The sequence below is a fragment of the Bos taurus genome, chromosome 5, assembly GCF_002263795.3.
Source record: "Bos taurus isolate L1 Dominette 01449 registration number 42190680 breed Hereford chromosome 5, ARS-UCD2.0, whole genome shotgun sequence".
In the NCBI taxonomy this organism is placed as follows: domain Eukaryota; kingdom Metazoa; phylum Chordata; class Mammalia; order Artiodactyla; family Bovidae; genus Bos; species Bos taurus.
The window spans coordinates 30,132,033-30,261,967 of record NC_037332.1 but is presented as its reverse complement, the minus strand read 5'-3'; the positions used below and the strand labels follow the sequence as shown (position 1 = coordinate 30,261,967).

Sequence of the window (129,935 nt, the reverse complement as noted above, 5' to 3'; positions counted from 1 at the left end):
AAGATCCTGGCATCTGGTCCCATCACTTTATGGCAACTAGAAGGGGAAAAAGTGGAAGCAGTGACAGATTTTGCGTGCCCCTTGGAAGGAAAGCTATGACAAACCTAGACAGTGTATTAAAAAGCAGAGACATCACTTTGCTAGCAAGGGTCTATATAGACAAAGCTATGGTTCTTCCAGTAGTAATGTATGCATGTGAGAGTTGGACCATGAAAAAGGCTGAGCACCGAAGAATTGATGCTTTCAAATTGTGGTGTTGAAGAAGACTCTTGAGAGTCCCATGGACAACAAGGAGATCAAACCGGTCAATTCTAAAGGAAATCAACCCTGAATATTCATTGGAAGGACTGATACTGAGGCTGAAGCTGCAATACTTTGGCCACTTGATGCAAAGAGCCAACTCACTGGAATAAACCCTGATGCTGGGAAAGATTGAAGACAAAAGGAGAAGAGGGCGGCAGAAGTTGAGATGGTTTGATAGTATCACCCACTGAATGGATGTGAATTTGAGCAAACTCCACGAGATAGTGAAGGACAGGGAAGCCTGCCATGCTGTAGTTCATTGGGTCAAAGAGTTGAACACAACTGAGCTACTGAATAATAAGAGAAGGAGCCAGCAAAGGAACAAAAAGAAGAGTGTGCATAAAAAGAAAAGTTAGTAGTAGCACCAGTCATCTAACCTCCAGTTAGCTGTCCCTGGCTCCAGAGTAATCGTTCACAGTACAGCATCCTCCCCAGGACAGATGTGGCCCGGCCATGGGGGCAACGATCATGGTTTCTCCTGAATCTTTGCTCAGGGCCCCAGGTTCCTTCATCTGAGGGATTAGGACATGGTGGTTAAGGTTCTGGGCTTCCCTGGTGGTCCACTGGTTAAGCATCCATCTCACAATGCGGGTTCGATCCCTGGTCTGGGAAGATCCCACATGCTGCAGGGCAACTAAGCCCGTGCACCACAACTGCTGAGCCTGCGCTCCAGAGCCTGCAGGCTGCAACTGTTGAAGCCTCTGTGCTCTAGAGCCTGTGCTCACAACATGAGAAGTCACTGCAATGAGAAGCCTGCGCAGGGCTCAGTGCGAATAGCCCCTGCTCGCTGCAACTGGAGAAAGCCTGTGCGCAGCAACAAAGACCTACCACAGCCAAAAAATAAATAAGTCTTAAAAATGTTTTTTAAAAAGCAGAATAGAGGCTCTGTCCAATTTTATTTCATTTTATTTTTTTGGCCATTTGGCATATGGGATCTTAGTTCCCTGACCAGAGATCTAACCTGTGCCCCCCACCGCCCCCACAGTGGAAACTCAGAGCCTTAACCATTAGACCACCAGGGAATTCCCAGACTCTGCCTGGTTTTAAACCTTAGTTATCTCACCTACTATCTTATGACCTTGAGAAGTTATATTTCTTTGCCTCAGTTTCATCATATTGGGAAATAATAGTATCCACTTCATAGGATGGTTCTGAGGAATAAATCACTCTGCATAAACAAGTAGGTCATATATAGCAAATGCTTATAAAATGTTAGCTGTTGGTACTGATCTTAGAGCTTGGGTCCTAGTGTCTCCTGCCAGGTGGTCAGTCTTGGACCCAGTGTCTGATAACATTCCCCTCCATTAGAGCAGGACCGGTTTTCCTTTCACCCGAGACTGCTACTTTCTGGGCACTCAGAGGACACAGGATTGCACTGCTCTTGGCTCAAGTATACCTTCTTAGGAAGTCAGGTTTAATACAGCTTTGACCAGTACAAAGATGACTTTGGACTCATAATGCATTTTTTAAAAATTAATTTTTATTTATTTACTTTTGGTTGCACTGGGTCTTTGTTGCTACACTGGTTTTTCTCTAGTTGCAGCAAATAGGGGCTACTCTCTAGTTGCGTGTGCAGGCTTCTCATTGTGGTAGCTTTTCTTATTGTGGAGCATGGGCTTCAGTCATTGTGGCCGAGGCCCCAGTAGTTTGGTTCCTGGGCTCTAGAGCACAGGCTCAATAGTTGTGGCATGGTCTTAGTTGCTCTGTGGCATGTAGGATCTTCCCAGATTAGGGATCGAACCTGAACCCGTGTTTCCTGCATTGTCAGACAAATTCTTTATCACTGAGCCACCAGGGAAGCCCATCATAATGCATTTTAAGTCAACATATACTCTACTTGATATCTGTATACTTTTTTTTTTCTTTCTCTAAGGGAGGAGAAACCATCTGCAAAGGAAAAGTCTCATACACAGGCTGAATTTAAATGAAATTTCAATCCCCAAGGTAGAGAATCACAGGCAAACTTTATGAAACATCTGACTTGTTCCATCTCGATCTGAAAACTAGAATCACACTTAATGAGGACACCTAAATTATTCCCATTAAAGTTAGGTATTCCATGAGGATAGCCCCTATGGCTATTTTTATTTAACACTGCCTTGGAAACACTGCTGCTGCTGCTGCTAAGTTGCTTCAGTCGTGTCCGACTCTGTGCGACCCCATAGACGGCAGCCCACGAGGCTCCCCTGTCCCTGGGATTCTCCAGGCAAGAACGCTGGAATGGGTTGCCATTTCCTTCTCCAATGCATGAAAGTGAAAAGTGAAAGTGAAGACGCTCAGTCATATCCGACTCTTAGTGACCCCATGGACTGCAGCCTACCAGGCTCCTCCGTCCATGGGATTTTCCAGGCAAGAGTACTGGAGTGGGGTGCCATTAGCCTACCTAATTTCAGAAGAGAAAGGAATGAGATATAAAAACTAGGGAAGAGGTGAAGTTACCATTATTAATTTATGATTTAATAGCCTAACTGGAAAATCAGAAGATATCAACTGAATGACTAATACAAATAAGACATTTTAGCAAAGTGGGTACAAATTATACACAAAAAGTCAACGAACAATAGCCAATCAGAAAGTATATGGGAATAAAATATCATTTACAGTAGCAAGGAAAAAGTAATGTAACCTAGAGTAATCTTAACAGTGTGCTAGATCTAGGTGCCCCAAACTGAAATCACTATCAAAGAACACAAAAAAGAGAGAAGAATAAATGGAAAGGCATATTCTATTTTTGGGTAGAAAGACTCACTATCATAAAGACGTCAGCTCTCCATAAATTAATCTATAAATTTAACACAATCTAATAAAAATACCATCAGACTACATAATCTGAATATAACATTCATATGGAAATTTTTGCATAAAAAATAACAGCATTCTGAAAAAGAAAGTTAATCAAAGAGGAATAGCTTTATTGGATATTAAACCAATAAGAGCTAAAAGAGTAAAATCCAGAGGACACTAGCACAAGCATAGGCAATTTGATCAAGAGAACAAAGAGTCCAGAAATAGGCGCGAGACATTTAAAATGTTAGCATGTAATAAAGGTGCCATTGCCTATCAGTAGGGGAAAGATGGATTATATGGTAAGTGGTATTGAGACAATTGTGTAGCCACCTGAAAAAAAAAAGTATCTCTATTCCTCACACTAAAATAAATCTATATGAATCAATTGTGTTTAAATAAATGTAAAATAGTAAAATTATAAATTTATATGTCACAGCAGAGAAAATAGAATAGCACAAAATTCCAAAGCATAAAAAAAGACAATTCTGTCAACATAAAAATCTATAATTTGTGCAGAGCAAAAAACACCATAAACTGAGACAAATGGCAAACTGAGGGAAATGTTTGCAGCTCATATCATAGACAAAAGGACTAATTTGCTTAATATATACAAAATCCTTTCAAATCAATATGAGAAAGAACAAAAATACAAGAACAAAATAAGATGGTTAACATAAAAGGAAAGATAAATGGCTCTTAGACATATGAAAAGATACTCAACTTCACACACGAGAAAATTGAAACTACATTTCAATATCATTTTTCACCTATAGATAGGCAAAAATTCAAATGTTTGACAATATGCCCTTGGCATGGTTATGGAGAAAGAGGCCCTCTAATGTGTTACTAGTAGAACTGTAAATTGTCAGTACTTGCCAAAATTACAAATGAATATAATTTCTGACCCAATATACTTGCATATGGGTTTCCACGGGGCACTAGCTGTCAAGAACTCGCCTGCTATAGCAGGAGATGTAAGCGACTCAGGTTCAATCCCTGAGTCAGGAAGATCCCCTGGAGGAGGCACGGCAACCCACTCTAGTATTCTTGCCTGGAGAATCCCACGGACACAGAGCCTGGCAGGCTAGGTACAGTCCATGGGGTCGCAAAGAGCTGGACACTGAAGTGACTTAGCACGTATTCAGATGAATTGAGTTGGAGGTGCCAATGGGCAACCAATTGAGATCCTCGGGGTGTTTGGGCATACAGCTCTAGGACTCAGAGGAGAATCATCTGGGAATCATCAACACAGAGCTGATGTTTGAAGCCATAAGGGAAGATAAAGTCATCCTGGGATGTCCTGAGGCATGAGGAGAGGAGTCTGGGCACTGGAGCAACCCCTGGCCTACAGGCAGAAGATCATGAACTCCCACAAGAGCCAGGGGTGTGGGGAACAGGAGGGAAGCCAAGTGTCACATGACAGAAACAAGGGAAGATTTTGGTAGCATTTCAGTGGTCCACGTCTCTCACTTGATTAAAATATCCTTAAGAACATAAACTAGATCTTATTTTTATTTTTCTCCCTGTCTGCTCCACCCCTACCTTCAGTGTAAGATTTTGCACATATTGAGATATCTGTGAACAAATACGGGCACAAATAAGTAAGTGCAATCAAAGCTGGGCCTTTACTTCATTACTAGTCCTCTAACTGGTCTCCTTGCATCCATTCTCCAACTTCTCCATGTTGCCACACCTGCCTCTCTACAGCACAGGTCTAGTAACATCATTCCTTTCCTTGAAAATCATCCATGGCTCTCCACTGCCTGCTGAGGAAAATCATCAGCTTGGCCTTCAAGCTCATCCAAACCCAATCTCAGCCCAGCTTTGCTCATGTAATATCTGGCTTGTTACTGATGAACTACAGCCATGTCGACCACTTTCTGGTCCGTAAACATGCTCTATGTTCATAATACTCTAATCCCTTGTATTCCCCTGGAGTCCTCCACCCCTGCCACCTGTGTTAGTTCTATACATCCTTCAGCTTTCTGTTGAAATCCCACATAGCCCTGAGGGCCTTTCCAGACTCTGCAGTGAACATCCTTTTCTTTTGTTCTCCTTTTGACTTTGCATCTGTACTGTGTTTGTGTTTGTTACGGAGCTGCTGCTGCTGCTAAGTCGCTTCAGTCGTGTCCGACTCTGTGTGACCCTGTGTTTACATAGCTAGATCCCCACCATTTACTACTCTGTCTCCACAGTGGAGTGTGAAAAGAGATTGTGTCTCAGTGTCATCATTACACATCCAGCCTTAGCACAGTGCATTAAGTAATCGCTAAATGAGTGATGAGTGGATGGTAAGTCCTTAGGAGGACAAGGACCTATTTCTACATATTTTTATTACTCTGGTGCTTTGCATATAGCCTGTATCCTATTTTTGCAGTAAGCTCCTTTTGACTTTTATACCCTTACAGCCTGGTACAGAGCATAACATCACAGTGGGTGCTCAATAAATGTTTAGGGACTCAATAATTACTCATTTAATTTGCTCTCAGTAGCCTCCAGAGGCAATAGCTTTGGCAAACAATGTTTGGCATGTGCTTCCTGCCAGCTCTGACAGGCTGCTTTAGTAGGTCATTGACAAGCTATGTCATGTAGTATGGTTAACAGACCGAATTAACACAAAGAGATGTGGCTCTCAGGCAGAAATGCAGCCTGGAAGAGGCCTCAGTGGCAAGAGCAAGGCAGCTCAATTAAGGAAGGGTGGCTAAGACTCTGCCTTCCCAATGTAGGGGGCCCCAGGTTCGGTTCCTAGCCAGGGAACTAGATCCCACATGCTGCAACTAAAGATCATGCATGCCACAACTAAGCCAAATAAATAAATACTAAAAGAAAAAAAAACACAAAAAATGTTCTGGAACAAAGACAAAACTGACCAGTGCTGGAAGAGATGCATCAGCAAAGATGGAGAGGACCTCCAGGAGAAGGGGGCACCTTACAGAGGATCAGAAGAGGCATCTTGGTAGGGGAGTAGCATTTGAGTTCCTTTACTAAACTTTCCTGAATAGAAAGGGAATCGTCAGTTTCCCCCTCCACACCTGCAGTCTGTTCCCATCCCTGTGGCCACGGTGAGGTTCTGGAAGGGTGGATCCAATTATGTCATCTCTGCTTGGAATTCTGCAGTGGTTCCCATTTTATTCAGAGTTAAAATGGCTCCTATTCTTTCAGGGTGAAAAACAAAGCGTCCTTACAGTGGCCTACAAGGCCTTAAGTGACCTGTCCTCCAGTCATTCTCCAGCACTTTCCACGCTACTCTCCTCCCCTCACTCACCTGGCACCAGTCACACGGGAGACCCGGCCATTCCTCTATTATGCCAGGCATGCTCCCACTTCAGGCTGTTCCCTTTGCCTGCGCGCCTTTCCTCACAGCTTGCTTCTTCATCTCCAAGTCTTCACGCAAATGTCAACTCAGTGAGGCCTGACACGCCCCATTTTAAATGGTAATCTCAGGAATGCCCTGGAGGTCGAGTGACACTTTGACTCCTACTCCTCTGCTGAAATTTGTGTTTCTTCACCATCTCAATGGAGAAGGAAATGGCAGCCCACTCCAGTGTTCTTGCCTGGAGAATCCCAGGGACGGAGGAGCCTGGTAGGCTGCCCTCTATGGGGCTGCACAGAGTTGGACACGATTGAAGCGACTTAGCAGCAGCAGCAGCATAGTATCTTTTACCATCTGACATACTGTGTATTTTACTAATTTTTTGTCTATTTTTGCCCAATAAAAGTTCTGGGAAATCACTTTAAAAAAACAAACTCTTTTCTTCAGCACTATATCCCAATGCTTTCAACAGTGCCTCCTATTAGGTACCCAGTAGATATTTGTTGAATGAATGAGGATGTGATACATATTTGAGGAAGTCTTCAGGAAGGGCCTCCTGGCAGAGTTCCTAAAAAATAGTTACCTGAAGTCACTGCAGATGGTGATTGCAGCCATGAAATTAAAAGACGCTTACTCCTTGGAAGAAAAGTTATGACCAACCTAGATAGCATATTCAAAAGCAGAGATGTTACTTTGCCAACAAAGGTCCGTCTAGTAGAGGCTATGGTTTTTCCAGTGGTCATGTATGGATGTGAGAGTTGGACTGTGAAGAAAGCTGAGCGCCGAAGAATTGATGCTTTTGAACTGTGGTGTTGGAGAAGACTCTTGAGAGTCCCATGGACTGCAAGGAGATCCAACCAGTCCATTCTGAAGGAGATCAGCCCTGGGATTTCTTTGGAAGGAATGATGGCTAAAGCTGAAACTCCAGTACTTTGGCCACCTCATGCGAAGAGTTGACTCATTGGAAAAGACTCTGATGCTGGGAGGGATTGGGGGCAGGAGGAAAAGGGGACGACAGTTGAGATGGTTGGATGGCATCACCGACTTGATGGACATGAGTTTGAGTGAACTCTGGGAGATGGTGATGGACAGGGAGGCCTGGCATGCTGCGATTCATGGGGTCGCAAAGAGTCGGACATGACTGAGTGACTGAACTGAACTGAACTGAACTGAAGTATCATTTATAAGGACAGATCTCTGAACTGCAAAGTTGGGGACCCTGCTGGGGGTGAGTGAATCAAGTGCCCTGGGCTGAAGCCACCAGGAGTGGATCCAGATGTCCAAAGGATGGGTCTGGAATCCCTTGTCTCTCTCCCTATATTGATCGTATTTACTCTCTGCACTCAGCCAAGCACCTTCTCAGATGAACTCCACCCAGCTTTGGCTGCATCCGTCCTTCAGCAGTTCCATCCTCTCCCTATCAGGACAGCCGAGGCCCTTAAACAGGCACTCTGCTGCCTCCTTGTGGCTCCTGTAGTAAAGGAACTTCTGGAAAGTGAGACGACAGAGGTCTACACAGGGACTCTTAGAATGAGGGGCATGGGAGAAGAAACCTGAATCTTCTTGACCCCCATGGCAACCCTGAAATACTGGCAGCTGCTCCTGCCCCCACAGACATTACTGCCAATAGCAATGACTATGCCCTCAGCAGAGCCCTGACAGGTATACCAGCGGGCCTTTGGCTTTGGTTGTTCCAGGATGGGTCACCTTTGTGGAAAGAATTTGATGCAGTAGTCACATCCCAGAGCCTTCTTTGAGGGGCATTCGGATCAGTTGACTAGTGTATCGATCTTCTCTCCTTCTCTGCCTCCTCCCAACTCACAGCCAATAAGGAGTCTTTAAGGATCACCAGCCAGCTCAGGGCCAGGTGTGTATAGAGGAGGGCACTGGGTGCTATGGAGAAGTGGGGCCCATGCCCTGGAGGACGCTGCTCAGCTGAGACACTGCTAGTTCCAGCCCATTACTGTTTCTGCAGGTAACCGAAACCCACCTAAGCTAATATCAGCCCCTAGACAGGGAACGTCCTGGAATACACTGGGTTATCTTGTGGACTTATAAGGGATACGGCTGGACCTCAGGAACCATCTGACTGGCACAGTCTCTGATGAGAAGACTTCTTTCTTACTTTTCTATATAATGTTTTTGTTTCTGGCTGCCTTCAAAATGTTCTCTTATCTTTGGTTTCAACAATTAGACTAAGCTGTACTTAGGTGTGTTTTTCTTTATCCTGTTTGGGGTTCTCTGACAATCTTGGATCTGTGGTTGGTTTTCTTTCGTTAATTTGGGAAATTCTCAGTGGTTCTCTCTTCAAATATTTCTTCTGCCCCGTTCTGTCTCCCTTTTTCTGGGACTTCAATCATGTCTGTCAGAGCACTTGTCATTGTCCTACATATCTTGGTGATTAGCTTTGGGTTTGCTCAGTTGTTCCTTAGCTTAGAGTTACAGTTTGTTTAAATTTCTCCCGACCTGGCTTCAAGCTCACAGATTTTTTTTCCTCTGCTTTTGTCCAGCTTGATTAACTGGCCAAAGGAATTCTTCATCTCTGATATTACAGTTTTCACTTTTAGCATTTCCATTTTTTTAAACACTTTCCTATCTCTGCTCAGATTCACCATCTGTTCATGCATGTTGTCCACCTTTTCCACTAGACCAGTCCTAGCCATGCTCACATTTTTTTTGGAGAAGACGACTCCTCCAACAATAGAATCATACTCATCCTTTACCTGACTTTTTTCTAAGTTAGCCTCCCCATCACATGGGACACACCAGATCCCACCCGGCTTTCCCCTCCCTGGCTCTGTCTTGATTGTTTACAAATGGTTTTTGTCCTTTTCACTCCATCAACACCTCCTTGAAGGCCACAGTTAGGGCTAAAGTAGACCCTTCTCTCATGTCACCTTCCACCTTAGTGTTGACCCCTCATCCTGGAGACCCCTGAGACTATGGGCCATGCAAGCAGAGCTTTGGCCAACTCCCAAATCTGGCTTCAAGAAATATGCCAAGCAGTATTACTTCTCATATTTTGGCTTCCCTGTTTTTGTTTTTTTGAGGGTGAAGGCAATATCTTATTTGATCGAATACATCAACTTTGCTCTGAAAAAAAAAATGAGGCTCTTGTATAATATTAAAGAACTTCATACCAGAAAAACATCATACACTATATCTATATATCTCCTTGGTTGAAATCCTCTTGGCTTCACAGCCTCTATGAGATACTCGGCTTGCTTGCTGGAGAGCTTGAGAGAAGACATCCAAAAAGCCAAAGTCCTCCATCACCAGAGTGGGTTTGGCTGCCAGGCACCTTAAGCACAGTGCCAAGAGCCTATGGAAACATGTGAAACCTTTAAAAATGCCATTGGTGGGGCTTCCCTGGTGGTCCAGTGGTTAGGACTCTGTGCTTCCAGGGCAAGGAGCACAGGTTCAATCCCTGGTTGGGAACTAAGATCCCACATGTCGAGGGAGTAAAGTCATTGGCACAAAAATATAAAAAAACATGTAATTAAATGTTTATATAATGTTCAAAATTCTCCAGGCCAGGCTTCAACAGTATGTGAACTGAGAACTTCCAGATGTTCAAGCTGGATTTAGAAAAGGCAGAGGAACCAGAGATCAAATTGCCAGCATCCATTGGATCGTCGAAAAAGCCAGAGAGTTCTGGAAAAACATCTACTTCTGCTTTATTGACTACACTAAAACCTTTGACTGTATGAGTCACAACAAACTGAGGAAAATTCTTAAAGAGTTGGGAATACCAGACCACCTGACCTGCCTCCTGAGAAATCTGTATGCAGGTCAAGAAGCAACAGTTAGAACCGGACATGGAACAATGGACTGGTTCCAAACTGGGAAAGGAGTATGTCAAGGCTGTATACTGTCACCCTGCTTATTTAACTTATATGCAGAGTACATCATGCAAAATGCTGGGCTGGATGAAGCACAAGCTGGAATCAAGATTGCAGGGAGAAATATCAATAACCTCAGATATTCATATGACACCACCCTTATGGCAGAAAGCAAAGAGGAACTAAAGAGCCTCTTGATGAAAATGAAAGAGAGTGAGAAAGCTGGCTTAAAACTCAAGATTCAAAAAACGAAAATCATGGCATCCAGTCCCATCACTTCATGGTAAATAGATGTGGAAACAATGGAAACAGTGATGGACTTTATTTTCTTGGGCTCCAAAATCACTGCAGATGGTGACTGCAGCCGTGAAATTAAAAGATGTCTGCTCCTTGGAAGAAAAGCTGTGACAAACCTAGACAGCGTATTAAAAAGCAGAGACGTTACTTTGCCAATAAAGGTCCATCTAGTCAAAGGTATGGTTTTTCCAGTAGTCATGTATGGATGTGAGAGTTGTAGCATAAGGAAGGCTGAACGCCAAAGAACTGATGCTTTTGAACTGTGGTGTTGGAGAAGACTCTTGAGAATCCCTTGGACTGCAAGGAGATCAAGCCAGTCAATCCTAAAGGAAATCAATCCTGAATATTCATTAGAAGGACTGATGCTGAGGCTGAAACTCCAATACTTTGGCCACTTGATGTGAAGAACTGACTCACTGGAAAAGACCCTGATGCTGGGAAAGATTGAAGGCAGGAGAAGGGGGTGACAGAGGATGAGATGGCATCACTGACTCTGGACATGAATTTGAGCAAGCTCCGGGAGATGGTGAAGGACAAGGAGGCGTGGTGTGCTTCAGTCCATGGGGTTACAAACAGTCGGACACGACTGAGTGAGTGAACAACAACAAAAAACATAATATTGTCAGTTTCATTATTCTGTCAAATTTAATATTCAAAATGTTCTCATATTTACAAAACTTGTTAGATTTCATCTCTATGGGTGATGATTGCTGAGAAGTCACAGCCCACTGCACATTAAAAAAAAACCACAACTTACTCATAGTCAGTCAATTTCCAAAGCAAAGTTATAAAAATCTTTTCAAATTATTTATAAAGAAGTATATTTAGCATGAGGGCTACCATGGGTGAGGCCTCCTGGAAAGAATAGACCCAAAAGGCTAGAAATGGCCCATTCTTGCCCCAGCAGTCCAGTGTGTGTGACCTGCATCAGGAGTGCCTCTCACCATCCTCCCTCCAGCAGGCTTCCTTGGGATACACAGAGCTGTGGCTCAGAAATCAAATCTTGCTCTGGCCCAGAGATCAGGTCAAGCGCCCATCTGTGTGCATCCCATATTCTTCTCTTCCTTCCAAAGTTTCAACCTTAAGCCGGGAGCAAGCATGGCTGCCATTCCTAAGAAACAGAACTGGACTGTGGGTCCTCTGAGGACAGGGTGACTTCCTAGCTAACATTTGGTTGTGCCTGCTCCCTAGGCCTGGCCTGGCTGGGTGAGACAAGGCGGAAGGGGCGGGCAGAGGCCGCTGGGAGACTGGCAGGCGGCTGAGTGCAAGGGAGAGTGAGGGTGGGACGCTGCTTGTAAGCTGTGTGAACCAACCAAAGCCATGTCTTACCTGAATTGAGACAATAGACAGACATGGCCTCCTAAGCCCACACCATGTAGATTTGGAAACTCGTGTCTCCATTTGTTCCATCTGTGTCCTCACTCCTCAGAAGGACACTCGTCTTTGCCCTCTCCCCCGCAACCTGGTCACCCCTGGCTCTGACTTGTACCATCTTCTTTTGTTCTAAGTGTTGATGCTCATTATCAGTTACATATTTGTCCATGTCTCTGACTGAATGAAGACTTACTGAGCCCTGACGCATGCCAGACACTAATCATGGCTGTCTTGGCGGGTCGACTCCCGGAGGGCAAGCTCAACATTTGGGGGATCCTCTGTAACTGGTAACCACGGACCTGGTTCCAAAAATGAGTTGGGGAGGTGTGGGTTTTAGCAATGAGACAGAAAATTTTAAAAATAAACATATCTCTATTTTATTAACAATGTACAGTTTGCTGACTGAAAGAGGAAAGTAGTGTTTCTCAAAGTTCTAGGATTACTTAGCAGGACCCAGAGAGTTTGTTTAAAAACAGTAGCTGGGAATCTGCTTTGGAACAAGTTTGAGAATCACTGGCTCAGGCATGGAATGGGGCTGGGATTGTCTCGATCCTTCTGGCTCCTTAGGGTTCCAGGGAAGGACTCGTTTGACTTTTTATGAACAAGTTCAGCTGACTCCTCTGGGGGTTCCTCTTCTTCCTTTCTTTGCGTCACTGAGGCACTGAAAGGGTTAATACAGTTATGGGTTGGGGAGCAGCTGAGACATGGCCCCTGAGATGTGAGCGCCCACCCAGCCTACCCAGCTGTTTCCCCGGTTGACTCTGGGAGACCAGTCCAGGGCTGACCCAGATGTGGAACTGCTTAATACGACATTTCTGCCACATTCCAGGGGCTCTGCTGCTTTTCTTGCGAATCTTCCTCTTCTTTCACATCACAGAATTCTCCCTCTCCCTCCCCTCACTGTTTCCTGTCCTTCTTACCCATCCATGCTTCTTCCTCTCCACCCCTATCTTGGTTCCTTCCCAGAAACCAAGTTATAAGCCCTCTCCTCTGTCAGCACCGCACTGGAAGTCTGCACGAGTCCCTGCTCGCTGCATCTCGGCACACACATGTGAACCACTATGTACTTTGTGCAGAAACAGGCTCTGAGCAAGGGAGGGCAGGGCAGTCTGAGTCGAGGTTAAGATTCTTCTCGGACTACACACAGTGCCTAGAGTGTGTGGGCATGTAGCTATCTTACCTGTCAGACAGAGCGCCCAGGGGAGACATGTGTAAAACAAAGCAGAGAAACCTTCTGGAGGAGGGGGTCTGCTGGCCTTTGAGAGACTCAGTCCCAAAGCCCAGGGGAAAGATGAAGAGCCCTTCCCCACAAGCTGAGAAGACATCCCAGTTAGCCTTTGATGAGGCAGGTTGCCAGAGCCAAGCAAACAGGGAGAACGGCACAGTTGGCCCGAGATGGGTTCCAGTTAGGAGACTAGCCACTACTGTGAACTGGAGAGCACAGCCAGGGGAGCTGATGAGGTGGGCAGGGTCACAAAGGGGTGAGTGGCCTGGACCCACGCAACAGGTGGACATGCAGATTTGAGGTAGGCCTGGGGCAGGCAGCCAAAGACAGGATGCACTTTTGGGAGTGGAAGCAGCATGTCTCCAGAGGTGCATACACACAGAGAATTCACAAAGACAGCAGCACAACCACCAGCCCAGGGGCAGCAGGAGCCTGGAAAGCGGCAGAGAACTTGCATTCAGGAGCAGGAGATTCTCAGGCCATAGAACTGAGATCCCAGGACAAGGCAGGCAGCACTGCCCTGAAATGTCGGGGATCGGCTTGACATCCAGGTAGGTGGTGCCCACCTGGCATGTGGGTAAAGAAGACAGAAGCAGCAGGGCTTGACTTCTACACCTGGTACTGTGATAAACTGAATACACGCATGTGGAGTTAGAAAAGGGAGAAGAAAATTGTATTCACCTAAATTCCCCTGGAAAAGAGAAAGTCTTTGGTGGGAGCAATATTTTGATAAGTGCTTAAATCTGAAGCTGAGATCCCAGTGAAGGGCTGGGTGTGGGTGGAAGAGCTCTGCGTGAGACAAAGAAGGAGTTTTTGCATTCTGCATGTTATATACAGAAAGAGAGGAAGAAAGGAGGCTGCTCTGTGGTGCTGTTCACTGTGAATCCCTGTCTTTGTCACCCTCCTAAATTTTCAGAAAGTTACTAACATCATGAAGCGCGTGCGGCCAAGTGGCATGTGTTTACTTGATATTTACGTGCATGCCTTTATGTGTGTCTGAAGAACAAAGGGGTTCGTGCCTCAGGTTGAAACAGATGCAGAGAAGGAGCTCAGAGAGGAGAGACACCACTATGGGGGTGCAGGAGTTGAGGGCAAGTTTAGCCCAGTCTCAGCAGGGTGCAGCCCCAGTCGATTTCTGGGTTACTGAATTCTGCCACACTTGTTTCGGTTATTCTCAATTCTGTTTGCTCAATTCTGTTGTATCCAAATCAACTAACAATAACAGCAACGCACCCACACACTTGGAATCGCTTTAGGAACCGAAGCCAGGTATGTATGTACTAGGTGGGCTATGCTGATGTCCAGCTGGGACTCTCAGGACCACTTCAGAGTAGGATCACAGCCGAGCACCAGCCTTCTTTGATGCTGCTGGGCCACCCTGTCTTCCCTCAGTCCCTGTCGAGAGAACAATGGCAGCACCAGCATCTTGCAGGCTTGGTTCCAGTTAGGTCTAGACTGGCAGGCATCAGTGCCCGCTCCCTGTCTAACTCATTCATTCATTCATTCTTTTGTTGCAGGATCTTAGTTCCCTGTGTGTGTGTGCTAAGCTGCTTCAGTCACATCTGACTCTTTGCAACCCCATGGACTACAGCCCGCCAGGCTCCTCTGTCCATGGGATTCTTCAGGCAAGAATACTGGAGTGGGTTGCCATGCCTGCCTCCAGGGGATCTTCCTGATCCAGGGATCGAACCTGGGTCTCCTGTATCTCCAGCATTGGCAGGCAAGTTTTTTACCACTAGGGCCACGTGGGAAGCCCCTTAGTTCCCTGACCAGGGATTAAACTGGGTCCCCGGCAAAGGAAGTGCCAAGTCCTAACCATTGGACTACCAGGGAATTCCTATCCGGTCAGAGATCTTTAGATGGCGCATGGCCAGGGCCACAAGAGACAGCTGGCATTAGTAATGTAGAAGGGTTCCCTGAAGAACCTTGAGTCTTCAAGCCAAGAGAGGCAGAGTTGAACCTTCCTAACCAGAAAAGTCTTTTGTTGGCCCCACTGAGTCCCACTTCCCTCCCCTCAGCTGCTCTTCCCGGGGCCAGTTCTTGAAGGCGGTAAGGAAATAACAGTGCCAAAGATGGGCCCAGGTTTATCCTGAGATTTTTGGTCTCTCTCATCTCTCCATACCTGCACCTGGCTCACCTTGAGAACAACCCCCAGGCCTAGGGCAAGACACACTCTTGAGTAATTTAAATGCAAGTCCCAGGAAATAAGTGGAAAGAAAAGACTTCCATCCTGGTCTTCTGAGATGCCATGTGGAGTCTTTGAGAGAACTAGAATGGTGTTGGTGTGGGGACCCAAGCTCATGCCTGATGAGGCAGGTAAGCATCTGTCTGTCTGATGTGGTACAGTAAGTGAAAGTGTTAGTCATTCAGTCATGTCCGACTCTTTGCAGCTCTATGGACTGTAGTCCACCAGGCTCCTCTGTCCATGGAATTCTCCAGGCAAGAATACTGGAGAATTCCTCTTTTCCAAGGGAATCTTCCCAAACCAGGGATCGAACCTGGGTCTCCTGCATTGTGGGCAGATTCAGTGTGTTACAGTGAGTCATCATTAATGTTTGGAAAGATATCTGTTGGGCGGTTGGACACAGGGAGTGTTTACTCTGGCCCCTGCCCTTAATGGGCAGGTGTCCCTGAATCCAGATTGACCATCTGGCCTTGAACCTTACCGGGCCTTGAGGGACATCAAGCTTTTGTGGAAGGAGGACTGCACATCCAGTGCCAACAGGCGGGGAATGTCTGGGAAACCTCCTAGCTGGTCCCAGGACAGGCTGGTGGGGGTCTTCTTTTCTATGGGGTAACTGGAGGCAGCCACATCAATTTTCCACATGGCCTCCATCTGGTTCCCCTGCTGGCTGGGGTGTGAAGGCGGAAAGTACAAAAAGAGACGAAGTTAGACTTGCAGAAAGGGAGAGAATGGGGAGCAACAAGCTCTCCAGGGTTTTCTTCCCCTTCAGATAGTTGTCACCATCCTTCGTGTCACATCTCTTCCCTTCCCAACTCTCAGTCTCACCTGCTGGAGTCTCCTCTGGTTGAGGAACTACTGGAAAAGGCTGCCGAGATAGCCCCTGTTCCTCCGAGACATGCCCCGGGGCTGAAGCCCTGAGCCGGCCACACTAGGATGGTTGAGGTGTGGCTCACAATGTCTCTCTTTGAGCCCAGCGGTCACGGGGTGGGAAGGCTCAAGTTTATTTTTATGGACGGACCAATGCTCGGGGTAGAAATGGTTGTGAGTTCTCAGCTGTGAGTCCCAGGAGTCTCTCAGTTGCATAGTTTGAAACATACTTGGTCAGGCTGGCCCTTGAAGCCCACACACCACACACATACACACACCCTCATCTAGGCCAATGGCCAGAACTGGGCAGGGTGGCTGAGAAGCTGGGCTCCTTGCAACTCATGGGTGAGCTTTGCTTGTCTGTACCTTCACTGAGCTTCTGGTCCCCTCCCCAGTCTGCTCACCCCTGCTCCCTGATTCCCCACTCACCCAGCCAGCTGCCCCCGGCTTCCGTGCACCTACCGGGCCATCTGCTGGGGCACACGTGGCTGGTGCTTAGTCTTAAAGAGCTCCTGGGATCGCTTGCAGAAGGGGCTGCTGGAGTGGATGTGCCGCAGTAGGAATGGAGGAGGCTTGCTTTTCCTTGACTTTGGGGAGATGACCACAGGGGTGTGCAGGTTAACGTTCCACTCCTGGAGCTAAGAGAAACCAGCAGAGAGGCATCATCAGAGAGACAGGAATTTATCCTCTTTTAAAAGAATCCACCTGCCAATCCAGGAGATGCAAGAGACACAGGTTCGAACCCCTGGGTCAGAAAGATCCCCTGGAGGAGGGATGTTTACCCACTCCAGTATTCTTGCTTGGAAAATTCCAAGGTCAGAGGATCCTGCTGGGCTACAGTCCATGGAGTCACAAAGAGTTGGACATGACTGAGTGGCTGAGCACAGCCCAACACAACTGCTGCCTGACTTGGGGTTTAGCACAAAGGGGGAGGCCCCAGGAATCCCTCCAATTAGAGACCCCCTGGGACTTCAATGTATCACATTTCCTAGAAATGCCTTGAATTGCAATTTGCTGGTTTAGTTCCTGTTTTCTCCTTTGTTGTGGAGAATCCAGACAATGGGCAAAACAGCAAAGAAAAAACTAAAGAAGCTAGAGCAGCTGGAACTGTGAAGACTCATAGGGTTCATGACATGGGTCAGGTTGTGTCTGGAATGCTCTCTGTATCTAGTCATTCAGCCTCTGCCCTGGCCCTGGGCAAGGAGCTGGGGGAACCCTCACAGCCACCTAAAGAATTATATATATATGGTCCCTTTCCTTCTCAATCTCAAAACCAATTTAGCACGTCAAGACACCTACAGGAGGTGATCAAGACTAGTATAAGGAGACAGGAAACTGAGTTGGGAGATGGCTCCATGGCAAGGCTCTTCCAACTGCCTTGACTCAACTTCCAATGCTGAATCCCTCAGGACACTGCTTCCCCCAGACTCTGACCACTGCTGCTCAGGACTCAGGGGGGTTACCTCCTGGCCCGTCTTAGCAGATTCAGAGTCACTGCTAGCCATCAGCTAGCCTCCTGTGGGCCACATCAGCACTCAATGCTTTTCTGACCTTGGCAGCAAGGGAAAGAGTACAGGAAACTGCAGGCAGCCCTTAGAGAATAAAACTAGGTGAAACCCAATACAGTAAGACTCAGAATGACTTTGGACTCTCAACAGCAAAGCCAAAACCTGGAAGGCAACGATCAGTGCCTTCAAAATTGTGAGAGAAAATGAATTCTAATCTAGACTTCTCTATTCAGGCAAGCTGTCAACCTCAGTTAAGGGTAGATATTAAGTGAAGACATTTTCAGACAACCAGGGTCTCAGTGATTCTACCTGCCAGGAACCCTTTGTCAAGAAGTGCCTGGAGGAGGTGCTCCACTAAAACAAGGGAGACCCAGGATTGGAAGCAGGGGAGCTGTCCCCAGAGAGCAGTAAAGGGAGTCCCCAGCATGAGGGTGAAGAAGACCTGGAGACCAAGCCTGGAGAGCAACCAAGAGAGCAACCAGATCCGACAGGAGCTGGACAAGGAGACCCACGGGAGGAGGATCTGAGCACAGAGCTGGACTGCAGGCTCTGGCTACCCCCCCTGCAGAAGGGGCTTCCTTCTCTAACTCTTTTCTTTTTAAAATTTATTTATTTATTTTTGGCCGCACCTTGTGGCATGTGGGACTTTAGCTTCTCTGCCAGGGATTGAACCTGTGCCCCCTGCATTGCAAGCACGGAGTCTTAACCGCTGGACCACCAGGGAAGTCCCCTCCAGCTCTTTTTGAGGGTCCCTCAGATCCCCTGGAGAAGGGAAAGGCAACCCACTCCAGTATTCCGGCCTGGAGAATTCCATGGACTGTATAGTCCAATACAATCCATGGGGTCGCAAAGAGTCAGACACAAGTGAGCGACTTTCCCTTTCTTCCCTCTCTTGCTCTCCCCCCATGTATGGAGATTGGAAAACTTGCCTTCCTTCTACTCAGGCTGCCGCCTGCCTTCCCCTCTTCCTGGTTCAGAGGCTTTAATCTGCTCTCTGATTTCCCATCTGCTCTCCTGCCCCCAGGCACACCCCCACAGCCCCATGGCTCCATCCTGGCCCTGTTCCTGCTGGCCGTGCTGACCCCTGAGAAGGTCGCCAGGTGCGAGGCCCACCTTGGGGAACATAGTTGCCATGCTGCTCAGGCACCCTCTGCGCTTCTCCTCCAGGTCCTTCTGCTTGTCTGTCCACACCTGGAGCTGGAGTTTCTGCAGGTGGTCCACGTTTTCCAGGAAGAGGAAGAGGTTCTGGGCCTTGTAGGAAGCCCCAGCTTCTCGCACGACTTGTATATGGTTGATCACGTCTTGGCTGGAAAGAGAGGGAAGTGATTTAGTGGGTGAAGGGGCCTCCTCCTAGCCCCTATGCTATGCTATGCTAAGTCACTTCAGTCGTGTCCAACTGTGTGACCCCATAGACGGCAGCCCACCAGGCTCCCCCATTCCTGGGATTCTCTAGGCAAGAACGCTGGAGTGGGCTGCCATTTCCTTCTCCAATGCATGAAAGTGAAAAGTGAAAGTGAAGTCGCTCAGTCGTGTCCGACTCTTAGCGACCCCATGGATTGCAGCCTAACAGGCTCCTCCGTCCATGGGATTTTCCAAGCAAGAGTACTGGAGTGGGTTAATCGGCATGACTCTGTGTGTGTGAGAACTGGGGAAAACAGGGAGCAGAGGTGAGGTGGTGTCAGGTAAGGAGCCTTGGGCTGGGCTGGAAATAGGAAGTAAGGCCAATGGGGGAGCATGGCAGGCGGGTTATGGGCAGGGCAGTAGGACGACAGGAAGACAGCAGGAAGACTCCCAGAGGGAGAGCAGTGTTAAGTACTCCTCCTCCCACACCTCAGGGTTGCCCAAGGCTCTGAGGCTGGGTGTCCTGTGCAAGACCCTCTCTCAGGGGCATCATGTCCAGGCCTGGGTGATTCTCCCCACCCCATGCCCCACGCTACTTCTTTCTCATTGGGTTCTGGCTCTGCCCATGGGTGTGGGTGGTGCCAATGGTTGCCAGGGAAGACTTACCGGAGGCTCTGGAAGTGTCTGTAGCAGATGTACTTGTGGAAAAGGCACCACAGCTTGAGCGCATTCAGCTCCATGGTGGTGGTGGTGAGCTCCAGCGCCTTACCATGCAGGTAGTGGGGCAGCCCCAGTGTGTCCTCCTCAGTCAGGAGCCGCAGATTCCTCCTCTGGGCCTCCACGTCTATATGGTATACCTTCTCCTTCCGAGTTACCGGGGCTATATGCACAGGGGGCTGGGTCACCCTTCTTGGGGATGTACCCGTGACAGGAAAGGAGGCCGATTTCTTGGGCTTCACGGGAAGCCGGTGGGCCTGTGGTTTCTGGGTAAACTCGGCTGAACTCATGGACCTCTGGTTTCTTGGGATGGGCTGCTGGGCCTTAGGGGACCTGGGCACGCATGGCCTCCTGCCTTGGCGAGCAGATTGGGCCCGGCTTGGGGGAGGTGCCAAAGACGCGTCCTCCGAGTCCTTCCAGCGAATGATGGGCACGAAGATCATCCTCTCTGCGTCCTCTCCCGGCTGCTCCGGCTCCCTCCACGGGCCCCTGGGCTCCTGGTCCAGTCTCAGCCGCTGCTCCCTTGCTGCCTCCTCTGCCTCCCACTGCCGCAGCTTCTCCTCGTGCTCCTGCTCTAGCAGGGCCCACCTCTCCTGCCGCTGCAGCCACATCTCCTCCTCCTGCTGCCACTGCTGCCTCCGCCTCTCCCAGCTTAGCTCCTCTTCCCTGGCCTCTGCCTTGCTCTCCAAGGCCAACTTCCTCGACCTCTCTAGGGACAGCTGCTTCTGAAAATGGGACTTAATTTGGAGTCCTTCCTTCTCCCAGGCCACTTCCTGGAAGAAGTCCTGGTCTTTGGCTCTGTCACCTGGGCTTTCTGCTGACAGTCTTTCCCATTTCTTAGGAAACATGTGATCCATGGAGGATGGCAACACAGGCTGAAGACTTTCAGCGTCCTTGCTCCTGTACACATCTGCAATCCTTGAATCCACGGTCATGGTGGAAAGAGGCTGATCTGGTGAAGGCATAGCACCACTGTCCCAGGCCATGGCCATGGGGCTTGGGGAACATGGTGAAAACTGCTCCTCCTTCTTGGGCTCCTGTTGGGTTTCCTCCATGACTGTGTCTTTCTTTGGGAGGGCTTCTTTCTTGTCAGGGTCTGGGAACTCAACCAAGACCCTGACTAAGTCTTCTGCTTGACCTCCAGCAGACTGAATTTTCTTCAGCTGGAACTCTAGGGCATGCTTTATCAGGAGCAGGTCATGGTACTTTCCCCCTAAAATGTCTATCTGCTTTAGCAGGGCATCTCTCTTACTCTCGAGGACCTGGAGGGACTTCTGGAAGTACAGCTTCTGGTTGCTGAGTTCTTTGGTCATCTCTATTTTCAGGTGCCTGTATTTGGCCTCCAGGCTCCTGTTCTCCTTGTGCTGGAGGATCAAGGCCTTATTGAGGTTCTCCACCACAGCAGACATGTACCTGATGGCCCTAACCTCCCCTTGGTTGAACATGGTGGAGTCCAGGAGCTCCTGTAACATGGACTTCACCTCGGAGACCTTTACACAGGTAGTGTGCTTGTCCTGCAGCATCTGCTCTGGGCTCAGGGGCTGAGGGCAGGATATCGCTTTTTGTGGGCTCTGTTCCTGCCAGTCCTGCCAGAAGGTATGTTTGGACACTAGGAGAGGTAGAGAGAACAAAGACAATAGGCTCCCATGGATCCAAGGATTATACTGATTCTCCAGATCCTGCTTGGCCACATTCCCATCCAGCCCTCTTAGGGCTTTGGTAATAAGGAGCTGGGGCATTATATGAGGCCAGGGGAGATACTGTCGGGAGAGGACTCTGCTGGGCTCAGAGCTTACCTGTCAGGGTCTGTCAGCTCCACAGCACCTGTAGGGCCCAGAGGGGTCTGGACCTATTTGATCCAGTTCAACTCAATTCAACACACTCCTGATCCTCCATATTTCCCTGGAGTAGAGTTATTTTTCTAATCATGCTGTTCCCGGTACCTACTTTGTGCCCCTTTCCTTTGTCCTTCAATGAGAGTAGAGCAAAGGGAAATGAGAGACTCGATGCCTCCTTTGGTGGCTATGAGGGAGAGGGGTAACACCTTTTCCATCACCTCGATCCATTCATCCAGGGCTTCCTCTTCCTCCTCACTCTTCCTGTTCTTGATCTCATAGGTCAGGCTGTCACCTGAGAGAGAGTGGGAGATTCAGGCTGATAACAATCTGTCCTCTAGGGAGCCCGAAACAGTGGTAGAGCATGGGGGTAACCCCAGCAGACTTTGAGGTTAAATTAGTTTAACCTCTTATTAGCTGTATGATGTTGGGCAAATCACTTATTCCCCTGAGCCTTAGTATTCTTGCCAAAAAAGGGTTGGGTATGGATTAAATGAGATAACACAAGTGAAATGATTAACATGAGACCTGCCATGTAGAAAATATGCATAGATATTAAATTGTATTGTTGTACTACAAGGCCAAGCATGTGTCTGCCTTGTTATTTTTCTACGCTCATTGCCTAGCCTACTTATTTATTCTATCTGGACAATTAAATGAATTAACTGGAGTCAACAGCTCTGCTTAGTTTCTGGAGGCAGCTGAAGAACCACTGAACTGAGCACTCAGGAGCAGGGCAATGCGAGGAGGGTTAGAGCACATGCTTATACCATCTTCCTCCAACACTACAGCATCCACCACATCTCACACCAGACTGAGGTCTCTTGATGGGATAGTTCTGATCTTAAGAGGGGTAGCACCTGGTTCCAGGGCTGCATGCAGCTGGTCCACACCCAAATGGCTATACCAGTTGCTTACAGCTGGCATCCGTGCTCTTTGGCCTAGTATCCATTCAGTACTTTGAATATCACCCTTGAGTTCCTCTATGAAATAGCTAGTATGCTCCACCAAAAAAAGTATTAGAACTAATAAGTTCAATAAAGTTGCAGGACCTAAAATAAACACATAAAAATCAGTTGCATTTCCACACACTAACAATTAATTATCTAAAAAAGCAATAAAGAAAACAATCCCAATTAAAAAGCATCAAAACAATAAAATACATCAGAATAAATTTAATGGGAGTGTGTGAAAGATATCTACAGTGAAAACCATAAGACATTAATGAAAGAAATTGAAGAAAACACATATAAATGGAAAGATAACCCATGTTCATGGATCAAAAGAATTAATATTGTTAAAATCTCTATACTACCCAAAGTCATCTATATATTCAGTGCAATCTCTATCAAAATCCTGTAGCATTTTCCACAGAACTAGGAGAACAATCTTAAAATCCATAGGGAGCCACAAAAGACCCCAAATAGCCAAAGCACTCTTGAGCAACAAAAACAAAGTTGGAGGCATCACACTACCTGATTTTAAGCTATATTACAAAGGAAATCAGTCTTGAATATTCATTGGAAGAACTGATGCTGAAGCTGAAACTCCAGTACTTTGGCCATCTGATTCAAAGAAGTGACTCATTGGAAAAGACCCTGATGCTGGGAAAGATTGAAGACAAGAAGAGAAGCGGACGACAGAGGATGAGATGGTTGGATGGCATCACCAACTCGATGGAGATGAGTTTGAGCAAGCTCTGGGAGTTGGTGATGGACAGGGAAGCCTGGTGTGCTGTAGTCCATGCGGTCACAAAGAGTCGGACACAGCTGAGTGACTGAACGGAACTGACGGTAAACAAAACAGTGTGGCACTGACATAAAAACAGGCACAGAGACAAATGGGACAGAATCAAGAGCTCAAAAATAAATCCATGCATATACAGTCAGCTAGTATTTGCCAAGGGAACCAAGAAGACTCAGTGAAGAAAGGATAATCTCTTCAATAAGTGGCGCTGGTAAGCCTGTACATTCACATGCAAAAAAATTAAATTGGAGACTCCTGTCTTATGCCACTTACAAAAATTAACTTGAAAGGAATTAAATATAAACCCCCAAACCTTAAAACTCTTAGGAGAAAACTTAGGGGAAAAACTTTCTGATATTCATCTTGGCAATGACTTTTTTTTTTTATATATGACATCAAAAGCAAGGCAACAAAAGGTTAAGTCACTTCAGTCGTGTTCGACTCTGTGCGACCCCATAGATAGCAGCCCAAAGCAAAAATAAATAAGTGGAACTACATCACACTAAAAAAGTTTCTGTACAGTAAAAGAAATGATCAACAAAGTGAAAAGGTTCAATCTACAGAATGGGAGAAAATATATACAAACCATATATCTAATAAAGGGTTAATATCCAAAATATCTAAGAAACTCACAAAACTCAAGAGCAAAACAAAACAAATAATCTGATTAAAAATGGACAAAGGGGACTTCCTTGGTAGTCCAGTGATTAAAAATCCACCCTGCAAAATGCAGGTTCAATCTCTGGTCAGGGAACTAAGATCCCACAGGCCTCAGAACAACTAAGCCCAAAAGCCCCAACTATGGAGCCTGCATAACACAGCAAAGATCCCTATGCAGTCAAATAAATAAATAAACATTTAAACATTAAAAAATTGACAAAGGATATGAATAAACATTTTTCTAAAGAAGATATACAAATAGCCAACGAGTATATGAAAAGGTGTTTAACATCACTAATCATCAGTTCAGATCAGTCGCTCAGTCGTGTCCGACTCTTTGCGACCCCATGAATCTCAGCACGCCAGGCCTCCCTGTCCATCACCAACTCCCAGAGTTCACTCAGACTCACGTCCATCGAGTCAGTGATGCCATCCAGCCATCTCATCCTCTGTCGTCCCCTTCTCCTCCTGCTCCCAATCCCTCCCAGCATCAGAGTCTTTTCCAATGAGTCAACTCTTCGCATGAGGTGGCCAAAGTACTGGAGTTTCAGCTTTAGCATCATTCCCTCCAAAGAAATCCCAGGACTGATCTCCTTCAGAATGGACTGGTTGGATCTCCTTGCAGTCCAAGGGACTCTCAAGAGTCTTCTCCAACACCAATCATCAGGGAAAAGCAAATCAAAGTCACAATGAGATATTACCTCAGACCTGTTAGGATGGCAATTATGTAAAAGATACGAGATAACAAGTATTGGTGAGGACAGGAAGAAAAGGGGCCCTTGTGCACTGTTTATGGGAGTGTAACTTGGTATAACCATTTTGGAAAACAGTATGGAGGTTCCTCAAAAAATTTAAAATCGAATTACCATATAATCCAGCAATCCTACTTCTGGGTATATAACCATAGGAAACAAAATCACTGTCTCCAAGAGATATCTGCATGCGCATGTTCAGTGAAGCCCATGTTACAAGAGTCAAGGCATGGAAGCAACCTAAGTGTCAGTCAATGGATGAACGGATAATGAAAATGTGGTATATATAAAGAAATACAGATAGTCCCCAACTTCTGACTTTTTGACTTTACAATGTGAAAGTAATATGCATTCAGTAGAAATCTTTGAATTTTTATCTTTTCCCATGCTAGCCATAAATGGTATGATACTCCTATGATGCTGGCACTAACAGCAAACTGCAGCTCTAAGTAGCCACACAATCACAGGAGTAAACAGCAAATACACTCGCAACCATCTGTATGCATACGGTCATCCTGTTTTTCACTTTCAGTATAGTCTTCAATAAATTATGTGAAATATCCAACACTTATTATAAAATAGGCTTTGTGTTAGGTGATAAGCTAACGGAAGTGTTCTGAATAGGATAGGCTAGGCTAACCTGTTTGGTCGGTTAAAGTGAAAGTGCTAGTCACTCAATTGTGTCCAACTCTTTGGGACCCCGTGGACTGTAGCCTACCAGGCTGCTCTGTCCGTGGAATTCTCCAGGCAAGAATACTGGAGTGGGTAGCCAATCCCTTCTCCAGGGGATCTTCCCGACCCAGGGATGGAACCCAGGTCTCCTGTGTTGCAGGCAGATTCTTTACCATCTGAGCCACTAGGGAAGGTTAGGTGTATTAGGTACATTTTTGATTTATGGTATTATAACTTAGGATAGGGTTATTGGGATGTACACCCATCATAAGCTAAGGAAGATCTATATTATTAAGTCACAACAGAGAAGGAAATCCTGCCACTCGTGACAATATGGATGGACCTTGAGGGTATTACACTAAATGAAATAAATCAGACAGGGAAATGGAAACAAAAAAATGCTGAGCTGACAGAAACAGAGAGTAAACTGGTGGTTATCAGAGGCTAAGAAGTGAGAGAAATGGGGAGATGTTGGTTAAAGGTACAAACTTTCAATTATAAGATGAATAAGTTCTGGGGATCTAATATACAGCATGGCGACTACAGTTAACGCTGTATTGTATACAGGCACACCTTGTTTAATGGCATTTTGTTTTATTGCTCTTTGCAAATATTGCATTTTTTAAAAACTGAAGCTTTGTGGAAACCCTGCATGGTCAGATGATGGTTAGCATTTTTTAGCAATAAAGTATTGTCAATTAAGGTATGCACATTGTTTGCTTAGATATAATACTATTATACACTTAATAGACTACAGTATAATAAAAACATAACTTTTATATGCACTGGGAAACCAAAAAATTCTTATGATTCACTTTATTGTGATATTTACTTTATTGTGGTGGTCTGGAACTAAACCTTCAATATCCAAATCTGAAATTTGCTAAGAGAGAAGATCTTAAATGCTCTTACCATACACACAAAAAAAGGGAAGCTGTGAGATGATGTGTTATTGCGATAATCATTTCACTGCATACATATACATATAAAATAATCACATGTACACTTAACATTTATACAATGTTGTTTGTCAATTATATCTCAATAAAGCTGGAAAAAGAAAACAGTGAGTTTGCATTTAGTTTCTGTCTCGCTAAAAAATGAGATATAATAATGAACCCATGACTTAGGCTTCATCACACAAGCATCTAATGTCACAATCTGTTATGTTTTGGACAATGACACATTTGTCTCTCTAGGGAGTAGAGGTGACGTGCTATGTCATGAGTGGGTGATGTTTTCACTGGCGAGGCACTACGATGTGTCTTTTGCTCCTTCTGCACCCACCACCCTGCCCTTGCTCCCATCAAAGGCTGGCCTAGGGTGGGGAAAGAAGGAGGTTGAGTGAGCTGGAACCAGAGTCACTAGGGGAAGGAACCCACCCTTAGGACTGCACCCCCCCTGCAAACTCACCCCAGTCACCTAGCCAGTGAAGAATTTCATACAAGTTCTTCTCTTTAGTCTTAGCATCTTCGGAGAAGGAGGATATTTTCTCCAGCAAGATGAATCTGTTCTTGCCCTTCTGCTGTGGCTGGGGAGGTTTCGCCTTTTTTTTAAAATCATATCCTAATTCTTCCTGGAAGCGGTTGATGACACAGTTGACATTGTCCAAGATTTCTGAGAGTTGGGAAGAAATATTCTACACGGGAAGCAGTAGATTGTAGTGTTTAGGAATGTAAACTCTGGCACCAGATGCCATGTTCCAGTTATGTGATCTTAAACAAGGCAGTTAAACCTCTCGGGGCCTCAGTTTTCTTATTTGTAAAGTGGGGATCATTATAATAACTATCTCACAGAGTTTTAATAAAGATTATATGAGCCAGTATTTGTAAAGCACTTAGGTCAGCACCTGGCACAGAAAGTAAGTGTTAGCTTTAATTACTCTCATTTCAATTATTAAGACCAGGTCAGGGAGAGAATACAAAAAATCCACAGTGAACATTTCTTCAGAATTTCAGAATTTGCAGGGACTTCTGGACATCTCTCCTCACAAGGATCCAGAGGCAACAGACTAGAAAAATGAGGCCCCAAGAAACCCAAGGATCAGAAAAGTGAAAGTGAAAGTCGCTCAGGTGTGTCTGATTCTTTGTGAGCCCATGGACTATACAGTTCATGGAATTCTCCAGGCAAGAATATTGGAGTGGGTAGCCTTTCCCTTCTCCAGGGGATCTTCCCCACCCAGGGATCGTACCTGGGTCTCCTACATTGCAGGCGGATTCTTTACCAGCTGAGCCACAAGGGAAGCAAGGATCAGAGATTCCCATTTAAAAATGAGAGTTTCTAGGGCTCAGCTTGGGGAGATTCTGATAGGTTGCCAAGAACAGACCTGAAATCATGAACTCTGGGCCCCTTCTGCCCTGGTATGGAGAAAGCAATGGCAACCCACTCCAGTACTCTTGCCTGGAAAATCCCATGGACGGAGGAGCCTGGTAGGCTGCAGTCCATGGGGTCGCTAAGAGTCGGACACGACTGAGCGACTTCACTTTACTTTTCACTTTCATGCATTGGAGAAGGAAATGGCAACCTACTCCAGTATTATTGCCTGGAGAATCTCAGGGACGGGGGAGCCTGGTGGGCTGCCGTCTATGGGGTCGCACAGAGTCGGACATGACTGAAGTGACTTAGCAGCAGCATCTGCCCTGGTAGGACCCACCACCATGGTCTCAGGGCCATCCTAGGGCTTCCCTTGGGCTGTCCTCTTCCTGGACCCATCGCTGGCCTCGGTGGGGGGGCGGGGAGGGAGATTTGATTCCAGATCACCCTCCAGAGGCCAATCTATAGGAGGTGAATATTTTGCACTAAGCTATCCATAAACCCAGCTTGCTGAGGATCCTGAGGCCCCACAGGGGCCCAGAGCTGGAATCTTGCCCAAATCTGGCATCAGTCCCTGGCCTCCCCATCAGACCCCAACAGAAAGGTGACATTTTCATCTCAGGGGTTACCTCCTGAGCCCGAGTTAGCTGGGCAGCCTCAATCCTTGAGATGATGGCTTTCACTGACGCAGGGGTCACCAACTGTGGGGGTTTATCTTTCTCCATCTTGGATCACTCTGTCAGTCACAAAGACTTCCTGTGCCTCTGGTGCAGGGGCCTGCCTGAACACACAGTGTTGGCTGCTTGGGGGTTAAGGACTCCAGGGCAGCTTCTGACCCCTCTTCCTAGCTGCAGCTCCCTGTAACTGCCAGGTGACAGGTTCCAACTGACCTTCTTTCTTCCAATGACATCATCAGGTTGACTGGAAGAATGACTTCCTGTCATCTATCTGCTTGATTATCTAGCTTTTTATCCATATCCATCACCTAATATATATTAACTTGGCCTACTGCTTTTTAAAAAATCATTAAATGCTATGCTCCCAAACTAATATTAATGGCTAAAAGTAGTAAAAAAAAATTAGAAAAAGTTATTTTCCCAAAGAAGTTTTTTAAAAAAATTACAACTAACCAATAACTAATGGGAATACATTTCAATTTACACCAAGAGTCAGGGCTTAATCAATACTTTCACTAAAGATAATCATCATTACCAGAGGCCTTTTTAAAACAAATGATTAAAATGGACATTGTTTCATGCCCAGGACTAGAACTTTGCCTGGTATATAATAAGCACTTAATAAACATTTGTTGAATTAATGAATATGTAAGAAAAATACATATATGTGCAAATTATTCTTCCATGCTTCCGGGCTTCCCCAGTGGTTCAGACTGTAAAGCGTCTGCCTTCAATGCAGGAGATCTGGGTTCGATCCCTGGGTTGGGAGGATCCCCTGGAGAAGGACATGGCAACCCACTCCAGTACTCTTGCCTGGAAAATCCCAAGGACGGAGGAGCCTGGTAGGCTACAGTCCTTGGGGTCGCAAAGAGTCGGATACGACTGGGTGACTTCACTTCACTTCATTCTTCCATGCTACTGAAACATTTAACAGTTAAGGAATTAAACATTGTAAGTTCAGTTCTCAGCAGTGCGATAGCCACTTAAAAACATGTCACCTGACACCCACCCGTCTTTTACATACTATCATTCCTTCACTATGGGCTTCTCCTATGGCTCAAGCTTATTCAAAGTTAATTCTTTCATTGTCTCACTCCTGCAATGAACACTTATTGGTAACATTTAATGTTTCAGGCATGAAGCTAGGTGCTAGAAATACAGAAGAGTGAGACCTAGTTCTGCCTTTGAGGTACTCACATCCTGCTTTATGGATTCCTATCCATACATCTGGCACTGGATTCCTTTAATCCCTTGTGATTTCAGAGCATGTTGTAGTTTACAAATAACTTATTCATCCTTACAAACATGTTTGAGAGCCAGCTGAGGCTCAGAGTTATGAGATTTATCTAAAGTTACAGGGCTAGCAAGTACAGAATCAGGACTTCAACCTGCTTTTTTGATTCCCCGTCTGGGGTCCCTTCCTCTTTTTTCCTTTCTCTCCCTCTCTACTTTTTCTTTCTCTTGAAGATGATCATGCTACTGCTGCTACTGCTAAGTCACTTCAGTCGTGTCTGACTCTGTGCGACCCCGTAGACGGCAGCCCACCAGACTACCCCGTCCCTCGGATTCTCCAGGCAAGAATACTGGAGTGGGTTGCCATTTCCTTCTCCAATGCATGAAAGTGAAAAGTGAAAGTGAAGTCGCTCAGTCATGTCCGACTCTTCGAGACCCCATGGACTGCAGCCTACCAGGCTCCTCCGTCCTTGGGATTTTCCAGGCAAGAGTACTGGAGTGGGGTGCCATTAAATAGATGATCTAAATAAGCTAATTAAAAGATAGATTATAAGATTCAATTAAGAAAAACCCAAGACTCAAACTATGTTCTGTCTACAGGAAACACACTTTAAATAAAAAGACACACATTGGTTAAAAGATGGAAAGAAATAAACTATGCCAATACTAGTCAAAGGAAAGCTAGAGTGACTACATCAATTTCAGATTTTATTTTATTTTTTACTTTTTGGCCACATGGCACGGCATGTGGGATCTTATTTCCCTGACCAGGGATTAAACTAGCACCTGCTACATTGGAAACTTGGACCGCCAGGGAAGTCCCAATTTCAGATTTTAGAACAAGAAAGATTAGCAAAGTTAAAAAGGGAGGTGTCCTTTTTAAATCCATAAACTCCATGATAGAGGTGTCAACTAATAAAAGTGATGTAATCCTATATATATTTGAACCTAATAACAGCTTCAAAATACATGAAGCAAAAAACTTACAGAAGTGAAAGGAGAAATGGATAAATCCACAATTTCTGTTAGAGACTTCAACGCTTTTCTTTCAGCAACTGGAAAAAGTAGAGAAAAAAAAAAGCAAGGATACAGAAGTTTTCAAAAATACTGTCAACCAACTTGACTCAATTGACATTTATAGAACACACCACCAAACAACAGCAGGATGCCTTATTTCCAAATGCATATGGAATAATAATCTGGACCATAAAACAAATATCAATAAGCTTAAGATTAGAATCATACAAAATCTGTTCTCAGATCACAATGGAATTAAACCATAAGCCAATAATTAAGAGGTATGTGGGAAAATTCCCAAATGTTTGCAAATTAAACAACATACTTCTATACAACTCATGAATCAAAGAAGAAATGACAAGGAGAACTATGAAGTATTTTGAACTGAGTGAAAATGAAAAATTGACATATTAAAATTTATAGGATGCTGCTAAAGTAGTGCTTAGAGTAAGAAACTAGATAAGTAATTACAGAGAAACTGAAGCAGAAGGGAATCGTATGGATAAGAGTAAATAAATAAAACAAACAAACAAAGATAGAGAAAATCAGTGCAATCACCCAAATCTGGTTCTTTGAAAAGATTAATAAATTGATAAAGCTCTATCCAGCTTTCATCAGGGGGGGAAAAAGACACAATTTACCAACATCAGGAATAATAAAGGGGACATCACTACAGACTCTATAGTGGGAAATAATGAGAGTATTATGAAAAAACTTTATGCCAATAAACTTGATAAATTAGATGAAATAGGCAAATTCCTTGAAGGATACAACCTATTAAAGCTCAATAAGAAAGCAAAACCCTGAAAAACCCTGTATCTACTAAAGAAATTGTAATTAAAAACCTTTCCCTTAAGGAAGACTCCAGCCCCAGATAACTTCATTGGTAAATTTTGCCAAAGATTTAAGGAAAACATAATACAATTCTATATACACTATTTGAGAAAGTTGAACAGTAACGGAATACTTCTCAAATCATTTTATGCAGTTAGCATTGTCTTGCTACAAAAAACAAGACAGAATATTATAAAAGCACAGACCTGATATAGACATAAAAGAAAAGAAAATAGAAGCCCTTGACAGGAAAAAAATTATTTGCAAAACATGTATTTGATAAAGGACTTGTATTCAGAATATATAAAGAACCACTATGACTCAATTACAAAAAGGAAAACAATCCAGTTGTTAAATGGGTAGAAGATGTGAATAGACACATCACTGAAGATATTCACGGGCTTCCCTGGTGGTCCAGTGGTTAAGAATTCGCCTGCCAATGCAGAGGATACGGTCTGATCCCTGGTCTAGGAAGATCCCACAGGCCAAGGGGTAACTAAGCCTGTGGCCACAACTACTGAGCCTGTGCTCCAGAGCCCGGGAACCACAACTGCTGAAGTCCACACAGAGAGAAGCCATCCCCAGTGAGAAGCCCGCACCACAGCCGAGTAGTCCCCCTCTTGCTGCATGTAGCACAAGACCCAGCACAGCCAAAAATACATAAATAAATCTTAAAAAAAGAGAAGGTTCTCAAAAGGTAAGTAGGCAATAAAAAGATTCTCAACATCATTAGTCATTAGGGAAATACACATAAAATCACAACTTGTTAGCCACAATAAAAAGCGTGAACACACCAAGTGTTGAGGAGGATGTTGGCATGTGAAATCCTCGTTTATTACAGGTGAGCATGTAAAATGGTATGGCCACTTAGAAAGCTGCTTGGCAGTTTAAAAAAAAAAATTAAATATCTATTCCATACAATGCAGCAAGCCCATTCCTAAGTATTCACCCAAGAGAAATTAAAACATATCCATACAAAGACCTATACACAAATATTCATAAACAGCTCTATTTGTTATAGCTCAAAACTATAAACAATCTAAATGTCCATCAACTGGTAAATGGATAAACAATGAAATGTACCACTCTGTATTTTTAAAAAAGAATGAACTACTGATACATGCAACAACATGGATAATCTCAAAAGCTTCATACCAAGCGAAAGAAGGGCAGACACAAACTACTACAAACTATACACTCCACTTTTATGAAATTCTAGAAATGTAAAACTGCTGTGACAGAAAGGAGGTTAGTTGATGCCAGGAGCCAGATGAGGGAGATTCAACTGACTGCAAAATGGAACAAAGAAGGTCTCTGAGGGAAGGAACTGTTTTATGTCATGATTAATTCACTGCACCCTACACTTCAAATTGGTGAACTTTATTATGGGTAAACTATACGTCAATAAAGCTGATTTAAAAAAAAAATTATTTATTTATTTGGCTGTACTGGGTCTTAGTTGCTGTGTGTGGGCTCTAGTTCCCTAATAAGTGAAGTCGCTCAGTCGTGTCCGACTCTTTGCAACCCCATGGACTGTAGCCTACCAGGCTCCTCCCTCCATGGGACTCTCCAGGCAAGAGTACTGGAGTGGGGTGCCATTGCCTTCTCCAGGGTTCCCTAATAACTAGGGATCAAACCCAGGCCCCTTGCTTTGGCAGTGCAGAGTCTTAGCCATTGGACCACAAAGGAAATCCCAAAGCAGACTTTTATATACTTTTTTAAACTTTAAAAATCATTTATTTTTGACTGCTCTGGGTCTTTGTTGCCACACACAGCCTTTTTCTAGTTGCAGTGCACGGGCTTCTTATTGCAATGGCTTCTCGTGTTGCGGAGCATAGGCTCTACAGGGTGTAGGCTCAGTAGAGGCTTCAGAGACATCCCCCAAACTGATTTTTAAAAATGTAATGTTCTATAATGTTCAAGGCTGTGGAGGGATTGTGGGCAGACAGCACAAAGGACTGGAAGTTAGTCAGGAGGGTATAAGGAAAGAACTCTTTCTCTTTGCTCAGGTGGCAAGTCTTCCCTATTTCATTCCCTTTACCATTGAGGCTGGGACGCTCCCTCCTCCAAGCCCCTCTCCCATGCAGGCCAATAGCAGAACCTTCACCACAGTTCAAGGGTCACACTAATTGATCACCAGCTCAAAAGAGATGTTTGCAAACATTTAAAAAAGCAGCTGGGGACTTTCCTAGTGGCTCAGTGGTTAAGAATCCGCCTGCCAATGCAGGAGACACCGGTTCGATCCCTGGTCCGGGAAGATCCTACGTGCCAAGGAGCAACAAAGCCCTCGCGCCACAACTACTGAGCTTGTGCTCTACAGCCTGGGAGCTGCAACTATTGAAGCCCACACGCCCTAGAGGCCCTACTCTGCAACAAGAGAAGCCACTGCAATGAGAAGCCTGTGCACCACAATTAGAGAGTAGTTCCCGTTTGCCACAACTAGAGAAAAGCCTGCATAGCAATGAAGACTCAGAACAGTCAAAAGAAATAAAAATAAGTACATAAAATTATAAAAAAAAACCCAGCCAACCCCCTTCTGCAAGCAAAGCCTTTTGTAGAACTTCACTATCTAAAACAGACACAAGCAATGTCTTATTAGAACACATTTGTAAGTTCAACTTCCTATCTCTGTTATAAAATCATTCAATGTCAACTAGCCTGTTTTGACAAAACCAAAAATTTGAAATGTAGGACATCTGAATGTTCATATTTTTAAACTACTGTTTTACAAATAGTTAAAAGATATTTAAAGTTTCTGGGTAAAAATGGTAGATTGAACACATGTATCTAATTTTGCTCTACTAAAAATACACTAAAACTATAGCAAAGGGATTTGTTTTTTAGGGCATAAATGCACAAAGACAGGAAAACAGGAGAGGAGACAAGAGTGAAATACTTTAGGAAGCTAGATGAGTGGTTTCTGACAGAACAGAGAAGGATGAATCCTTGGACTGTAGTGTGGCAACCATATGGCAAATGGAATTGGTTGTGCCAGACTGCTGACCACCCCGAAAAGGCAGGCCTAAAGATGGGACTCCAGAGGTTCCCCGCAGTGAAGTTCTTAGAGACAAGTCCACTCACGTACCTGAGCCCACAGAGCACAACTGCTTCTAACTGGGATTTTGGTAACCCATCCTTAATGTGAGCAGACAACAAAGGATTATAAAAGCAAAGAATATACATGAAAGAAACCAGAATCACAGGAAAAGAAATTTAGAGAAAACAGCAATTATGTGAAAGAAGAAAATTTAAACAAAAGGATCATTAATAGTGTCAGAGATGTGTGCACGTGCTCAGTGGCGTCTGACTCTTTGAGACCTCGTGGACTGTCGGCCACTGGGCTCCTCTGTCCATGGGATTTCCCAGGCAAGAACATTGGGGTGGGTTGCGATTTCCTTTTCCATCTGAATTACAGGAGTTACAAAAAAGAAATGAGAGAAAATGGCAGGGAGGAAATCACAAATGGGTGAGTCAAGACTACTTCCCAGGGGACTTCCCTGGTGGTCCATGGCTAAGATTCCATGCTCCCAATGCAGGGAGCCTAGGTTCGATCCCTGGTTGGGGAACTAGATCCCACGAGCCACATCTAAGAGTCTGCATGCCATAACTAAAGATCCCTTGTGCTACAACTAAGATGTAGTACAGTCAAATAAATAAATAAAATTTTAAGAAACATTATTTCCCAGAAGTCATTGAGTGCCCAGCACTACAAATAGCCTCTCCCAGACATATCACTGTCATTTCAGAAAACTGAAGACAAGGAGAAGTTCAGAGGGAGGGGGAAAGTCACTTATGAAGGATAAGGAATTAAAAGACTTTGGACATCTCAAGAGCAGTGATGGAAGCTAGAAAGTAATATCACAATGCCATCATAATTTCAAAGAAATTCAGGCCCAGCCAAACAATAGAGCAAGTGTCAGAATAGAATAATGGTAATGTCAAATGTGCAGTTTCCAAATAATTTACCTTCTCCTTTCTGGGGAAGCTTCTAGAAGATGGTCTCCTCAAGAGGGTATAAGTTAAAAAAGAGAAAGATATAGAAAATGGCAAATAAAAGACCTAACAAAGGAGAGAGGGAAAGAAAATGCCTAGAAGGATGAGAAAGGAGATGCTAGGTGAAGCAAGGGGGTGGGAGGATAAACATATTGGAGCAGGTCAGAAGGCTCCAGATGTCATCAAGAAGATGAAATTGATAGGATATCTCCTGTATCTACACATTCTGAGAAGAGATTTAGGCAACTGCGGGAAGATTCTGAGGCAGATTTTGTGATAAACACATAGAAAACTAAACAAATGAAAAAACAAGATAATTACTAATTCCAGGAAACATAAAAAGTGCAGGAAAGGAAGAGTAATCAAAGTTTTTTACAAGGCTCAATTGTGAATAGCATATGTAGTCACAGCATCGTAAGAACTGAAAATTCAACGAACAAAAATCATCAAATTTATTTTGGCAGATAGGAGATAAGAAGAAGGTATGAGCAGTGGGGAGAGAGGAAGGGGAAAGAGTTAAATCCTCAATCCTGCCCCTATTATTTGTGGGGCCTTCGACAAGGCCCCACAAGATTACAGATGGAGACTCACACACTACATATCTTAATGTTACAAACTAAGACAACACACTGTTAAAGAAAATACCTTCCAAGCTCCTAACTTAACAAATATACTTTCCTAAGGACCTACGTAAAAGGCCAGGCTCTAAATTACAATTTTGGGAATCCTGAGTTCTACAGTAGAAAATAGCAGCCCCTAGCCTCTGACTCTTGCCTGACCCCCTTCCTTTCTGCCCTTGCCTCTGTCCTGCAATGAGAGAGCCTCGCATAAGGTCCTGTGGACATCCCAGCTTGTGCTCATTCCTCTTGCTTGAATAGCTGTTCCCTGGCTACCCCTCAGTCCTAGGAATGCCCACATTATCAGCATGGTCTCCCTGGGGAGGAAAGACCCAAGGAAGAAGCTGGTGCAGGCCCAGGAAGCAAGCTGGGCAGGGAATCCCAGGGTTCCAGGTATTCAGAATATCATCTATTAGAGGGTAAGTGGGCTTTGGGTCTGGAGGAGGGCATGGCAACTCACTCCAGTATTCTTGCCTGGAGAATCACTTGGACAGAGGAGCCTGGCAGGCTACAGTCCATAGGGTTGCACAGAGTTGGACACCACTGAAGCGACTTAGCATGCAAGAACGGGCTTTGGGTAGGCACATTCCCTTGGGTGCCTCACTCTGAACGGAGGGATACAGCTGGAGGAGGGTCAAAGCTATGAAGATAAATGCCAATAGAAACAGTTTAAAAGAGCTTAATATGGCTGAAGAGGTAGAGATGATGGAGGAAGGGCTCTGCTGTGTCTATGTATTCTTAAAAATTATCTCATTTAAAAAAACACTGTAAAAATAAAATATGATTAATAAAAGTTTATGGAGCCCCTGAACCATTGTGTTATGCCTAGAGGTCTCAATAACAACATTTGAAAGCAACAGGACTAGACCCTCTTTGAGCCCATCTAGTATTACAATGCGGAGAAGGCAATGGCACCCCACTCCAGTACTCTTGCCTGGAAAATCCCATGGACGGAGGAGCCTGGAAGGCTGCAGTCCATGGGGTCCTGAGGGTCGGACACGACTGAGTGACTTCACTTTCACTTTTCACTTTCATGCATTGGAGAAGGAAATGGCAACCCACTCCAGTGTTCTTGCCTGGAGAATCCCAGGGATGGGGGAGTCTGGTGGGCTGCCGTCTATGGGGTCACACAGAGTTGGACACGACTGAAGCGACTTAGCAGCAGCAGCAGTATTACAATGAAAACCACATGGTTTGCGAATTCCCTGGTGGTCCAGTGGTTAGGGTCGTCCCTTCCACTACAGCCGGCAGAGGTTCCAACCCTGGCTCAGGAACTAAGATCCCCACAAGCTGTATGCTGCCAAAAAAACACTCCCAAACCAACTCCCTCCAAATGAAGTTTCTCTCTGCAGTGGCCTTAAGAATGACTCTCTCTTCCTTTCCGCCTGTTTGTCACCTTTAGAACTTCTACTTCCTATTGGTTGTTTTCCTATCTCTCACCGGCTAGGCTCTCAGCTTCCGGCAATCGGACGCAGGTGAGAGGTCTTTGTATCTTCAAGATCTAGCACTGTACAAAGCACAGAGCACAGGCTCAGCTAAGGGTGAATAAATAAAGAAAAAAGGAAATACCTTTACCTGGGCTTTGGAGGGAAGATGTTCCACCTTTCTGCACCCGAATGCCTGGAGCTCTGTAAGTTACTAGCCCTGAGACGTTGAACAGTCATTAAATAGCTTTAGGCTATAATTCCTTTCGGAGAAGGCAATGGCACCCACTCTAGTACTTTTGCCTGGAAAATCCAGGAGAAGCCTGGTGGGCTGCAGTCCATGGGGTCGCTAAGAGTCGGACACGACTGAGCGACTTCACTTTCACTTTTCACTTTCATGCACTGGAGAAGGAAATAGCAACCCACTCCAGTATTCTTGCCTGAAGAATCCCAGGGACGGGGAAGCCTGGTGGGCAGCCGTCTATGGGGTCGCACAGAGTCGGACGCGACTGAAGCGACTTAGCAGCAGCAGCAGCATAGTTCCTTTATCTGTGCAACATAATATCTATCTCACATCTTTATTCCTAAAATGAATTGGGCTCCTCACCTCACTATTTCACCACTTGGTGGGAGCCAGTCTCAAATGAAGCAACACTGGAGTCACGTGAGAAACACGTGTACAACGCACGAGGGCAGGGATTTACGGAGATCTGTTCACTTTTACTTTTTCTACTGCTATTTGCCCAGTGTCTGCACACTTCCTGGCACATTAACAGGTGTTCAAAATAAATAGCTGTTGAATGAGTGAATTAAAGTGCTAAAAATAACTATGCATTGAACAAAAAACGCTTTGCGAAGTGCAAAGATACCCCTATATTCGGAATGAATACTTGGGTCCCGCCTCTGGTCCTCAGAGCAAGCGCACGAGCCGCTCCATGCGCTTGGGCAGCCCAGCACGAAGGCCAAGAAGCGGAGGGCGGAGGTCGGAGGCCTGCAGGCAGGGCGGGAAAGCAGGGGAGTAGCGGGTGGGCGCTCAGAGGTCAAGCTCCACGTTCAGGCCGCGAGCTGCAGGCCTGCGTCGGCCCTCGTGCAGTCAGAGCCCGGAGCAGGCGTGCCCCGCCCCTAGTGGGCGGACCCCGGACCCGGCGGCGCGGGGGCGGGGCCTGGCTCTCCGCGCCGGGGGCGGGGCCGGACCCGGGCTCTCCGGGCCGGTGGAGGACCCGGCTGGTCGGTGGGAGCTACCGGAGCCCCGGCCACCAAGGGGTGCGACCCCCCACTGGCCCCGCCTTCCCGGCTGCGGTCAGCCAATCAGAGCGGCTTTTACTGGCGGGTGGGCCGAGCCGGCCCAGCTGCTCCGAGGCTCTGGCATGGTAACGTCCCCGCGCGGGGGTGGCGGGGCCCGGGGCGGTCCCACAGCGCCCCCGGCGGCCCGGGCCCGGGGCCAGGGGGGCAGGGAGGCCGCCAGGGGTACCCGGGACCCCGGGGCAGAGCGAGGGGAACGAGAGGTTAGGTAGAGGAGCCCAGGAAGGGGGAGGGGGCGGGGATTTGGGGGGGAAGGGGCGGGGGAGGCCATGATGGAGGATGGCGGGGGGGTGGGGGTGTTGAGGAGAACTGGAGTTGCGGGACTGGGTGAGGAAGGGGAAAGGATGAAGTGAAGGGAGCGTTTGTGGAGAAAGGTCGGGAAAGAACAGAAGGGCGAGAGACGTGGGAACCATGGGTCTAGGGGAAAGGGGGGGTGCACAGTTTCCCCTCCTGGGATGTTTGGCGTGCGACAGGCCCCTTTCTCAGACTCACTACTTGCTCCCTTTGGAAGCCGTGGATACCCTCTAAGACCTCTTGAGACTCCGTCCTTCGTTTCCCCGCATAGTCTACTGATGTGAGGAGGGGGGTATTGTCTCCTGAGGAAGGAGACGTTTCTGGCCCCCACCCAGTGCTGGGTAGTCCAAGAAACGGGGAGAGCAGAAGCCCCTTTGTCCCAACCCTGGCTCTGCCGCCAAGACAGTCTGTAACAACTCTGTGTGACCTTGGGCAAGTCACTCACTACCTTTCTTTGGGCCTAAGATTTCCCATCGATTAAAAAAAAAAAAAAAAGGAAGATGCATAAGAAGGATATCCCAGATCTCTTTCTGCTCTTAAAATGGGGAGGTGCTTGAGGAGAGAGTTCAGGAGAATGGGTTCTAGGACTTGGGGAAGCAAAGGAAAGAAGGATGAAGATGGAGGCTAGGTCTTCAGCTGGGGCTGCAGAAAGTCCCCAGGGACATGAGGGGAGGGTAGGCACAAAGCAAGGCTGGGGCAGGCTAGCCAGCGCCTCTGGAATCCTGTTGGAGTGATGGGAAGACTGTAAATAAGACAAAGAGGTTGAAACTGAACCCAAGAAGGATGAAGACCAGAAGTAACATTCTGTTCATCAGGAGAGTGTGAGGTGATGGCAGGATTAGAAGCAGTGGAAAATATTTTCTAATATTTTGGGGAAGCAGAAAGAATAATAAGGCTGGTACAGGGGAGTGGGGACTAGGATGGCCTCGAAAACAGGGAGGGTGTGGCTGGTGCTGTTTGGGGCAGCTAAAGAAGGGCAGCTGGTGGATGTAGACCACAGGGGAATCAGCTGGTCTCTCAGCCTCCCTAATATCTTTCTTTTTGATGATTGCTCCCTCTTTCGGAAAGGTGTGCCTCCCCAGCCTTCATTTTCCAGCATAGATCCCTTTAGGAAGTGAGGCAGAGCAGGCCAGCCTTGGGATCACCTGGCTGGCTGAGGATTTCAGGATTGTTTGAGAATTGGGGTAAAAAGAAAACAGGGGAATGAATTTGAATGTGAGAAATGCCTGTGGTACCATCATCCTTGCTTTGTGGAGTAGTTGAAAGCTTAGTCTTCTTTGGGGTCAGACTGCTTGGATTCCAGACTTGCCCCTGCCATTTAATCTTTTGGAACCGTGGTCAAGTTACTTGATCTCTCTGAACCTCAGTTTCTTTATCTGTAAAATAGGGATGATAACCTCTAAGGTAGTTGCAAGGATTAAATGACTCTTTGTCATGGTATCTGGCTCATAATAAGCACTCAGTAAATATTAGCAATTAGGTGTTGGTTTTTTTTCCTCCTCCTTCCATTCTGTGTCTCTCCAGTCTTCTCCTTTTCTCCTTTTGTTCTTTTTTTCTAAATCTTCAGTTCTGAGATGTCCCCCACGAGTGAACACTGAGAAGAATTGATTGTATGGGGGTGGGGAGGAATGCTTCAGCTGGCCCAGGTGAACACATGATGATCAGATGATTGATTATCTCTTCATTGTCTGTCCCCACCCACAAATGTGTTTTTGTTCCAGGGAAGACACATGATCTGTTTCTCTTTCAGCCCCCTTTCCTATATCGTTTTCTCACACAAATTTCTTCTTCAGAGTCTCACCCAGAAGTGTAATAAGACTCAAAGTTATATAGGCACTGCATCAAGTGAGATAGGGGCAGGGGTGTTTCAGGAAAGAAAATATGCAGGTTGCACAGGGGAGACTCAAGGAAAGGAGGGCTTTGAATTTTTCACAGTAATTTATGTTCATACCGTTGCTCTCTCCTCTGTGGAAACTGTCCAAAACAGGCTAGTGTCTGGATCCTGGCCAGGAGTCTCCGTCCCGTTAAAGATGGTCATATAGAGTTAGTTTTTTTTAATTGTTTAGGTTTTCCCATGCTAGTATTTGATTCTAGTTCACTTTCCCCAGACACACAGACCTCTGCCAAACTGCCTCTCTCTCCATCACAGTCAGCTTTTACCCAAAGAGTTTATACAGATGTACCTGGGCACATACACACACATTTGTCTGTTTTAGGATATTCCAGTATGCAAAAATAAGGTTAGGGATGAGTCTGCATTTTGTCACAACACTTTGTATACAGGGCCCTGACTTGACATTCAGAAGAGACTTAAAAGGAGAAAACTCAATCCCTAAACGTGGGGAAACCCCGACCTGAGTAGCAAGACATGCAGTCCCATGTGGAACACCCAGCAGACATCCATAGAGTAGCATGTGACTCTGTGCAAAGTAGTTCAGTATTTATCCCGAGGAGACTGAGGTAGGAGGGTGTATGTGTGGAGGATAATCATAAAGGCCCAAAAGGAGGTGAATATCGGATCATCTTGAACAAAATAAGAGACAAAGCAGAATAAAAGAAACACATGGAGTAATCTAATACTTTCTGTGCAAAGAGGAGGAGGGAAGCCATGAATCAGGGTGAGCCAGAAGAATGTGGGATGGGTCTTGTTTAAAGGCTTTGAATGTCCGATGAAAGATTCTGTAGGGTGGGCAACGGGGAGCCACCACTGGTCTCCTAGCAAGAAAATGTTGGACTTCCTGGTTTAACCACGTGGGTCACAGAGAATATGCTAGAGTGAAAAAAAACAGAGCTCCTTCTTGTAAGGATTGTGTTTTTAAGGGAGTAGGCCTGGAGGGCAGATTGAATCCCGTCCTGGGACCCATTATTCCCCCCTTTTTCATCTGAGAAAAAATGCCTAGGGTAGTTGCCAGAGTCTCCTCCAGCTCTGACATTCAGTGTTCCCTAAATAACTGCTAGACCTTACTGATGGCTTTGTTTTGTGAACCTGCCAAGACCATTCAGTCATTAAGTTAAGAAATAATAGCATGTACTGTGAGCCAGTGGTGGTGGTGGTGAAATTACAATGGGCAAAGGGTTCTGGGATGAGCAAAAACAAAGTCCTTGCCCCTTAAAATTTCTAGCCTAGGCTGGAAACTGGAGGTATCACATATTTCATTGATTCTGAGACTCACATCTTAACATTTCTGAAGTCAAGATGTGTCTTAAGATCAGTGGTGAAAGTTGCTCAGTCATGCCCAACTCTGCGACCCTGTGGACAGTAGCCTACCAAGCTCCTCTGTCCATGGGATTCTCCAGGCAAGAATACTGGAGTGGATTGCCATGCCCTTCTCCAGGGCCCTTTGCAACCCAGGGATCAAACCTGGGTCTCCCGCATTACAGGCCAGATTCTTTACTGTCTGAGCCACCAGGGAAGCCCAAAATCAGTGGAGTATTGTAATTTGGGCAGCATTTGTTTTTTATTAGTGCCACATAATAATACAATCAGATACAAACTGATACAATTTGTATCAGTTGTACAAATAACTAAAATTCCAGTGACTAATTGCTGAAGGGGAAGGTACATGGTGTATGAGAGTGTAAAAGAGGGCTCTGACTAGTCCGCTGGGTTGGAGAAAGCCTTTCCTGAAGAAATGATGATGACCAGATCTAAAGGTTATGGAGGCGGGGTGTGTGGAGTTGGAGGGAGCATCGCCCCAGGCAGAGGTGGGTGTCTTAGTTGGGAGGACTGCAAGAAGGAGCTCAACATGGGTGAGGAAGATAAGGCAGCTGGGAAGCAAACCTGCCACAGCCTCCCAGGCCCTGGAAGTGGGTTTGGGGACAGTGGGAAGCAATTAAAGAGTTTTAAGCAGAGGAGTAATGTAGCCTGCGGTTGGAGTGGATGTGGGGAGACCAGTCAGGAGGCCACTGAAGTAGGTCAGATTTTTTTTTTTAAGTTGTAGGGTTGGAAAAGGAAACAGAAATAGATGGATTCGGGAAATCTTTAGGAAGTAAAATTAACTGGACTCATTGATGTATTCACAAGAAAGAGGGAGGTGTGGTGAGTGGCTCACAAATTTCTATCTTGGACAACTGTGTGGATGGTGGCATAGTCTCTGAGATGGGTAATCGTAGAGCCTGGTAGGACCCAGAGATGGTTATGTAGCCTCTGGGAGGCTGGGACCCTGAGGCAGGTTGGGTGGGAAAGTGTGGCACAGAGAGCTGGATTTCATCCTGAGTTGATTTGTTTCTGACTTCTAGTGCAAAAGGAGGTTTCAGGGGGCGGAGCAGGTCTGAATTCAGGGCTTAGAGTAGCTGAACCTCAAGAAAAGGTAATTTAAGTCGGAGTAGTTTGACTTACCCCCTCTCTTAGGACAAGATAAGCAGAGGGAAGGAAGGACAGGTGTTGCTGAAGTAGAGAGTAGAAGCATTGTTAAATACTGAGTCTTCCCAACATAGGGATAATTGGGAAAGTCGGGAAATTGGGTGGCAGTGAGCCAGCTCCCACCTTTACCTGGATCTCCTCCTCACCACCATACTCCAGCACCTTCCAAGCAAGGAGGAAGGACAGAGCCTTTTAGCTGCATTTAAGTGCCCCAGGTTACTTAAAAACTGTTTTTGAATGGGTGAATCTAGCTATATTCAAAGTTACAGAGGGCAGATAGAGTTCTTTCTACCAGTGTCCTCATTCTCATTTCTTGTGTCATCTTTTGTTTCTGATTTTTATGCAAGTAATAAAACTTTGCTGCACTTTGCTTTTTTTCCCACTTGTTTATGTATCTTCCAGATTATAATCGAGACAGTGAGCCTCTTCATTCTTTTTATGACTGCATAGTAGTTCATCTTATGTTTGTGTAAAATTTTATAGTTCCTTACAGATATTTAGGCTGATTACAGTCTTCTGGTTTTATAAATAATGCTGCTCTGAAAATCTCGTACACACATGTAGGGCTATATCTATAGGATGAATTTTTAGAGCCATAAGATTCTATATAAATAGGATTTGTTCCTTCATTTGTTTATTCATTCACTTTATATATGTTGAGTACCTATTATGTGCCAGATGCTGTGGCAGGTACCAGGAATTCAGCTTTCAACAACTCAGATATGATCTCTGCCCCCATGGAATATGTGTAAGGGGAAGCACATATCCAGTCTAACATAATAATTACACAATTGTATACGTGAGGGAACTAAAAAGAGGATCAGAACAAATTGGACGTGCTTTAAATAGAGTCAGGAAGGCTTCTTAGAGCAAGTGATATTTAAGCTGAGAACTAAAGGATGAGATGTGGCTAGCCATTGGGTGTGGGACAGGGAGACCTAGGCTGTTCCAAGCCTCCTCCACTGGGATGAACCTAGAAGAGGCACAGGCTGCTGTCTTGATGGGGGCTGGGATGCAGAGCTAAAGAGGAGGGGATGGGAATGGAGCTGTCAAGGACAGTGAGTGACTAAAGATGAGGCCAGTTAGGGGAGGAGGCTGGTGGTAGTACTTAGGAAGGACTAATTGTGTTTAGAGGGCTTTGGGTTGAGTCTCTGTACTGGGTGAATTCAGGAAGGTGAACAGGAAAAGAGGCCACTTCCTTCCTGAATGGGAATGAGAGACCTCTGACTGACTGGAGGGAAGCGCAGCCTTGCCCACAGGCGGGAGGGTGGATGAAAAGCCTTGGAAAGAGTTGATCTGTCCCTGTAGTAGAACCTCCTCCATCTTTTCATGGCTTGGGCAAAATGGAAACTTCCAAACTACAGATGACTTTAATGGGGCTCAGCCAGCTGACTCTGGACTGGCAAAAGAACAGATCTATCGAGGGCTCAGAGTGGGAATGGGTAGGAAACTGGGCTTTGAGACTCTTCCTTTGAACTTTGTGCTCCTTTTTCATCCTCACCCCTCTGCTTCTCTTCTACAAAAGCCCATCTCTGCCCATCCGGGGTTCTATGACTTTTCTCTCCCTCAACAGTCGGTTCCCGATTCTGGTCCCCGGCCCCCAGCAGCGCCTGCCCCCTTCCCACCGGGGCCCCCCATGATGCCACCACCCTTCGTAAGTTTTATGTCTTTCCCTGGGCTTGGCTTTTCCAGCCTGCATCCCCAACTTCCTAGCCCCCAGCACTGCTGCATCGCCAGCACAGTTTTTGTGTAATGCCCCCTTCCTGTTGCCCTTGGTTGAGGGATGGTTTTGCTTGGGTCCATAACGTTGACAGTTCTCCCTTTGTCTTTTTGTCCTTGGGACACACGGGGGCTGGGGGAAGAAGTGAATGGGAAAAGACCCTCTTAAGTGTGAGGGCAGGGTGGGGCTCTCTTTCTCTTTCACTGCTCCTTGTCTGTATTCTTTTTTGTTCCTCCCCCAACATGGCTTGTGGGATCTCAGTTCCCCAACCAGGGACTGAACCCACGCCCTTGGCAGTGAAAGCTTGGAGTCCTAACCACTGGACTGCCAGGAAACTCCCCTTGTCTATATTTTTTAAATACGCCATGAAGTCAGGCTGGAATAGCAACTGGTGGTCATCAGTTGGGAAAAAAGGGATAGGAGGCAGAGGACTGGGAGATTGGGGACTGGACACCTGCCTCTGGCCCTGCATCTGAAAGGCCTCTCTGGAGAGAGTTGCTTAAGTGGTGGAGCCTTCCAATCGCAGTCTGGTGGCAGTTCCATTTCTCTTTCCCCTCTCCCCTGCCTCTCAAGAAGCCGTTTGCTTGCCTCTTAGACCCAGAGGACCCCTGTTGTCAGTCTCAGTGGTGAGGAGGGAGGCAGTTTGATGCCTTTCAAACTGAAACTTTGGACTGTCTCAGAGCCAGTGTGAAGGGTTGGGTGGGAGATGAGTGGCTGTTTCCTGACAGGGGCAGAGCAGTGTCTCCTCTGCTCAGGCTCTCTTCCTTTCCTCGTTTGCAGATGCCTCCTCCAGGAATCCCCCCACCTTTTCCTCCAATGGGGCTCCCTCCCATGAGTCAGAGACCACCAGCCATCCCCCCCATGCCACCTGGCATCATGCCCCCAATGCTCCCACCGATGGGGGCACCACCACCACTCACACAGGTAATCTCCCCTGCTCCAGGGCCTCAGAAAACCCTGTCATCTCAGTTGCAGGTAGAGATGAAGGTGGATATCTGAACTGAACTTGAGAGTCTGGGGAGGAAGGGAGGGAAGGTGGGGCCAGGCCCACGTGAATTTGCCTGCTGAGTGGCTAGAGGCCACTCTGAGGCTCAGCTGAGCGCCCAGAGCCCAGTGTGTACCCTTGTGAGGGTCATGGCCCCGTCAGCATCTCTCAGGACTCTGTGTGGCCTGTGCTTGCCTTCACCTTAGTAGCTGGTTTCTGTCTCCTTTGTATCCACAGATACCAGGAATGGTACCTCCCATGATGCCAGGAATGCTGATGCCAGCAGTGCCTGTCACCGCAGCGGTAAGCACTGGGGGGCAGGAAGTGGGCTCTGCGCTGCAGCCCACCGGGTCTGACTTGGCGTACAGGGACGCGGCCTCCGTTCTCTCCCTCTTCTCATCACATCCACCCATGGCCCCGCTGCACTCCCCACACTGAGTCCTTCCAGCCACAAACTCAGCTCTTCTAGCTTCTCACTCGTCCCAAAAGGCACATACATCCTCTCATTATCCCCCTGCTATGCCCAGTTCCCTTAAGGAACACCTTCACTCCAGACACTGATCACTCTCACAGAGTTAGCACTGTGGACACGTGAATACAATTTCCTCTTCGCATCTTCTTTGTCTCTGGAGGAAGCGGCAGTACCTGGAGATCTCACTAAACCTTCTTGTGCTGCTGTTCAGCGTAGTAGAGTTGGGTAGGATGTGGCAGTTGGTACTTTCTGTGGAAGAGGTGGGCCATGGAGTCTCACTCAACAGAATACTCTCTTGAAAAAAGGAGCTGCCGTGCAGTTTCCTCCTGGGGTCCTAGAGCCATGGTCCCAGAGGGCGGGGGAAGCTTGTTAGGGAGCAGAGATCCCTGGGAGCAGGACACATGGATCCTGGCCTGGCCTGCTTCTTCATCCCCCATGGCCTGGGTCTTGGGGGCCACTGGGCTTGGCCCCAACCCTTCCCCCTCCTCTTTCTTCGGCAGACGGCTCCGGGTGCGGACACCGCCAGCTGTGAGTCTTCTGGGGGTCTGCTCCCCCCAGGCTCGGAGGTTGGGCGGGGAGAGGGACCATGGACTAGGGCCTACCCTGGATCATGCCTGTTGGGGTGCCAGGGATCCTGGGATGTGATGGGACCAGGGGAGATTTACTGGGGATGGAGTGTAAGGGAGGAATAGATGGGGATCAGATAATTGTTGGAACAAGGACTTAATAGGTTTCCTTTGGCTTCTTTTCTAGCTGCTGTGGCTGGGACAGGCCCTCCGGTAAGTTCTTTCCACTCAGGGGTCTCTGGGTAGGAGGCTAAAAGAGGTGCTAATGGTTAAATTTTGGGGATGAGGAGGAGAAGCTTTGGGAAAGGAGCTGTGACCACTGTTCTGTGCACCCTCCCCTCCCCTAGAGGGCCCTGTGGAGCGAGCATGTAGCCCCTGACGGGCGCATCTACTACTACAACGCTGACGACAAGCAGTCCGTGTGGGAGAAGCCCAGCGTGCTCAAGTCCAAGGCAGAGGTCCTGAATGGGGCTTTCTGGCTCTTTTTTTCAGCTGCCCTGACCCTTCCAAGTCCTTGGCCTCCCTTGAGTCTCTAACCATACTCATGGTTCCTCTAATCCTAAGATCCCTGACCGTTCCCCAACCTTCCTAGGATCTCAAGAAGTCCACCTTCCCTCATCTTGAGCCAGGCCAGGTGGTACCTAAACACTTCTGTATACCCCCTCACTGGGTCCCCTCACTTAGCTCCCCCAACTGTGGCTGGCGGGTATGCCCAACCCACTGATGTTTCCTGGCCCATCCTCTTACAGCTCCTGCTGTCCCAGTGTCCCTGGAAAGAGTACAAGTCGGACACAGGCAAACCTTACTACTACAACAATCAGAGTAAGGAGTCCCGCTGGACCCGGCCCAAGGACCTGGATGACCTGGAGGGTGAGGAGGGGGTGGGCCCAAGCAGAGGCTCGGGGGCGTGACTCTGTGCTACCCTCTAACCACGTTATCCTTTCCTGTTGCAGCTCTAGTCAAACAAGAGGCTGCAGGGTAAGTGACTTGCTTGTCTTGCCTGCCCGTCCACCCATACGTGGGGCCTCCTGAGGGGTGGGAGTGGCCTCTCTCCACGATCCGTGCTCTGTGAGAGGAAGAGCCAGCTCTCATCTCCTTGTGGAGTGGTCTGCTCTGGCGCTAGTCCTTCACAGGATAGAGACCAGTCAGCCCCTGACCACACCTGTCTTTGCACTACTGGACACTGCCCTTCCGACCCACCTGCAGGAAACAGCAGCAGCCACAGGCACTACAGCCACAGCCTCCTCAGCCTCAGCCCGATCCCCCACCTGTGCCGCCAGGCCCCACCCTGCTGCCCACAGGCCTCCTAGAACCTGAGCCAGGTGGGAGTGAAGATTGCGCTGTGTCAGAGGCTGCCCAGCCCCTGGAACAGGGGTTCCTGCAGCAGCCAGAGGAGGGCCCCAGCAGGTGAGGGCTGCCTCCCATGGCATTCTAGACCTCAGGCTCCCACCTGGGTTCAACCCTTGACCTCTGCCAGGTTTCTCGGGAAAGGGGTGAAGATCTGGGCATGGCTTCTAATGAGCAGAAAAGGGCTTCCCTGGGGAACAAAGGGGTGTCCTGATCACACAGGGCACTGAAAACTATATGGACTTGGGGACACTGTGGCTGACTTCCCTTTGTACCCCAGTTCTGCTGGACAGCATCAGCCACCGCAGCAAGAGGAAGAAGAATCAAAACCGGAGCCGGAGAGGTCTGGCCTCAGTTGGAGCAACCGGGAGAAGGCAAAGCAGGCCTTCAAGGAGCTGCTGAGGGACAAGGTGCTGAGGGTGGGGCTCCCAGGGTAGCCCTGGAGGGGGCTGGAGGTGGGCAGAGCCCATGATCCCCGCCTGCTCCATTCCAGGCTGTCCCCTCCAATGCTTCGTGGGAACAGGCCATGAAGATGGTGGTCACTGACCCCCGTTACAGGTAGGCCTGGGCAGGCCCTCCAGACATTGTTCATGAGGGTGGCTGATCCACGGATTTCCTAAGAAACCCTGACGGGGTCAGAGTGAGGAGAGTGATAGCTGGGTGAGCGTGCTGGGGAAGAGAAGCTGAAGAGCCTCCAGGAGGAGGGGAAGGGGATCATTCAATAAATGCTTGTTGAATTGAATTGATTTGAATTGAATTAATTGGGGAAAGGGGTTGGATAGGGCAGAGGCCTGACTGCAACTTGAGAACCCATAGCAAAAGGGCTCAGTATTAATAGTGTCTTAAGAGGCCTGTCTTGTTCCCTCATTGTCACCCCTCCCCATATGCCAGAGACCAACCTATCTTGCTTCCCTGTGCCCTTGGGGCCACTGCAGCCCGCTGTGCCCATGCGTGGACATTCAGTCAGTTCTGTGAGACCCATCCCCAGTGTGCCATGACCCTACTTTGTGGGCTGTGCGTTGTGGTTCAGGCTGACTCGTCTGTCCCCACCAAACTCCCACCCTGTCCACCCTAGTGCCTTGCCCAAACTGAGTGAGAAAAAGCAGGCATTCAATGCCTACAAAGCGCAGCGGGAGAAGGAGGAGAAGGAAGAGGCCCGGCTAAGAGCCAAGGAGGCCAAGCAGACCTTGCAGCATTTCCTGGAGCAGCATGAACGCATGACCTCCACTACCCGCTACCGGTCAGGGGGCCAGGCTGGGTTGGGGCCTGGGAACCCTGAGACCCCCATGGGCCCAGGCTCTGTTCTCTGCCTGCCTTCTCACAGCCCATATGCTCCACAGGCGGGCAGAACAGACCTTTGGGGAGCTGGAGGTCTGGGCTGTGGTCCCTGAGAGGGATCGAAAAGAGGTTTATGATGATGTCCTCTTCTTCCTGGCCAAGAAAGAGAAGGTAACAGCTACTGGGCTGGATCCATCAGCCCCAGTCTCATTAAGGCCTTCCATGTCTTGGCTTCCTTGTGGACCCGCCCATTCACTTGCTGCCCCAGGGTCCCAGCTTCTTACTCAGAAGCTGGTATGGCACATCCCCAGTTCATGCTTTGGGCCTACAACTTGGTCTGGGAGGACAGGAAGGTCTCTGAGGGTGTGGTCTGTAACCTGTGCTCCTTCCCCTTTCTGGAGTCAGAAAGGCCTTGAGTCTGGCCATCCCAGAGTTCCCAAGCCACCTGCCTTTACCTAGGTTCTCTGCCCAGGCCCACTTGTGTAGCTCTGCCCTGCCCTGCCTCACCCTAACCCCATGGCTCCCTAGGAACAGGCCAAGCAGCTGCGGCGCCGCAACATCCAGGCCCTGAAGAGCATCCTAGATGGGATGAGTAGTGTCAACTTCCAAACAACATGGTCCCAGGCCCAGCAGTACCTCATGGATAACCCCAGCTTTGCTCAGGACCATCAGCTGCAGAGTAAGCCTGGGTCTCCACTCCCTTCTCTCCCTTCCTTTTTCTTTCCTGACCCCCAGCACCTGCCTCACACTACTCCCCCTGCACCTCCTATCCCCTTGGACATCTAGGAGTCCCTTGCATGTAGTCCAGAACCTCTCTGGACTTGAGATCACAGGAGGATGCTTCAGGTCACCTCTCCCTCTAGGGTCTATAGTTAACCTGGATATTATGTGTTCTTGGGGGAACAGCACTGGGATAGGAATAATATTTGAAGATGACTTTTATAGCTCATGTGAATATGGTTTTAAATCATCTTGGTATGGTGGGCTGTAAATGGTCACACATGTGGCAATCAGCTGCTGTTGGCCTGTCATCATTTGCAGTATCTTCTGATATTCACCTTCTGAAGTTATATCAAAGCCTGGTTGATTCCCAGTCCAATAAAAAGTAAAACCTTAGATTCTGAGAAAACTGATTTCATATAGTGACTTCTAGTAACCAAATTCATAAGATCTGAATGCTTCTATTTAACACTTCATATAATCACTGAACCCTTTTCATGAACCATCATTCCAATAGCCTCTCCCAGGAGCCCCTGCTCCCCTCTCCCCACCACCCTGGATGTCCCCAACACCTGCAGGAGTAGCATCTTGGAAACTCTGGGGGTGCTGGGACTGAGAGGGTGTTCCCCTGGTGCGGTGCCTGCTGAGCCTCCTCTCTGTGGTTAGACATGGACAAGGAAGATGCGCTGATCTGCTTTGAGGAGCACATCCGAGCTTTGGAGAGGGAGGAGGAGGAGGAGCGAGAGCGAGCCCGACTTCGGGAGCGGCGCCAGCAGCGCAAGAACCGGGAAGCCTTCCAGGTATCTTTGCTGCTCTCTGAATCGGAACTCAGCTCTGCCCCGGACAGTCTCTTCACCCACACGCTGCCTCCTCTCGGCCAGGCCCACTGTTCTCCCTGTGCCCAGCCTGTCCTCGCTCCATGAGGGCTGTCTGTGCCTGCAGTTTTGCTCCTGCTGTGTCCCCTCAACTCTGGGCCAGCTCCTCTAGACTAGGTGTGCGTGCCACCCGGAAACTGCCAGCAGATGGCGCCCTAAAAGCAAGGCTCAGCAGCTTGGCCAGGTTTATTTCCCTTCACTGGGGAGCCAGACAGGCAGTTAGTTCATCCCCCGTCTTGGAGGTGGCACTGGTGGTGGTGGAGGAGGGGATTAGTTGGCTATAACACATGGGGAAGTGTGGGAGTCATGGGAAGGTAATGCTGCAGGCGCTGTTTCTTTGCCTCCCAGTCCAGCCTATTCTCATGTGGAGTCTGTCCCATTCTGTTTTACAGTCTGTGTTCACATTGCTCTCTGCCTCCCCATCTGTAACTCCTCATCTCTGCCTCCCTTGCCGGCATTTCCTCAGTCTGGTTGTTCCTGCCTCTCCCTGCCGTCTCTCCTCTCCCTGCCCAGGCTTTGACTTTGCCTCCCTCCCTCTCTCACCCTCCCTGTAACTGGCCTCTTCCCTGCTTAGACCTTCCTGGATGAGCTGCACGAGACAGGGCAGCTGCACTCCATGTCCACCTGGATGGAGCTGTACCCAGCGGTCAGCACTGATATCCGCTTTGCCAACATGCTGGGCCAGCCGGGTAAGGCAGCTGGGCTCTCCCTTCTCTGGCCTGGCTTCCTGCCCTGCCAGTCTCTCTGCACTCCCACTCCTTGGTCCTGTCCTCAACCCTACCCTCAGGCCTTGGGAAGCTGCCGCCGCCAGGCCCCCCTCCCTCCCTCCCCCACAGGCTCCACCCCTCTGGACTTGTTCAAGTTCTATGTGGAAGAGTTGAAGGCCCGATTCCATGATGAGAAGAAGATCATAAAGGACATCCTTAAGGTGAGGGAGGCCTGGGGCTGTGGATGGATGCAGGCTGGATGCAGGGCTGCTCCCAGGACAGGGCTCCCTGATAAATCCTGTTTTGTGGGAGCATTGCAACTCAGTTCAGGAGATAGCTATTGTGATCCTTTCTTTATACAGAAATGAACAAGATACAATTTCTGCCTAGAAGGAGCTCAGGGTCTAATAGGAAGAGAGACATGGCAAGTAGATAGACATTACAGAGGGGCAAGGGTTATTATTACAGAGATGAGAATCAGAAGAATTGCCATTTAAACTGCACCTCTAAGAATGAGGAGGTGGGGGAGGATGGAGGCCAGGGGTGTAGGGTGCCGCAGGAGCAAAGAGGAGCAGGAAGCACAACTAGTCATAAACTAGTTTCACACAAGTATTCTCCTTCTGCCTGTACAGTGTTTTAGAAAAACCTGGAATTTGTTGCTAACATTTTAAAATCAAGAGATTACAATTAAAATCTGGATCTTCAGCATCTCTTGGAAATTTGCATTATCTAGCAGCGCTAGGTTGGCTTTGAGAAGCATTCAGTGGGCTAAAGCTGAGATACTAAGGCTTTTTAGAAGGGGCATATCCTCCTTATCTGTCCTAACTCCTCCCTGTCACATCCGTAACACGAGAGCAAAGTCACCTACAATTTACCATCTCCATGCTGGAGAGTTCCTCAGTATTCATGTCTATCAAAGAGGAAAAAGTGAGTGATGGACTGAGAGAGCCCTGTGTTTCGGAAAAGATAACAAAGAGAAGCATATTTCTTTGTGGAGATAAAGACTCTTCTCATGAGTTTCGGGGAGCAGTGTGCACCGTGGTTAGGAACAAGACTGTGAAGGCCGACTGTGGGGTTGAAAGTCCATCTTAACCACTTAGAAGTTTTGCGACTTTGAGCAGATTACTTAATTTTTCTGAGCGTGTTTCCTCATCTGAAAAGTGGGGAATATTCCCCCAAACTTCACCTGATTATCAGCAGGAGTAACTTGGTACCCGAGATGAAGAAGGTCTCAGAATAAAGCTAGGAATGTCTCACTGCACACACGTTTCTTTTAAGTCCCATGTCTTGCCTTAAAATTCATGCAGGCGCTGTACTTTAATACCGTAACACTTACCTGTTAATATTTTAAAATTACTTACCATTAGGTAACATATATTGTATTGTCCTGTGGCCTCCTCTATTTCTCTATACCCCAGTTGGGAAGGAGAGCCCTGCATATAAAATTCTTTGAATGCTAAAATAAGGAAATTGGATTTTTATCTTGTAAGTAATGGGGAGGCGGGGAATGATGTCTTGGAAAAGCCCCAGTGGTGGTGTAGAGCCCTGCCCGCAGCCAGAGCACTTGTATGCGCAGGGATGGAGTGGTAGGGAGACAGGACTTGAGGCCTCAGGACGCAGAAAGTGATAGTGGCAAGTGATTCAGGTCAGTTCTGAGCTTGAGTCATCCTCTTCTGACTCACCCCTAGACTGCTCCCTTGCTGTTGGGGCCCTTGGGAGAAAAGTCTGGGCAGCCGTGGACTCTCGAGGCAGGGTTTGAAGTGTGAGGGGTGAGCAGAGAGACCAGGCAGGAGCTGCTGTGTGGTCTAGGTGGGGATGGCCGGTGAGCACAGCTGGGGTGCTCCAGTTGCTTCTGAAATCCCGAGGTTGGCTCACGGGGGCCTTGGGACAAGCCGGAGGGGGCGGGGTGGAGGGATTTTTGCTCCTTCCTTTATTTTCAAGTATAACTGCTTGTTTCTCTTATGGAATGAGGGTTCTACTTAAGATTTTTATTTAAAAAAAAAAGCATCTGCTGATTTAAAAAAAGGGTTTCAAACCAGTAGGCTAGACTCACTCAGAAGTAGAACTGACACATTTGTGTGTGTGTGTGAAATTGAGGGAAGGAAGGAGTGAGTTGGAGATAGCAGGGGTGGATTGATGGTAAGGATTAAGCAGGAAGAACAGGGCTGGAGAAAACAGGAATTCCATTTGGGAAATTGTTCTCATAAAGCAACCAGGGGCAGGGAGGAATAGAGCAAATACCATATTTTAAATATGATAATCGCATAAGGTAGAAATATCTTATCCAGGAAGAGTTAAATTTTATTGGACACTTAACTTTTAACCCCTCAGTGGCTGGTACTGCTGACAGGCCTGTAGGAGCCCTATCCTTGCTGAGGCCTGTCTCTCCACACCTCCTGAGGACAGTCTTTGGTCAGTTCCCCTTCCTGTTGCCCCCTTTTGGGCTCCTGCCTCTGGAAGGGAGGTGAACCCAGGGCCCTGAGGCCATCTACCCGCCAGGCAGACTGTGGACTGTGATGACACTCCACATCCCATAGGGTAATGCAGAGTCCTGAACTCGGAGAAGCTGAAAGTCAGAAGATCTGGGCCCATCCATGGGAGTGGGGAGTGGAGTATGGGGTGGGGGCTCCCAGAAAATGAATTATCTTGGGATCTGCTGAACTTGAAGTGTCTGTGAAATATCCAGTCTAGAATGGGTCTGAAAGTCAGGAGAGAGGTGAGGGGTGGGATTGCTAGGAACAGTGTGGGACAGGCACATAAGACAAGAGAGGTGGTAAAAGGGGTCGGAGACAAGCGGGGACCCCGGAGAAGGAAGGACTGCAGAAGTGAACAGAGGCTAGAAGACTGAGGACTCAGAAGGGGTCCCTGGAGTTCTTAGGACATGAGCAACCTCTAGGGGAACAGCGTCCATGAAGAGGGTAAAATGAGTGCAGCACAGGCTTTAGTTATATAACTCCTGGCTGTTTATTGGTTGAGACCTCTGCAAGTTATATAGTGTCTCTGAGCCTCAGTTTCCTTATCTGTAAAATGAGGATAATATAAATGCAAGGTCATGAAGTTAAATGATAACATTTGTAGTATCTTGCTCATTAGTAGGTTTAATAAATGTTTTCCTTTGTGCTACATTTAAAGATTGTGAAACAGAGAGACAGAAGCAGAGGTTATTAGCTTGAGGAAGGTGAGAGCAGGGTGGAAAGGGTATTCCAGGTTAAGTGAGGTGCGTACTTGACAGAAGGAACCAATGAAGAGGTGAGATCGAAGTCTGCAGTTCCCTAAGCGAGAGAGATGTATGTCTGAGAAGAGCTGGAGAGCATGGGCTGAGGAATCCCTCTTGGAAGCAGCAGGAAGAGTATGCCTGTGCCGTCAGCAGGGGGCCAGAGCAGGTTCCAGATGAGCAGAGGTAGTAGAAGGGAACCTGGGCCTCTGCCTCAGACCTCACGCTTCAGTGGCTCCACTTTCCACTGAGTCGTCTTGGGCCAAGTGAGACAACTCTCCTACAGCCTGCTCACTGGCGTGTTGTGAGGCTTAGGTGAGAAGCACAGCGCCTAGTCCATGGTGCTTTATAGTGTGACGTGTCCTTAATAATGCTGGGGAGATGTACAGCTGATGGCCTTTATTTTTCATGATTGTGGGTGTAGTGCTTAAAAGTAGGGACTTCATCATTAGAAAGACCTGGGGTAGAATTCTTGTCCAGCCATATGTTAGCCTTGAAGACCTTGGGCAGTTACTCTAGTTTCTCTCAACCTTGGTTTCTTCTTCCACATAAAATTAGGACCTGTGCTTTAGTTCAGATACGTGAGGATTAAATGAGATAATGTGTGTGAGGCACTCAGCATGGTACCTGGTACATAGTAAGCACTCATAAACACAGCCGTAGATGTTGACTAAGAAAGAATACAGGGAACTTATGACCCAGCAATGGCTCAAGCTTAAGCCAAAGGGACAAAGAATCCGTTGTCAGAAACACAGGCATCTATCAGACGGAGAACATGTACCTTGAACACCTACCCGTGATCCAGCCTTGCCAGTTCCCTGTGACAGCTAAGCCAAGGGCTGGTATGGGAGGTTTAATTATCAGATGGGGGAGGACTTGAATGACTTGGTCTCCGAAGTGCATCCCCGTCCTGTGGATCCCTTCCGGGGGAGGGGGCTACTTGAGCATCTGTAGTCTGACCCGTGCCTGCCCTGGAGGCAGCCAACTTCAGGTTCAGGCCTGTGGTGCCCCCCTGCTTCATGCGCTGCTGTGCCCACAGGACCGGGGCTTCTGCGTGGAGGTGAACACAGCCTTCGAGGACTTCGCCCACGTCATAAGCTTTGACAAGAGGGCTGCTGCGCTGGATGCAGGCAACATCAAGCTGACTTTCAATAGTGTGAGGGGCCGCGCGGGGTGGGGCTGTAGCCAGGGCTCCGTTCTCAAGCTCGTCCCTTGCTCTGGTTCCGTTCCTTCTCACGCACTGCCCCAGTGTGACTCTGCCCCCAGTCCAGGAGTGATAGTAGGAGCTCAGACCCCAACTTCCCACACACCCTCTCTTGAGTGACCCTACCCTGTGCCCTGTCGCCCTCAGCTGCTGGAGAAAGCAGAGGCGCGCGAGAGAGAGCGGGAGAAGGAGGAGGCCCGGCGGCTGCGGCGCAGGGAAGCTGCCTTCCGAAGCATGCTGAGGCAGGCTGTGCCTGCTCTGGAGCTGGGCACGGCCTGGGAAGAGGTCAGGACTGCAGCCTGGCATCAAACACCACCCCCTCAGTCCTGAGGGCAGCAGTGCTTCTCCACCACTGGGGGCCCACCCCAGTCGTAGCACAGCTCGGGGCCAGCTTCGGCGCCCTTCCTTCCTTCCTCTGCCCCAGCCCTGCCCTGTGCTCACGGCGGCCTCCACGTTGTGCTGGGGCTGGTCTGATCAGCAGTGCTCTCCTGTTCAAGGTCCGTGAGCGCTTTGTGTGCGACTCAGCCTTTGAGCAGATCACCCTGGAGTCGGAGCGGATCCGGCTCTTTCGGGAGTTCCTGCAGGTACTGGAGGTGAGGCAGAGCTTCTGGTCCTCTATATCTGCCCCAGACTGGTGAACACATGAAGCTAGCTTAACAGTAGCCTCAGTAACCTCTCAACCCCACGCTCTCCTTTCCTTGACAACTAAGGAAGGGGAGGTCTCACGGTGCCCTGGAACCACCCAAGGCCCTAGCCTCAGAGGAGGCAGCAAAACCTCTGGGACACAGGGTCCTTCCTGGGGCTAACCTTGGTGCCTTCCTCACCCTCCCTTCTGCCTCCACCAGACGGAATGCCAGCACCTCCACAGCAAAGGCCGGAAACACGGCAGAAAGGGCAAGAAGCACCATCGCAAGCGTTCCCACTCACCTTCAGTGAGTTGGCGGGTAGGAAGGATGTGGGGTGAGGCTGGACTACCTGGGGGAAATAAGAACCACTTCTCTTGCTTTCCCCATATATCACCTCCCCTGGAGGAAGACTGGGAGATTCCTTTGGTCTTGGATTTTCCTGTCCCCGGTTCCCAGACTCGAGGGCTTCTGGAGCCCAGCGCCCCTCTGTGCTGACTTGTATCTGCTCATCTACCCAGGGCTCTGAGTCAGGAGATGAGGAGCTGCCCCCACCCTCTCTCCGGCCCCCCAAGCGGAGGCGACGGAACCCCTCGGAGTCAGGCTCTGAGCCCTCTTCCTCACTTGATTCTGTTGAAAGTGGGGGTGCTGCCCTTGGAGGACGGGGTTCCCCCTCCTCTCGCCTTCTCCTTGGATCAGGTAAGTAGTTGGGAGCTGGAGGGGAGGCCTTAGGGGAGCCCCACCCCTGAGGGTGGAGGTGGTGGGGAGGGCTGCACCTGTCAGAGAGTAAGAACTTCCCGTCCCTGCCCAGGCAGGAAGCGGAGAGAAGGAAGGAGGACTGGACTGAGACTTCCTCAGACAGGTCCCTGCCTGTGAAGAATGAGCAGAAAAAAGGATGAGGCCTCCCTTTTCCCGTGGGACTTAGTGGGAATTTTTCCATCTCCAGATCATGGTCTTCGGAAAGCCAAGAAACCAAAAAAGAAAACTAAGAAGAGAAGACACAAGTCGGTGCGTAGAGAAGGAACTTGCGTCCAAGTCTCTGCTATTTTATGAGATATCTTCATGTCTTCACCCGCCTCCCGGGCCGTCCTCCACAGAACTGAGGAGGTGGGCTCTGGGCTCTTACAGAATAGTCCTGAGAGCGAGACAGACCCTGAGGAGAAAGCTGCCAAGGAGAGTGATGAGAAAGAACCGGAACAGGACAAGGACAGGGACCTCCGGCGGGCAGAGCTCCCTAACCGCTCCCCAGCCTTTGGAGTCAAGAAGGAGAAGGTGAGAGAGGCAGGCCCCCGGCCCCCGCCCGGTCAGCGCGCTGCCCAGGCCCTCGGGGAAGCCGTGGGTGAGCTGTGCCTTTGCTCCACCAGACGGGCTGGGACACGTCGGAAAGCGAGCTGAGTGAGGGTGAGCTGGAAAGACGGCGGCGGACGCTCTTGCAGCAGCTGGACGACCACCAGTGACCTGACACGCCACCGTGCCTCGGGTCTGCGTGAGGCTGTGGCTGAGTTCACCCTCGCTGTCTGCCCCAGACTTCTTTAGTTGGGTCTGTGTCCACTTTTTCTCAAGTATCCCCAACCCCAACCCACCATTTCTGGCATCTCCCAAGGTGCTTGTGGTGTTCAAGGGTCCCCTCAACTTCCCGGACAACTAGTGCAGTCCTTGCCCTCAGTCTCAGACCAGCGATTGGTGGTGAATGCCATGTGGGTGGTGCCAGTAGATAAAATGTGAGATGGGGCCCCCAGAACAAGTGGCAGGCTGGTGGACACAGCCTGGGCGGCAGGGGCAGGTCCTTAGCCGCTAGCATCAGGGCCTGCTCCCGCCTGCCCAGGCCCTGGGGCTCCACCACCCCTGGGGCCCAGCGTATGTGTGTTTTGTTTTGGTTTTGTTTTTTAAATGACAATATTTATAACGTGGCCAGTGGCTCTTTTGTCTTGTCCTTGGGCTTGGTACTGGGGGCAGGCTGGGGACCAGACAGGTACACGCATGGCCAGCAGGGGGCACTGGTGCCTCATGGGAGGCCTGCCTCCCTGTGTGAGGTTGGCGCCCATCTAAACAGATTCTCCTTGCCCAGGCTTCTGCAGTCACCTCCCCCAAGCATGGCAGCTTGACCCAGCCTCCTTTCTGTCCCTGTGGCTTGCTGCTGCTTAGTCACATCAGTCGTGTCCAATTCTGTGTGACCCTATGGACTGCAGCCTGCCAGGCTCCTCTGTCCATGGGCTTCTCTAGGCAAGAATACTGGAGTGGGTTGCCATGCCCTTCTCCAGGGGATCTTCCCCACCCAGGGACTGAACCTACGTCTCCTGCATCGCAGGCAGATTCTTTACTGCTGAGCCACCAGGGAAGCCCCTCTGTGGCTTAGGTCAGCCTAAATGGCCGATGTAGCCCCTATGCTCAGAAAAAGGAGACAGAGTCAGGCCTGGTATTTCAAGCCTTTGTTGAGAGAAGGAAGGTTTGGGGGTTTATATACAAGAGAGAAGGAAGTGGTACATGTACAAAAAGGAGTGGGCCCCTGTGTTCCCTTCAGGGACTGAGAAGAAACTGGCAGGGGATGGAGAAAACAGCTGAGACCACCATGACCCTGCCCCCTGCCAGCAAAACCTAGCTGGGAAAAATGAGGATGCTGTTGGCACATCCTTTGTCTTGCTGTCTCCAGGTTGGGGAAGAGGAAACGACCCCTCTGCTCACATTGGCAAGGACAGAGTCAGCCTTGACTGCAAAGGGCCATGGGCAGGGAGTGTGGGATCGCTCCTCCTTGTCACTAGGGCACAGCTGGGCAGGCCCAGGCTTAGGAGGGCCTTGCTCCTGGTAGAAGGAGACCTGAGGCTGGCAGGGTCCAGGGCTTGCTAAGCTTGGACACTCCTAGATCACAGCTGACCACTGGGATTCAAAAAGTAAGGGGAAAAAAGAAGGGATACTTGCTTTCTCCTCTCCTCCCTCTGCCTCTAGTGACGGCGGGCCTAGGTGCCCGTGGCCTAGCTTAAAGCTGGAAATGGTTTTTCTAGCCCTGAGCTGGCTCTTGAGGAAATGAAGTTGAAGACCTTGGGAGCAAAGTGCAGTGCTGGAGGCACCAGGGAAGTGCCAGGCCCTGAAAGGCCTAGTGCCCACAGAGGTGGCAGGCAAGCTGCAGCTTTGAGAGCTGGGATGGACTGAGAGCAGCACAGCCCTCTGCTGGGCCCTTGGACAGCTGCAGGGCTTCAGGTGCACTGGCTGGACCTGCAGGACTCCGAGGGTTGAAGTGCTTCTGCTTCCAGGAGGGTCTCAGTGGGGGCCTGGAGCCCGAGGGGGACCAGCGGGTGGTGCAGCACTCCTGGCTGGATGGCGAACGACGAGGGGCTGGTGGTGGAGGCCTGTGGGGAAGACAAGAGGCCTGTGAACAGGCAGGGAGGCTGGGCCAGGCCCACCTTCTGTAGGCCCAGCCCCACAGGCAGGTCTAGCGAAGAGCCAGCCGTGAGGCTGATGAGTGAGATTAAAAGAGGCTGGAGTGGACAGTCAGGGTGGACTCTGCATGTTCAGAAGAATAGGCGGGGGTACTAGAGGTCACTAGGGAATGGCAGAAACAAGGTGGACTCAGCAAGAGCTAGAAGCTGGGAAGAGATGCCAGGCAGACTGGATATCAGGATACAGGTCAAGGGTCATCTGATGTCCCTGGGCAGAAGCCACTGCCAGAGCTCATTTGAGGAGGCAAGGACAACGGACACCCAGGCCCAGGACTGGAGCTGCTCAGCCTCAGTAATCAGAGGTGGCGCCTGGTCCTGGCTATTTGGACAGCTCCCTACCCCTTGGGTCTTAGTAGAAGCCAGGACAGCATTAGTGGGAGAGCACCACTTCCCTGAGGGTACATGCAGGGGATCAGTCACGCTTCTCAGAGCATGGGGCATGCAAGGGAAGAAGTATGTGTCCCCCGTCACCACGAGGCTGCCAGAGGATGGTTCCAAATCATGCAGGAGAGGAGGTGCCTGTGGGTCCCAGCAGGAGTGCTGGGAGGTGGGCATGCAGAGGGCAGCTGTGGTGCCCAGTACCTGTCAAGGGCCCCAGCCTTGGGGGTTAACAGTTTGACTCATCATGGTGGGCTGCATCACAGAAGAAGCGTGAGCCCCGCTTGGCAGTACGAGCCGTGAAAGGGACACTCTTCAGCACTGTGGCCCAGGAGAGAGACACAGTGGTCAGGCCCCATGGGGGTGGGGTGGGAGGAGGCCCAAAGGGCTATGGGAGGGGTTTGGGAGCCACCCAGCGGCCAGGCGTCAGGAAGGGCAAAGGGCCCACCTGTGATGATGTCCTCAATGGTACCATCCTTCCCCTCGTAAACAGGCCGGTGCTCCTTGGCTTGGCGCCGCCTCAACTCTGCAATCAGCTCCTGCTGCTGCCACTTGTTCCGCTGAGATGGGGTCTAGGGCCGAGCATTTGAAGGGGAAGGGAGTCAGCACTAACGCTCCATGGGGCTGGTTCCTGCCTCAAGATGCACTCAGACCCGCTCACCAGCACCCCACCCCCATGGCCTGGGAGTCCCCTCTTGTAGCCCCTCTCCCCAGCCCGTGGACTCTAGCTAGCATCAGGCCCTCTGGGTGGTCTTGGGGCTCCAGCTGTCTGCTCCACCCTCCACCTAAGCCTTTGCCCTGTTCTCCAGGCCCCAGCTCTTGGTCCCACCCACCTTGGCATCCAGTTTCTTGGCTTCCTGAGCCAGCTGCTTCTCCCGCATTACCTCCTCCTGTTTCTTTCGGGCTTCGTTCTCTTGTTCTGCTTCCTAAGAACCAAGAAAGATGGTGTGTGTGTGTGCATTGAGGATGGTGTGTGTATAAGGATGGTGTTTGTGTGTGTGTGTGGAAGATGGTGTGTGTGTATAAGGATGGTATGTGTGTATAAGGATGGTGTGTGTGTGTATAAGGATGGTGTGTGTGTGTTGAGGGTGTGTGTGTTTAAGGATGGTGTGTATGTGTGCTGAGGCTCACACAGGCTATGAGGGGAGGAGCTGACACTGAGGGTGGAGAGTGGGTGTCAGTGGGACCAGCAACCCCAGGTGGCCACCCTCTGGAGGGGTACTTCCTGCCCCAAACAATGACAGGAAGGGCCTGGGCCCCCACCCTGCCCACCAGTTCACAGCTAGGAGGCCTGTGGCCAGCTTCCATTGATCCCTCCCAGGACTCAGAGGAGGAGATGAAAAAGGCCCAGACTTGAAGCCCAGCCCTCTCTCCCCCTACCCGATTTCTCTGAGGCAGACGCCTCTTTAAAAACCTCTCTTCTACTCACCTTGTAAGAACGAATGAATCGGACAAACACTGGGAAAAATACAGAAGGAGGTGTGGTCTTGGGACTCTCACCGAAGTAGCGTACTACCGCATTGTAGGCTTCCTGGGGAAGGGGTGGGCAGAAGGGGTCAGCCTGGCGGGGAAGGGGAAGCCAGCTCCCACCAGGGACCAGTCAGGACCAAGGAGAGGCAACAACGCCCCCCCCATCCCCCAGCCCCTGTGGGAGGGAAAAGAACAAGGGCTCCCAGAGCCCCCCTGGAGTATGTGTCTCCAGAGGCAGCTGCCTGCCACCACAGTGCAACCCCTGCCCCCTAATCAGCCAGCCAGCTGCCTGACGAAAGTTCTCTGAGCCAAGAGCCGGAACCACGCTGCTTCTACACGCCTCCACCCTATGCTCACCTCGGCCGTCTTGGCGTCACGCTGGAGCTTATCCAGTTTGCCTTCGTTGGTGCTAAGGAAGTTGCGCAGGACGCTGTTGTCATGTATGCTGCATTCCCGCCGGATCAGCTCCATGCCCCGGCCCAGCTCCTTCACGTCCAGCAGCACATTCTCCAGGGACACTGTGGTCACCAGAGCCCGGGCTGAGGACTACAGCCCTCCCCGCAGCGGGGACTAGCTTGGTTCCTCACGCCCTGCTTCCAGAGCTCCCACATGGATGGAGAGGGGCACACCAAGCTAGCCAGGCTCTTACAGGGCGGGCAAGGAGAAGGAGTGGAGGCTGTGGGCTCGTGACCCTCCAGATAGCCAAGGAAGCTGAGCCAGAGACTGCTGGGCTCCAACACAGAGCTGCCCCAGGCCTGCCCCGGTTTCAGGAGCAGGACAAAAATAACAGCGACCCTATGTCTGTGGGGGGCTTCACACACATCACAGAGACATGCAGGCTCCAGGGCCAGCCTGCGGGGGCAAAGAGCCATGGCTGCCTTTCTCTACCAGCTCCCATAGCACCCAGGTGGGCAGGGCCGGGTGGGGCAAGGGGCCTGTAGGAAGGCTCTCTCTGGGGTGGCCCCTGCCCATGGCCCCAGCGGAAAGCTTTGAAATATCAGAAAGAAAAGCCAGAAAGAAAGGCACCCAAGCGTCTTCTCCTCATAGCTTCTGGGGATTGTCCTGGGCTCTCACCTGCAGCGGCTTTCTCCACAAAGTGCAGCTCGTGCCAAAAGTTAGCCAGGTCTGGGTACTTCTCCTTCACCGTCAGGGCGATGAAATGAAGCAGGGTCATCTTCCTGTCGGTGGACTTGGTGTCCAGCAGCTGGTCGAGGGGGGCAAAGGGCAACGCAACAGGTCTGAACACCTGGGCTCCACAGCTGCCCCTCAAGCTCCCTGGCTCCGTGTCGCCCCTACCCTCTTACCAGATCCAGGCTCTGGAGCTTGAAGCCATACACAGCTCCCCGCTTGCTGCTGTTCATATAGTTCCCCAGCGCAAGTATGATCTGTCCAGAGGTGCACCAGAGGGACTCAGGGCAGGCCTTCCTCTCTGTACAGCTCCAGCCCCACCCAGGACCTGGGGACCACCCGCACCCACATCCACAACCTCCCCCACCTCCAACATCTGCTTCAGCTTCTGGGAAGACTTGACAGAGGCAGAGGCGGCAATGATAGCGTTGAGTTGCTGGAAGGCAAGAGGAAGAACTAAGTAACCCCACGCCAGGGCAGGATGATGTCAGAGCAGGGCCAGCAGGGAAGGGGGCCAGCAGGTCAGGAGTTGGGCGGGGGCACTGCAGACCACCAGGATTCGGGGGAGAGCCGTACCGGCGTGAGCATCTGCAGGTTGTCCTGGAAGTTGCCCAGGAAGGCCATGCCAGCCATTCGCTGGGTCAGCCGCTCCACCTTGCTGAAGAGCAGCATGAAGCGGTCCTCAGCCGTCAGCTCCTCCAGCGGCTGCCTCTCCCGCTCGTACTGCCGCAGCAGCTTCACCTCCGCCTCCGTGGGCAGGAAGCGCATCAGGCACTCCACGAAGTCAACGGGCAGTGTCTGGAGGTCAAACCTGTGTAGGAGGGAGGAACCACCTTGGGTCTTGCCTTTGCCCACAGTATCTGTCATCCCTTCATTATCCAGTTCCTGCAAGGAGGGAGGGCAGGGTCTTGAGCAGCACACAGCCAGAGGCAGAGGACTCACTGCCTCACCTCCAGTAACTCCAGTACTGATGTTACTCAGCACCAGGAAAAGTCCTAGAGGCACAGTCCATTCTTGTTTAAGAACTCTTCAGTATCTTCCCTCTGCAGCTAAGAAGTTTTAACTCCCAGATGTGGCTTAGGAGGCCCAGCCTGCAAGACTTCTGCTCACCTCTCTGCTCTGTCTCTTTGGCTCCCCTCCTTACACTAAAGCCAGAGTCAATTTTCAGTATCCAGGGCACCATGCCTCTCCCTCTAGGCCCCAACCTGCACTTTATATACACATACATCCTTCAGGTCGCAAGTGAGACATCGCCTCCTCTAGGAAGCCTTCCCTGATCACCAAGCTCGGCTACCTGGCCCTCGCTGTTCTCCCAAAGCCTCCTGTACCTCCATCATCTTGGTGGTTACCACCCAGTGTTACTGGACTGTTCCTACTAGACTGGGAGCTCCCTGAGGGAAGGTCTGGGCTGACTACCCTGCACCTCATACAGTGTCTGGCACACAGCACAGATGTAGTAAGTTCTGGCCAAGCCACTGGATGACTGAGGGAGTTCTGTCGATACCCTGGAATCCAGGGAAGGCTGGGGTCCCAGGTGGAGATCCTAAGTGGGTTACCAACAGCTGGGGACCAGGGAAAGTTCAGTGGGAGCCTCACGTGTGGATGGCCCTGCAGATCTCCTCAGCTGAGCGGCCAGCCTTGCGTAGGGTGATGGCCAGGTTCTTGGCACGATTGGCTTCCAACAGGGTCACCTTGCTGGCAGCCTTTTGTGCTGTCTTGTTCTTGGAGCAGATGAGATCGAGGGCAGGGCCCTGGGCTTTTGTCTTGAACAGTTCTTCAAACTTGTCCAGGTCCAGGTCCTGGCAGGAGTCACAAGAGGGCAAGTGCTGTGGTCTCACCCTCGGGAGGGCCCCTGGCAGCACACCAGCACCGGCTCAGCTCTGGTGCCCCAAGGCTGAGCCCGGGGGCTCCTCCAAGGCCAGGAGATCTAGCCTGAAGGATACCCTAGTCCCTAACCCCCAGCCCCATCCCTCAGGGCCCCAGGCCCTGCTACCTCCAAGATTTTCTCATCATCAAGTTCACTGAAGACAGTGCCGCTGATCTGGTTGGGTTTTAGGGCTGTCCAGTTGAAGACGGGCAGCCGGAACTTGGTCTTGATAGGTTTCTTAATGCGAATGGCTAATTTAGAAGGAGGAACAGTGAGACAGGAGCCAAGAACACACTCCCTCGGTCCCACTAGCTCTGCCCAGAGCTCTCAGGACACTCACCTGACAGCCCTACTGTCAACACCACAGAGGGGGCAGCGCCAGGGAGCGGCGGGGCCGGGGGACACTTGTCTGGGGGAGAAGAAATGGCACAGTGACTCAAGGGCCAAGAGACCCCTCTGCTCGCCTACCTGTCCTTAAAGACTTTCAGGAGAGCAGGCTGCATGAACTCCCTGCCCAAGCGGCTCCCAGGGGTTCTGACTCCGACTCCCAGGGGTCCCAGGGGTGGTGGTGCTGGTCTCTGACCCACTCTTTCCTGCTTTAGTCTAAGCCCTCTCCTTGAATGTCTTCAGAGGAATCAGAAGCAGCATCTTTATGCTCCTTAAAACAGATCCACACCTACTCTTAGAATCCCTTCCCTAGTAACCTGAGCATCCCTCAGATCCCAACCCTCCCCCAGCCCCTCCCATCTGACTTTACATCCTTCGAGCACATCCCCTGTGACCTCACAATAAGGCTGCACCTCTTGGCTTTTACCAGGTAAAGGTTCTGCTTACCTGGTAACGGGGGAGGAGGCGGGGGCAAGGGAGGAGCTGGCGGTGGAGGCAGGGGCAGGGCCTCCTCAGCAGGGGGGGCCAGAGTGAGGAGGTCCAGGTCGGAGTGGGGCATGCCCTCATTCAGCTCCGCAGAGCCCACCCGGGCCAGAGCCTCGCTGCCCATGGACTCCAGGCCCCGGGCACTGGGCTCCAAGTGGCACCGGCGCTGGAAGGCCTCCTCTTTCTCTTTAATGAGCCGCCGCAGGGTGTGTACCTGGTGGCTTGTGTTCTCGTAAGTCTCCTGTTGGGCAGAGGGCACCATCAGGAAAAGAGCACCTGAAGGCCTCTGGGAGGGAGGCTTCCTACACCGGGGTCTCCAGGAGAGTGTTCAGAGGCAAAGAGCAGCAGAAACCCAGGTGGGGACTGGGGGAAGCTAGGATGCAAAGTAACAAGAGGTGAATGGAAGCATCGACCACCTGGCCGGCACCCGGCAGTGGTCCAGTCCAGTTTCACTGGTCCCTCAAGACTTGGGTGGAAGTTGCCTTGTAGATGCTCCCTCAACCACCAGCAGCCTGCTATGGCTGCTCTCAGCCCTTGGTGCCTCAGGCCTGCTCTCGTTCCATCTGGTTTGTACAACTGCTCAGCTGGAAGCCCCCTATGGACGAGGCCCTGCCTTAGCCACCTCTGTGTCCTCCATACTCCTGACAGAGCACTTCAGACTCTTAGCAGGGGCTTGGCGGATGTGTGCTGGGCTCAACAGAGCTGGCATAACTGTATTCCTGTGGGAGAACAGGTAGGTTGGGGCATGATTTTGCAACTACATAAAGTTCAATGAGGGACAGAGAAGACACTGAAATATGAGGAAGCCTTGCCCTCCAGTATGGGATGCCTGGTAGAAACCCTAACAAACAGCCCCAAGGAGCTGGGCTGGGAAAGCAGTGGAGGTGCAGGCAAGGGAGAAGCAGGGGGACGGGCTGGAGGAGAAGGCGGGAACTCGAGGGGTCTCCACCCTTCTGTGTGTGCATCTGGCCCACTCTGGCTCCAGCTTCCCTCTCCAGCTAGATCCTGGGGTGAAATCATCAGTGTTCCAAGGGTGAATCAAGATCTGGATTCTTGAGGACTTGACATGACTCAGAGATGGAAAGCAAGTTTCCCTGGCCCCAGCGCCCAGGGGCGCCTTCCCCAGGTAACTTCGTACCTTGACGCTCTCGAGTTCCTTCTCCCGCTGCAGCAGTTGCTTCTCTAGCTCCGCCACACGCATCATGTTTTCATTCTCTAGGTCCAGAAGCTTCTCTGTGAGCTGCAGGATGAGAAGGGCAGGTCTGGGGGCCAGTCCTAAAGCCTGGCCACTCAGCGGAGCCTAAGTCCGAGTGACCAACCTGGGCCCGACCCCTCCACCCAGGGCTCCAAAGGCAGCTTGGCCCAGTGGCTTCCCTACGGACTCCTGTGGGCCTGGGGTCTGAGGCTGCGGGAAACAGTACCAGGCAAATGGCTACACCCAATTCTCTGGAGCCCAAGGCCACCTCACATCCAGGCCAGAGGTCACCAGTGGTGTGTTCACTCCACTGCGGACGGCCCCGTGCCTCAGCCGAACCATGCGCCGGAGAGCCCTGCTGGGTTCTGAGGCTTCCCGGGGGCTCAGTCAGGAGCTAAGTAGGTTGGCTCGGGATTCCTGGACTCACATGTCCCCATTCCCTCCCCACCCTCAACAGCGGTCCTGGCAGCAATGGAGGGCCACGTACATGTGACACATGCTCCTCCAGCTCTTCCACCTTCTCCAGGGCCACATTCTTGGTCTCAGCATCCTCCAACAAACCCCCCACATCGAACACGTTGTCCAGGTACGCCTGGATCTGCACCTGCAGCTTCTCGCTCTCTGTGTGCCGTGACTTCTAGGGAAGAGCAGACAGAGTAGTAGTGGGGGGAGCCTCCTCATTCCCTCCAAGATCCCTTCCTAGAGCTAGGGCCCGGGGAGTTCCTCCTGCAGCAGTGTCCGATTCTTGGCCCTGGAGCTGACTGATTGAGCCCTCTGCGGGAAGGCCTGAATCCCAGGCCACAGAAGACAGGTGGGGTGCCAGGAGCATCCATGACTAGGCTCTTAGAAAAGAAACACCCACTGTGATACAGCTAAGCTGGTCCTCTGTCCTGAACTGTCCTGAAGCACCTCCCACTGTGAGGACTCCGGCCCAGCTCACCTGCAGGAACTCCTCCAGCCCCAGCTTTGTGAACTCATACTGCAGGTGGACCCGGAAGTTCATGTCTTCCACTGAGTGCACCACGATGTTGATAAACTGCATGCAGGCCACCTGGGGGAGGAGCAGCCCGGAGGGTCAGAGAGCTGAGACAGAGATGGTAGGTGGCTGGCAGAACCAGCATCATCAGGGGATAATCAAAAGGAGTGAGTAAATCGGGAAGGCTTTGGGGAACAATAGCAAAATAAGAGTATTTTCATTTAAGTCAAACAATATTCAGTGTATGAAGACAAACTATAAGAGAAATGAGTATAAATGAAGATTTGTGCTCTGATTTCCTTTGCACATCAGCAGGTTTTTTTTTTTTTAACTTACTTCTATTTTTATTTTTTGGCCACATCACCTGGCATGTGGGATCTTAGTTCCCCGATCAAACCTGTGCCCCCTGCAGTGGAAGTGCAGAATCTTAACCACTGGATCACCAGGGAAGTCCCTCAGCAGGTATTTCTTGAGACCACCCTACCAGCTGAACACCTTCGACTGAAGAGAAGTGAAGCCAGAGGAAAAGCTGGGGGAAAGGAAAGCTGCTCAGGAAGGATCCAAATCAGGGACCGTAAGGCCAAAAAAAGGAGGAAAGGAACCAGACCCAAGACAGAAAAATGACCTCGTCCTGGAGTTTCCTCTGGGGTGAGTGGACAAGCAGCAGTTACTGAGTAGAGAACCACTTGCGGTTCTACACAGAATACCAAAGCACACTGTCGGCCTGGCCCAGCTCTCAAGGGTTAGGTGGCCCTGCTGGGCAAGCACCTGACCCAGCCCAGCTCCTCACCATGAAGTCGATGTTGCTGTCCTCATTCCGGAAATACTCCATCAGCTTCTCAAAGCGGTGCAGCTCCTTGCACACCTGAACAAACAGACTTTCTCAGTGACAGGATCTGTCCCCTGCAGAACCCTAGCACCCCCCGAGCCCTGGTTCTTAGGAACATTCGGCAAAGGGACTGGTTCTGACCAAGTGTAACCACAACTCTCTATGTAACTGGCCACTTGGGACATGACATAAGAAAGCCTGGGACCTGACATTTGCTCTGGGCCTCAGAAGGGGCTCAGTAAAGGTGTGACCTTAGTCTGGGCTCTAGGTGCCTCTGGGGGTAGGCCAAGAAGAAACAAGGGGTCTGGGGTACTGAGTTATTGAAAGGAGTGGGGTGGAAGACAGGTGGAAGCCAAGGCTGAGGCAGAACGCTGAGGTCCTAGCAGGGATGCAGGAGACAGGCTGGGGCACAGGAAAGCCCCAGAGCTGAGAGGGGTCCAGAGACTCCGCTGAGCCTCTGGCTTCAAGGAGGAAGAGCCACTTCCTGGCTTGAACAATGGATGCTAGGGAAGAGGTCCAAAGAGGAGGAAGGGGTGGGACCAGCAGCTGCGGCTGGATGTCGAGGAATCCTATGTTCAAGCAGATGGGGGTTTCAGAGCCAGGCCCCGGGGCTGGGGAATTCCAAGTAGGAGGTCCCTCTCCCTTTACCAACAACAGCCCCCTCAGGAGAACCCCTGCTTCTCCTCCCACAACAAGTATAACTACCTTGGGTTCGACCAGTGTGTTCACTGCCTCTGAACCACCCAGGGTGCCTGTTAAGGCACAGATCACCAGGCTTCCCAGGGGTCCAACCATTTACCAGGCTCTTCAGGTATTCTGCACAGTGGGTTAGGACTGTGGGACTGTAGCCCTCAATGAGGGCATCCTTTGCTGGCCAATCAGGGGCATCCCCAACATAAGATCTAGTAAGACTGAAGTTTGGCTTTGGGTTTAAAAAAGCAGGGGGCAGACCACCTAGCTAAAAGCACTGGGCTGTTAAAATCCCCAGGATGTGTGAGATCACAGGAAAGGGTGCTTCGCTACCTGGCTCCCATATCCTCCCCACTAAACACACACATGCACACACACACACGAGTGTAGGACACTGACCTCTTTGAAATTGTCAAAGGCAGCGAGAATGATTTCGTGACCTCCTCGTACCAAACACACAGCTGCCAGGAGCTCTAAGACAAGGGCTTTGGTCCTAAGGGGTGGAAAATAAAAATGAACACCCTCGCCCCTGCCCTGGCCACGACACAGTTCATTTGCACACCTGTGTGAGTCCTTCCGAGGGAACAAAGACAGCCTCCGTGGTGAAGGAGAAGGTGTGGGCTTGGGAGAGAAGGCAGGGGAGACAAGCTGGCTCCCCTTCCTAAGCTGTGAGGGAAGCAGAACACTCCTTCTCCAGCAGAGGGGAGGGGGCCAAATTGAGGCACTGCCCTAGGCCACGGGACCCAAGACCAGGCAGGACTTCCGGACAGGGACAAGTGGAGCCCAGATCTCCAGAGCCCTGGGCAGAGAGGGGAGGAAAGGAGAGGAAAGGAACTCACCTTGGATTCTTGTTGTTGAGACTCAGCGCAATCTCATTGACAGCATGAGGATGGGACATGACCAGGTTGAATCCATACTGCAGCAAGGAGAAAGGACAGGAGGGGAGACGGTGATGGGGGGAAGGCAGACCCCAGCTGGAGCTCCCTGATGGTGGCTCCACCCACAGACTCATCCTTTACAAGCTGCTGCCTTCCTAGCTCTCCTGGTTGGGAGACCAGGAAGAGACACCCATGGCCAGTGCTATCGCCTTACCTGGTAGTTCATGATGGCTCTGAGACAAAGGATACACACGTGGACATCATCCTTCTGGCTCACCAGGCGGGAGTTCTTCAGGGCCCTGCGCCCAGGGAGAGTGCTGTACCTGGGGGAGAGGGGGCTTCTGGTGAAGGGTCGGGGGCATGCAGCATCACCCAGACAGCAGGCTGCCCCTCAGCAGCAGGAGGAAAGGGGGATGGAGGACCTTGCACCAATAGCCCTGAGAGAGAAGGTGCAGGGGGCAGGTGCTCCACTGTTTTCACCTCCCTGGAGCAGGTCTTTGTCAGTAAATCTCCAGGACACCAGCTTTAAAACCAGTGCCCAAACCATCCTAAGCCCAGAGCTCCTCCAAACACAACAGGAGCTGTGCAGGCCTTCCTGGACCTCAGCATGGGTCCAGGAGACATCCATCTGAGCCCTCCTTCCTCCTCCTCCCAGTCACTGCATCTTCTACACATCCCCTGGGGCTGGGGCACCTTGGCTCCTACCCCACTTCTAGGTCCTAGAAAAGACAGAGCAGACCCCAGAGGCTACAAGAGGGCTGGGGCGACCTCTGACTTTGCCCCCAGTGATGTTTCATGGGAAATAAAGGAAACACAAATGGTATCTGGTCATGCATGACTAGAATGATGAGCAGTGTCAGGGGCAAGACCCAAAGGAGACAAGGAGAAAAGCATGGCTGAGAGAAATCATGGAAAGGGCCACAGGGCCCAAAGGGAAGCCTCCCTCTGTGAAGGGGCTCTGAGAAATCATCTAGTCCATCCACCTGCATCCCGGCAGGACAGCTCTTCAGCTACTGCAGACCAACGCACACGCTACAGCCTTGGAGGAAAAAAGGCCTAAAGGAAGAAGTGAGGGAAAGGTGAGCAGCAGCAGGCTGGTGGGGGGTGGTCTCCGGGCAGCTGATGGAGCAGAGGGAAACAGACATGAAGGCAGGTGCTGGACCAGCCGGTGAAGACCAAGGAGCTGGATGAGGACAAGCCCTGCCCAGGGGCCTGGAGGAATGGCAGAGTGAGAGTGAGGAATGGAGGGGCCCCCAGAGAGGGGGAGACGAGAGGGGAGGGCACAGCTGAGGGGGATGTACTTACCCAGGACAGATCGCTGGGCAGAGTCAGGGGACAGAGAGGACAGACCAGAGACAGACTGGCAGGCAGAGGGCAAGAGAGCTGAGCCTGGAAGCAAGAGTGAAGGGAGGCGCGTGAGCACTCACCGCCGTTACCCAGGACCTGCACGGATGGGGGCGAGGGTGGGAGGCAGGCGGGCAGAGCAAGAGCACACATACCGGAGCACAGACTGGCGCGCAGAGCGAGCGAGGCTGTTGGTGAAGGGGGCTGACAGGGCGCTGGGTGGCTGCAGGTCCTCGATAGACCTGCTCCAGGACCGGAGCTTGTCAAACGCACCATCGTCACCACTCTCCAGAGCCTCAAAGTCAAACCTGGAGCAGGAAAGGACACACATGCACGCACACAGGAGAAATTCAGTGCCAAGCCCCTGGCAGGCCCACTCCCGTCCGTTAGACCTTGAGGGCCACAAGAAGCAAGGGCAGCCAGAAGGAAAAGCGGAACCGGGCAGCAGAGACCCAGCCCTGGCCGGGAGAGCCACTGGCACAAGTGTGCTGAGCAGGGCAGAGGCGCCATGAGCCATGCCCAGAAGGGGCATCTGAGGAGATGGGGATGCTGGGAGGCCAGCTGCGGCTCCCCACTGGCCAAGCAACTCCAGGAGTCACCTCCCATGAGCCTGAAGGGACTCGGGGGGCTGGTAGTCTTTCTGCACCTCCAGCCATAGAAAGGACATCTCAGAGAAGCCATGGGTCCCCTTGAGTCAGCCCGAAGAGCGGCGGCGGGGAACCGGACAACTGCAGGTACTACTAGGCAGCCGACAGCAGCTGCCGGAGAGGCCTCTCAATGCCCTGAGGGGGCCTGGGTGGTTCTGGATTATGTTCAGGAGGGCAGGTCTGAGTGGAGGGGGATGGGGGTCCTGGTGAAGCCAGAGTGGGACAGGCCTCCATGTTCAGGAGGAACTCTACAGTCCCATCCCAGCACTGAGTTTTGATGGCTGGGTTCTCCATGATTCTACTTGAGGTTTCTAGGTTTTCCTGGCTCAGAGGCTCCTCGCGCTGCAGCTTCCCTTGGGGGAGGGCAGAGATGTGAACTGGGGTCCTTAGTCCCTAAGAGAGTTGGGACGGCTTCTTTGTCACTTTCTGCTTCTCGGACCAGCTGTCTTCCCCAATCAGCAGTTTGGGAGTGTGGCCAGAATAAAGAGGACAGCTCAAGATGATGAACCCACAGGGCCTTCTCCCTTGCAGGTCCCCTCATCGGATCTCCCCCTCTGAGAAACAAGCCCCACTCCCCTTTCCTGTCCTCTTCCCTGAAGAGGGTCATCCAAGACAGAACAAGCATTTCCAACAGGCTCCTTAAATATGCACAGCACCAGGGTCAAAGTCACAGAGGCCAAGGCTTTCTGAAATAGGAAGCGGTATCTGCAGATGCCTGAATGTTTCCAAGAAAGTAGGAGCAGACTTCAGGATCCTGACGGTCAGATGTTTGATGGGGCTTTCAAGTGGACCTCGGAGGAGTCTCCAGGACAGGGAAACCGCTTGCCAGTGCCCTCCCTCCATCAAAAATAGTATTCCCCACTCCAACCCCACTCTGGGACGTTCAGTGTACAAATTAAGTGCCTTTACTCAAACTCTATTTGGCTTCACTCTTTTCCTCTCAACCCTTCCCAAAACACACACTCTTACCTACCCTCTGCCTGCCCTGAGTCTTTCTTTTAAAAACACAGTCAAAGGTACTGCCATGGACACTACAATACTGAGGTTCCAGGGTATTTTGGTTTCAAGCAGCTGGAATTTATTTGCTTTCCAAACAAGATAGGCTTATTTGGAAAAATGATCTACATCTTTTACTATAAAAGCTCTGAATTATTTTTTTTAAATCGCTTCAGCAAATATTTTTCATTTCTTTCTATAAAAAGAGTAAGTTTTTTTTTTTTTTTTTAAGGGATAGAAGGCTTGACTTCTGCAGGGATGGGAAGGGGGAGTGGGTCACTCTTGGTTTTAATGGGATGACCTGGTAAAAATGACTAAGGCCAAACCCAGGAGGGGCAATAGTTCTAAACTCTTAAGGAGATGAGGGGAAAAACCTGCTGAGGAAGGAGAATGGCCCAGGGCAAGGACGGCAGCAAGAAAAGTGAAATTCATGACTGGGGCGGAGTCCCCGGACTGAGGAGTTCCCCAGGATGAGGGACTTTCAGCACTAACACTGGGGAAAGTCATGTGGGGAAAATCACGGGTAAACTGGGATGATCGGTCACCCAAGTGCTCTAGGGTACAGGTCTGCATGTGTTGGTCATGCTGTGAATGATCAATATAATCCCTCTTTCCATATATTTAGGTAATTATGGTAGGGAACACCTTAAACAGCAACAATTAACAAATAAAAAGTGGCTACCACAGTACAGCCTACGTTCCAAATACTATAGACTGCTTTACACACAGTATCATCTAATGCTTACAGCAACCCTGTAACATGGATCCCCTCTTACATAAGAGGACCTCAACAATCTTTCCAGAGGTCACACAGATAGTAAAGGACTGAAGAGACCCACGCCAGGCTTTGCCTTGAAAGCCCTCGCTCCCTCCACTCCCCACCCCAGCCCACGTTGCCTTTTCCTCTGCGTTAACTCACTTCCAGCTGCCTCCAAACCCCCGCCTGCTTGAAAAAGTCTCCTGAATGCTTCATTTTCAGTCTGTCAAAGGTCATGCTCACTGCTTCTGGGGTGACACGGAGAAACCCTCTTATAGCTGGAGACCTAAAGTGGCTTTGCGAAGACCAAGCTCTCCCTAAGTAAACGAACCCTGCGGGGGGCCTCTCTCCCAAAGGCCAGGAAACCTCCTTGGGGAGCTCCCAGCATGGAGTCTGGGTCTTCTGGGTTAGGATCCTGAGCTGCCCTTCCACACCTTGCCTTCTGCTCCCCAAAACGCACCTTCTACTCCAGTTACCTGGCACTCTTCACTGACCTCAGACAACCCCGTGGCCACCTGCCCACACCCAGACTGCTGCCTGGGGTTCCCATTCCACCTTCACTACTGGCAGTTCCAGTCAAAGCAGAATGGGGCCCCCCGCCCTGGTCCCAGGTGGTACTCACATGACAGAACACTGGGCAAAGGACAGGTAATCCACCAACACGTCCAGGCCTTTGTTTTCGTCATTCAGAAACTCCCGCACCCACCTGCAGATAAAGGAAAGATAGTGGAGGGGTCTGCTAATAAAGTGGGTTGGGGGGGAGGAGCAAAAGGTGCCTCTGTGAAACAATATCCCCTCTTGGATCCTCTGGAACTCAGCACCAGGCTGGGAGAATTCTGATGATCAAAGCCTGTGGCTGACCCAGCCATGATCATGTCACCTGGCCGGACCGCCCCTAGGCGGGGGAGCCAGAGATGGGGAGAGATGCAGGCCTTCCAACACCACGTCAGCCAAACCAGCCTTCAGAAGCCCCCTCCTCAAGAGCCAGGGCCCCCACTCCATCGTTTTCTGGGTTCCTGGTGTCGAACATGAGGCTGGGCACAGCTTCCTGATGCCACATTTGTGGGAGGAACTGAGGGTTACACAGAGTATTTACTGCAGTCCTTTGACAGAGCTGATGGAAGCTGGCAGGTCCCCAAATTGACCGGTGGCTCAGCAGGTAAAGAATTCGCCTGCAGAGCAGGAGACATAGGAGATGCGGGTTTGATCCCTGGGTCAGGAAGATCCCCTGGAGAAGGAAATGACAACCCACTCCAGTATTCTTGCCTGGGAGATCTCCGGGACAGAGGAGCCTGGCGGGCTACAGTCCATGGGGTCATAAAGAGTTGGACACAACTGAGCACCCCAACTTAACTGAAGTGTCAGTTAAAAGACAGGCGGCTGCTGCTGCTGCTAAGTCGCTTCAGTTGTGTCCGACTCTGTGCGACCCCATAGACGGCAGCCTACGAGGCTCCTCCGTCCCTGGGATTCTCCAGACAAGAACACTGGAGTGGGTTGCCATTTCCTTCTCCAATGGATGAAAGTGAAAAGTGAAAGTGAAGTCACTCAGTCGTGTCCGACTCTTGGCGACCCCATGGACTGCAGCCTACCAGGCTCCTCCGCCCATGCGATTTTCCAGGCAAGAGTACTGAAGTGGAGTGCCATTGCAAAGAGAGCTCTGGAAAAGAGGCATACTGGGCCAAAGGGCTCCCCACCAAGTTCAAGAAAAGGTATTTCGGGAAACAGTTAACAGAGGGATACGTGGGATTTCTGTGTGTGGTCACAGGTGAGACTGGCAGAATAGGAGAAGGATGGGGGAACAGTCAGGAACTCAAGTAACTCCGGAACGGCTCTGACCTCTAAGGGACTGAACCGGGGAGGCAGGAAGACAGACAACAGACTGGGGCACTTCAACCCTTCTGCCTTCAAGCCTTTCGAACTGAGACAGCCCTGGAAGGAGTCAGGAGCAAGTCCCAGGATTGTTACAGGACAGGTTCACTCCTGTCCTGTAGACACACAGGACCTGGAGAGAAAGAAAACTCTCCAGATGAAACCCTGACTCTCCTGTGCCCTCTTCACTCTGAGAGTCTGGGGTCTTTCTAGGCCAGCTGCGCCGAACAGCCCCCTGAGGCCGCTTCTCCCCCACAGCTGGGACACCAGCGCCATGTTGGATGGCCACACCCGGGCTGCAGAGAGAGGCCGGGCAGAAGCGCCAGGCCCGGCAGAGATCTGGCAGCAAGCTCTGGCGGAGGAGGCTGACTGACACCGGAGCTGCCTGAAGTTAGCTTCCTCTCTGGGGGCCGACAGGCCTCCCGTTTCCTGTCTGTCTGCTCTCCAGCTCCCCGCCCCCTTCTCATTTCCTGTCTGAGTCTCCACTGCTATTTTCGGGATCTTGACACTTTGAGGAGATGTCAAAGGGCAACTCAGCGAGGCCGTGAAACCAACACAAACCAGGGGGAGGAGGAGCTGGGGTAGCTCTGGAACCCTGCTTCCCAGCCTGTCCCGCTCCAGGCTCAAGTCCCCATCTTCCAAGGGCCTGGGGCGGATCAGGCTGCTTCGGAGGCAGAATCGCCCTCTTGCTACCTTGCCCTGGGCTCCCACCGCCCTGGAGCTCCCACAGCCCTGCCTGACAGCCTGACACACTCTTCCTGCCCAGAAATGCAGGAAGCGTCCTGGCCTTCCCATATAACTCCACCAGCGGAGCACAGTTCAAATGACAGGAGCTCCTCAAATGCCAGATGTTGAGCTGCTCCTGGGAACCAAGGACCCGGTTCAGATCTCTAGCTTGTGTGCCAACTGCTGAGAGGCCTGGGCCTGGGAACCACGCTGCTCTGGCCTCAGAGCCTGGCCAATGGCCAGAGGGGATGGCAGCAGGTAGAAGCGGAATGCTGGGGGACCGTCCCACATTGCTCCAAGGCCCTTTCTGGGGAAGAGCAGAGCCCCCTCCTCATGCAGCAGGACTCAGTAAGGAGGACGGGAGGGCGTGAGGGAAAAGGAAGCAGGGAGGGGTAAAGGCCCTCCGGATGAATGCAGGGTGGAGTTTGGAGCTGTCATCTGTGTTGCTCGTGCTCTCACACGTGGGGCAGCTGATGGGACGCTGCAGTCTTTCCTTCCTTGAGCTTCACTAAATAAAGGTGAAGGCTGAGTTACACATTTCCTAGCTGGTCAGTTCTCAATGTGTGGTTCATGGATTCATGGATGAAGTGTGAAAGCCAGCTCTGGCCACCAAGCACAGCGACTGCGCCGGCAACTGTCCTTACCTGTTCTCTCCCATGACTGCAGGAGGCAGCTGACTGCATACAGGTAGCCTGCACCAGAAGCCCAGGCGGGAAAGGAGGGGAAGGCAGATGATGTCATTTGGCTCTTTCTACTCCTGCTTCTGGGGCTGGAACCTGCCCAGCAACCCCACCTCCACCCCAGGCTAGACTTCTCAGACTTCTCACTCCTGTGAGCTCTAAATGATCAGGCCAGATTTGTAGTACTGCCTGCAGTTCTCTGTCACAGTCCCTCACTGTCCTGTGTGTACACACACGCACGGTCACTCTCTCGCTCTCTCATCCTCTCTCTTGCTCTCACTTTCACTATATTTACCCTGGCTGGTTACAGTTTTATGAATGCAAGACTGTAGCTCTTTCCCTGTATCTCACGCATTAGCCCTGTGCCTGCTCAGCAGGTCCTGGTTCCTCACTCCTCTGGAAAAAAAAAAAGACTCATGTAGTTTCTAGAGGCTCAGGCAACAGGTTGACAGGACCTGGGTCTGGGACTACAGAGGACACTCAGCATCTGGTCCACCTGCTTCAGATCTTCCCTGATGTTTCAGGAAGCTGCTTCTGCTCATGAACTAAAATTGTCTTATAATCAAGCAAATAGTCTTCTGGGCACCAAACAGTCTACAAACCAGGTCTCAGCAACCCAATGCAATACATTCCCCCATTCCCAGCCTTCTCTGGGCCTCCCTTGGCCCAGCCCCAGGCCACAGGCAGACTCCAGTCTCAGCTGCTGTGGGAATGTCTTCCACTCAAAGCCACAGACTGAGGACCCCAGGAGAGGCCCCAGGCTTGCCAGCAGCATCCAGTCAGCAGCTGGCAGAGCTGAGGGGGAGAAAAGCCAGAAAAGGAACAGTCTGAAGCCCTCTGGGGAACCAAAAGGCATTCGAGAGGCAGCTCTGCCCCACAACAAGGAGATAAACAGGCAAACTCTCTTCAGCGGACGCCGGGTCCTAAGCGGCCAGGTGGAAAGGCTCTGATGGTCAAGAGTGACTCACCCAATGTGGTTGGTCCGCAGTGAGATCTCCAGCTCTCTCAGTACTTTGGTTGACTCCTGCACTCTCCTCCTGAATTTCTGTGAATGTGGGATTCTGTCACTGATGGAGGCCCCCGAGTCAACTTTACAATACAAGCAAACGGGGCAGAAAAGGAGAGGGAAGGCTCCCAAGAGGGCAGTGACAGTCCTTCCATCTGTTCCTAGCCAGCCATTCCCCCAGAGCCCCAGAACACAGAAACCCAGCTCCTGCTGCTCAGAACAGTCCTGACCCACATCACAGGGTTTGCCCCTAAACCCCACAGGACTGCAAAGGACAGCAAGATGGGGCTACCCTGCTTCGCACCTCACCTTCCGAGTTACGCTGGGGTCCAAGAAGCTCTGGAGTTTCTGGATGTACGTGTGGGGAGGATTCTTCACCTGGAATCGTTCCTGTGAGGGAAACACGTGTGTGCACACAGACACTCAGGCTTCTGAGAAGAGTGCTGAGGAAGCAGGGCGCCCACAGTGTCTGATGTGAGGGGACTCCTTAAGTTGTCACCTGGCCCTTAACATCCCCCACACCATAAGTTCCCCTCCGTGACTTATCCTCAGGTACTTCTCTGTTGCCATCTTCTCCTCCTTTGATGAGTAATTCTGAGTTACTGAGTAGACTCAGTAACCCTGAGTCTAAAGTAATTTTCTATGTTAAAAATTAAGAGGTTGCTTGCGGCCAGGCCTGTCCGAGTTCAAAAACTCATGATCTGTTATCTTCAAATGTACGCAGGGGAAAAAGCAAGGCCACAGGTGTGAGTTCTTGATTCTGAGCTAAGTGAAAATCTCTCTTTTCTCTTCTGGCTCCAAACACTTTCATGTAAAGGGAGCTTCCAATCCTCACATTCTGAGATTTGGGAACAGAAGACTAGAGGACCGGGGCTTCTCATTCCTAGAGGCCTGTAAGTAATGGGGAAAAGGCTGCTATTCGCCAGGTCTGGAGCAGAGTGAAAGACAAATGGCACTTTGGATTCTTCAGCCAGGCACAGCCCTCACCCTGGTTGGAAAGGCAGAAACAGGCTCTACTGGGGAAACCACCAAACTCCTTCACAGCAGACCTCACAGCTCAATAAACCTCACTGGGAAGAAATCAAGACAGTGCTTTGTGGGAGCTAAAGGGGAACCTGACCTGCCAGCCTGTGTCTGTTAGGAAAGTGCTTTTAGAAGAGGAAATAAGCATGGGCTGAGGCCAAGACCAGGCTGGGGTTCCTCAAGGGACCCCAGGGCTGCAGTTAATACCCAAGGCCCCGCCGCCATGCTTGGCCTCACTTCCGGTCCCAAACCCTGTACCTGGTCACAGATGAGGTCCCACTTCTTCTCGTTGTCGTACTGCCGCAGGAGCCGCGCCTTGTCGGGAGGCAGGTTCATGGAGCTCTGCGGAGAGAACCTGAGTCAACAGAGCTGACAGGCTTCCCTCACGCCTGAACCCTCAGGTTTCACCCTGACATTCCATGGGTGAACAGGAAGGCTCAGAGGGGCACGGCCATCTTCCCATTTCCCCTTCATGTTTGGTTCAGTTTGGCTGAGCAGCATTTTCCAAACCACTGGTTGTGGAATCAGTGAAGTCAGTCAAGAGTAACTTTATTTTGAATGAGAATGAACAGATTAAAATAGAACAAGAATTTAAGATATCAGAATTGATTGCAATTAGGAAGTATAAATAATGTTTCACAAAGTTTTTATTTCATGAACAAAACAGACACATAATGTAAGATGTGTTTCTTAACATGGGACAGGTCAAAAAAGTTTGAAAGTCACCAGTCTAAAGTGACAACATCAATCAATTTCCCCCCACAGCCTGAGAGCTGGGCAGGCTTCCTGTACCACACACACCCCTGGGTGAATCCTGAGCCACCCGTACATAGCCTGTGCAGATGCTACAACTCTAACCCTTTCTGTCACATCCAGGACACCAGGGAATGAGCAGAACATCAACATGAAGATAAGTGTTCAAGTTTTTAAGGAAATAGTTTACAAGATTTCAGTACTTTTAATCATTAGTGCTGATTACTTATGACACAGCTCCCAATTATTTAAGACACAGTGAAGTGTCCCAACCCCTCCCTGAGACACTCTAGCTGAGAGTACAGGACAGACCAGGAGTCATTTTATTTTGTTCACTACCATTTGCTGAATGAATACATGAACACAAGTGTAAGTGAATAAAAGCCAAGGCATCCAGGGGCAAGCCCCACCCAGACCAGCAGCTCCACTGTCCCCTCCTTACCCTTCACCTCCCGCTCCGGTCCAGCCAAGCCCCTCCTCTAACCAATCTAGCTGCCTTGGCTGCAGGTCCTCTCATCTTCCTCTCCCTTACTACTGCTCCAAGCTCAGCTCTAACTTCCAGGTAAACAAAGCATGACCACCTGGCTTATCTCTGTTGGGTCCTTGACATCCTTGTCCCTGGGGACACAAATTGTATGTGCCCAGGATCCTGAGGAGTCATACCAACTCTGAGTTACTCCAAAAACAGCACGAGTATCCTGGGAGTAGGCTCTCTGTTTTCTAGGAAATTGAAAGAAAATCCTTAAACATCATTTATTTCTGTTACATGTATCTATTTATTAGGTATTTATTTACATACATGCTATTAAGCCAGTTGTATGCTCAAGGGCTTTCCAAGTGGTGCTGGTGGTAAAGAACCCACCTGCCAATTCAGGAGACATAAAAGATGTGGGTTTGATCCCTGGATCAGGAAGATCCCCTGGAGGAGGGCACGCCAATCCACTCCAGTATTCTGGCCTGGAGAATCCCAAGGACAGAGGAGCCTGGCGAGCTACGGTCCATACGGTCACAAAGAGTTGGACACGACTGAAGCGACTTAACACACACACACACACGGTCATCTAAAGGACTGACTGTACCATTATTCATATGATCTCCAACTCCTAATAACGTCTAACCCTAGGACAGGCACCAAGTAGAGAGTAGGCTGATGGTAAACCTATGGTTAAGAGGTTCCAGTTGTGGGGCTTCCCCGGTGGCTCAGTGGTAGAGAATCCGCCTGCCCATGAAGGAGACACAGGTTAACAATCCCTGATCCGGGAAGATCCCATATGCCATGGAGCAACCAAGCCCGTGCACCACAACTAGTGAACCTGTGCTCTAGACCTGGGGGCTGAGCTGCAACTGCTGAAGACTGTGTGCCCTATAGCCTGTGTTTTGCAACAACAGAAGACACTACAATGTGAAGCCTGTGCCCTGAAACAAGAGAGTAGCCCTGCTCGGTGCAACTAGAGAAAAGCCTGAGCAGCAACAAACATCCAGCACAGCCCAAGATAGATAAATTAAAAAAAAACAAACAGGTTCCGGTTCTGAGCTCTGGGCCAAGCTTCTGGCTGGAAACAGGGTCATTATGGCTCGAAAAAGGAAGTGGAGTTGGGATCTCTGTTCAGTGTTTAGAAATGGAAGAATTTAGAAACCCAGAAGAGAAGAAAAGAAGGGGAAGGGACTACCACGTCATGCCTCTCCGCATGGTTGCTCCTGCCCTGTGAATCTGCCTGAGCTTCCGCAGGGAAGAGGGGCTAACCGAATCCGCCCCACTGCCGATGGAGCAGGCCTGGCCCGACAGGCAAATAGGACCCCAGGTGTTCTCTCTGGGACCACCCTGCTAAGGGCCGATCTCAGCGTGTCTGTGTGGCCAGCAGGACAGGAGCAGGAGACCACCACAGAACAGGGACCCGAAGATCAAAGGTGGCCTGGAGCAAGTTCTCCCACCTAAGCAGGGCCAGGCTGCAGCCCGCAGAGCCCGTGGGACCAGGCCTGGTTCTGGCTCTGCACATGGCCTGAGGTGGCTTCACTGTCCTCCTGCCTCTCTCCCACGTCTGTGCCATGAAGACAGAAAACAGTAGTCTCCCCTGGAAGCACGTGACTTGGGAAGGGGAGGGGGAGCTCGTCGTGGCTGTGGCAGACATCACATCCTGTCTACACCAACTTCCTCCCTCAGCCGCTGGGGCCTCACACTTCCCCACCAGGTGAACCACTGAGAAAACGTCTGGTCCCCCGGGGCTTCAAAGACGAAGCAGGGTCACCACCTCTGGGAACCCCAGCCTCAGAGCATGGAAGAGGAACCTCAGGGAACTGGCCAGACTTTAGATGCCCAGGAGAGAGGGATGCCAGCAAACAGAAACCAGGGACAGGAGCGTGAAGCAGTTCTGACCACAGGCCCACGTCCTCCAGTCTAGAGCTCTGGGTGACGCTTCTGAGCAGTGAGGGAAGTTTTCTCTCCTTTGTGACTGAAGTGCAATGGGGAAGGAAGTGGGTGGGGGAATTCCCCAGCCTCCAGCACTCACAAGAAGTCAGCCATGGACTGTGGGGGGTGAGAGCCACCCATCACGGGCAGGGCCAGGGTTTGGTGGTTCTCTCCCCACCCGGCCATGGCACTGGGGCCCCTGCCTCTAACAGATACTGTGTGTGAGGCCAACAGGGCTCAATGTCCTGAGAAGGGCAGCTTCCTGAGTTCCGGGGACAGCCAGGGAGCAAACCTGCCAACCTTCCTTCCAGTTTCAGTCAGAGGTTGCTTCCTTGACATTTTCCTGCTGTGGCTCCACTGAGACCACAGGCTCTCTTGAGGCAGAAGCCGGGCTGAGTTCTTGCTAACTCCTCTAGGAGCCCCTCGCTGAAGAGAAAGGAGACTCAGCTGTTTTGGAGCAGAGGACACTGGATGTGGAACCAGCGAGCTCCAGATCGAGTTCAAGCTCTTCAGAGTCACAGAACCTCAAAGAGCTCACTCACAAAATGGAGATAATCTCACCACTTCACAGGGTTTTATGAGGATTAAATGATAAATACTTTAGGTCCGAGTAAGTCTGGAACACTGTGGGTGTTCAACACACTTCCCTCCCCTCTCCTCCTAGAAACCCTGAGCGATGCTCTGACACCCCAAGGACCTGCCCTCTCCCCGGTTGTCCTCTATTCCTGCCTCTGTCCCTCCTCCTTCAGCTCTGCTTCTCAACACTCTGGGGACAGAGCAACCCCTCACCCCTGCTTTGATCCTTTGCTGCTAAGACTAGGAGGCAGTAAAACATCACTGTCCTTGGGATGGGAGGGGAAGACTCCAAGGAGACGGGAGAAGAGGAACTCAGACTCAGACTCAAAGCAACTCTGGGACTGATTCCTAAATCAGAGGGAACCAGCCAGAAGTCTAAAATAAAAACCTATAACAGAAAGAAGCAGAAAGGGGTGGATCTGATGCTTCTCCAGCAAGGCAGCTCTGGTTTACGGCCAGTTTGAGACCAGGCCGAGCACCCTGCTCAGGGGCCAACCCCTTCCATGGGACCAAGGGCCCAGTCCCCGCAGTGAGGTTTCCTTACTCCCCACACGACCCTGTTGGCCCCAGAGAAGCAGAGGAGGGGGGAGCTGGCTCTGGTCACAGAGGTTCCTTTCCCTTTCCTGCTCTGCACCCCCAGTCAGTTAGCCCCTCCTCGCTTCCTTCCCACCGCAGGGGAAGGGAAATGCCGGTGGGGCTGGAGTTTCCTTCAAAGCTGTGGGTCCTGTGCTGGGACTCACCCCTCCTCTGCCAGTCTCCTTGGGCCAGGCCTGGGGAAAACCCAACAAACAGAGATAGGAACCACCCAAAATTCCCAGCTGCCTCTACTGGTCCCAGTCAGTCATGATAAATTTCAGGATCAGAGGCTAAAATGGCATAGTTCCTCTGAGGAGAGAGAGAGAAAGAGAGAGAGATGGCTGAAATGTTCCTGCAAAGGGGATTCTGGAGACTTAAGGAAAGGCAGGCAGGGGCTGTTCATTTTGAGCAAATATAGAATGTGAGTTCGTGGTTTTCTTAATGTTTTCCGTCTCAGAACCACCTCCCCACCGAGGCCCTTATGGCTGGCCACTTCTCCCTGGAGTGGTAGCCGCAGTCGCCATGCTCAGCCCACGGGGCAGGGAGCCCTGGGAAGCAGAGTCTAGATCCTCCCCAGAGGGGAAGTGAGGCACCGTCCCAGGCTGGTACCATATGCTATTGAGCCCTGGCCCCTGGTCACAGCTGCCAGCAAGTCCTCTCGGGCATCTGCAGATCAGTCCATTATGCGATGGCAGAGGAGAAGGCAGTGAGAAGGTACGAGGTGTAGGAGTCAGGAGACTGCTGGAGGAGCAGCTGGAGTACCATATTCCCACCAGGAGCCCCTCACAAACCAACATCTCTGCCCCCAAGTCAATGGAGAAGCAGGCAACACTGGGCACAGAGGCCCACGCCCAGCCGCCAAATGGACCTAGGGTTAGGAGTGGCCAGGCCTCCCCTCCACATGTCTCTCCTGGTGGGCAGTAGGGGCAGCTGTGGCCAGCTGGGTGCTGCTCCCAAAGGGCGGGAGCCCAAGGAGGTGGGAGGCATCATTCCTGCTACCCCGGCCCCCTCAGCGGCCATAGCCAGCCCTGCCGCGGTAGCAGCTCCCAGACAATGAGAGTTATTTTCAGCCAGCGCTTTAACACAAGCCAGCTGGCCAGTGTGCAGGGCGGGAGGCCTCCTCCACCCGGCCCGCCCAGACAGCAGGCCCAGCCCGGTGCTTACGCTGCCGCCGCCTCTGCGTCACTGTTTGTTTATCTCACTCCTTCAGCACAGCTCCTCCCAACTGCCCCCCAAAACTACAATATTGGCAAAAGGAAATAAAAAAAATCAGTGTTTGAGCAAAGGTCCAAGAGCTAAAATTAAGAAGGTCCAGACATGGGAAGCACAGCTTCCCCAGCCCCGTGACCGGTGGGTGTAGTACAGGGAGGAAGTGGGCCGGGTCGGCAGCCAGGTCTCAATGCAGCCCCCGCAGACAGGCCGAGCCAGGCTCTGCGGCCAACCTAGGAGACGAAGCTCAAGATGGCTCTCCTCGCTTTCCTCCCTCCCATCCTTCTTTTCAGAGCTCAGGTTTGGAGAAGATAACATGAGACAGACAGAGCCTGGAATGAGCCCGAGTCTACTGCGAAAGGCTCTGGGAGAAGAAGTGCCCTGCGGCAGAAAGGAAATCACAAGAACAGTTCATGACACTTGGCTGGAGGAAGAGGGAGCCCTGCCCATGATGGAGTGGGGTGAACACTTGAAGAACAGGAAGGAGTGGACCAGGAGCAGTCACCTCCCTAGATGCGAGGCCTGGAGCCCTGGTGCCGCCAAATCCCACAGCCTCAACAGAGCAGCTCCCCTGCCACCCTCCTCCCTCCATTTGCAGCCCCATGCACAGGAGCTCATGGGTGTGACCCAGCGCTTACCACACACACGGTTTGCTTAAGGCCTGAGCTGCCCAACTAGACCTGTGGGAAATTTACCGCAGTACCTTATGACAAAAGACATCGGAAAAGTGGGTGCTCCTTGACTTAAGCGTCTGTAGCGGCTTAGATCTGACTTTCTGGTTTTGTTTGCTTGAAGCTATCACTTTGGGGACAAGCTACCAGAGAAAAGCCAGCTTTCAGAGCCCTGTCTGGAGAACGTGCTTCTGTGGTCACTGATGACTCTATAACCAGAAATGACTTGCTGAGTGGTTACGGGCCAAGTCCCTGAGCAGCCTGGAGGAAAAAGAGATGGATTTGCCAGATGTCTCAGGCTGAGCTCCGCAACTCACACCAGGGAAGTCGGGTAAAGGCAAGGTCCCGGAAGGCCGGTGTCAATCAAACGAAGAGGTGGCTTTATCCAAATACAACTGTACCCCTGAGGCCTCCTCCTCACCATGGTCGACTCCCACCTGGGATCCTGAACTGGTGCAGGAAGTCAGTCAGGTCCCCAGCGCCAGCAAAGCCCCCTAGCTCTACTCTCTGCCACGCCGCCGGCCTTACACCTGACATCGGGTAACCTGAGCAGGTAACCTGGCCCTGGCTAAGGACGCCCTCTTGGCCTACTCAGTCAAGAAGCATACAATCTGGGATAGAAGAACTCTTATTAGCCACAGGCCCCAAGCCCCAGCTTAAAAACACCACTGCCACAGCAACTCGATCTGTCTGCTGGCTCCTCAGCCCCTCCTCGCGGTTAGCCAGACCCACACACTCCCCAGTTACGCAGAATGGAAACTATTCTGCTGGGGGCCGCTGCCTTTTCCAAAGCCGAGGCGTCTTGGGGCAGACTCACATTGTCCCTGTAGCCAACCAGGGTTTACCCTTCTCTTCACCATATTCTGCCTTCCCGCAGGGGGAGCCCTTAGGCAGTGCTACCTCAGAGAGGACACAATATTTCTGGGGTTACACCCCACAAAAGACATTTTCCTCTCTCTCCTCGGACCACAGGCCATTACTCACTAGGACCCAAGTGTGCTCCTCCCAGGGTCTCTCATCCATACCTTTTCTTCCCCTCCCATGGCCATCATCAGATGGCCCTTGTTGTACACTCCTGACCTTCTGGGATAAACTTCTAGCTGGCATCCCTACTTCCAGCCTGCATGTGGATGGAATTTCCAAACTTCCTAGCACATAAGATAAATCATGCTTCTTTTCAGTTCAGAAATCTCTGACTCCTTACCATTTACACAAGAAAACCTAAACTCCTTGGCTGACTTGTTCTCAGCATCTTAGATAAGAAAGAGCTTCAGAGCTAAGATTTTTTTCCATGTTGGCCCCAGCATCTCTGACCAGCTCATTGTCTCCTGGGTTCTCTTGGAGCAGCTACTCTAGTCATAGGATTCACTTGTAACTCATGTTTCCCCAATCTTCTGAATCCCTACCTATCACTGCTGGACTCAAAATCCAACTCTGTGACTACCCAACATAGCTCAGTCCCTCTTCTGAGCTCCAAAGCATAATTATATGTGAAGAATGATAAGGCGGAGACCTGCTTGTTATCCCCAACCTCTTCTCATCTTCCTTATTAATGAACCTCCAATGCTTAGCTGAGCACTTAGCAACCCAGAATTAATACATTTCTATAAACAACAAGATCCTACTGAATAGCACAGGGAACTAAATTCAATATCCTGGGATAAACCATAGTGGAAAAGAATATAAAAAAGAATGTATATATGTGTATAACTGAGTCACTCTGCTGTACAGCAGAAATTAACACATTGTAAATCAACTATACTTCATAAAAATTTTTTTAATACAAAGAATTAATATATTTCTCATCTTTCCTAGAATTCAGATGTGGCTATGTGACCACATGGGATGTGAACAGAAATAGTATGTATAACTTCTGAGAAGTATCATTAAAGGGAGGGAGTATACCTTTTTTTCTCCTTTCTGCTTCCAGCTGGCTGGAATGCAGAGACAATAACTGGAACTTCAGCAGCTATTCTGGAAAATGAGGTGACCTTAGAAATGAAATCCAGATGAGTGAAGCAAAGAGAAAGAAAGTACCTGGTCACTGAGACTGTGGATCTCAACACAAATTGAATGAGGTCATAGAGTGCATTTTCATGCGTGTGCTTCCTTTATTTCAATTAGAATACAACTGCTGGAGGGGAGGAGTCATGCCTTATCCTCCTCTGAATCATGTGCAGGTGCTTAATAAATAACTGATTGATCCTGCTACTACCTCATCCACCACCAAGTCCTTTGTTCAGTCCCTGGTTATTTTTGGAGGGGATTATCCAACTTCTCACAATTGTCCTTGCTATTTCTGGTCTTATAATCTGCCTTATGTGCTACAGCCCAAATCACTTTCCTTATATGTTGCTTCTCCTGCACCAAATTCCCACTTCTCATTGGGTTTCAACTCTGTCTTTCGGTTCATGTTATAAGTCTAAGACACTCCCTTGACTTATTGTCTAACCAGATGCACTTAAAGTCCGCTAGACCACAAGCTCCTGAGCACAGGCATCATCATCACCAGCTTGTTGATCACTGCGGTAGGTGCTCAATAAAGACTCAGCAAACTGAATTTCCCCAGACATATATTCTTCATCCACTCCCTAAGATTTCTCCTCCATCGTCCTCAGAGATCATCTCCTTCCCAGCCGCCAGCCATGCCCCTCATCCAATTCACAAGGGGAGAAATCCCACCTTCTCTAGCAAATCTGTCATAAGTAAGACTGGGAAGGTTTACACTCTCCCCTAAAAGTGTCTCTACACGTTCCCTAATGCTTTTAGCATGTGTTCATGGAGTTGTGATGTACAGCTAATGTCTCTTCACTTTTTCTTGGGCGTTCAATAAACATCACAAATCTCAAAGAGTGGCTAAACCACAGAATGAGGAGCTACACTGCCCTAGTACGAATCTTGGTTCCACCACTTACTAGTGTGGCCTTGGGAGAGTTATTTAATTTCTATGAGCCTCAGTTTCCTCATCTGTAAAATGGAGGTACAAACAGTACCTACTTCTTAAGGTTGCTATGACAATTAAATAAGTTAGTATACACAAAGCATTTAAATCAGAACTAACTAGGTAATAAATGTTACACATAAAGCTAGCTGTGTTCTTCTTGGTTTTTTGTTTGTTTTTGGTTGGGATTTCTTATTCAACAATTAGCAGAAAATAACTATATGCCCGTCACTAAGCTAGGAGCTAGAGATATAAAAATAAATAATGTAGGATCCCTACATTCAGAAAGTTTATATCCAAGGTAGATCAGCAAGCCAGGGATGAGTGCACACAGTACTGCTGTCAAACAGCAGCATATGGCACTGTGGGGTCCCAGGGAGGAAACGGAACAGAGGAGTCAAGTAAGGCTTCCTGGAAGAAATGCTATAGGATTTACTCTTAAAACATCAAGCAGGAGGAAGTTAGGCAAAAGCAATGAAGCAGGGGAAGATGGTGAAATTCTGGGCAAGGACATGGCATTTGCAAGTACACAGAAGTACAAAACACCATAAAAAGCCCAGGAGTCTCCAAGTGATCTGCAATAACAGAACAAAAGCATATTCGAGGAAATTACAGCAGGCAGGGAATGGCCAGATGACACAAGGTCCTAGGAACTAAGGGTAAATCTGTGGGCATGAGTAGGATACTAATGACACTACCATTAAAATGAAAAATGGAATAATGACAAAAGCTGATGACATTTATTGACAAAACTGAGATGAGAACTCTATATAAATTATCTCATTAATTCTTACAACTAGCCTATGGAGTTAGGACCAAAATCATTCCTATTTAACAAGTGAGGAAACAAAGGCTCGGAAAGGCAGGCCAAGGAACTTGCCCAAGGTCACACAGCTAGTGCGTGATGGAGTTGAGGTTTGAACCCAGGTCTGATCCTGACTTTGTATTCTCACACAATGCCTCCTCTGAGACAACCAATTGTTTTAGCCTTTCTCTGAACCTTTTCGGATTGTATGCATCCTTCAGGGTTAATATGATCAAGGTGCCTCATGAAGCCCCCTTCAAACAACCCAGACCTCTGCACACTCCGTCCCTTGAACCTCTGCAGGGCTACTGCCCTCGCTTCCCATCCACGATTACATGTCACCATTCCTTTAGCATCTTCGGGGCACCATACACTGTGCCAACCGGAAGTCTTGTTTTGTCTGGCAATAACTTTTATATGTTTACCCAAAAAAGGAAAAATTATGGCTTATAAATATCTACTTTGGTCTGAACACTATGCTAGATCTTTTAATTGTTAAGATTTCATGAAAAAACAAAATGATTTCACTCCCATATTGCTACTCATTTTTCACATTCTGTATTATTTCTTGAACTAGACTGTAAGCTTCCTGAGGGCATGGACTTTTCCTTGATCTCACATGTTCCTAGACAATCTGACATAAAGAAGCCTAATAGGTGTTGTGAGTTGCCCGTGTGGCCGGCTGGGGACAGCACTCCACCCCACCCAGTACCACTGGGTCTGGATTTCCAGGAGTCTCGTTATAAACCCAGGAGCTTATCACGAAGTCATAAAACCTAATGAATCCCTTCCTACGTCCAGACTACACGTGGGAGAGGCATGACTCCTGCTTTATGGAAGGACAAACTGAGGCCCAGCACCAGTCATATCAGCTGGGGAGAGGCACTACAAGTCTTATCTCCCCTGGCTTTTCCAATTGCTCTCAAACGGGGGTCCATCTCAGTGCCTCGGAGCACCTCGCCTCTTTGGGGAGGAAACAGAAAGACCCCAGTCTGCTCTTGATCCACAACCCGCCTTCCCAACATTGTCCCTCCCTCATACTTGTTAAGGCCAGAGCTTGACACAGGGGTCATGACTGCCCACACCCCCAACCCCATCTTTGAGTGTCCCAGCCTTTTTGTATCTCATTTGATCGTCCAGCCAGAAACAAAAAACAAAAAACATCTGTTTAGAGGCAGCCTCATAAGAGTTCCCACCCCTTGACCCAGAGAGACTCTGAATCTTGTCTGCTTCTCTCAGTGTCTGGCATTCTGGGTGTCATAACCACTCAGGGCCACAGATGGGGAGGAAAACATTACTGAGCGTCTGTTACATGCCAGGCACTTTTATCACTACTCTCAGTAACCCGTGGAGGTTAAGTGGTGTTATGCCTGTTTAACTGGTGAAAGAATTAAGAATCTGAGACCAACAGGCTTGAAGTCACACCGAATGAGGCACAACCAAGATTCAAACCCAGATATGTGGCCTCCCACAGAACTTTTGACAGGACATGCCTTTTTCTGCCATATCTTGCCATCTCCTTTCAAAGAAATCAAATCTCCATTTCTAACTTGGAAAGGCCCACCTGGATTTGTCTGACTGACTTTGGTTGATCATTAAACAGTGCTTCCCTGTCCAGCAAGACTGGGTGAAACTAGCTGAACGAGGTATGTGTGCCCGACACCTGAAGTTCAAGGCTTCTGTCTCACAGGAAGAGGGACACCATGCAGAGCAGAAAGCCAAGGGAACTCCCTCTTGGATACTACCAGTGACAATTCCTTCATATCTGAATGGCATTTTAAACATTCAGAGCCATCTATAAATAACGGCATGGGCTTTGCAACAGGGAGAACCTAGATTTGAGTCCTGGTACTTTTCATGAGACAGTGGGAATGTTACTAGACTTCTCTGAACTTCAGTTTCCTCATCTATAAAATGTGAATCACAATCTCTATCTCCTACAAGAATTCAGTGATGGGATGAATGAACGACAAGTATTTTGCATATGGCCTGGCCCAGGAGAAGGGCTCTATAAATGGTAACTGGGATGAGCCACTCCAGGAGTCGCAGGTGATTCAAAGACAGCTTCTAAGCCCATACATAAAACATAATTTCACAGTATTTTAAAATACACAAAAAACAGAGTCTATACATGCAGCTGAACAATATAGGTTAAATATATTTACTTATATGTTTACTAATTTTCTAGGTTAGAGCAGTTGCACATACACCCCTTTGAAAGATAAGACTGAAAATACCAATGGCCACTCAGGGGATTCACAGGAAAGCTAGGACCAGAGTTTGAGGAGAAAGAATTGAGTCACTGACTGACTAAGGTGCTCTGCTGCGTGATCTTTTGAATGAGATTTTTCAAAGAAAGTTGTTTTTAGGGTTCCACCTTATCTCAAGTCCCTCGCTTCCCCGTTGTCTCCTGACTTCCTCAGGTTAAACCTGCGGTCTGCAAAGCTGAGGTTTGATTAACCACAAATCTCTGTTTTCGGTCCCCTCAGCTAACCATTTTTCTCCACAACTCTGTTTCTTCCCTTGTGACCTTGCAGAAGTCCCTGGAGTTGTCCCTCCCAGACACACTAAACGGCTGTGCTGTCTATGGGAATATAGAGAGAGGCATGAGAATGTTTAAGCCTCAAATTTTATTTGACCAATAGACACCGTGCATGCTGAGTTGCTTCAGTTGTGTCCGACTCTGTGAGCCCCCATGGACTGTAGACTGCCAGGCTCCTCTGTCCATGGGATTCTCCAGGCAAGAAAACTGGAGTGGGTTGCCATACCCTCTTCCAGAGGATCTTCTCAACTCAGGAATCGAACCCACAACCCACACGTCTTATGTCTCCTGCATTGGCAGAAGGGTTCTTTACCATTTGCATCACCTGGGAACACACCAATGACTCACTCAAACATGCATTTCTACCTCAAGCTAGAAATCTGAGTGCCATCCTGAATTCCTCCTTTCCCGCTTATCTCCACCTTTCCAATATCAAATTTGATCCATCGAGCTCCCTAAACTTACTCTTTTAAACTATTTGTTGAGTCTCTACCACACAAACCAGCCCTGGTTCGGGCTGCCACCAGCATCACCACACTGTTAGGCATCCACTTGGCTGTCGACCTCCAACTGATTCCCCTCCCACGGCTGCCACACTGACACCTCAAAATCTGATCGTGCCACCCTCCTACCAAAAGCATGATGTGTGGTTCATCCGCTGTGCTGTGCTTAGTCGCTCAGTTGTGACCGACTCTTTGCAACCCCATGGCCTGTAGCCTGCCAGGCTCCTCTGTCCCTGGGATTCTCCCAGCAAGAGTACTGGAGTGGGTTGCCATGTCCTCCTCCAGAGGATCTTCCCAACCCAGGGACTGAACTCAAGTCTCCTGCATTGCAGGCAGATCCTTTATTGTCTGAGACACCAGGGAAGCCCATCCACAGAGCAGTCAAAGTGCTTTCACCACTGTCTGCTTTACACCCTATACTCCAAAAGCCCCGAGCAGCTCCGGAAGGATTCTCTGAGCACATTACGCTCTGTCTCGTCCGGACGCTGCCCCTCTACCTGGAATGCTTTCTCCTCCACACTTCTCTCCAGCTCCTAATTATCCTTTTAGCCAGCAGAGATTTCCTCCTACAGGCAGCATTCCCCAAGCCCTGCTCTGTGCTGCCCAGGTGCTCCTCCCTTTCTACACCATCACACTTCCCAAGCTGAAGACTGCAATTAGATGTTAATGTGTTTGTCTTCCCCTTCAGACTGAACTCCTGGGGGCAGACACTGGCTCGGTCATCTTTATTTCTCTGGCACTTAACACAATCCTAAGTGCTTAGTAAGTGCTTGCTGAGTGAATGAACACCAGGCTGCACTCAGAAGGCTCTGAGCACTGGCATAGCATTCCTCTCCCTTCTTCGTCTCCAGGCGAGGAAGATGACACCTTCACCATTCTCAGTGCGCAGCCTCAGAAGCCCTCCAGAGTACTGAGTGACTCTATACCTAGCCGTGGTGGGATAAGGCCGGAGTAGCCTCTCTGCCCTCTTGCCTCTGAGACAATCAGAAGCAGCCTGCAGTGTTTTATAACACTGTGACACCACCTGACATTTCCCTACAGTCATCCATAGGCAACAAATACTAGATGGTTTCTTTACAATTCCCGGAGGGAATCAACCGAGAAGCCTAATGCCACCAGACACTGTCTAGCCGCCGACCCTTCAACTCCTGAGGTTTTACTCCCAACTTTTAACAAGGGTATTCTGGGGAAATGACAGATAAATGCTTTGGGAGCTCACCAGGACCTGCTGCCCCATAAATGCAGAAGAGACTCTTAATCCCTTACTCACCCACGATGCCAGCAGTAATTAGGCAAGCCCAAAGGGAGCAATTAATAGCTGCTATTGGACCATCAATCTGGAACTCATGCCAGATGCATCAGAAAATAATCTGCAGACGTGAGCACTTTACAAGGGATTTACCAAGTGTCCTGACTGCCAAAGGGGTGAGGATAATGAGTGTTTGTGTGATGCTGATTCTGCTGAGCAGCAAGTGAAAACAAAATAACCACAACCATAAACCAGAAATCTGTCCAAAGGGGCCTAAGCATACTCTGGACACAGACGATTCAAACAAAAATACTCTTTCCCACTTAGCTATCTCTCATCCATCTGTTTTAGAACATTATCTGGGCATCATTCTGAGGGAAGTTTTGAGAAGAAAGGGAGTCTGTGACCCTTTCAGTCTGCAAATGAGCCACCACCACCCCAAAGTTCAGTACAGTCCCAGGAGCACAGGTCTGGACTTCAGTAGGCCTAGGCTGGCTATTCTAGCCTTGGTAAATGCCTAAAAGGCTCTTCAAGTTCCTTCCATGGCTACGCTAGAGATGAAAGGTGCTAAAGGATAGGCCAAGGGCTACATTGGTTCCTGGAGGTCCTAAGGCCTGTGGGGAAGTCATGACAAGGCCAATAACATCAAGAAGGAAAGCAAGCTGATTAATGTGTGGTATGCAATTCAGTGATTTTACAACTTTGAGGTACATAGAACCAGCCTCTTACCCATCAACAATAACCCATATTTCTCAATTAATACCAGATCCCTGACTTTGAGGGCTTCCCAGGTGGTGCTCGTGGTAAAGAACCCACTTGCCAAAGCAGGGCACATAAAAGACACTGGTTTGATCCCTGGGTTCGGGAAGATCCCCTGGAGAAGGGAAACAACAACCCATTCCAGTATTCTTGCCTGGAGAATCCCATGGACAGAGGAGCCTGGTGGGCTACAGTCCATGGCGTCTCGAAGAGTCAGACACAAATGAAGCGACTTAGCAGCCCTGACTTGAAGAGGTTGGTGGACTGAGAATAATATTTCTACTTAAAATGTACTGAGCACCCCACCACACCAGACATTGCCCTGGACCCTTAAATGTTATTTAAGTCTCCTAAAATCCCTAGAAGCCAAGTACTCTTATCCTGATTAGACAGACATAGAAACTGAGGCTCAAGGAAGTTACAGCACTGGCCCAAGGTCATGGAGCTAATAAACAGCAGAGCTGGGATTCAACTCCAAATCCATGGAGCCCCAGGGTCCTGAAAAAAGGCCTGGCTGGGCAGCAGTCCCAGGCTGAAGGAACCCCAATACCGCTTATAGCTTCCCGGGCCAGACTCCTTAGTCCTCCTCTAGCCCAGAACACACAGTGGCTTCAGGAAATCTTAAGAGAATCAGGCTTGAGAAGCCCTGAAAAGACAAGTATCTATTTACAGTTAATCAGCACCCTGCCCGGCCCTGCAGACAGTTTTGACAAGTGGAGCCAGGAGGAGGCAACCACAGGCTCTGACTGGGCCCACCTGGGGCTAGGAGCCAGCCAGGCCCCTGGATGAGCAGCGTGGACCGGACCCTGCCCGGACGGGCTGTGCTGCCCAGGGACCCCCTGCCCTGGGGGACTCTCAGGAGCTGGGATCCAGAGTCCACAGAGAGCTGTCTTCACCATTTTACTTTTCTCTTGTACTTCAACTCCCCAAATTGCCACTTTACTAAAATATCACCGCTCTTCCTCTCTACCCCTTTAGCTTCTTTTTCTTCATGGCACTTATCCCTACTCAACATTCTATACAGACCTGTGTATGTGTTGATCACTGTCCCCACGAACAACGTGACATCCATGGGGCAAGTCCCTCTGTCTCTTGTTCACTGTGGGACCCCTAATGTCTAAAATGCTAACACTCAATATATTTGTGTTGAGTGAATAAATGAGTGATCACACAATCAAACATTTAAAAATTCTACTTTCGGAACTTCGTGGCAGTCCAGTGGGTAAGAATCCATCTTCCAATCCAGGGACACGGGTTTGATCCCTGGTTGGAGAACTAAGATCCCACATGCCACAGGGAAACTAAGCCACAAGAGTCCACATGCCTCTCGCGTGTCACAACTAAGGCCAGATGCAGCTAAATAAGTGTTTTTTTTAATGTATCACTTATTAAAATGAAAAAATACGTGCTTCCCAATGGGTTATTTGAGAGGCAACTGAATAATGCCAGCTTCCTAGGAAGCCTCATCAAACCTGTTGTTGGACACTAACAACCCTTGCAAATATCTCCCTAAAGCTCACCACCCCCAGGCCCACAAACCCTAACTCACCCAGAGCAGGTACTCCAGGGAGAAAATGGAGCAGCGCCTAGGGAGGAGACACATTTCTCTTCCAGTTAAACACAGCCCAGGAGCTCTGCAAATTAAAAGCTCCCTCTTTACTGAATCCACTCAGCTTTAGTTATAGGTCGCACTTTTTATTTTTGTAACCAGCCAACCCACCAAATTATAGGCTCAGGCCACGGGCAGGCACGCCAAACACTGGGGCCAGCCTAGCAGAGGCACTGCCCTTTCTGGCCTGAGGTGGGTATAGGAAAGAGGGCTGGACACCAGTCAAACCTGAAAGAGCAGAGGGTTCGATCACCCTGCTGGGCAGAGCTGACTGAGGAGCCTGGTCTCACTCAGGCCAACAGGCTGCCCGGAGGAAAGCCAGATTCCAGGATTCTCCACACAGCAGCGACAGTGAACTCTTCACACTATACAACACATTGGGTCACTCCCCAAACTCCTTATCGAGGCTGATAAGGTTCCATGACCTAAGCCCTGATCACCTTTCTTCTACAATCCCTGACGTCTCTTTAGCATCCTTGTTGACCAGTCTGGCATTCCTTCAGTTCCTCAGATGTGCAAAGTTCTTTCCCATCCCAAGGTTTACTCTTTTTTCTTAGAAAACCTACCACTCAGATTTGTATATATGGCTGTGAAGATGAATGGGGGCGGGAGTAGTAGGCACATGGGGCTGGGTCTGCAAGACTGGAGGAGAGACCCCTAAGGAGTCTACTACAGCAGACCAGGCAAGAGATGAGGATGAACTACGGCAGTGGTGGCACACAGAGAGAAGGCAAGAGGAGCACAGCCAAGAGTAGCCCCAGGTGTCCAGCTGGGGTGACTGGCTGGGAGAGGGTGCCATCCCACTGCCCCCCACCCTAGTACAGTGTACAAGAAAACACTAGCAAGCAGAAAGGAGAACACACGCACTGGACACTATGTAATGAGTAGTATGAAATGAACACCTAACATAACAAGGTATTGTTAATTATATAAATTATTTAGTACACGACCACATTCCACTTTAAAGGAAGGCAAGATAAGTTTGGCAAAGGCAAGAATTAGCCCCAAACTTGGCGACTAGAAATAGAAGCATCTATGTTTTTTGAAAGTGAAAGTGTTCATTGTTCAGCTGTGTCGGATTCTTTGTGACCCCATGGGCTGTACGTAGCCCGCCAGGCTCCTCTATCCAAGGAATTCTCCACTGGAGTGGGTTGTCATTTCCTCCTCCAGGGGATCTTCCTGACCCAGGGATTGAACGTGGGTAACTTGCATCACAGGCGGATTCTTTACCGTCTAAGCCATCAGGGAAGCCCTTAGATTTCTCCAATTCAGGGGTGACATTTGGGATCATCTTCCATCCAGTTTTACTTAAATCAAATTATTCAGATTTTCTAACCTGTAAGGACTGAGTGGGTTTTTTTGTTTTCTTGTATATTTCAATCACTCATTGTTACAAGCAAGACCATGAATGGCCAGGAACCATTTATCAACGAATCTCTATTCCCCTCTGAAACTCTGGGCAGGAAGGCCTCCAGAGCCTTTTCTAACAATCAGGGGCTCTTCAGACCAAACTCTCTATGAACTGGCCAACTGTTCTGATCCAAGCTCACGTCTGTGTCTAGAGCTAGGATCTTCTACCCTGACAGGTGGGTCTCCTGGCTGCCCTTCATAGATCTGGCTCATTCCTCCTCTTTACTCCCCTCCCATTCTGCTCTAGCCTTCCGCTTCCTCTCCCCTAATCCACACCTGTCCCCTTTAAGGCCTGACTTCAAGTCCACTTCCTTCTGAGAGCACTGCCTGATTAGCAATCCTAGGCCATGCTAATCCTTCCCTAACCCTCTAGTCCTTCTGTGCTTGGAGCTATGCGGCCCCTCATCACCTCATGATCTCATTTGGTCTTCTCAAAAAACATGTGACTGGGCAAGACAAACAGTAACCCCACGTTATAGATAAAATTACTGAGGCACACAGAGAACCTCACAGATAACCCGAGGACATGTACTTGTTTTAATTCTCTAGTCATTCAAAGTACAGCTCTAAATGCATATTTTATCTTTCCAATTATCTTCTATTTTTTGGTATTCTCCAAAGCACTCAAGAAAGTGTTGTATATACAGCGGGCACCTAAGACCTATTTTCTTAGTAAAGCAAGATAGGAAGGAAAATTAGATGAACGTAGAGTCTCTCATAGATCCCAAGGCTGCCTCTGGCCTTCATTTAAAGGGGAGTGTTGGTTACATTCTCTCCTAACAACCTGTTCTTTGCCTTCCAAGGACATACGATTTGTAATTAAGTACTTATTCATTTAATATCTGCATTCCCATAAACTCCATGAAGGCAGAGGTGATATATGTTTTTCACCACTGTATACCCAGTGGTATCACTGGCACAGAGTAAATGAAGAAGGAAACATTTGTTGGACAGTGAATGTCCTACAGGATAGCTGGGATTCAAACCCAAACCTGGCTGGGATTCTGAAGCCCAGACCTTCCCACCACACCTCTCAGCAAAAGATGACTTGTCCTACTTCCCCTGATTTCTGTTGTAATGTACACAATCCCCACCAAAACAATACTGAAGGCGAGGGAGGTGCTGACCCCAGAAAGAGAAGGAGATTGTGGTTAAGGATGTGGGTTTTGGAGTCAAACTGCTTAGATTCAAATTCTGACTTCACCACCTACCAGCTGTGTGATCCTAGGTGAGCTATTTAGCCTTCTTGGACGTCCATTTCCTCATCTATAAAATGGAGATAATAATAACTACTTCATAAAGTTGTGGAGATTAAATGAGATAACGTGTATAAAGAGTCTGCCAGGTGACCAGCCTACCATTAGCACACAACAAACATTAGCTGTGAAAATGATGAGCTATTCGTGTTTCTGGGAGACTAGAATCTAGAGAACACAGTTTCCTAAGTCAGTTCGCAGCTGCTGAACTGACTTAACTTTGAGAAGCTTAGCTGCAGTGAAGCCCAGAGCTCATGTTTATTCTCTTTGCTAACTTCATCTGCTAAAGCTCTGCTGAGGCTGGAGGTGCAGCTTTCAATAGCCTAGAAATGAAAGAGGCTAAAAATACACAACCTGCCTGTGTCTAGGGGACCGAGATTGTGCCTACATTTATGAATTTAAAATACAGCCTCAGGGAATAAGGGCATCTCTTAGGATTCTTCCTACTATGAAAACTAGTGCCAACCTCAGTACAGAGCAGGGAATGACCCCAGTGGTGTCCTTTCTTCCTCCTGCTCTCTTCTTTTGGATCAGTGCAGAGAGACAGGAGCTTTCTTTTTTGCAGCAAAAGTTGAATCTTCCTCCCCTATTTTTATTCCTCCTTTTCCCTTAAAAGAGGAACAAATATGTGGATATGTGTAGCTTAAAAAATTAATCAACTCAAAAGCTTATAGAATAAAAAGGAATCACTGTTTGGTCCCCAACTCTATCCATCCCCCTCCACAGGTAACCACAGGAACCCACAACTTGGTATTGATTGTTCCAGGCCTTTTTTTCTATACATTTACATACAAACATGTTGCTTTATAAAGCATTATATGTAGTTTTCTTTTAATTCCCCTTTTAGACTATTATATTTACACACACACACATATCTTGGAGATTCCCATCAGCCACAACCATTTATTGAGGGCCTACCCAGTGCCAGGTATTGGGGTGGATAGTGATAAGCATACAGAAAGTCTCTACCCTCATGGAATCAACAGTGGGGAGACAGATAATAAACAATTAAACAAAGAATTTTAAAATAGAAAATGATACAAAAGAAGTTAATAGGATGCTAAGATAGAGAATAATAAGGAAGAGAGGCCTCTCTGAGAGGTGATATTATAAAAACTGAGCCCTGAAGCATAAACTAGATTGAACCATTTGAAAATCCAAGGACAAGACATTCCTGGAGAGGAAACAGCTTGTGCAAAGGCCCTGAGACAAGGAAGGAACTTGTCCTAACTCAAGGAAGGCTAACGTGGAGGCTAGCAATCAGGAGGGCGAGTAAGGTTAAAGAAGTCAGCAGGAGCCAAAATAATGCACTCTTAGGGGCCAAAGCCAGGAGTTTGCTGTTTTTTCCTTCAAGAAGGAAACCATTAAAAAGATTTCTCGGTAGGAAATGATGCTATTTGACTTGTAGTTTAAATTTGGCTGCTTTGTGGAAAATGGATGTGAGGATGGAGAAAGGGACAGTGGAAGAAATCGGGAGGCCAATTTGTTGGGTGTAATACAAGTCAGAGTTGATACTGGCTTGGACTGAGGCAGTAGAGATAGAATGTGTAGATCTGAGACATATTTTCGGAGATGGAACTGGCAGGGTAATAGAGTGGGTATGGAGAAAGCAGAAGGAAAAATGAAGGATAACTCCCTGTATTTGCCCAAAGTAACCAGATGAACGGTAAAGGAATAGATATGGACAGGAAATGGACAATCAGGTTTCTCCCAGATGTTTATTGTAAACAATGCTGTCCTGAGGATCTTTTCCATGCACCTTCATGCACATGCATAAACAATTCTGTAAGACAGCTTCCTAGATATGAGATGACCAAGTTAAAGGGCATGCACATATGAAACCAGTAGACCCTACAAAATACCTTCTAAAATGTCTGTACCAAATTACACTACCCCTAACGGTGTATTAATGTACTATTAGTGACAACCATGTCGTTGTGTTAGTCACTCAGTTGTGTCTGACTCTTTGCGACCCCATGAACTGTAGCCCACCAGGCTGTTCTGTCCATGGAATTCTCCAGGCAAGAATATAGAAGTGGGTAGCCATTCCTTTTTCTAGGGGATCTTCCCGACCCAGGGATCGAACCTGGGTCTCCTGTGTTGCAGGCAGATTCTTTACCATTTGAATCATCAGGGGAGCCCAATGACAACCACAGATGCTGTCAATCTTTAAATTTTGCCCTGATGATGAGTATATAAGTGTATCATCGAAATATTCATTTCTTTGATTTCTAATGAGATTAAATTTTCTTTAACTTTTAATTGTATAACTAACACATAAATATATTCTCCTTGTAAGAAATGTCAACATAATATATAAACCTAAATTCCCTTTGACTTTCCTGTTCTTCCTATTATGATTCCTTCCCTGCATTTCACAGGTATTCATTATTAGACTTATTTGTATTCTTCCAGAAAATTTTCTCTGTTCTTTAAAATCTATATGAGCATCTTTTAGAAGCTGTATTTCTATCAATCCTTTTAGCATGAACAAAAATATCTAAACATAAATTTTTACTTAAGGCCTCTAAGTGACATTTAAGCTGAGACCTTCTCCAGGTTAGTTAACTCCTCTGAGTCCTGGTTTAATCACCTGTACAACAGACATAAAATAACTAACACATTTAATGAGATAATTCGTGTAAAAGTATGTGGCATATACCCAAAAAATGTTGAATTCTTTCCTTAAGCTATACGAGTTAAGTCTAGGCATTTGGTGGAGCAGAAACCGAGCCACTCCTATAAGGGTGAGATGGTAGACTCCACCCAGAAAAAACATTCTTAACACTGTCCTGAAAAAAAAAATTTTTTTTTTCATAATAAATAAAGCCCTCCAAAGATCTGAACTTTTCTTCACAAAATTTTGGTATGAAATATTCTGAGCAGTCAATAAAAGCAAAGGTCTTTTTTGTTTTTCTTGGCAAGGTAGAAAGCAAAAGGATTTACTCATAGAAGTAACTGCTAGAAACTGTATGTCAAAAATCCCCTTTAAGGCATGCCCAGGGAAGCCACAACCGCCTGGATTTCCCCAGAGACCTTAGGCCTGTGGGAGAGATCTGCAGATTGGGCAGGTAATACCTACAAACACAGGGAGATGACCTAACCTTAGGGCCTCACTGCAAGGATGCCCCTGGTTCCCCTGGCTTGTCAAAGTACATCCTGCCATCCCTACCTGGATGTTCCTGGAGGTTGAGGGTCTGGCTCAAAGGGGCAGACCTCACCACAAAGTATCCTTAGTCAAAGTTGATGTCCAGGGACCAGAATATCTCCCTCTGAATGGCAGTCAACCACGTTTCAACACGCTCTCTTTTTGGATCCACCAACAAAGGCATCCTTTTATCTGAACTGATAAACGACTCCTTTCCTCTTATAAAAATATTGAGTACTGTCTGTATGAAGGAGCTCCTACAGTGGCTTCTCCTCGTCTCCCTTCCTATTCCTCTAGGCTCAAAGCCAGGGGTTCCCTAGCAGACCCAAGAATGGGTTTAAAACCCTAAAGGGCTGTGTGCACGCCTAGAATTAGGAGTCACAAATTTAAGTGGATTTTCAAAAGGGTCCTTTACTCAAAAGATCCAGAAACACTGTTTAAAGAGCTCTTAAACATATTCCCAACCTAAAAGAACACTTCTCCTGGCTTGAGGAGCTAATGGGGTTAGTAAAGGTCAACAGTGAAATGTGTACTCCAAATTGCTCCTTGACAAGTTGTAGGATAGAACTCACAGTACAGAAGGAACCAGGGAATCCGCCCTTAAACCTATAGATAGAGGTAATAAAAAGATGGGAGGTCCAGCTCTTCCTTGAAGGTGTACCAGGAAATGGGAAAACCATGAGAAAAACGAAAAAACTGTTGCTCTGCCTTTACTTTTACTGCCCTTAAAGCTTCATCCCCAACTGGAACACAAAACAACGAGGTACAGATCAACAGAAGATAATTCTCAGCAGAAGTGCTATTAGCATTTTGGGTAGGATCATTCTTTATTGTGTGGGACTGACCCAAACACTGTGGGATGTTTAATATTCCTAGTCGTTGGGCACTAAATGTCAAAAGCCACCCCCATCTCCCCTAGTCAGTGTGATACCAAAACATCCTCACTTACCAAAAACTCCCCCTGGGACAATACCTCCCCCATCTGAAAACCACATTAAGAGGCGGTATACAGTGGGTAATGTATATGCCACAGACATTTAACTGTAGAACCTTTACAGATTACACAGTATTTTCACTATGTTGTCTACTTTAAACATCTTCAAAACCTCGTAAAGTAGGTATAATCATTTCATAAAGATGAGACTTGAATCAGAAAAGTTATAGACTTTGCCAATGGTCATCAGTTGGGGGAAGAAAACAGGCTATCAAGCTGGATCAGAACCCAAGTTTCCTGATTCCAAAACTGGTGCTTTTTCTTTCAAAATAACATGTTTTTAAGGCTTCATGGGAAATACTGGGAGGATCTAGGGGCTGGCTTCCCAGCTCCCTGCAAGGAAGCTGGCAAAAACTGAGAGGAAACTAACTCTGCTCTAAACTGTAGATAGTTTGTAAAACTAGATAACCATCTCTGAAAGTACCCAAACACCAGGCTCAGGCCCTGCTCTTCCTTAGAGAGGGGCTGAGCAATCAGAGGAGGGCTGTGACACTCTAGTCTAGATCTGAGTGGAAATGAGCGAGCACGGGAGGAGGAAAGTGCATCACTTCCTCCTTCGTGTTTTCAGGGCTGACCATCAGCCCAGCCAGCCCTGGGAATAACCTGGGAGAAGGGGAGAAGGTGGTACAAGGAGGGAACAAGGAAAGAGATGAGGACAAGAACTGAACCTTCATGGGAATTCAACAGCCTAAATCCTTCCTCTACTTGCAAAACTAGTCACATAAATAATTCTGCTCTCCCCCTGTGGTTCTGAATATTACTTAGAACACCCTTCAAGTACCTCAAAGCACTTTATAAACTGAGAAGAATATGCATATTAGTAAAGGGAGTGGGGAAAACTGTTTCCCCAAAACCTATCCAGGTCCTCCTCTACCTAACACACAAACTCCCAACCCACAATTTTGTTGTGAAGTGATGAAGACAGAAAGCATAAGAGAGTCTGGGAAGAGGATTCAGAAAGATGAAAACAGAAGAAGTATAGAGGAGGGTGGGAGGCGAAGACAACCAGAGTATCTCAAAGACAAGAGGCAGCCTGATACCTTTACATCTTTCCTGGGGGACGCATTCTCCCGTGCAAGGAAAACAAGATATAAAAATGTGGCTCTGCTGAGGGAGGCAAAGACAGACTGGAGATGGGAACTCGGGAATTCTAGCTGCCTAGTTCATCTCTATTCTGGAACCTTCTTCTTCGTGGATGACAACCTTAATACCCTACGTTTCCATACGGTGCTATTCAGAGAGGGGACTCTCAAGTACGCGGCAAGAAGCAGAGGGTGGGGGCTGTGTGGAGACAGCACCCTCTCTTATCTTCAAAGAAAAAGATCCTTCCTCTTCTCTGAAGAGCATTTCCGAACTGGAATGAACCCCCAGCCTTTCCCTGGCACTGCTTCAACTCAGCTCCGACTTGGGAGAAACATTTCCCCGGAATGGAGGTGAGCAGCCTGGCTGACCAGATCACACGCTGGCTTCAGGCGGCCAGGGCTGCTGTCCCCTGGGCCTTCTGCACTCGGCTCCGGGGCAGATTCTTCGGTTTCGACCACAGAACTGGGGCCCTGGCTCCGTCCAGCCTTCCCAGGCAACCCCAGGGGCAGGGGAGGATCTGTGGTCTCATTTCCTCTCCACCTTGGCTTCTTTTTTCACTTCACTGAAGATTAGCTATTTCCACCACAGCCGGTTCCTGCTCTCACCAGTGCAGCAGTTGTTTCCCCACAGACGCAGCCATGAAGCGCTGGTGCGGCTGCCACCTGGACCGCCCCCGCTGCAGCCACAGATCCCAGAGGTCCTGAGCTAAAGGGCTTTCTCATCCCAGATAAAAAAGCAGGGAGAAGAAATTAAGGGGCAAGAAGCAATTCTAAGAACTCCCCAGCGGATATACTAGTACCCATTTTATCGTTATTTTAATCTTACATTATCGTTATATACGCTCTTTCATACACGCAAAATATTTTATAATGAAAAAGTATAGAAAGTGTATACATTTTTTTCTACAGAAATATGTATATATAATAAAATCCCCAACAGAGAACTAAGAACACATATAAAAGATGGCCAAAACACTTATGAGGAAATGTTCAAAGAAATGCAAATTAGAACAAGCTACTACTAATACTACAAGATACTACAAGATACTGGCTAATTAAATTGGCAAAAGTATTTAAAGTTAAACTATTCAGTCATGATTAGCTTATCAAGAAAGCAGACACATGGTCAGTGGAAAAGCCAACTGGTACAACCTTTTCAGAAGGCATATTTCTCAAAGGCCTTTGATCCAGTAATTTCTCTTCCAGCAATTTATCCCAAGGAAATAGAGATGCACACAAATATTTATGCACAGAAAATTCATCACAGTGTTAATTATAGTAACAAAAAGGAGAGAGAGAGGAAATATAAGGCATTAATAAAATACTATATTATGGAATATTCTGCAGATATGAAATCACGATACTGAAGAATAAACAAATGAAAAAATGCTTAAAATAGTCAAATTAAAAATCAATTTACAAAACAATATGCACAGTATGACTAATTGTTAAAATATAAGTACATCAAAATGTTAAAAGTAAATGGAGAGATTATAGGTGATTTTAATTCTCTTATTTATATTTTTTATGTATTTTATACTTTACAAACTTTTTACTTCTAAATTTGCTTAAAAAGTGTTTTATTTTCATAATCTGGAGAAAAGAAGCTATTCTCAACCCTCCTCCCTCCCTTTAAAGACACTCACATGCATTAATCTCTTTTTTAAAAAAAACATTTGGAACATATTTAGGACCTGAAAAACATTATTTCCTACAATCTGGCAAGATCAATTTTGGGTTTCTATCCCAAAGAAAACTCTACTGAAAATGTACACCAAGATATTCATCACAACACTGTTCATGCCGGCAAACAGAAGCAAACAAATGTCCAACAATAGGAGGAGAGTTAACAATAGTACATTCACTTGATGGACCATTGTGCAAGCATTTAAAAATGTTTACAGTGACTAGCCTGGGAAAACTACTGAAATAACAAAAGCGAAAAAAAAAAAAAAGCCATATTGGATAAATATGTATGTATACACACACACACTACTATCACAACATTGTATTGATACAAAACTCTACACAGAGAAACAAATATGAAAACTTTTAGAACACATGTCTCCATTTGCTAAAGGAATGGAGAAAATCTGGACTTTTTCCTTTAATCTAAATTATAAATTGCCCAAACATTTTTTTTTAGAGAATGAGTATTACTTTAAGAAAAAAAAGAAAAAAAGGTTGAATCTCCTTACGAGCAATGAAACATCCTCAAATCACAAGGAGTCTACTGCATCAGTTCCATCCCTCTCCCACCCAGCCCTACACCTCCCCAGTCTAAAGCAGGGTCACATGGAAAAGTCTAGGAATTAGGCTCCTCTCTGTGGCCTAGGGTCTTCTAAATGGGGTCTCTTAACAAGGGGGTTCCTCTGGCCAGAGCTGCTGTCAAGAGCCTTTTCCCTCCCCCAAGTTCTATCCCAGCCTGAACTAATTCACCACAATCCCCAAGGCTGGGAAAAACATTTCCACCATGGCGATTTGGAACTTGATATTTAGTCCAAGTTTTTTCCAGCCCCTTTCTATGTCAAAGGAGGCCTCTCAAAGTCTCTTGACAACTAGCACCCAGGCCAGTTTAGCTCCCACATCAATGCTACACTTCTAGCAAAACCCCAAGTCATCAGTCATCACCAGGGAAATGTGAAAGGAGGGGCCATGGCAGGGACAGGCTGTCACACAGCCCCTCCCTCGTGCCCTGAGAGCCTCCTCTTGCGGAATACCCAGGGCTTTTTCTGGCATCAGAACCTTTAGACTTCATCTCAAATCTGTAATAAGCTAGCAAATAGAAAAATCAGGGTGCAAACAAGAAAAGCTATCCTTTCAAGACCATTAAAGCTCGCTGTCTCCCCTCTCTACGCCAGCACTGGCCAGCATACTAGCTTCTGAGCAACTAAGATTGGGTAGTAATCCAGCCAGGACCAAAACACAGAAGGGGGCCTTACCAGACCAGAGATCGGCTCTCATCCTGGTGTTAATAAAGAGGAGCTCCAATAACTGCCCATCCTAAACTCTCAGTTCTCAACAGAATAGGCGCTGCTGTCAAGACATGGGGTAAGGGAGGATCCCAAGGAAACAGTGTAACATACATAGCAGCTTCACAGCTTTTTAATATGAGGGCACATCTAGAAAATAATACTGTTTGTACTGTACACAGAATAAATGGTGGAAGCTGATCCAGCCAGAGGGGATCCATCCGGGATGTCAGCTGCCCCCAGAGCAAAGAAGGGCAGCATCTCAGCATACCAGGAGGAAAGCCCCAGGGGAGGACACTGGACTGGGGCAGCACTCTTGGGAATAATGTCCTGCACAAATCACCTCATGGCTTCAGACCTGAGTTCTCCAACCTCAGCTGACAGATTGTGGGTCAGATCACGTGTCTGCACCAAAAAGCAGGGAGCCTGTGGTCTTGACTCAGCAGTGATACAACTTCCCCAGCCAGGGTGTTTTTCAGGGGGGGGTTTCCATAGATATATTGGGACTGGGGACGCCCTCCATGTGACAGCAGCAGCATATCCTGGGACTGGCTGTACATAATGGGGTAACTGGTTTCATCAGATTTCTGAACTGAAAATACTTTTCTGGGAATACAAGTGCTCTCAGATCTGAGTCATAGCTGAGAGTTACACATTTAAAAACTACCATTTACTGAGCATATAGTAGATGCCAGACTATGCTAACTAAGGACTTAACTTCTAGTTTTGTTAAATTCACACAATAACCTCATGTGGGAAATACTATTACTATCTTTATTTATAAGAGGAACCTGGGACTTACAGAGATTAAGTAACCTGCTGGAGGTCAAATACTTTTCTAACTGGAGACTGTGAGGAGCCATATATGAGCCCATTTTGACTTGAAAATGCATATGCTTAACCAGGACACCAGCGCATCACCTCAGCAAAACCAACAAATAACTTTTTCATAAACCACGTCAATCACAGTGAGGCTGACAATCTGGGAAAGAAAATGGTGAAAAAGGAGCAACCTGTCACACAATCAAAAAAAGAAACAAATCTATATTGAGAACCAGGTGCTAAGCACTTTATATACATACTTCACTTAATTCTCAAAATCCCACCAGCATGGGAATCATTTGCCCCATTGTACAGATGAAAAAAATCTAGGCTCAGAGAGGTTAAGACAATTGCTAAGTCAGAGCCCCTGCCTTTTCTACTTTACTAAGCTTATCCTCGCTGTTAGGATATACACCTGAGCCTGTTCCAGGGTCAAACAGCTAATAGCCAATGGAGTTCCCAAAGGATAGTGGAAAGGGCATGTTTTAGGAACAGAGGAAAAAGGGATCTTTAAGAGCCGACCTGGGCTTGCTGGCTAGTAATCAGGATACCTTGTACATTTTGTGAATATTAAGCCATTAACCTGCCAACTAAACAAACGTGTCAACCAAACCCCCAAGAGGACATGACCAACTCTGGTTTTGAGCTCTCACAACAACCAGCCTGGTAGCCCCTACCTAAGGCAGCCCCCAATCAGTCCACCTTTGAACAGCCCTTTCTCTCCAGTTCTGTAGCTACCTCATGCCACTGGGGGGTTTTCACACCCTTAGTGGAGTGCAGATTCCCTCCTACTCTTTTCCCCAACAGTTGAGCTCTTGTTCTCAAGGGCACCAAATCCCAGGCTCTCCTCCTCAGCCTCTGAGATGGCCTCAGCACATTAGTAATCACTGACTCACCCCATCCCCCTGAAGAGGCTAGGGGAAATGCAGAGGGCCACAGGATGTGTGGCTCAGATCCCTCAGGCCCTTCACAGAGCTGATGGGCAAGAGAGGTGCCAGCTTCCCTTTGGAACTCCGTGGACCCTCTCTGATCCCGCTACGGTGCCAATGGGCTGATGTCAGGCTCTGCACCATTGGAGAGGCCAGGATCTCTAGACAGCTTCACTGATGCCAACAGATCTAATCTGCCTATTCCAAAGCAGATGAAATCCAATAAGGCTGCTAAGTCCACAACTTATCCCTCCTCACAGGCAAAGGCAAAGTCAGCCTTTCTGGCCACAGTAACAATAAAGGCAGCATTGGCACTGCCTCTAACAGAGTTCTTGGAGCAACTGGGAACTATTTCCCCAAGTTTCTCTAAGATTTACCTCTGTTAGCAAATGTTCCATCACCTAGTTCACTTTCTCCAAAATATCATTTTTAGCTCCAACATATTCTCTGTCTCCATCTCAGTGATATCAATCAGATCCTCTGGTTCCAGACAGCCACTAACATCAATGTCCAATCTCCACATCAAAGGAGGGTCCCAAAGTCAGCCCTAAAACCTCACTCATACAGATCACTTAGGAACCTACAGAAAGACTAAAAAGAAGCACAGGCACAAAACAAAAACCAACCACTAGGGCTTAACATAAAAAGGGGGGTTGTGGGGGAGGCAGGATGGTTTGTGTATTGTTTCAATTGGAAAAATACACTAGTGAAATGGTTTATCCACATGTTCAGCCCTTTTAGGCAAACCCACTGTAACTTTGCAGGATGCCTGCAGGCCGTTCTGAAAATAAGTAGAATGGCATCACTCTTTATTCCACCCCCTTCACGAGCTGCCAGCCCCTCTCCATTCCCCCTCCTCTCCCCTAAACATCTGGTCTGGGCTGGGAGTAGGACCCACTCCCTGGAAAGCCTCCATGTTAACACGAGAGGCGGTCTCCCCAGTCAGAGAACCCGGACTGAGGCTGAGGAATGGGCCGGCCCAGAGCTTCTGAATTCCCCCTCTCCCGCCAAAGATTTAGAAATGAGAATCCCAGGGATCTGGGGAGACTGTCAAGGAAGTGGGGAGAAGTGCGAAGGGCGGCAGAAGGGGGAGAGAAGAGGAAGAACTCTGGATACTGGGGCGGTCCCGGGTTAGGGACCCCTCCTCCTAAGTGTCTAGAGGTAGAGGCTTCGCTTGGGAGGTCCCCGACGGGGCTGCTCAGCGCCTGGAAAGGCGCTGGGGGTCGAGGGCCATTGGGGATCCTGACTGAAGGGGTGGGCCGGACCGAGGAATCCGGGCAAAGTCCCCCCCGGGGCGCTGAGATCGGGGCTTGAGCGGGGGTGGGGGGGGGGCGGTAGGAGGGGGAAGGGACAGGATCGGCTCTCACCAGCACCAAGGCGAACCTCTCTTCCAGCTCACAGGGCTCCGGCATCGGCATCTTGCCAGGCGGCGGCAGGAGCGAGACAGAGGAGGGCTCGCCCGGGCCCCCCTCGGCGCTCTCCAGGTTGCCCATCGCGGCGGGGCCCCCTTGGGGGCCTCAGCCCCCCCACCTCCACGCCCGGGGCTCCTGGGCACGGCCGCTCGGACCCAGCTCTTCCCTCAGTGCCAGCTACCCCGGTCCCTACTCCTCCGCCGGGTCGGGGGCTCCTCGGGGTCCGACAGGAGGCGGTGCAGCGGATAGCTGCACCGCAGCGACAGGCACCGCGGCCACGGCTCTCGCTCACACCCGCCGCCTAGCCGATCTCAGCGCGCCGCCCCGGCGCTGCCCCTCCCCGCCCCCCGCGCTCTTTCCCTCCCCCCAACACTTCGCTTCCTCCCACCCACTCCGGGCCAGGACTCTTGCTTCCCCCCCGAGCGCCGACTGCAGCCGCGCGCCGCGCGCCCCATTCATGCAGACCCCGCCTCTCGCCCACGGGCCTCCCTGGCGCCCCGCCCCGCCCCGCCCCCGCCTGCGTCCGATTGACTGCAGCAACTGCCAATCACAGCGCCTCCTGCCCACTCTTTCTCCGACTCCCTCCCGGCGGCCTCGCGCCTGGCACTTGGCGCGCCCTGGCGGCCCTGGTGCGTATCTAATCACCGCAGTTGCTGAGGGCGTGAGGTGTGTCGGCTTGGGCGCGGAAAGCGGCCGTTTTCCACAACAGCTCATAATATACACAAATAAGTAAGGTATAGGGCACATTGTGAAAAAAATAACTACAAGAGAAGTAGAAACAAGTAGGATGCTCAGAAGTGGGAGAGAGACCACATCTGTTAAAGAGTCAAGATGAGGGAGATCATATTTGGGCCATTCAGGGATAGGGAAATACCGTAACTGACAGGTGAAAAGGCAGTTGAGAGGACCTTACCAACGTTCAGAGGTTGATCTGATTGGATGTGAAAATGGAGAGGCAGGACAATGCTGTTCTGGCCGAGGTCTGCTGGGTGGGTCATCATTTATGTGATGGACATCTGTTGTTTCTGCCAGCCGAGCCTATATCCCTCTTCAAGTGATAGCACCCCATTTGGGAACTTAACGTTCTGCTGTTCTGAGTCTATGTAGAGCGGAATTTCACGCCTGTGCCAGAAGGTCCCCATGACCCAGGCTTTTTCTTGCTCTACCTTTAGGACTGTTGTAGGGATTGACACTTGACCCGGAATATAAAACTCATTTCTAAGGCTTTCACTGGAATCATCAGGAAAGAGGCACTCTCTTCCCAGAGTGGGAAGGCTGCTGGATTGTGAGAATGTAAATCTGGAGCTGCTGGTGGCCATCATGCCATCACCATAAGATCTCAAGCCTGTTTGAGAATGAAGTCAGTGCAAAGGAAAGCAAAACTAAGAAGGAGTTCTAATAACATGCTGAGAACCTGACTCCAGCCATGTCTGAAGTTATCACCTTGACTTTTCATTCATTTGTTCAACAAGTATTTACTGAAAAGTTCATTATATGTCAGATACTATTTGGGGCATTGAAGACATATGTGTAAACCGAAAAAGGCATACAGGGAATTCCCTGATGGTCCACTGCCAGGGGCCAGGGTTCGATCCCTGGTCAGAGAACTGGGATCCTGCAAGCTATGTGGTATGACACCCGCCACCCCCACCCCCACCCCCCACCCCCACCCCCGCAAAAAAAGAAAGAAGCATACATCTCGCTCTCCTTGCTCTTCTGGGTAGGAAAAAAGGTGGACAATAAACTAAATAAAATGTACAGGTGTTAGTGATCAGTGTTAACAAAAATAAAATCAAGGGACTACTCTGATGGTCCAGTGGTTAAGATTCCACTCTGCCAATGCAGAGGGCGAGGGTTTGATCCCTGGTCAGGGAACAACTAAGATTTCATGTCTCTTGGCACTGCCAAAATTAAAAAAAAAAAAAAATGAAATGGAATAGAGATGAGTTCAGTTCAGTTCAGTTCAGTCACTCAGTCGTGTCAGACTCTCTGTGACCCCATGAATTGCAGCACACCAGGCCTTCCTGTCCATCACCAACTCCCAGAGTTCACTCAGACTCACATCCATCGAGTCAGTGATGCCATCCAGCCATCTCATCCTCTGTCGTCCCCTTCTCCTCCTGCCCCCAATCCCTCCCAGCATCAGAGTCTTTTCCAATGAGTCAACTCTTCACATGAGGTGGCCAAAGTACTGGAGTTTCAGCTTCAGCATCATTCCTTCCAAAGAACACCCAGGGCTGATCTCCTTCAGAACGGACTGGTTGGATCTCCTTGCAGTCCAAGGGACTCTCAAGAGTCTTCTCCAACACCACAGTTCAAAAGCATCAATTCTTCGGCACTCAGCTTTCTTCACAGTCCAACTCTCCCATCCATACATGACCACTGGAAAAACCATAGCCTTGACTAGACGGACCTTTGTAATTTTAAATAGGATGATCAGAGCAGACCTCACTATTAAGGTGAGGTCTTGGATACAAAGCTGAGGGAAGTGAAGAATTGAGTCATGGGACTATCTGGGGGAAGAATGATCCAGAGGAAATGTCAAGTACATGCTATACTTGATGTGTTAGAGGAATAGGAAGGAGGTCAATGTGACTGGAATGCGATGAGCAAAGGAAAGAGTAGTAAAAGATGAGATCAGGGCTTCCCTGGTGCCTCAGTGGTAAAGAATCCATCTGCAAATCAGGAGACTCAGGTTCGATCCCTGGTCCGGGAAGATCCCACATTCCATGGAGCAACCAAGCCTGTGCACCATATCTACTAAGCTAGTGCTCTAGATCCAGGGAACTGCAACTACTGAAGCTCAAACACTCTAGAGCCTTTGCTCCAAAACAAGAGTCGCCTCTGCTCACCACAACTAGAGAAAAGCCTACGAAGGAACGAAGACCCAGCACAGCCAAAAATAAATAAATTAATTTAATTATTTTTTTTAAAAAGATAAGGTCAAAAAGGTAACCAGAAGCCATATGGTGCAGGATAGTGTAGACTGTTGCAAGGACTTTGGTTTTTCTTTAACTAAGATAGTAGCCATTGGAAGATTTTGAGCAGAAGAGTGACATGATCTAACTTATGGTTTAAAGGATCTTCTGGCTCCTGCATGGCAAATGAAAGGAATAGAGGCATGGGCAGGAAGACCAGTGAGAAGGCTATTACAATAATACACGTGAGAGATGATGGTGGTTTGGAGCAGTGTTGTAGTTGCACAAGTAGAAATGATCGGATTTTTAATGGGTTTGAAAGAAGAACCAATAGAATTGTTTGACAGTTTGGATGTTGAGAGTGATTGAAAATCAGTGCCAAAGCATTTGACCTGAGCAAGTGGGAGGGTAGAGTTTTCATTGACTGAAATGGAGAAAGTTTGTGGGAGGAATAGACTTGGTGAAGGACAGCCAGAAAGGGAAGATCAGGGACAATGTTTTTAGCCATGTTGAGCTTGATTTGCTGATTGGACATCCAAGTTGAGGTAGCTACTAGGCTTCTGGTATGTGTGAGACCAGAGATCCACGCTGGCAATATCAATTTAAAAATCTCTATCATCTCCAAACCCCAAGGCCTCTTCAATCTAGTTTTCCTATCTTGCTGCTGCTGCTAAGTCGCTTCAGTAATGTCTGACTCTGTGTGATCCCATAGACAGCAGCCCACCAGGCTCCCCCATCCCTGGGATTCTCCAGGCAAGAACACTGGAGTGGGTTGCCATTTCCTTCTCCAATGAATGAAGGTGAAAAGTCAAAGTGAAGTCGCTCAGTCATGTCCGACTCTTAGCGACCCCATGGACTGCAGCCTACCAGGCTCCTCTGTCCATGGGATTTTCCAGGCAAGAGTACTGGAGTGGGGTGCCATCACCTCTCCTATCTTACTTGGCTCTAATATTCGTGAGTCCTTTGCTTCAGCAGGAAAGGTCCATCTCCTAACATTAGTTGTGCATTTTTATGTCTTCAGCTTTATTCCTTGTGGTAGACAGAATAATGGCTCCCCAAAGTACCCACATCCTAATCCCCAGAACCTGTGAATATGTTATTTTATGTAGCAAAAGGGACTTTGCAGATGAGATTAAGTTAAAGAGCTTGAGAGGGGAAGATTATCCTGGATTATCTGGGTGGGCTCAATGTAGCCACAAGGGTCCTCAAAGAGGGAGACAGGAGAGTCAGGATGAGAGAAGGAGATGTGACAACTGAAGCAGAGGTCAAGAGGATGCAGGGTCATCAGCCAAAGAATGCAGCAGTCTCTAGAAACTGGAAAAGGTCAGGAAACAGATTTTCCCCTAGAGCTTGTAGAAGGAACACGGTCTTAACACTTCAATTTTAGCCCTGTAGGACCTGTTTTCAGACATCTAATCTCTAGAACTGTAAGATAATGAATCTCTATTGTTTTAAGCCACTAAGTTTGTGGTGATTTGTCAGAACAGCAACAAGAAACAAATTCCTTCCTGCTGTGTCCCTGATCTGGATTTCTATTTTTCTTATCTGCAGCCTATTCTGATGCCCCCAGGTTCAGCATAATCTTTGGTTTTTAGCAAAATGTAAAAGACATTATTGGATGCTTATCATGTGCAAAGCATCTGGCTAAATACCAACAGATAAAGAATGCAAGATAACGAAGATGAGTAAGAGACTCTCGTGCCTCCCCACTTCAAAAGAGCTCATAGTCTGGAGCAGAGGAGGTAAGGTACAGAGGAATAGAGGTATGGACTAAGTTTGAGGGCACCAGCTAGGACCTTTGGTTATATTAGTAGGTGACAGTGAAAGTTGCTCAGTCATATCTGACCCTGTTTGACCCCATGGACTGTGTGTAGCCTGCCAGGCTCCTCTGTCTGTGGAATTCTTCAGGCCAGCGTACTGGAGTGGGTGGCCGTTCCTTTCTCCAGGGGATCTTCCCAACCAGGAATTGAACCGGGGTCTCCTGCATTGCAGGCCAATTCTTTACCAGCTGAGCTACCAGGAAAGCCCATATTAGTGGGTACCAGCTTTGAAATCCCATCCTGGAGTTCTCCCAGATTTGTGATTCTTATTTTCTCTTACTTTTCATTTGAAACCTAATTCAGTGATGTTACTGAGTCTACTATGTACAAGACACTGGGCTAGGTGCCATGGAGGATACCCAATACATAACTTGTGGTTCCTCAACTGCCATTGTTGTTTAGTTTTTTTGTGTATGTTTTGTCTGGACTCTGGGTCTTTTTGGTTTATGTAAGACACGTATATCCAGTACCTGCTTTGTTTCAAGTACAAAAGAAGATTCAGTGATGAATAGGTATCTTTCTTTCAGGTTCTCAGAATCTAGTAAGGAAGACTCTGAAAATAATGTTTATAAAACAATGAGATAAGTTTTATAAGAGAAGGGTGTGCAAAATGCTGTCTAAGGCTTCAGGGAGTAGATGTCACTTGATCCAGGGCTGAGGGATAAATAGATGTGCCAATGGAAAAAGTGAGACAGTGTGAATGAGAAGGTGATGGAAGGAGGGGTGATCAGGAAGGGGAAAAGGCAGTTTAAGGAGGAGGAACTGTACAAGTGAAAATGGAGAACTGTAGAAGAGCACAGAACGAGCAATAATAAGAATTTCAGTGAGGCTGGAGCATAGGGTATGTGGTGGGAGGACAGGAGACAAACCTAAAAAGTCAGGTGAATCAAGTTTAGAGGAGTCTCGTGTTCAGCTGAGTCTTTTCTGCTGTAGAAGATAGTCCTATGTTCTAGTCAGGTTTTTTGTATTTTATTTTTGTTTTTCTGACAAAGCAAAGAGTCTTTGTTGAGAAGAGGTGACTGTGCAGACAGCAGCTGGGTAAGAAAATCCAGGAGAACTGCTTTGCCACATGGCTCGCAGTCTCAGATTTATGGTAATAAGGCTAGTTTCCAGATTGTCTCTGGCCAATCATTCTGATTCAGGGTCCTTCCTGGTGGCTCACGCATTACTCAGCCGAGATTGATTCCAGCAAGAAGGATTCTGGGAGGTTGGTAGGACATATGGACTGGTGTCTCCTCTCCCTAGTCAGTTTTTGAGTATACTCTTTGGAAGGATTCTTTTAGCAGCATTTGAGAATTCAGAGATAATATGGAGGAGATAAAGGCCTGAACAAAATCAGGACCAGGGGCAGGGGTCGGGTGAAGAGAAGTAGAATTGTTGGGAAAGATTACATTAGTCTGTTCAGGCTGTTGTAATAAAATCCTGGAGCCTGGATGTCTTAAACAGCAGATATTTATTTTCTTACAGTCCTGGAGCTTAGAAATCCAAGATCAAGGTGCCATCAGGGTTGGTTTCTGGAGAGACTTTTCTTCCTGGCTTGTAGATGTCTGTCTTCTCGCCATGCCCTTACGGGACCTTCCCTCTGTATTCACATGGAGAGAAGGCTTTAGTGGCTCTTCCTCTTTTTGTTTTTTTTTTTAAACTTTATTGCATTTTCTTACAATATTGCTTCTGTTTTATGTTTTGGTTTTTTGGCCTTGAGGCATTTGGGATGTTAGCTCCCTGACCATAGATCAAACCTGCACCCCCTGTATTGGAAAGCGAAGTCCCAAACACTGGGAAGTCCCTTTCTTCCTCTCCTTAATAAGGACACCATCCTGTCAGGTTAACACCCCACCTTTATGACCTTTAACCTTCATTGCCCCCTTTAACCTTCATTAATCTTCATTAACCCTTCATTAACCCCCTTTAACTTTCATTGCCTTCTTAAAGGCCCAGTTACCAACTACAGTCACATTATCATCATATGAATTTGCGGAGGATACAATTCAGTTTGTAACAGAGATATATCTGAGACAGAATCAACAAGACATAGTTACCTATTTGATAACAGTGACTAATATTTTTATAGTGTTTGTAATTTACAGAATTTTTTCCCACATCTATTATCTGGTTAGACCTTCACAACACTGTGGGAAAGGGATATTATTATCCCCATTGCACAGATGAGTAAACAGATTAAAAGAAGTTAAATAATACATCTGAGGCCTTATAGCAAGTAAGTACAGACCCTGGCACTGAACCTGGCCTTCGACTTGGAATTCCATGCCATTCTGATTTTCTTGTGAGAAGTGAGGGAGTAAAGAGGACTGAAAAGTTGAGGCCAGCTTGGATCCCTTACCCTTATTCTCTGGGGAGCCCAGACTCTCTCTTAAGTCAACTGCTTACTCAAAACACATTCAAACTCCTGCTACTCCCTCCTACCTAGGAAACTCTATATTATCTCTAGCCCCCTCCTCTAAGGTCTTTAGAAACACACATCTGCTCTCTCCTTTCTTGTGGGAAGTTATGTTGGGGGGGGGGGTGAATATAGAAATTTTAAACTTTTTTTTCATAATTTACACTGGTACCGAGAGAAGGATTTTCTCTTTCCTCTTAACTGGCTAATTCTTACTCATGCCTTAAAACCAGGCTTATAGGTCACCTCCTTCATGACCTCTCCAGAATTGATGAGAACATGTCTGTGAGCACATAGTGCCCCAATATATTTCTGTCATCATATCTTGAATCATAAGATTGTGTAAGTTCCTTCAGGGCAGGCTGATATTCCTAGTATCTAGCAATAGCACCCACTTTGTGTCTGTTACATGTTGAATAAATGAATGATTTCATACATTGTGACATTCCTCCCACACCACAGAGCCCTTTTACTCTTTATCATTCCTCTCAGATACAGTCTGACTGCTTGTATCACTGAAGGTTCAATGCAGAAAACAAAACCCCCTCCAAGTAGTACAAGGATATGAAGACATACGTGCTTACAAACTCACTTGGAATGTCTAGAAGCACCCACTCTGGGCTGAAACTCCAGCAATGGAGCTCCAGAACATGATAAAAGTGCTCTATCAGACGAGCTGCTACCTCTGCCATAGTCAGAGAGGGTGGAGCACCTGGACGTCTCCACTGATGATGGGGCTTGAGAACAAGTGGTCGCAACTGTGATCCAGGGATCTGGAAGCTATAATCAGGACATTGCCGCCGCTGCACTCTGATGCAACCACCTCTCAATGTTTGCAAAGCTTGAGACATCACTGGGCTGCTGCAGTAGAAATAGATCACATCTCCAAGGCCTTGCTTGCCAGGAGAAATAGCCAAAGTAGCAGAGGGATGACCTTTGTCTCACTTCTGCCTCTTAAATCTCACCCAAGTACATCTGACTGACTACAAGGTATGTTGAGAAATATAATCCTTATTTTTTTCAGCCTCTGCAGTATAGGAAAGCACACTGGAAGGAAAAAACATGTTAGGAACGTGGGAATATATGCTGAATGCTAATAAACATATCCACTACTCTGCTTGTATGACAATCCACCCAATGTCTTAATCACCTGTAACTGGGTCTCTTCGTCTCCCCTCCCCCCGCCTTCCCTCCCCAGCCCCCATCCCACTCCCACTCCCCCAACCCACCCAGGGGCCCCTGCTGGTGACTATCTCTGGTCCTGTCTCTCAGTCCTCTCCTTTAGGCTACAGTTTGCCCTTTTCTGTGACGTGGATGAGGCCAAAGTTCTTAGTTATCCTTAGCACAGTCCTTTATAGGACAAATGGATATACTGGACTTCATCAAAATTAAAAACAAATGCTCTTTGAAAGACATTGTTAAGAGAACTAAAAATAAGCCACAAACTAGGAGAAACGATTACAAATCACATATCTGACAAAGGACTTGTATCTAGAACACAGAAATAACTCTCAAAAATCAATAATAAGAAAACAAACAGCCCAATAAAAGAAATTGGGCAAAAGATTTAGAGGCTTGTTCAGCAAAGAAGATATATGCATGACAAATAAACACATGAAAAGATATTCAAATCATTAGTCATTAGGGAAATACAAATTAAGACCACAGTGAAAAACCACTATATACACACCTAAAATTTAAAGTGATCTGAGTGTTGGAAAAGCTGTGGAGAACTTGGATCTCTCATATTCTGCTGGTGGGAGTGTAAAATGAATGGTACAACCCTCTGGAAACAATTCGGAAATTTTTTTTTAAGTTAAACATACTGTGTAAGATGGTATGGGTAACCCAAACAAACTTCTTGGCCAACCCAATACCTACTATATGATTCAGCAATTGTACTCCTAGATATTTACCCCAGGGAAGAAGAAACCAATGAGCACAGAAAGATTTGTACACAAATATTCTCGGCACCTTATTTATAAGGGGAAAAAAAAAGTCCCCTGGAAGCAACCCCAAATTCATCATCAGGTAAATGAATAAACGATTTATGATAAATCAGATCAAACCAGTCAATGCTAAAGGAAATCAACCCTGAATATTCACTGGAAGGACTGAGGCTGAAGCTGAAGCTTCAATACTTTGCCCACCTGGTGTGAAGAGCTGACTCACTGGAAAAGACCTTGATGCTGGGAAAGATTGAGGGCAGCAGGAGAAGGGGGAGACAGTATGAAATGATTGGATAGTATCACCGACTCAATGGACATGAGTTTGAGCAAATTCTAGGAAATAGTGAAGGAGAGAGGAGCCTGGCATGCTACAGTCCATGGGGTCACAAAAAGTCGGACATGACTTAGTGACTGAACAGCAAAAAATACAATGGGATACTTCTCAGGAATAAACAGAAATGAACTATGATTTCTGTTTGAACAATAAATAGAAATAAACAATAAACAAAAATGAACTGTGATTCATTCACATCAATGAATGAATCTCAAATTTATGGTGAGTAAAAAGAGGCAAAAGAAAAAAGAGTATATATTGTATGAGTCCATTTACATAAAATTCCAGAAAATTCAAACCAATCTAATAGTGATAGAAAGCAAGTCAGTGGTTGGCTGGGGATGAGGAGGGTGAAGGCAAGAGAAATCGTCGCATGAAACAAAGGGGCATGAGGAAGTTTGAAGGGATAATGAATCATTCTTTATCTTGACTAGGGTAATGGTTTCATGTAAAAAAATCATGAAATTGTACACTTTAAATATGTGCAGCTTATTATATGTCAATTATACCTAAATAAAGTTGTTTAAATTTAAAATAAAGCAGAGGCCTTTGAACTGGGAAAAAACTGCTATGCTCCTCGTGTGTGTGTTTTCCAAGATCTTATTTCTCCAATCAAGCATCACACACAGGCCCCCTGGGCCCAGCAGTGAAAGCTCGGAGTCCTAACCATTGGCCCACCAGGGAATTCTCTCACTTCTCTCACTTCGTGAATGTCTGATGTCTGTCTTCCCCTATACAGTGAAAACATCATAAAGGCTAAGGCCATGCCTATTTGCATCTCTAATGTTTAACACAGAACCTGGTGCTTGTTAGGGATTTGACAAATCCATGTTGAAGAAAGAAAAGAGAGAAGAGTTGAGAAGAGCTCCAAGTTTTAACCCTGAGTGAAAGAGAAAATGTGTCGTTGTTGATAGATAGGGAGGAATCAGGAGGCAAGGCAGAGGTGGAACACCCTAAGAGGGTGAAAGGGAGCCACGTGACACTATGTCCGCAAAGCCAAGGGGAGAGATAATCTCAGGCAGGAGGGTTGGGAAAAGGCCTTCGGATTTTTGGATTCCGCAGTTAGACAGCATTGGCTCCCTGAAGAAAGCGATTTCAGACAGATACCGGGTTGTTTTCCCTCCCCAGTCTTCCCTATATACAAAACACAAAACTTCCCTATACAGTAGAACACCTACTTGGCTTCCTCCATCTTCAACAAGCTGCCATTCTAGTCCAAGCCCTCATTGTTCCTCATTTGTTCTGTTCCAATAGGAGTTTCTTGGATGCCACTCTTGTTCTCTTCTGTCACAAGTTAGAGTGATTTTTTTTTCAAGTTGTACACTTTATTTATTTTTAATTTTTGGCCTCACAGCATGTGAGATCTTAGTTCTTTGATGAGGGATTGAACCACATTCCTTGCATTGGAAGCAGGGAGTCTTAACCACTGGACCACCAGGAAAAGTCCCTAGAGTTTTAAAACTAGAGACACAGGTCCTGTGCCTAGTTCTTCCTTGGAATCTCCTTGTCATTCAGTTTATCTCTCCACTGCAATGATTGGCACCCAAATGTGTTCAAGCTATGAAACTCTCAAGCTACATCACATCATCAGCTGGAATCAAGAAAGGAAACTACATAGGATATTAGTGATATATTTCTGCCTAGCAAATAACCCCAAAACGTTGAGGCTTGAAACAACAAAACCAAAAAAAAAAACCTATTATCTTACATTTTCTGAGAGTCAGGAATCTGGGAGAGGCTTAGTTGGGTGCTATTGTCTCAGGAACTCACATTAGGTTGCAATAAAGCTTTCGGCTGCAGCTCCAGTCATCTGAAGGCTTGATTTCTTTTTTTTTTTTTTAGTATCTATTTATTTGGCTGTGCTGGGTCTTAGTTGAAGCGTGTGGATTCTTTAAGTTGCAGCATGTGAGGTCTTTTAGTTGTGGCATGCTGAATCTGTTTTAGCTGTGGCATACAAACTCTTAATTGTGGGATCCAGTTCCCTGATCAGAGATTGAACCTGGGCCCCCTGCATTGGAAGCACAGAATCTTAGCCACTGGACCACCATGGAAATCCCCAACTTGATGTACTTTTAAGATGCCTCATTTACATGGCTGTTGGTCAGATGCTTCACTTCCTTACTAGTTGTTGGCAAAAGGCCTCAGTTCCTCCACCACCTGGGCCTTTCCACAGGGCTGCTTGAGTGTCCTCCTGACATGGCAGCTGTGAGCAGAGAGAGAGCAGAGAGGAAGCTGCAGTGCTTTTTCTGACCTAGTGTTTTTACCTAATCCTCATCACTTCCACTTTATAGACAGTCCCCAACTAACCATGGTTAAACTTACGATTTTTCGTGTTTATGATGGTTTGAAAGTGATACACATTCCTTAGAAACTGAAGTTAGAATTGTGAATTGTAATCTTTTCCTAGGCTATTGAGATGCAGTGCCATACTCTTCCCTAAAGGGGATCATGACGGTAAACAACTGATGCTGTTACAACCATTCTGTACCCATACAAGTATTATATTTTTCACTTTCGGTACACATTGAATAAATTACATGAAATATTCAACATTTTATTATAAAATGTTGTGTTAGATGATTTTATTAGCCCAACTGTAGGCTAATAAGTGTTCTGAGCACATTTAAGTTAGGTTAGGCTATGGTGTTATGTGGCTTAGATGTATTAAGTACATTTTCAACCTAAAATATTTTTAATTTTTGATGGGTTTATTGGGACAAAGTCCCATAGTAAGTTGAGGAAGATTTACATTCTATTTATTAGAAGCAACTTAACATCCAGCTCATGCTTGAAGGGAGGAGAATTAAGCTCTGCTTCTTGAAGGGAGAGGACTTCTCATGTGAGGCAGTGGTAGAGAATCCCTCTGCCAATGCAAGGGACAGAAGAGACGTGGGTTTGATCCCCGGGTCAGGAAGATCCCCTGGAGTAGGAAATGGCAACCCACTCCACTATTCTTGCCTAAAAAATTGCATGGACAGAGGAGCCTGGCAGGCTATAGTCTGCTGCTGCTGCTGCTGCTAAGTCACTTCAGTCGTGTCTGACTCTGTGAGACCCCATAGACGGCAGCCCACCAGGCTCCCCCGTCCCTGGGATTCTCCAGGCAAGAACACTGGAGTGGGTTGCCATTTCCTTCTCCAATGCATGAAAGTGAAAAGTGAAAGTGAAGTCGCTCAGTCGTGTCTGACTCTTAGTGACTCCATGGACTGCAGCCTACCAGGCTCCTCTGTCCATGGGATTTCCCAGGCAAGAGTACTGGAGTGGGGTGCCATTGAGATCGCAAACAGTCTAAGCACATGCACATATACCTGAAGGGAGAAATCTTAAAGAACTTGTGTTTATCTATTTTAAAACCGTTAAAGGAAGGCAAAAGAAAAAGGTATGTTGAAGCCTTAAGGCAAGAAAGATTTTTGTCATCAGTTGTGAATAGTCATTCAAGGAGCCAGTGCAGTAAAACAGTGGTTATACAATGCAGTGCTTCTCTACTGAAACCGAGTCCCTCTAAAACTTAGTTCCCCTGCAGAGTTTGTGATTAACTTCTCTGTCCAAAACTTATTCCCTTTCTTGTCTCCTCTGACTTCAGTCCTGTGCTAACTGAATGCTAATCAATCAGAGTCAGATGGCTAAAATTGTTGTTGTAAGTAACACAACATACAAACAAACACCATACAAACTACTACCATACAAACTACCACCATACAAACTCAGGCTGTTCCTCCAGGGCAAGATGAACTAAAAGACCCCCAAGCCATGAACCACCTGGCCAGAGAGAGAATCATAAACCAGAGATATCCTGGCTTCCAAAACTACAATGAAGAAATGTCACAAAGTTGTCACAGGACAATGATTAATCCCAGCCTCTTGGCTCTTCCCTTTTAAAAATCCACTAACTCAGGACCTAGTGGGAGTGGATCTGAGGATTGTCTCCCACACCCTTGCTTGGCACCCTGAAATAAATTCTTGAAAGTGAAAGAGAAAGTTGCTCAATTGCGTCCAACTCTTTGTGACCCCATGGACTTATCCAGTCCATGGAATCATCTAGGCCAGAATACTGGAGTAGGTAGCCTTTCCCTTCTCCAGGGGATCTTCCCAATCCAGGGATTGAACCCAGGCCTACCCGCGTTGCAGGCAGATTCTTTACCAGCTGAGCTACCAGGAAAGCCCAAGAATACTGAACTGGGTAGGTTACCCCTTCTCCAGCGGATCTTTTCAACCCAGGAATCGAACTGTGGTCTCCTGCATTACAGGCGGATTCTTTACCAGCTGAGCTATCAAGGAAGCCTAAATCCTTGCTTTGCTGCAAACTCCTGCTGCCAGGGTTGGCTTTCTGTGTGCCCTGGGCACACGAGCCCTTTGCTGTGTTTCACTACCTGCACCCATGACAGAGGCAGGATGAAGATGAAGTGGATGAAGAGGTTGGCCAAGTGTCCGGAGTTTGGAAGTGGTGATGGAATAGAAGAGTGTAGACTTTATTTATTTATTGGCTGTGCTGGATCTTCATTGCTGCAAGCCGGCTTTCTCTAGTTGTGGTGAGTGGGGGCTACTTTCTAGTTGCGGTGCGGGGGCTTCTCATTGCAGTGGCTTCTCTTAGTGTGGAGCACAGGCTCTAGGCGAGTGGACCAGTAGTTGCAGAGGATGAGCTTCGTTGCTCTGTGGCATGTGGGATCTTGCTGAACCAGGGATCAAACCTGTGTCCCCTGAATTGGCAGGTGGATTCTTAACCACTGGACCACTAGGGAAGTCCTGAGTATAGATTTTAGAGTGCTGGGAAATACTAAAGTAATTGATCTGAAACTCAGACTGAAACTCAACAGAAATGGAGAGAGCTAATTACATCTAAGACCAAAGCATCTCTCATAGCTCTTCACAGAAACTAACTTAATCTATTTGAGTTTCAGTTTCCTCATCTATAAAATGGGACTGATAATATCTGCATTACCTTCTCCACTGGAGTTTTTATACAGAGAAAGTGAAACGACAGATAGAAAATTATTTTGAAAAGAGTAAAGCATTCTTCTAATACTCTTGCTACTGTTAATCACTGCCCTCTGAAAAGTTACAATGGGCTGAGTTGATAGTAAAAAATACTGTAAACTGTGTAGTTTAGTTGTTTTCTTCTTCTGGTCTTCAGTAATAATAGCCTACAATACTGTGATTTGAAAAAGAAAGCTCAAGTTTTGTTTCTTCACTTCTGTCCCTCAGATGTCAATGGAAATGCAAATGAGATCTGGGAAGTGAAAAGGCTCCTCCTGAATCTTAAGCAGAATATTAAATACACATTTATGGGTGATGGTGCGGGTTTTGATGTGTTTCAATCCTGTTCACTGCTTGTTCTCATAATCACTGGGCAGAACAAGGTCAGCAAGTTTGAAGGAGGGATTGGAGATATAAGAGTAGACAAGGAAAAGTGTAAGATTCAGGGAAGCCATGTTTATCGTTATTGTTAGGAAACCAGTCAACCTCCCTATGGCTAAGTTGAGAGTAGGACCCGCAGTCATTCCAAGCTATCCCTCTCATCCTCCTCTCCTTCCTTACCCTGCTTTTCACCTCCTCCCTAGCTTCTGGAATGTAGACTCTGTTGCTGTCTTCCCACCTCCTTCCTATCATTTTTCTTTTTTAAAAAATTTATTTGTTGACTGTACCAGGTCTTAGTTGTGGCACGTGGAATTTTTATTATTATTATTTATTTGCAGCATGCAATGTCTAGTTCTCTGACCAGGGATGAAACCTGGGCCCCCTGCTTGGGGAGCTCAGAGTCTTAGCCACTGGACCACCAGGGAAGTCCCTTCCTCACCATTTTTTAAGCTCCCCAAGCTCTTAATGTCAAGTACAACTGCTCTTTTCTTTCAAAGATTTTATTAAAATACAAAAACACACAGAACTTTACAAAATTGCATTAACAACACATGCCAATTTTATGAGATGCAGTATAGCTTAATGATTAAGAATAAGGGCTTTAGAATGAGATACCCAGAGGTCAAACTGAAGCTCTGTGACCTTGGGCAAACTGAATCTTAATTTCCTCATCTTAAATGTAGTATTCGTTGCTGCCTCGCAGGGTGATTATAAGAATTAAATTAGTTTATACATACAAAACATCTTATCCATTGACTAACATGTAAGAAACAGTGCACAATACATATTTACTAGTATTATTATAGAAAGCAAAGGAAAAAAAAATTACCTGAATTCCCTAGCAGTCCAGTGGGCCCGGGGTTTAGTACCTGGTCAGAGAACTAAGACCCCTCAAGCCGTGCTGCATGATCGAAAACAAAAAAAACAGGAACAGAAAAATCTTACCTATAATCACAAGTGTTTTGCTTCTGCTAATAAAAACAGACCAAAAATAACACTACAAATATGCGGAAGTTATGAAGCTTAAGAAATCTTTCTGGAGTCTTTTGCTTCTTGGTCATTAGTTACATCTACACTCCTTGAAATGACTGGAAACCCAACAGAATTTTCCTTCAAATTCACGTTGTGGGAGGAGGTCGCTTAGCTTTCTCTTCTCCTACTAGCTCCCTGCCTAGCCCTGTGTCCCATAACTTCCACTCTGTCCCAGGTTTGGGGCTGGTAGTTGTCCCAAATTGCCTGTCCTGCTTTTAGCACTAAAAGTCCCGCATTCTGAGAAACCTCCCTGACCCAGGTAAATAGATGGTTGGTCTTTTGTTCCCTTAATCTGAGGTTGGACATACACACTCGGAGGATCTTCAGGTAGACTGGGTGATGGCCATTTCCCTGGGTCTCTGTGCTATCTGGAAATAGTCTCCTTGAGTCGTTTCCAAAGAATATGTCTATGCTTTCTAAAAGCCAAGTTCCAGGCCCTCCTGGGAGGTGCATTTTATGTAACTGAACTTGGCATTGGTGGGTAGAATGGGAACCAAAGGGTAAACGGTGAGACGGACAAATAAAGAAGCAATGGGAAAAGAAGTCAAAGTCTAATTTAGGAATCCTGTCAGCTTAAATTTCGCAATGTTTTTAAAGGATCTAGAGTCCAGTGCCTATCAGATAGTAGGTACTTCAACAGCAGCTATGGCCTACTGCTTTAAATCACATTTTAAGATTTTTCCCTTGGTTTTCTTCCTATTTCCCCCCATCAAGCAGTCGGTGGACTTTATGTTTATTGTCTTCGTGGAAGATATGGCAAGTAGAGCAGGGTCGGTGAACAAATGATGCCTGCTAAGCATTTTACTTACTGGCAAAGTACTCAAGGGCATGGGTATAGTATCTTGGACAGATAAAAAAGGACCTTCATTTCACCAAACTAAGAAGAATCTCCCTCCCCTGGATTAGAGACAGGATGGAGGGGAGGTCTGTAGGGGCCTGAGAGCAGAGGGTTTCTGGACCAAGTAAACCCATCTATATCTTCAGGGCCAGGAGAATGATATGAATGGGGTGAAGCAGGCAGGGTTTTTAAAAAAAGCTATTTGTTTTATAAGCAAACTCTATCTGCTCCATCCATTCATATTCTCTCATTAAATTGGATTTCACTGACACAGACCCAGTTAAATGCACTTCCCAGGCAAGAATACTGGAGTGGTTGCCATTTCCTTCTCCATAAATGCACTTCACACACACCTAAAACAAATAGGAATTTTTAAAATATTTAACTTTTTACTTTCTTTCAATTTGAAAAATTTGGGAGAAAAAAAAGCACAGACAATAATAATAAATGCCCATGTTCCCATTGGTTACAATTAATGAATGTTAAGATTTCATAACTTTTTCTTCAGAAAATTTCTCGTAAAGATAGGATATTATAAATACATCAAAACTTTCCTTAATCTCACTCACAAAGCATCCTCTGAGACCCCTATTATCATGATTCCAAACCCGAGTCTCCTGCATTGCAGGCAGATTTTTTACCATCTGAGCCACCAGGAAAGTCCAATGTTTATACAAGTTTTGGACAAAAAAGTCCAAGTTTTTTAAAAAAACTTTCTAAAACCTGTAAAATGTTACGGAAAAAAGCCCAAAGAACTTTCTGGCCAACCCAATATTTAAACAATATATACATTACTGTTCTGAGTGTTACTTTATATTTAAGTCAGTTGTACCATTTTGGGTGTAGCATTATATAATTTGTTTTCATTCATATTGTGTTGAAGATGTGTCCATGTTGATACATATGAATCTACTACATTTGTTGTAGCAGCTGCACTGGTTTTTCACTGTGTAAACTTGTTTCTCAACCTTTCTTTTGTTATTTTCCCCAAAGAGAAAATTTTGTTAACTACCAGTTATTAAATGAATAACATTCAATTTTAATTTAATTTCTTCCAACAAGAGAAAAAAAGTACTAAGGAATAAAATTTTCATTGGCTAGAACTGAGCTTTGGGGAGTTCACAAACCACAAGCCACACCTAAGTTTCGGCCCCCTGAGAACCAACTTTCACCATTTTCAGGGTGATATTTGCCCCTGTTTAGAATGTATGGTATAAATATACCATGTTTCTAACTTTTTGTTGCAAAGAAGAGTTTAGTTTTATATTTTTATACATACGCATTAAAATATTAATATATCCCTAGAAGTTATGAGGTATGTTCATTTAAGCTTTGCTGCTGCTGCTGCTGCTGCTAAGTCGCTTCAGTCATGTCCGACTCTGTGCGACCCCATAGACAGCCTCCTACCAGGCTCCCCCATCCCTGGGATTCTCCAGGCAAGAACACTGGAGTGGGTTGCCATTTCCTTCTCCAATGCATGAAAGTGAAAAGTGAAAGGGAAGTCACTCAGTCGTGCCCGACTCTTAGCGACCCCATGGACTGCAGCCCACCAGGCTCCTCCGTCCATGGGATTTTCCAGGCAAGAGTACTGGAGTGGGGTGCCATTGCCTTCTCTGGTCCCTGGGATAGATCTTGTTAAATTGTTCCCCAAAATGTTTATGACAGTTTTCCATTACACCAGTAGCATATTATTTTCTGTTTTTCCACTTCTTTACGAAAGCTGGAGTTATCAGGCTTTTTGATTTTGCCAATCTATGTAAAATGGTCTATCATTGTTTTAATTTGCATTTTTCTAAATACTAGTGAGACCGAACATACTTTCCTTTGTCTATTGACCATTTGGTTTTTCCCTTGGGTGAACTGCCTGTTTATACCCTTTGCCCATTTTTACGTTGGTTTTGGTCTTTTTCTTACTGATTTGTAGAAAAAACACACTTGTCCATGCCACCCCATGACAAAAACCAACAACCACTTTATTAAGCCTATGGAATCTATGAGATAGGAATTTGGAGAGGACACAGCAGGATATCAGCTGGGAAGATGAATTGCTAGAATCATCTGGAGGCTGGGATCATCCAAAGACTTCATTGCTCACATGTGTAACATCTGGGCTAGGATGACTCAAAAGTTGGTTCCATTGTGACTGTTGATGGGAGAACCTATACAAGGCCTCTTCAAGTAGCTTAGACTCACAGGCTAGCAGTTGGGTTCTAAGAAAGTCTTCAGAGAGTATTCCAAGAAACAGTGCTCCAAGAGAAACAGGCAGAAGCTGCATGGTCTCTTATGACCTAGCACTAGCAGTCACACAGCAATACTTCTATAGTCTATTATGGGAAGTAGTCATGAGCTCGTTCAGATCCAAGGGAGAGGGAATAGACTTACTCTGTTGATAAGTGTCAAGCATTCAAGGCCATTTTAGAAAACCTACCCCAATTATGGCTCCAGATTCAGCAATTCCACACCTAGGAATAGGCCCAAGAGAAATCAAAACATATCTTCACACAAAAGCTTGTACATGACTATTCACAGCAGCATTATTGATAATAGCCAAAAAGTGTAAACAACCCAAATGTCAATGGATGAATGGATAAACATCCCTTCTCAGCATGTCTTCTCTTATACTCTTTAAACCATAATCCTAGCATTCTCAGACTGTGATCTCTTTCAGTGTTAACCACATCCCTACCCTCCACATATCAAG

At 48.2% G+C, this 129,935-nt stretch overlaps 3 protein-coding genes across 22 annotated transcripts; 1 reads left to right on the top strand and 2 right to left on the bottom strand.

Annotated features, from left to right (window-relative positions):
* Window positions 1-12,268: 12,268 nt before the first annotated feature.
* FAM186B (family with sequence similarity 186 member B) lies at window positions 12,269-37,908 on the bottom strand. 6 transcript variants are annotated; one of them, XM_010805017.4, is made up of 8 exons: window positions 37,684-37,908; window positions 30,635-30,702; window positions 21,707-21,889; window positions 19,709-21,368; window positions 18,815-19,007; window positions 16,656-16,831; window positions 15,808-15,993; window positions 12,269-12,577 (listed from the first exon to the last, which is right to left on the bottom strand). In XM_010805017.4, exons 3-8 carry the CDS (start codon window positions 21,810-21,812, stop codon window positions 12,427-12,429), a joined length of 2,472 nt encoding a protein of 823 aa, XP_010803319.1. In that variant the 5' UTR covers window positions 21,813-21,889; window positions 30,635-30,702; window positions 37,684-37,908; the 3' UTR covers window positions 12,269-12,426. The 6 variants fall into 6 exon arrangements, with proteins under 6 accessions (XP_010803319.1, XP_059742878.1, XP_024848218.1 ...); XM_059886895.1 differs by lacking the exons at window positions 30,635-30,702; window positions 37,684-37,908 and adding exons at window positions 26,847-27,063; window positions 28,367-29,850; XM_024992450.2 differs by lacking the exons at window positions 30,635-30,702; window positions 37,684-37,908 and adding exons at window positions 26,838-27,063; window positions 28,367-29,849.
* An 814-nt stretch (window positions 37,909-38,722) lies between these two features.
* PRPF40B (pre-mRNA processing factor 40 homolog B) lies at window positions 38,723-59,112 on the top strand. Of its 11 annotated transcripts, none has more exons than XM_010805019.4 (27): window positions 38,870-38,902; window positions 45,065-45,145; window positions 45,992-46,135; window positions 46,434-46,499; window positions 47,169-47,196; window positions 47,422-47,447; window positions 47,582-47,692; window positions 47,984-48,104; window positions 48,188-48,212; window positions 48,441-48,641; window positions 48,862-48,991; window positions 49,075-49,139; window positions 49,657-49,821; window positions 49,922-50,030; window positions 50,388-50,538; window positions 51,246-51,379; window positions 52,029-52,143; window positions 52,291-52,382; window positions 56,415-56,531; window positions 56,727-56,864; window positions 57,077-57,172; window positions 57,425-57,511; window positions 57,724-57,901; window positions 58,014-58,064; window positions 58,149-58,210; window positions 58,331-58,474; window positions 58,567-59,112. In XM_010805019.4, the coding sequence occupies exons 1-27, from the start codon at window positions 38,900-38,902 to the stop codon at window positions 58,657-58,659; spliced, it is 2,733 nt and encodes a 910-aa protein (XP_010803321.3). In that variant the 5' UTR covers window positions 38,870-38,899; the 3' UTR covers window positions 58,660-59,112. The 11 variants fall into 11 exon arrangements, with proteins under 11 accessions (XP_024848215.1, XP_024848216.1, XP_010803321.3 ...); XM_015471013.3 differs by having other exon boundaries at window positions 57,425-57,523; XM_024992449.2 differs by lacking the exon at window positions 58,014-58,064 and having other exon boundaries at window positions 47,984-48,056.
* Window positions 59,113-59,615: 503 nt separating this feature from the next.
* Window positions 59,616-110,896, bottom strand: FMNL3 (formin like 3). Of its 5 annotated transcripts, none has more exons than XM_005206314.5 (26): window positions 110,549-110,896; window positions 80,227-80,310; window positions 79,255-79,335; window positions 78,908-78,984; window positions 75,287-75,370; window positions 72,420-72,572; window positions 71,135-71,243; window positions 70,882-70,958; window positions 70,442-70,535; window positions 69,314-69,388; window positions 68,488-68,598; window positions 68,035-68,184; window positions 67,491-67,592; window positions 66,314-66,593; window positions 65,820-65,888; window positions 65,606-65,730; window positions 65,209-65,411; window positions 64,189-64,423; window positions 63,980-64,048; window positions 63,789-63,869; window positions 63,559-63,688; window positions 62,842-63,002; window positions 62,444-62,545; window positions 61,848-61,940; window positions 61,463-61,586; window positions 59,617-60,546 (listed from the first exon to the last, which is right to left on the bottom strand). In XM_005206314.5, exons 1-26 carry the CDS (start codon window positions 110,672-110,674, stop codon window positions 60,458-60,460), a joined length of 3,084 nt encoding a protein of 1,027 aa, XP_005206371.1. In that variant the 5' UTR covers window positions 110,675-110,896; the 3' UTR covers window positions 59,617-60,457. The 5 variants fall into 5 exon arrangements, with proteins under 5 accessions (NP_001178435.1, XP_005206371.1, XP_059742619.1 ...); XM_059886636.1 differs by lacking the exon at window positions 59,617-60,546 and adding an exon at window positions 61,219-61,335; XM_005206315.5 differs by lacking the exon at window positions 59,617-60,546 and adding an exon at window positions 61,219-61,335 and having other exon boundaries at window positions 68,035-68,181.
* Between the last annotated feature and the right edge of the window lie 19,039 nt (window positions 110,897-129,935).

Excerpts from the sequence above, each read along its gene's own strand:
- FAM186B (XM_024992450.2), bottom strand. The coding sequence starts at position 28,462 with ATGGAGAAAGATAAACCCCCACAGTTGGTGACCCCTGCGTCAGTGAAA. Across the intron at positions 19,008-19,708 it reads AGACACTTCCAGAGCCTCCG|CCAAGACGTGATCAACCATA; the intron begins GTAAGTCTTCCC and ends CTCTCTTTCCAG. Across the intron at positions 15,994-16,655 it reads GTGCCCCAGCAGATGGCCCG|CCAGCAGGGGAACCAGATGG; the intron begins GTAGGTGCACGG and ends TTCACACCCCAG.
- PRPF40B (XM_024992445.2), top strand. The coding sequence starts at position 38,900 with ATGGTAACGTCCCCGCGCGGGGGTGGCGGGGCCCGGGGCGGTCCCACA. Across the intron at positions 51,380-52,028 it reads AGAACCGGGAAGCCTTCCAG|ACCTTCCTGGATGAGCTGCA; the intron begins GTATCTTTGCTG and ends TTCCCTGCTTAG. Across the intron at positions 52,383-56,414 it reads TCATAAAGGACATCCTTAAG|GACCGGGGCTTCTGCGTGGA; the intron begins GTGAGGGAGGCC and ends CTGTGCCCACAG.
- FMNL3 (XM_059886636.1), bottom strand. The coding sequence starts at position 110,674 with ATGGGCAACCTGGAGAGCGCCGAGGGGGGCCCGGGCGAGCCCTCCTCT. Across the intron at positions 71,244-72,419 it reads GCGCGCCAGTCTGTGCTCCG|GTACAGCACTCTCCCTGGGC; the intron begins GTATGTGTGCTC and ends CCTCTCCCCCAG. Across the intron at positions 64,424-65,208 it reads ATCTGCAGGGCCATCCACAC|GTTTGACCTCCAGACACTGC; the intron begins GTGAGGCTCCCA and ends CCTCCTACACAG.